Source organism: Rhinopithecus roxellana, chromosome 12 (genome assembly GCF_007565055.1).
Source record: "Rhinopithecus roxellana isolate Shanxi Qingling chromosome 12, ASM756505v1, whole genome shotgun sequence".
Taxonomy (NCBI): domain Eukaryota; kingdom Metazoa; phylum Chordata; class Mammalia; order Primates; family Cercopithecidae; genus Rhinopithecus; species Rhinopithecus roxellana.
This window is the reverse complement of record NC_044560.1, coordinates 38,359,389-38,481,284: the sequence shown is the minus strand read 5'-3', so window position 1 is coordinate 38,481,284 and position 121,896 is coordinate 38,359,389. Positions and strand designations below refer to the sequence as shown.

The window sequence follows — 121,896 nt, the reverse complement described above, 5'->3', positions numbered from 1 at the left end:
CCCGTCTCGGCCTCCCAAAGTGCTGGGATTACAGGCTTGAGCCACCGCGCCCGGCCGTGATAATACTATTAAAACCCATTTTTATTAGCATGAGTGGGGCTTAATTCCAGTTCTGAGCAGAAGGAAACTAGTTTTTCATCTACTAACAGTTATCAGCAGACAGATGTGACAGTTTCCAAACCATCATACGTACTTATACTCACAAAAATCAGGGCATTACTTCATACTCCCCTTTTATGAAGTGTGGCAACTCTCTGTATGTGAATGTCTACAGAGGGCAAATTGTCTCATCAGAGAATTATTTTCTCAAAGACAGAAACCTGTCTTTTCTGGATACCATACCAGTGGGGAAGAATATTAAGCATTTCTAAATGGCCATTGAAGATGACTATACAATGGTCCGCCTAACCAATTTAAACAGTTTCAAAATCACAAATGGAGAAGAACATACAAAATTTTATGTACGTATATTGCAAAATCTTGATTTTTCATGTGGTACTATGAAAACATATGGTGTTTTGACTTATTCATTGGAAACACTGCATGTAGCTTCATTAACTGGATTAAAAGGCACATTTCAAAAAATCTTCATTAAAAGTAATACTGTGAAAAGTTTATTTGCATCGATTAATTCCTTTTTTTCACCATCATAAGAGATATTGACATTTGTTTGCTCTTTGTGATCACAGAAAAGACACTTTGGAATGGATAATCTGTTTCTACCATTCTTTAAAGAAAAAAGCTTTAAAAACAAAATTCAAGTGCAAAAATTTCCAGTAGTCTTCCTACCTCCAGTGTACCCCAGCAAAATATTCATAGCTGTGCTGTTAGGGAATTAATAAACCACAAGCTTCAATTACCCATGTTTTTTTCCTCCCTAAGTTGTCTGTACTTATGAAAACATATATAGAATATTCCTGAAAGTATACCATATTCCTACAAAGTAAGGGAGCCTAGAAGCAACAGTGATCACTGCCTTTCAGTGTCTCCAACCCCACATAACCACTGATAGGATAATTCAGTCTCTAAGTCATTTGATCTACCCATTTCCTAAATAACAGGGATCAACTTCTACTCAACAAAGCTAGTCTGGGTTTACTAACATGTTCCCCAAAATTCAATAGGCTCATGTAAGGTAGTAATTAGGTCTTTCAATTTTTAACTATGATTATTTTTCTTCATTATAAAATGTATTTAATGTCAACATATGCAATGCATGCATCAGTATGGAAGATGCAGCTTTAAAGATGTTTATTTAAAATTTTTCTTATGGTTTATGCTTTGGATTTTTAAATCATATTTTCAATAAGGGTCTCTAAACTCCTTTCAAATTACCTAAAATCCTGGAAAAAGTTTAAGCTACTGGTCAGTCTAAAAAACTTGACAGATGCATTCTTGAGATATTCATCAGGATACATTTTAAAACATCGATCTAAGTAAGCTCTTTAATACAACATGATACTTTATAATTGTTATACATTATTCCCCCTAATTTATTTTCATACTTGGACCTTCAAACCATCTTGGAATAAATAAGAAAAATTTTAAGTGCAAAAATGAGTAATACATGATTTTATCACTTTGGAGACAATGAAATCAATATTTTCCTATGATTTAAAAAAAATAAGCAATAGGAGTAATCAATCTTGCGTATACTTCTGGACTTGTAACAAATATATTCTGTTAGCATATAAAATGTTTTTATCTTATTTTGAAAGGATTAAATATGTAGGGTTGTCCAAAATATGTGTATTGTTTTTTAAAACTGACACCAATGCATCCATATTCTACTAAAAACAAACAAAATAATCAGACTGATGTGCACTTATTAGGAAGCAAGTTTAAAAATTTGGAATTCTTTTTAAAGTGCTGAGATTTGGAAGAGGAATATTTTAAACATGCTAACCATTGCCTTATGATGAACATAACAAGGACTCAAACTCAAGTTTAGAAAAAAAAAAAATAGAGGTTCTATGAAAGGAAAATTAGTAACAAACATTCAGGTAAAAACAAATAGCACCACAATGAATTGCACTAAGGTGCTAAAGGAGGTACCTTATTCCCTGCAGAGTGAACGCTCCTTCTGAAATGTATTGCAACACATAAATGCAATTGTTTAATGGTTACCATTTGGTTCATTCATCTACAGAAAATTGCATTCCTTCTAGTTCATTATATTGAACAAACATTCAAATTACTGAACTATACATAATGTTACATAGTTTACATTTTATGAAAACAAAGCTCGAAGGAATATTTATAAATGTCACCTTGCATAAAGATGACAAGTTTAAAAGGGCTCCATACCTCTTAAGACATTTAATTTACGTTAATGGTCCAGGAGTGTTTTAGATATAGATATAGATATATTTATATGCATATATATTTCAACAAGAAGTGTAAAAATTTTTAAAAACAAATCACAGCACTCATAGCTGCTTTACATACGAAGGTCTTAGGGTCATTAATGTGTCAAACTATTACATTTATAATATGTATATTTTTAAAAAGACCAAAAATGGCACATCAGAAAACTCGCTGAAATCATTATTAGAGGCCCATTTCACTGTATCATATTACTGATGCATCAATTCAACGTGTAATTCCCTTTTCTTCACTGAAAGCATTTGTCCCTTCTATTTGGATCCACTTCTAGGGTCTCTGCATTTTCTTTCCTTGGTTAGACAGCATCCTTTTCCACGTCAGTTAAAGATCAGGAAAACGGCTTGGGTCTTCCTTGTAGTCATCAGGTATAGTAAAGATGGAGCCATCAAATTCATCGTATCGAAACTCTTGAAAAGTCACAGTGGCTGTGATTGTGGGAAACACAGGTATATCTACAGAGAGAACATCAATGATAACATTGTAAAATCAAATGTTAATATTCATAGACTACAAAGTACTAAGGAGATGTCCATACTCTTTAAAATGTTAAAAAAAAAAAAATACTCAAGAACCAGAAGAATATGTAGTACTGAGTGTGTGTTTCAGAGAGAGTCCTGGGTATTAATTAGTGAGGAGAAAAAGACATTCAGGCATCCAGTGTTATATTGAAAACTCAAGATCCCATGCCTTCCTAGTCTTAAGAATATAATGCCAGATTCTACCAGTCCTTTTTTCTTTTTCTTGGGGCAGAGGGACAGCTACTTTTGTACTTTTTGCATTCTGACTTTTTTTTTCTTCAGATTATAGTATATATACTATTCCAACTCTTTCAGCTGACTTCTTTTCACTCTTACTAGCCCAAGTAAAATACTCTAATCCTTTTTTGTTTTAAAACATTAAAAACAACCTATCACTTAAATATGTGGGATAAAAACAGTCTCATCAGAAATGGAAAAATATCATACCACCACAGCCTAATCTTCCAAATGAAATATATTTCTGGCTGAAATTGTAAGTAAAATCAAGCAATTAAAATGAGCAAGTTAATGATTATACGGGAACCAGAAACAGTAAAATAAATAAAATGAACAAATACATTAAATTAAATGTTTAGTTTTATTCCTCATACGAGTTACTGACATGAGTACAAATCATAAAGCCTGGGTTCAGATTCCTATAAATCATTTTACTCATGAGCCTCAGGGATTTCATATGTAAAATAAAGAAACTCCGAAATTCCCTTAAAACTCTGAAATGAGGTTGGGTGTGGTGGCTCACACCTATAATCCCAATACTTTGGGAGGCCAAGGCAGGAAGATCACTAGAGCCCAGGAATTCAAAACCAGCCTGGGCAACATAGGGAGACCCTATCTCTATTTAAAATAATAATAATAATTTTTTAAAAAACTCTGAAATGAGTGTATGAAAGCTAATTCAAGCGTCTAGGGTAAGGACATACAGTAAATTAAGTCTAACTGATATGAGCTAGTATTTTATTGCAGAAAGTTATGTTCTTATGTAAAAAGCAAAACAAAATACCTTAGTTAGATTTAAACACAATAATCAACATACCAATTATAGAGTTTCCAATTATTTCTGGAGGAAAAAGTCATTCCTTTGTACCTACTATGTGTAGATGCTATCCTTATCCAGAGGTCTGTACAGTAAGTCCTATGGTCATGCCTATTTTGATAAGTAAGGCCCATAAGCTAAGAAAATATTTTACATTTTTAAATGTTTAGGGGAGAAAAAAGAATAGTATTTCATGAAGTGAAAATTAGGCTGGGCATGGTAGCTCACACCTGTAATCCCAGCACTTTGGGAGGCTGAGGTGGGTGGATCACTTGAGGTCAGGAGTTCGAGACCAGCCTGGCCAACGTGGCGAAACCCCGTCTCTACTAAAAATACAAAAATTAGCTGGGTGTGGTGGTGGGTGCCTATAATCCCAGCTATTCAGAAGGCTGAGGCAGGAGAATCGTTTGAACCCAGGAGGCAGAGGTTGCAGTGAGCTGAGATTGTGCCACTACACTAGAGCCCGGAGAACAGAGCAAGACTCCATCTCAAAAAACAAAACAAAACAAAACAAAAAAAACATTACGTGAAAGTCAAACTTCAGTGTCTGTAAATAGCTTTTTTGGAACACAACATGCCCACTCACTTACCTATTGTTTATGGCTGCTCTCATTCTCCAAATAAAAGAGTAGTTGTGACAGAAACCATAGAGCCCACAAAGCCTAAGATGTTTATTATCTTTCAGACAAAGTTTGCTGACCCCATTCTAGGTTTTGGACATACATCACTAAATAAGAAACAAAATTCATGCACTTATAGAGATTACACTGGTTAGGATGGGCAGACAACAAGTAAATGATGATGAGTATCTAGAAAAAAATAAAGCATTAACAGCAGAATAGGGAGTCTCAGTGTTGGGGGTAAGAGTTGTTGAATAGGGTGGCCAAAGGAAAACCTCAATGAAGGGACTTTTCAGTAAAGACCTGAGATAAGAACAAACCATGCAGTTGCCTGGAGGAAGAAAATTCCAAATAGAAGAACACGAAGTACAAAGCCCTAAAAGGAAAGTATCTGGTTTATTCTCGAACAGCCAGGAGGCCAGTGTGGCTGCAGCCAAATGAATCAGGGGAAGATTAGCAGGCGATGAGGTCAGAGGGCAAATAGGCTGCCAGATCAGGTGGGGTTTAGGCCAAGAAAAAAGACTTCAGTTTTCACTCTGGATGAGGTGGAAAGCCAATGGAAGGGTGTGACCAGGGTAGTAATGTAACTTGAGTTTTGGCAGATGTAGTGAGAATGTAATACAAGGTGACAAGAGTGAAGAGGGAGATACACTCCAGAAGGAGCAGCCAGAGAGGGAAGAAAACCAAGAGAGAGTCTATAAAAGAAGTCAGAGGAAAATGGAATGACTTGTCTGTTATTCATTGAGCCAAGGACTTCAAAATAAGAAAAGTCAAATCTTGAAGAGATTAAGATAAAAACAGAAAAGTTTCTACTAGATTTAAAAATAAGGATCAATAATAAAAGGAAGAGAGAATCTATAATGAACTAAGGGAGTACGCTTTTTATTCTGAGATAATTATAGATTCACAAGCAATTTTAAGAAATAATAGAGGCCAGGAACAGTGGCTCACGCCTGTAATCCCAGCACTTTGAGAGGCCACAGTGGGCAAATCACTTGCGCTCAGGAGTTTGAGACCAGCCTGGCAACAAAGTGAGACCCCATCTGTACAACAAATACAAAAATTAACTGGGTGTGGTGGCTCATGTCTGTGGTCCCAGCTACTCAGGAAGCTGAGGTGGGAGGATGGCTTGAGACTGGGAAGCAGAAGTTGCAGTGAGCCGAGATCATGCCACTGCATTCTAGCCTGGGCAACAGCATCAGATCCTCTCTTGAAAAAGGAGAGGGGAGGGGAGGGAAGGGGAGGGGAGAAAGAAAAGAAAAGAGAAAAGAGAGAGGAAAGAAGGAAAGAAGGAAGGAAGGAAGGAAGGGAGGGAGGGAGGGAGGGAGGGAGGGAGGAAGGGAGGGAGATTTCCTGAAGCCTTTTTTCAATTTTATCCAATTTCCCCCAGTGGTAACATCTTACAAATAATACAATATCAAAATCAGGATATTGACAGTATAGTAAAACATGATGAATATTTCCATAACCACATGTTGTCCTCATGTTGGATCCCACGGTGTTGCCCTTGTATAGCCACACTTGCTTCTCTTATGCCTCACCCCTTCTGTAGTCCCTGCCATCCACTCAACTGTTCATTGCTACAGTTTTTTTACTTCAAATACTTTATATAAATGGAATCATACAGTATATAATTTTGGGGATTGGCTTTCTTCTACTCAGTATAATTCTCAAGCAATTCATCTAGGCTGTTTCATGTATTAATAGTTCATTGTTTTTATTAGTGAATAGTATATTCCATGGTATAGGTGTATCATTGTTCATTTACCTGTTGAAAATTGTAGTTTTGGGCTATTACAAATAAAGCTGATATAAAATAAACATTTGTGTACTTTTTGTGTGTGTGTAAACATGCTCTTCATTTATCTGACCTAAATGCCTAGCAAACTAATATAGCTATTCTAGCTTCTTTGCCTTTCCATCCAAACTTTAAAATAATCTTGCCTATGTCCATAAAAATATCTTGCTGGGATTTCTCTCTCAGCACTGCTTTAGCCATGTTCCACAAATTTTGATACGTTGCAATTTCATTTTCATTCGGTTCAACTTGTTTTATTTCCTTTGAGACATCCCTTTGACATAGAGATTATTTAGAAGGGTGCTCTTTAAGTTTCCAGGTGTTTGGACATTCTCTTGTTATTTTTCTAATATTAATTCCTAGTTTAATTCCATTGTAATCAGAGAACACACTTGGTATGATTTTCGGTTCTTTTATACATATTCAGGTTTGTTTATGGCCAATACGGTCTACCTTGGTATATGTTCCAGGGGCACTTGAAAGGCATGTGTATTCTGCTGCTGTTGGGTGGAGTATTCTATAAATGCAAATTCAATCCTGTGGCTTATGATGCTGTTGATTGTTCTATATCCTTGCAAATTTTCTGTCTGTTGTTTTATCAATGGTTGAGAGAAGGGTGTTGAGTCTCCAGTTATAATTGTGGATCTATTTTTCCTTTCCATTCTTTCAATTTTTGTTTCATCCATCTTGCAACTCTGTTACTTGGTATATATACATTTAGAATGGTTACATCTTCTTCACAGATTGACCCTTTTATCACTAAATAATGTTCCTCTCTGTCTCTAATAATTTTCTTTGCTCTGATATCAGCCTTAATTTCAATATGGCCAATCCTGTTTTCCTTTGATTAATGTTTGCATGATGTATCTTTTTCCACTCTTTCACTTCTAATCTGCCTATATATATCATTATATTTCAAGTAAAGTTTATTAAAATAGCAGACAACTGGATCATGGTTTTTGTTTTGTTTTGTTTTTTATTGAAAAACAAAATGGAATGAGTGCAGTGGCGTGATCTTGGCTCACTGCAATTTCCATCAGCCTCCTAGCTTTAAAAAATTCTCCCACCTCAGCCTCCCAAGTAGCTGGGATTACAGACATGAGCCACCGCACCCAGCCTGGATCATATTTTTTAATCCACTTTACCAATCACTGTCTTTTAATTGGTATATTTAGACCATTTACATTTAATGGAACTATTAATATGTTAGGGCTTAGGTCTGCTATTTTATTTTTTGTTTTCTGTTCATTATCTCTGTTCTTCATTTCTGTTTTCTTTTTCTTGCCATCCTTAGGTTACCTATTTTTTAGAATTTCATTTTAATTTATCTATAGTGTTTTTGAGTTATCTCTTTGTACAGCTTCTATAGTGGCTGCTGTAGGTATACATTATTGTGTGTGTGTGTGTGTGTGTGTGTGTGTGTGTGTGTGTGTGTGTGTGTGTGTAAGTAAACTTATCACAATTTCCCAGTGTCATAATTTGACCAACTCAAATGAAGTACACTTATCTCCCGTGATGTCCCTATACCTTCCCCCCATTTAAAATATAATTGTAAATAGAAAGTAGTAAGAGATAAAAGTAGGCTTTCAGATAGCTTGGCTGTGAAAAGCAAAGATTAAAGCAAGTGCTGGTGAAGTTACGGGGACTGTTTTTTTTTTGTTTTGTTTTGTTTTTTTAGTTTTTTGTTTGATTTTAAAAGGGGAGAGACCTGAGCAAGCCTAACAACTGAGAGGAAAAATGCAGTAGAGAGAGGTAGAAGGAAAACGAGAAACACGAAGTGACTGATACAGTTAGCTTATTTCTTTTTTCTTTTTTTTTTTTTTTTTTGTTTTCCTCGAAACAGAGTCTCTTGCTCTTGTTGCCCAGGCTGGAATACAATGGTACGATCTTGGCTCACTGTAACCTCTGCCTCCTGGGTTCAAGCGATTCTCCTGCCTCAGCCTCCTGAGTAGCTGGGATTACAGGCGCCCACCATGACGCCTGGCTAATTTTTAGTATTTTTAGTAGAGATGGAGTTTCACCATGTTGGCCAGGCTGGTCTCGAACTCCTGACCTCAAGTGATCTACCCGCCTTGGCCTCCCAAAGTGCTGGGATTACAGGCGTGAGCCACCATGCCCAGTGATACAGCTAGCTTTTTAAAAGAGCTGGGATAATAGATTCATAATACAAATGAAGACATTACTCAAAGAAGAGGGGCACTTCCAGTAAGACAGGAAGATAAAAGAAAAGGTTGGGCTTGGGGCAGAAAAGTCTGTATGGGGTGTTGGAAGCAGTGAGGGAGGTCCCATTTCTGATATTATCTTTTTGTATCAAAGGAAGTAAAAATCATCTATGCTTAGGTTGTAGGAGGAAGTGGTGGGGGAGGATGAAGATTTGATGATAAAAGAGGATCAAATTTAGTCTTAGCAAAATGAGAGAAGAAGCCAAACAGAGAAAAGACCATTCATAATCAGCACTTAAAGTTCTGGCTGATTCTGAAACATGTAATTGAGTTAACAATAATTTCCAAATTTTTATAATTTATCCCAATTGTGTTTTTTATCCTAAATGTAGAAAAAGAAATGGTGAAAGATTAAACATACACAGGAGGAAGTTTTACAGGGTTGGTTTAAAAGAAGGACAGTGAAACAAAAGAGAAATAGTTAAACAAATATCCCATAACTTTAAGTATACAAGCAAAAGATTATTCCTTGTTAAAAATGTGGTTCTACATCAAAGAAATGCCTGCAAAGAAAGGATTACAGATTTTTTTCCTTCTCATATAATGAAAATATTTCCTTTGCATAAAAATAAATGTATTGTGGGGTTTGATTTGGGTTTAGAACTTAAAAATAGATGTGAATACAGAGATAGTTTGAAATTCTCATCTTTTTAACTCCTGTTCTCTATTCTGGTTTGTCATGGGTCTCTTAACAGTACCTAGAAGGGAGTCTAAAACTTGGAATATTTCCCTCACCATAGAAAATGGCAGTGGAGTTTTAAACTTCTGCAGAAATGCTAACGTGAAGATCCCTTATGGCTATGACACACAGCTCTGAATTGCATTAGTTTTCTAACCATTTCTGCCTAAGATCTTATCACTGATTTATCCAAGTAGACACTGGGTTCCTAGTGTTTTTGAATTGCAAAGGGCAACTAGCGGGACATTTTGAAAATCATTTATTTAAAAGTCATTTTTAATCTAGAAAACGTTTATTTCCAAGTGTGCAAAATGGTGAAGATCAGGTTTAATTTTTAGTAATGAAAACATTTTGGCCTAAGTATTCTGAGACGTGGTTTTAAAAATATTGAATAAAACAAGATATATCTGAAGAATTACAGTACTCATTAAACATTGAGTGGCTGAATTGATGGATAGTGTTAAAGGATCTCCTGAAGCTTGAATTATTGCCAAATCTAAATCTAAACACCCAAAACACCTTTTAATAGTCTCTTCTTCCTCGGTTTCTGATATGTTAGAAAGAAAAATATATGCAAAAATGACTGCTATTTCTAAAGATCATTGCTTAAGACGAAATTGAACATTTAGGGCTGAAAAATAAAATGTATGAGTATTACTTTATCCATCAACAGTGACTGCTGACTCCAGAAACATTCTAACTACACAGAAACTCAAAGCATAGCTGAAAATCTGGGTTAATCTCTAGTCTCCCTTTTTCACATGAAAAACATTATTACAATACACCATTTAGTTCACCCACACTTTTCTTGTGTGAAATAGATCCCTTACATTTAATTTAAATCAAGTAGAATAAGAATTCTCATCAGGCACTTTAAATATTAGACAAAACATAAATAAATGCATATAATTACTGAAAACCTTTACCAAAATGTAAGCAACTAGGAAATCTACTTTTCTTTAAAACAGCAGCCCCCAACCTTTTTGGCACGAGGGATCTGTTTCGTGAAAGATAATTATTCCACAGACTGGTGGGGGTCGGGGGAGGTTTTGGAATGAAACTGTCCCATCTCAGATCAGGCATTAGATTTCACAAGGAGCATGCAACCTAGATCCCTCACATGTGCAGTTCACAATAGGGTTCATGTTCCTACAAGAATCTAATGCCACCACTGATCTGACAGGAGGCAGAGCTCAGGCGGCAATGCTCACTAGCCTGCTGCTCAGCTCATCTCCTGCTATGCATCCCATTCCTAAAAGGTCATGAACCAGCAGAGGTGTTGGGACCCCTGCTTTAAAACAAATTGCTTATTAAATGTTAATAAACAGCTCCATATTCCTAATGGACACTAAAATTACATCTAAATTTTTCTCTTACCTAATTTTACAGGAAAGCCTGGAGGAAGCTTCATCTGAACAAATTCTCTAAGCTTGTTAAAGTGCTTGAAGGGAGCTATTACTTCTAAAACATTCAATAATCTGAAAAATGGAAGAAGAAAAAAATGTTTTCATTGTTCAAATTGCTATGTGTCCTTATGCTTTTTAACTACATGCTTCAAACTTGGACAGTAGTATTGACTTCCAGATATTAAGGATGAATAAATTACACACTTTATTCCTTCTAACTTTTTACTCTATAATGGTTTGTAACTTTTGATTGTTCAGCCATAATTTTCACAGTTGTTTGATTTTAGGTCCATATTTAGATGGACTCAAAGCTAATAACTAGATTCACTGTTTGGGTGGCTGATTTCCACTGTCAATTTATTGTGTGTGTAAAAGGCTCTTATATGCTTAATATTCCTTGATTTCCTGCATATTTGATAAATGATTGCTTCTTATCTTTATTATATTTAAAGGGAAATTTGACTCACATAAAATTTTAGGTTATGTTATCTTTCCCTCTGAACTACAATTTCATAATATCTCTTAGCATTCTATATCATATTAATCATTATGCTATAATTTCATGTTTTGGTTGGATGCATTTCTTTTTTAAGTAGTAGTTTCTTTCAAAAAAGTCCTATGACTGCTATGTTTCTTGAATTCTTTTGTGCTTGAGAATATCTTCAGTTGCCTCCATATATAAATGAAAGTTAGAAATACTGACAGATCACACTTTTGTTACTTCAGAAAAGCAAAGATATATGAAAAAATGTAAGGCCAGGCTGATTTTACCCCTTTTCTGCCAGGGTGCCTTTGGATTTCTTTATCAACAACTGAAGCCTAATAGTTAGATCAGGATAATTTTTGTTACTAATCATTCTGTATCAATTTTTCGTAGAACCTAACGTCATCCTATAGATTTAGTTCTTCATTACTGAGAAAATTTCTTCTATCATATTTTGAATATTATTTTGATTATACTTGGAGGCCTTTTAAGTAAAACATGAATGACTCATACTGAACCACTTTTGTCTTCCATACAAATTGCTTGTGTAATTTCTTTAATCTCTTCTTCTACTGAATTCACCAAGACCTGTCAAAATTTAATTTTCAGTTACATCTATTCTATTCATTACTGTTTCTACTGTATTTATTTTGTAATAGTGTCATTTAGTGCTCAGTTTATTTCCTCAGCTTTACAATTTCCTTTTCATTTCATTTTACTGTCTTGCATTCTCATCTCAGAAAGATCTACTTTACTGATTTCGTGTTCTTTCTTGTTTTCTATGGCATATATACGTAATTTTCTTTTTCTTTTTTTTTTTTTTTGACCTTTTAGAACAAATTCTTTGGCATTTGTATGCTGTGTTCCATTTTCTTTCTTTCTTTCTTTTTTTTTTTTTTTTTGAGATGGAGTTTCACACTTGTTGCCCAGGCTGGAGTGCAATGGCGTGATGTCGGCTCAATGCGAACTCTGCCTCCTGGGTTCAAGCAATTGTCTCAGCCTCCCGAGTAGCTGGGATTACAGGCACGTACCACCACTCCTGGCTAATTTTGTATTTTTAATAGAGACAGGGTTTCTCCATGTTGGTCAGGCTGGTCTCAAACTCCCGACTTCAGGTGATCCACCCGCCTCAGCCTCTGAAAGTGCCGGGATTACAGGCGTGCGCCACAGTGCCCGACTCCTCATTTCATTTTCTTTTTCAGGAGTAGTTATAACTGCCACATTTTATAAATTCTAAGATATTCTTTTTTTCATATAACATATCTGAAATTAGGATAACTCCTAAAATTGATGACATCTTAATATTTGCTGCAATTTTCACCTTTATTAGTAAGTAGAATATAAAATTGGTGAATCTTTGGCCAGGTGTGGTGGCTCACACCTATAATCCCAGCACTTTGAGAGGCCCAGGTGGACAGATCACCGGAGGTCAAGAGTTTGAGACCAGCCTGGCCAACATGGTGAACCCCATCTCTACTAAAAATACAAAAATTATCCAGGCGTGGTAGCGCACACATGCCTGTAGTCCCAGCTAATTGGGAGGCTGAGGCAGGAGGATCACTTGAACGTGGGAGACAGAGGTTGCAGTGAGCCGAGATTGCACCACTGCACTCCAGCCTCAGCAACAGAGTGAGACTCTGTCTCAAAATAAATAAATAAATAATAAAATAAAATTGGTGCATCATTGAGTCAATCGGGTCCTAGATATGACAAATTATGGCAGATCTGTATGTGTAGCTAACTCTCCACATTTTCTGACACTTACCTATCTCTGACATAACTTGAAGACTGTACAGAACATTCTATCTAATTTTCTAAAGCCTAGGTATGGGGAAAGCTCAGGTATGTACATACTTTTTTAAAAAAATATGCACCCTGCTCTCTTCTCCAATCATTTTTTAAAAATGTATTAGGCCGTTAAAAAAATTAATGCATTAGGCCAGATTTGAAAGGGAAGGAACTAGTAAGGAAAATAGCCCAGTGCTTCATCTCCTCCCTCCCACTTTAGTGAGGAGCCTAAAACTATTGTCGTATCAGTCAGTTCTTGCTACCCATCTCTCATTCCAGTCATTTTTCCAAATTGAATATTTTTAAAAAGGAGCATCCAATGAGTACATGTTTGAGACGATATATTCAATATGTTTACCAGAATATTGTTGAAAATGGTGACAAACTACAAATAACCAAAATGTTTATCAGTAAATGAATGATAAACAGTATATCAACACTACAAAATATCAAGGAAAAAGAATAGACGAAAATATAATCACTGTAAAACTTCAAGACACACTCATTTTTTCTTTTCTTTTTTTGAGATGGAGTCTCCTTTGTCACCCAGGCTAGAGTAAAGTGGTGCGATACTGGCTCACTGCAACTTCTGCCTCCTTGGTTCAAGCAATTCTCCTGCCTCAGCCTCCCTAGTTGCTGGTTTTACAGGCACGCACCATATGCCTAGCTAATTTTTATATTTTTAGTAGAGATAGGGTTTCACCACGTTGGCCAGGCAGATCTCAAACTCGTGACCTCAGGTGATCCGCCCGCCTTACCCTCCCAAAGTACTGGTATTACAGGCATGAGCCACCATGCCCAGCCAAGATACACTCACTTTTAAATGAAAACAAGAAACACACAGAACAAAACATGAACGATTCCCCCATTTTTATTTTAAAAAATGCAAAAATACGGATAACTCTAGTCAAAAATACACCAAATAATCATTAACTACTGATGTGCTAAAACATCACATTTTATTCTGTAAATTTCCATACTTTTTTATTTTTTTTAAAAACAAGCATGTATTCATGTATTACTTTTATAATGTAAATAACCTACTCGGCTGGGCATGGTGGTTTGCACCTGTAATCCCAGCACTTTGGGAAGGTGAGGTGGGTGGATCACCTGAGGTCAGGAGTTCGAGGCCAGCCTGGCCAACATGGTGAAACTTCATCTCTACTAAAAATACAAAAATTAGCTGGGTGTGGTGGTGGGCACCTGTAATCCCAGCTACTCGAGAGGCTGCGGCAGGAGAATCGCTTGAACCCAGAAGGCGGAGGTTGCAGTGAGCCGAGATTGTGCCACTGCACTCCAGCCTGGGCAACACAGCAAGACTCTATCTTTTTCAAAAAAAAAAAAAAATCTACTCAAAAATGTATCTGATGAAAGCAGCAAAACTCAATACTGTTGCAAACCAGAAAATTTCCAGAACGGTGCACACACTATCAAGGCAATGGCTATTTGCTTTTCATTTCAAAGGTCTCAAATGCACCACTGGGGTGCAAATATTATTACAGCCTTTAGGGTTTAATAGTTTCTTTCATAAACATTTGTAGTTAGTAACAAACTTACAACTCTATCCCTAAGGGAAATTCCTGGCTCATGGCTATCGTAGCTTTAAACGTTTTCTTACTCTCTTTGCACACCAATTCTCTACCCAGATGAGGAGCTCTAAAATGGGAGGAAAAAAAAAAGTTAGGAAACTTTTTCCATAGTCTATCACTTTCCTAAGAAGCATCTGTCATCTTTCAATAACATTCATTAATATTTCAATTTTTCTTACTGTCTGTAGAAATAAAATTATGCTAAAAGAGAGTAAGATATGCATAAGAAATTAAGACAAGGGCAATAAAAAAGAATAGCAAAGAGTAAAAGTTCAGAAATTATCAGATCTAAACTAATTTCACATTGAATATAATTTTAATAATCACTATTTTTAGGAATAAAGAAAATCATTAGTAAAAAAATTTTTAAGGTATCATTGTATATCTTTAAAGCCACTTATTCAATTCAGCTTCTATACTGTATATTGCAGTCTCTTCACTGATTAATAAGAAATATTGTGAAGAATAAGGAATTCTATATTAACTATTATCAAAAAAAATTATCAATTTAGCATAAAGATCTAATTGGCTTTTATTTGCAGTTCTAGCACAGGACAGTACCTAATTCTGTGAAGTAGAATGAGCATTCCAGTAAGCTGAACAGAGGAGGTTATCTTTACAGACTGAAAAGGGCTGAAGTGGAAACAGTGGGGAAAGAAGGTGATCTGGTTATTTCAAAGTTGCTTTCCTTATACAGTTAAAAAAACAGAAGACTTCATTACTATGCTGACTCAGGTTGCCTGGAATGTCCTTTTTATTCTTTTTAAACTGGCCCATTTCAAAGTTCAGTTTAACTATGTAGTACTTAGCAGAAGTAACTACATTCTGGTTTGGTATGGTCTGCTGGTGCCTAGTGCATGCAGGAGGCTAATCTAATACAACAATCCGCTCATAAATTTTGTTTAACGCTATGAAATATTAAGGTGAGGCACAGTGGCTCACAGCTGTAATCCCAGCATTTGAGAAGCCGAGGCAGGTGGATCACTCGAGCCCATGAGTTTGAGACCAGCCTGACCAACATGGCGAAACCCCGTCTCTACTAAAAAATACAAAAAATTAGCCGGGCGAGGTGGCGGGCACCTGTAGTCCCAGCTACTCGGGAGGCTGAGGCAGGAGAATGGCGTGAACCCGGGAGGTGGAGCTTGCAGTGAGCTGAGATCCGGCCACTGCACTCCAGTCTGGGCGACAGAGCGAGACTCCGTCTCAAAAAAAAAAAAAATACAAAAATTAGGTGGGCATGGTGGAGCGCACCTGTAATCCCAGCCACTCGGGAGGCTGAGGTGAGAGAATGGCTTGAACCTGGGATGCGGAGGTTGCAGTGAGCCGAGATCACACCCACTGCACTCCAGCCTAGGCAACAGAGTGAGACTCCATCCCCCCCCCAAAAAAACTATAAAAATATTAAGATGGAAACATCTTGGAGAAATTAGAAAAATACAACAAAACTTTCAATAAGAAAAAAAATGACAACTCCTTCCTAAACAGGAGCAGGAAAGTAATATTTTATATTTTATTCTCCACCAAAAGGAAATAATGGTTGACCAGGATACACTTTTTACTTATCCATTTATTAAAAATAAACCCTTTCTTTATTCATTCATCATTCTTTCAGTCAATAAATATAAACTGAGTATGAGCTATGTGGTAGGCACTCTACTGTTAGTAATATTACATCAGCAAAGGTCCTATGGAAGGATGGTGAGTAGTCTAGCACAGGTTGAAACTAAAGGATAACGACAGGTGAGGAGCTTGGAAAGGCAAAAAAGAAGATAAATAATGAATGGCCTTGCACACTATGCTAAAAAATCAGGATAATCACAAAATAGAAAAGCTCATCATACAATGGGAAATCTCAAATAAGCAACTGTCCTATGCAATTTCCTACATCCTATTTCCTTAGAACAGTGTCCTTTAGTTTTTTAGGTGTGTATAAATTGACAGGAGGGATACAGAAAGAAAGATCTACAACCATTTGCAAGAGTTTACATAATTTGGGACACTTTGTCCTTATTATACTTAATCCATATTTTTAAAAGATAGAAGAATTGCTTCAGTCAAAAATATATCAATAATTCTCTCCAAAATAATTTTACACCTAAATATTCACATATTCAGTTTTTACAAATTATTCTTTCTAAAAGTCAAATAATACATAAACAACAAAAAAACTTACTTTCCATTTTCAGCAGATATATATTCTTCCCATGTAATAGTGTTCTGAGGAGGAGGTGTAAGAGACTGTCTTCGAATCGGCTGCCAAAAACAAAAATAAAGAAAGAAAGTGGGGGTGGGGGAAAAAGAAAAATGTTATTTTTTAAATATAAGATGAAAATATATAGTAAACGATTAAAACTAACAATCTACTTAATCTCTTCAATATAATACTTGAAAAGGTTACTTCCAAGATCATTCCATGGTGGTTTAAGTTCTATTGGTAATATTTATTATCAATTTTTTTCTAAATCCCAAAAGGACAAATATCAAAGTAATAACACCCATTCATTGAATGTGTCAATCATCTAAAATGTTCCTAGCATCATACTAGCTGCTAAACATAGGAACTACAAAGAAGTGTAAAAACTAACTCTGGGCCAGGCCCAAGCATGGTGGCTCATGCTTGTAATCCCAGCACTTTAGGAGGCCAAGGTGGGTGGATCACGAGGTCAGGAGTTCAAGACCAGCTTGGCCAAGATGGTGAAACCCCGTCTTTACCAAAAATACAAAAGAATTAGTCGGGCTTGGTGGTGAGTGCCCGTAATCCCAGCTACTCAGGAGGCTGAGGCAGAGAATTGCTTGAACCCAGGAAGCGGAGGTTGCAGTGAGCCGAGATCGTGTCACTGCACTCCAGCCTGGGCAACAGAGCGAGACTCCGCCTCAAACAAACAAACAAAAAAAAACAAAAAACTCTGACTTCAAGGAATTTACAATTCAGTTAGAAAGAAAAGAAAAAAAGTACAGACATGAACAGTTAACCAGAAATATGAAAGAGCATATTAAAGGCCAAATGAGATTACAGAAAATAGAAAATATGTCAGAAATGATAGGAATCTTCTGTGAGTAATAATCAAGACTATGCAATTGGACTTCAGATTTAAATGAAGATGAAACAGAGTGTTTTTAAAACAGAGAAAATTAAAAGTAAAAAACACAAGGAGACTGATTTAAACTCAGATGGGAAGTTTAAAACGGAGATCAACTTAGATGGTAAAAATTGCAACGGTCAGATTTTAAAACTTTCACCCTATCTTTGCTAAATATGAATTCCAATCACTGTAAGATGAACTGGCAATAAGGAGCTAAACTCTGGAGCACAAGTGGAAATTGGAAATTCCTGGGCCAGGTGGAATGGCTCATGCCTGTAATCCCAACACTTTGGGAGACAAAGATGGGAGAATCACTTGAGTCTATGAGTTTGAGACCAGCCTAGGCAATAAAATGAGGCTCTGTTTCTTAAAAAAAAAATTAGCTAAGTGTGGTGGTGCATGCCTGTGGTCCCAGTTACTTGAAAAGCTGAGGCAGGAGGATCACTTGAGCCCAGGAGGTTGATGCTGCAGTGAGCCAAGATTACGCCACTGCACTCCAGCCTGGGTAACAGAGTAACACCCTGCCTCATAGGAAAAAAAAAGAACTGGCCAGGCATGGTGGCTCATGCCTATAATCCTAGCACTTTGGGAGGTCAAGGCTGGTGGATCACTTGATGTCAGGGGTTCAAGACCAGACTGGCCAATATGTTGAAACCCCATCTCTACCAAAAATGCAAAAATTAGCCAGGCGTAGTGGCTCACACCCGTAATCCTAGCTACTCAGGAAGCTGAGGTAGGAGAATCATTTGAACCCAGGAGGCAGAGATTGCAGTGACCTGAGATCACGTCACTGCACTCCATGACCCAAGATCACGCCACTGCACTCCAGACTGGGCAACAGAGCGACTCTCTATCTCAAGAAAACAAAACAAAACAAAAAAAACCTCATACATTTTTAAAAACAAATTTTTTTTCAATTGCTAATGAAAATCTAACAGGACTATGGAACAAAAAGATAGTAAGTGAAAGACTAATATAAATAATAAGATGATAACATTAAGAGAGGGTCTCATTCAAGAAATGTGGTTTTACATATAATTAGTGTAAGATGTTAATGAGCTGTATATTAGAGTTGTTAAAATCAAGGACTGTAAAGACAGAAAATTGAATTAGAATCCCAGCTCCAGTACCTGGTAGTTGTGTGAATTTGTGCAAGTTACTTTCTATTATGTCAACTTAACTCACCTGCAAAATGGGAATTGGGCCACTAACTCATAGTTAAAAATTAATGGAGATAACATACGTAAAAAGCTTAGTGCAGGCCAGGTGTGGTGGCTCATGCCTATAATCCCGGCACTTTGGGAGGCCAAGGCAAGTCGATCCCTTGAGTTCAGGAGCTCAAGACTAGCCTGGGCAGCATAGCAAAACCCCATCTCTACAAAAAATACAAAAAAAAAAAAAGTACCAGGAGTGGTGGCACACACCTGTGGTCCCAGCTACTTGAAGGGCTGAAGTGGGAGGACGGCTTGAGCCCAGGACATGGAGGCTGCAGTGAGCTGAGATCATGCCACTGCACTCCAGCCTGTAGGACAGAACAAGACTGTCTCAAAAAAAAAAAAAAAAAAAAGAGAGAGAGAGAGAAGCAGTAAATGGAGGAAACGTTTTTTCTCTGTCCTCCCTGTTTTCTGCCTAACTACAGAATATAAATTTTGCTTCACTGGAGATAACCTGTACTCTTACTGGCTCAGTGACAGCACCAGAGGAATCTGCAAACCTTACTCCTTTCCTGTCCTTGGAAACCTAAAATCACTTTCGTTTGTCCTGTCATTTCTCTACAAATTTATTGTTCTTTGTTGAAGATGCTATATAAGTTGAGTTCTAAGCCACTGTTTTGAGTTACTTTTTTTTTTTTTTTTGAGACATAGTCTCACTCTGTCACCCAGGCTGGAGTGCAGTGGCCGGATCTCAGCTCACTGCAAGCTCCGCCTCCCGGGTTTACGCCATTCTCCTGCCTCAGCCTCCCGAGTAGCTGGGACTACAGGCGCCCGCCACCTCGCCCGGCTATTTTTTTGTATTTTTTAGTAGAGACGGGATTTCACGGTGTTAGCCAGGTTGGTCTCGATCTCCTGACCTCGTGATCCGCCCGTCTCGGCCTCCCAAAGTGCTGGGATTACAGGCTTGAGCCACCGCGCCCGGCCTGAGTTACTTTTCATTGGGGTTTCTCATGTGGTGTGCGGCACGCATTAATAAACTTGTGTGCTTTTCTCTTGTAAACCTGTCTTGTGGTACGAGAGTCCATATCAACTAAGAACTAAGTTTGGAAGAAGTTTAGTTTAGTTTCCTTTACAGTATAATGGAGGCCAAAAGAAAAGACTGTTTCAATATCAAACTACAGAGACTTTGAGGAGAAAGAAGCCTGAAAAAGGCCATAAATTTTGTTGGTTAGAAGTCACTGGTAATCTCTGACCATGGCCACCATGTCCAGCTAATGTTTTGTATTTTTTAGTAGAGACGGGGTTTCACCATGTTAGCCAGGCTGGTCTTGATCTCCTGACCTCATGATCTGCCCACCTCAGCCTCCCAAAGTGCTGGGATTACAGGCGTGAGCCACCGCGCCCGGCAGTATAAATCATCTTATACCATGTGAATGGAAGGCCACATCCTAGGAATGGCAGAGAAGACAAAAGAAAAAAAGCTGTCTGAGATTAACTCACAGAGCAGAGAAAAATCACACAAACTCAGATTTTTACATGAGAGAAAAACAATCGTTTAAGTCACTGTTCTTTTGAGATTTCTTATAAGCAGCCAAACTTACATCATAACCAATACCAAATTCCAAATTTACACTGGGATATTACACATGATATTACGGCATGTAGCAATGGCTTATCAGTAGAATGACGAAGAGGCTTAAAAGCTAGTTAATGACCCTCACAAATGCTGTGGCAAAACATTAGGTAAAATAGTATCTAGTGATATGCTAGAAAGCAGAGAGACATGCGTTAATAGAACCTTTAATTTTAGGGGAAACCGTTGGAAACGTTTAAGATTGCTCTGTAACCTAGAACCACAGCAAAGACAAATCCCATATCCACCGAAATCTCTATCTATTAATATTTTTAATATTATATATATAACATTTTCATGGTAAAGACACATTTGTCACATGATTACATAATGTGGCATGTCACATCGTTTTATTTTTTTCAGGTAGTAACTTTTCCAAATAAGTTTCTACCATTTCTAAATAAACTCTTTTTAAACAGTACATTATACATTCCCCATCTTAGTAAAGAGTGTAATCAATATAATTTAACCTTTTATTGAGCACTTTATCTCAGTTATAAATATCGATTATCATATTCTAAAAATGTCTTTCTAGTTTAAGTTTATCCTAATTAGTCCTTTATTTTTTCTCAACAAATCCCAAATAGATTCAGAGTCCTTTATTATATACTGACACTTCTAGCTGAATCCTTCAGTGCCCCCTCTATACTGATGCCATGGCTATCTAATGGAACAGGAAGACACAGAGGTTGGTGCGATACCAGATAACTCTTTAATGTTATTTTGCCAAATCAATCAGCTCTGTAACTGAAATACCTTCAAGCCTTTCCCTCATAATTAAATGTAAAACTTCTGACGACTATTTTCCTTGAAGCATATAGGAAATACTTTATTTCTAGGTTTGTTATCATTCTAATATTTCATATGGCAAAGCTTCTGAAAGTTTAAGATATTCATGTATTTTATTATGTATTCCTATTTAGATTTGCAAATAAAGAAAAAAATCCATGCTGGTGCGGTGGGTCACGCCTGTAATCCCAGCACTCTGGGGGGGCCGAGGCAGGTGGATCATGAGGTCAGGAGTTCGAGACCAGCCTGACCCATACGATGAAACCCCGTCTCTACTAAAAATACAAAAATTAGCTGGGTATGGTGGTGCACACCTGTAATCCCAGCTACTCAGAAGGCTGAGACAGGAGAACTGCTTGGAGCCGGGAGATGGAGGTTACGGTGAGCTGAGATCATGCCATTGCACTCCAGCCTGGGCAACTGAGCAAGAGCAAGACTCCGTCTCAAAAAAGAAAAGAAAAAAAAATCCATAATCATGAATAGGGCTTAACTCAATATTCTGAACATATAGTTGGCACAGTATAAGTGCTTTTATCACTGACTCTGACTAAGGTATAAATGGAGCATTGTTCCCTACTCCAATGATAACTGGTTACAAGAAGGAGCTAAAAATACAAGAGCAAGTATCCATGATTTAAGAATTTCTGAGCACTTAAATTTTGCTATCAAAATTTTTGTCAAAAATATATATTAAATACTAGAACCACATCTGGGAAAGAAGAGAAAAAAAGGCAGAAGAAGTATAGTAAAAGTAGTCAAACGGCAAATAATTCCTTCTAAATATTACCTATAAGCCATTTCTTGCAGAAATTGAAATAAATGTTTGGCTGGGGGTAGGGGACAAGAAGAAACCCAAAAGCTATTTATTTATAATAAAGCATATAAATTCATTCCAAAAAGGAGTAGACATTTATTTTTAAGAATTGAAATTCTATTAAAACATGGCTTTAAAATATAGAATTTTCATGTCTTTTGAAAAAAATAAGAAATCACATATATTTCTAGATTTTTGAAACTTTTAATAATTCTCCAAAATCAAAAATATAATTTTTACTATTATGTGCTCTACTAGTTTTTACTACATTTACCAATAACATATTCCCAGGATTATTTCTTGAGGTTTCCCCTACTCTTTCCCAACTTCAATTTCCCAGTATGTTGAAAGAATTGCTAAGACATGTTAATACCTGGATATACAGAAAGAAAAAACTATAACAAAGACAGACTAAGAAGCAAAGTACTTACAGCAAGACCAGGCTTGCAGTCAGGTTCCTAAAATAAAAGCCCATCTCTGCTTCTCTATCTTCGTAACTCAGACAAATTAACTTACTTAAATCTCAATTTCTTTTTTATAAAATGGGCAATGGCTCTCACCTCTTTAGGTCATTACAATAACTAAATCAGATAATACATGGAAAATACTTAGTACAAGGCCCATGCTAACCACTCCAGTGCTTTAAGTCAATATCAATAAGAAAGAAAACTTTGCTGAGGTGTATATGAATTCAGTTTTTGTTGTTTTCTTTTTTCAGCCAGCTATGAAAGACATCCAATAAATTTAGTTTTTAACCTGCAGAAGCTGAAATTGAGTTTATGGCACTCAACTCAGATTAGGTAGGCCACTGGAGAATCCTTCATTACTCTCAGATAAAATATAATGCTTTCCACACAACTGTTATTAATTAAATACATCTGAGTTACTAATCTACAATTCACCATGACTTGAAAATTAATAATCATACAGCATGTCTATTTCTACACTTGATTTGTTCTTACATTGTCAGCTGTCATCTTGAAAGCGTCAATTTTCAATATTGATTTATAACATCTTTTTTTTTTTTTTTTTTTTTTTTTTTTTGAGATGGAGTCTCACTTTGTTGCCCAGGCTGGAGTGCAGTGGCATGATGTCAGCTAACTGCAACCTCTGCCCCCTGGGTTCAAGCAATTCTCCTGCCTCAAGCCTCCTGAGTAGCTGGGATTACAGGTGCGCACCACCATACCCGCTAATTTTATTTGTAAATTTAGTTGACATGGGGTTTCACCATGTTGACCAGGCTGGTCTTGAATTCCTGACCTCAAATGATCCAGTCACCTCAGCCTCACGAAGTGCTGGGATTACAGGTGTAAGCCATCGCACCCAGCTATAATGTCTTTTAAAACTTTAAATTTTAAAATCTAGTTCACCATTAAAATGGGAATGTCTCTTGAATTTATTTGACAGGTCTCTCCTCTTTGACCCCCTACTGTTTAACCTCACATTAAATAATAAGAGTTAAACACTTTTTTTCTTTTTTTTTGAGACAGTCTCGCTCTGTTGCCCAGGCTGGAGTAAAGTGGAGTGATCTTGGCTCACTGCAACCTCCACCTCCCAGGCTCAAGCAATTCTGCCTCAGCCTCCAGAGTAGTTGGGATTACAGTGTACCACCACGTCCAGCTAATTTTTGTATTTTCCGTACAGACGGGGTTTCACCATGATGACTAGGCTGGTCTCGAACTCCTGACCTCAAGTGATCCGCCTGCCACCAGCCGTGCCAGCCAAGTTAAAGACAATCTTTTATGATAGCCTCAAAAATATTAAAAATTTACAAGATAAATTTAATAAAATATGTGTAATATTTATACACTGAACACTTCTGAGAGAAATTATAGAGAACCTAAATAAATGAAGAGATACACATATATATACCGTTCTTAAAAAGCTTACTATGTAGGCTTAAAAGAACTGTACTCCTAAAATTATAAACAAAATGCACACAAATATTTCTTTTCCTCTTTCATGTCCACTATTATATATATATAAACTGCTAACAGTTCCATGCTGCTTTCCAGTGTTCAATTCCGTGCCTGTGTCTAAGAGAAAAAACAACATACAGCTACCGGTATCCTTCTATAATTAGACCTGTCAATTCTATTTTGTTGTTCTTGCATCCTATACCTTACCTAATTAAACCAAATCAAATTATACATATTGATGAATATCTGATAGAATTACTATTAATATTTTCTTTAAATTTCTTCTAAAAAGATTTATAATTGAACTCTGAAAATATTCTCAAATGCAATTCTTTGATTCCTCCTTATCAAAAGTCCAAACAACATATAACAAGGCACATTTTCTTTATTCTAAAAAAATTTTAAATATAATATTAAAAGGATTACTATGCTGACAAACAACAACAAAATCTTGGTTCCTAGTAATCATTAAATGACTTAAGTCAGGTTGAAAAATAACAGAGTAATTTTTTTAAAAAAATTAATGTTAGTATAAAAAAGTCCCTTCTAAGATCAAGAAAAAGCCATGTGCACCTGCTCATAACATTTTTATTCACTATTTTACTGGTGTTACTTCCCAGTGCAGTGAGGTAAGAAAAACAAATAAAAGAAGTAAGAATAGGCAAGAGAAAAGTAAAACTATCATATTATTTGATGACATGAGCATTTGTAGAAACTCCTAAGTAATATACAAAAGACTATAGAATATGCCAGGCACAGTGGCTCACGCCTGTAATCCCAGCACTTAGGGTTGTCGAGGCAGGTGGATCACCTGAGGTCAGGAGTTCTAGACCAGCCTGGTCAACATAGCGAAATCCCGTCTCTACTAAAAATACAAAAACTAGCCGGGTGTGGTGGTGGGTGCCTATAATCTCAGCTACTCCAGAGGGTGAGGCAGGAGAATTGCTTGAACATGGCAGGCAGAGTTGCAGTGAGCTGAGAGATTGTACCACTGAACTCTAGCCTGGGAGACTCTGTCTCCAAGAAAACAAAAAATAAAAATAAAATAAAATAAAATAAAAAGACTATAGAATATATAAATGTAGAAATATAAAAATCACATTTATTTCTATATATAAAAAACAAACTGGGAAATGAATTTAAAGACAATCTTTTATGATAGCCTCAAAAATATTAAAAATTTACAAGATAAATTTAATAAAATATGTGTAATATTTATACACTGAACACTTCTGAGAGAAATTATAGAGAACCTAAATAAATGAAGAGATACACCATGTTCATCAAACAGAATATTCAATATTGTTAAGATATCAAGTCTCCCCCAATTGATCTATAGATTCAACACCATCCCTATACAAACCTCAGCAGGCAATACAATGGAGGAGGAACAGACTTCTCAAAAAATGATGCTGGAGCAACTGGGCATCCAAGGCAAAAAAAATAAATAAACCTTTGACCTAAACCTCATACTTTCCACAAATTTAACTCAAACTGGTCATTTCCTTAAATGTAAAATATAAAGATATAAAACTTAGAAAAAAACACAGGAGAAAATCTTAGACACCTGGAGCTAGGCAAAAACTTCTCAGATTTGGCATGTGACACAAGCTAAAAATTGATAAATTGGATGTCATCAAAATGATAAACTTTTTTTTCAATGAAAGCCCACTTTGAGAAGATGAAAAGACAAGCTACAGAGTGAGAGGAAATATTTGTAAAACATCTATCTGATAAAGAATTAACATCTGGAAAATATAAAGAACTTTGGGCCAGGCATAACGGCTCATACCTATAATCCCAGTACTTTGGGAAGCTGAGGTAGTCGCCCAGGAGTTTGAGACCAGTCTGGGCAACATGGTAAGACCTTGTCTCTACAAAAAAAATAATAATAACAAAAATAAAAAGTTAACTAGGCATGGTGATGCATGCCTGTAATCTCAGCTACTTAGGAGACTGAGTTGGGAGGATTGTTTGAGTTGAGGTGGTCAAGGCTGCAGTGAACCAAGATCGTGCCATTGCACCCCAGTCTGACCAAAACAGTGAGACCCTGTCTCAAAAACAACAACTTGGAAAACTCAACAATAATGAAAAAAAGAAAATCCAATTAGAAAAAGAGTAAAAGGCATGAAGAGACATGCTACAGAAGAGGATATACAGATAGCAAATAAGCGCATGAAGAGATGACCATTCAATATCATTAGCCATTAGGACAATGCAATTAAATCAAAATGAGATCGCATTAAACACTATCAGAATGAGTAACATAGAAAATAATGACAATACCAAAAGCTTGCAAGGATGTAGAAAAACTGGACCATTCATACACTGCTGATGGGAATGTAAAAAACGAAAAACACTTTGGCAGTCTCTTATAAAACTAAACATTCAGCTAACTACCATATGACATAGCAGCTGCACTCTTGGGCATTTATCCCAGAAAAATGAAGACTTATATTACATTCATACAAAAACCTGTATGTGAATGTTTTTTGCAGCTTAATTCATTATGGCCCAAAACAACCCAGATGTTCTTCAACATGTGAATGGTTAAACAAATTGTGGTACACTAATACCATGAAATATTGCTCAACAAAAAAAAGAACAAACTATTGACACATACAACTTAGATAAATCACCAGTGAATTATGCTAAGTGAAAAAAAAAAAAGCCAATTTCAAAAGGCTAAGGCTAACTATAAAGCCAATTTCAAAAGGCTAACTATATGATTCCATTTACAGAACATCCTTGAAACAGCAACACTAAAGAAATGGAAGAACAGATTAGTGGTTGCCAGGCATAAGGGACAGAGAGAGGCTAAGGGGGCAGCAAATATGCCTAAAAAAGAGGAACATGAGGGATCCTATGGTGGTAGACATCTTCTGTGTCTTGACTACAAATGCCAAATATCCTCACCGTGGTATTGTTCTACACTTTGGTAAGATGTTACCATTGGGGGAAACTGGGTGAGGCATACATGGAATCCCTGTATTATTTCATATAACTGTATGTGAATTTATAATTATTTCAAAATAAAAAGCTTAATTAAAAAAAATCCAGGCCGGGCGCGGTGGCTCAAGCCTGTAATCCCAGCACTTTGGGAGGCCGAGACGGGCGGATCACGAGGTCAGGAGATCGAGACCATCCTGGCTAACACGGTGAAACCCCGTCTCTACTAAAAAATACAAAAAAATTAGCCGGGCGAGGTGGTGGGCGCCTGTAGTCCCAGCTACTCGGGAGGCTGAGGCAGGAGAATGGCGTGAACCCGGGAGGCGGAGCTTGCAGTGAGCTGAGATCCGGCCACAGCACTCCAGCCTGGGCGGCAGAGCGAGACTCCGTCTCAAAAAAAAAAAAAAAAAAAAAAAAAAAATCCAAACCGGCTTTTATGTCAAAATTGATTTACCTACAGATTCAACATTATCCCAATCAAAATCCCACCAGATTTTTTATCTTTTGTAGAAACTGACAAATTGAATTTAAATATTCATCAACTATAAAGCTCAAAATCCTATGGTTCATATGGGAAGTGTTTCCTTTAATTTCTGATTCGAAGTTGAAATAATTACATTAATTATTTAATGTAATTAATATTAATTTGTTCCACTATATAGTTATCTGGCATTAAACTATGTTTTAATTTCAACTTGCAAAATTACAGCTGCTTAAAATGCTACTTAAAGACCTCTTTAACTATTCAAGTACATCCGGTTACAATCTCTGCCCTTAAGAAAATCAAGTTGTCTATCGTAAATTTAAATGTATATAAATCAGACCAAAAGAGGCAACTGGCAAATGGTCCATGAAATGGCATTCTATAAAGTCTTATTTCCATATACTTATCCCAAATTAGTTTGTTGCCCAAATTTTATTTATTTATTTATTTTGAGACGGAGTCTTGCTCTGTCACCCAGGCTGGAGTGTAGTGGCATGATCTCGGCTCACTGCAAGCTCCGCCTCCTAGGTTCACGCCATTCTACTGCTTCAACCTCCTGAGTAGCTAGGATTACAGGCACCTGCCACCACGCCCGGCGAATTTTTTTAATTTTTTTTATTTTTTATTTTTGTATTTTTAGTAGAGACGGGTTTTCACCGTGTTAGCCAGAATGGTCTCGATCTCCTGACCTCATGATCCGCCACCTTGGCCTCCCTTGGCCTCCCAAAGTGCTGGGATTACAGGCATGAGCCACCGCGCCTGGCCTGTGTTGCCCAAATTTTTAAAAAAGTAGCAATAACCACCAACACAACAAAATCACTTTTTTTCAAAAGAACTCTAATAAAATTTAAATCACAATATAAGTCCAAAGAGATGGACTTTTGTCTGGTCAACAATGGGAAAAGATAGCAGCCCTGTCAAAGACTGAGCTCAGCATTCCTGCTATTAATTCATCTCCATTTCTATTTCCTGAGTGCATTTTGGCCTGTATTTCCTACTGACTGAGAGATCAGTAAACACTAGCAGGCTCCTGGAAAATTAAGTCTGGTGAAGCTTTCTCCCAAAGTCAGAAGAAAAACGAGGAGCACAGATGAGATGTGGCAGGAAGGGGACAAGATCACACTAAAGTGGTATGATCATAATTTTAAACATTTTACATAATGTACTCAAGTAAACTATGGTTGATTCACTCGATACATGATCTTTCTAAGTATTAAAATGTTTTACTGACAAACATAGTACTACCATGAATTACGTGAAACCTGGCATACTATTCTGGAAAGTTTGACCATCACTAAAACATAGAATCCAGGACAATGCTATAGGGAAAGCACTAAACATTCCAGGAATTCAAGCCTCCTTGTAGTAGCCTTTCAACCTTTTCATAACTGTGACTCACAATTTATATTACAATCTGGCACTCACACACATATGCATGTTTATACAACACACACACACTCTTGAAACTATTGCTTCATGAAGTAGTAATGACTCTCATTATGTATAATGTGCTCTGATTTTTCTTTTCTTTTTTTTTTTTTTTTGGTGAAAGGATCTCACTGTGTCACCCAGGCTGGAATGCAGTGGCAGTGGCATGATTATAGCTCATTGCAGCCTCAGTCTCCTGGGCTCAAGTGATCGTCCTGCCTCACCCTCCCAAGTAGTTGGAACTACAGGCTCATGCCACTGCACACAGCTAATTTTTAAATTTTTTTTTTTTTTTTTTTTTTGGTAGAGGCAGGGTCTTGTTCTGTTGCCCAGGCTGGTTTCCACCTCCTGGACTCAAGCAATCCTCCCACCTTGGCCTCCCAAAGTGCTGGGATTCCAGGTGTGCGCCACTGTGCCTGGCCTACCATTTTCATTTAGATACTAATTTGTTTCAGTATTGCCAACAACTAAGGGGGGAAAAGGAAAAAAGTAGTCATGGCCCACTAAATTAATTTCTTATAATCTACTAAAGGATCCCTATATCGCAGTTTGAAGAACAGTGCTATACAAATGGCAGTATCTGGGAAATTTTTTTTTTTTTTTTTTTTTTTTTGAGATGGAGTCTCGCTCTTGTTGCCCAGGATGGAGTGCAATGGCATAATCTTGGCTCCACAACCTCCGCCTCCCAGGTTCAAGTGATTCTCCTGCCTCAGCTTCCCGAGTAGCTGGGATTACAGGCATGCACCACCATGCCCAACTAATTTTTTAGAGGCGGGGTTTCACCACGTTGGCCAGGCTGGTCTTGAACTCCTGACCTCAGGGGATCCGCCCACCTTGGCCTCCCAAAGTGCTGGGATTGCAGGTGTGAGCCACCATGCCCGGGCCCATCTGGGAAATCTTGATGAAGGTGTCCAAGAATTCTCTGTTTGACTCTAGTATTTTTTTGGAAATCTAAAATTATACAAATACAAAATAAATTTAAGAATGCATCTAATTCACTTCACAGAGGAATAAGATTTAAGGAGCAGTTACCATGTCTCACACATCTTTTATTTCCTAATTTCCCCTCCCCTTTCCTTACTGTCACACAATTCTTTGCATATAGCAGGCTTTCAGTAAACATATGCTAAACAAGAAATATATGGGAAGGTATAAGTCAGAGACGACACCATAAAGTAGATGGATCTTTAGCTGGGCCTTCAAAGCAGTGGATTTTGATTAGCAAAGCAGAAAGAATTAAGCGCCTGTAATCCCAGCTACTCGGAAGGCTGAGGCAGGAGAATCACTTGAACCCAGGAGGCGGAGGCTGCAGTGAGTCAAGATCTCGCCACTGCACTCCAGCCTGGGCAACAGAGGGAGACTCCGTCTCTAAATAAATAAAGAAATAACACTGGGCATAGTGGCTCGCAATCTGTAATGCTAGCACTTTGGGAGGCCGAGGCAGGCAGATCACTTGAGGTCAGGAGTTTGAGACCAGCCTGGCCAACATGGTAAAACCTCATTTCTACTAAAAATACAAAAATTAGCCAGGCCTGGTGGCAGGGCCTGTAATCCCAGCTACCTGGGGGGGATGAGGCAGAAGAATCACTTGAACCCAGGAGGCAGAAGTTGCAGTGAGCCGAGACTGAGTCACTGCACTCCCGCCTGGGCAACACAGCAAGAATCTGTCTCAAAATAATAATAATAACATTAGGTTTCAAGCTTTTAATCTACTTATTAATGAAGACTCAAAGATAAAGTACAGATTCACAAAAAAATCCCAAAGGCCATTTTTTTCTTTTTTATCTTCTTCATAATAATGACATCAACGAAATGAAGATTCATAGAAAAAGGTAACATATAGTAAATAAAAGCTGTGAGTATATTTATATACTTACTGAATGCCACCAAGAATGAAATCTATCCCCTCTCTTCTTAGGAAACTACAAATTAGGAGAATTAAAAATTATACCTCAAAATTCTGTTCCATTATGTTTCCACCTTTACTCAAACTCTCCATGATGGCCTTATTTCGAAGAATATCCTCTTCACTGAGATGTTCTCTTCTTTTCCTTGATTCTAAAACAAGTCCATTCACCAGATAAAAGTCTGCCAAAAAGTTTCCTACTCTTTCCTAAAACAAAACCAAATATTTAAAAGTAAAATTTTTAGGTTAAAAAAAGTGTCAAGGTAATATATTTTTCCATAAACATGTAACATGTAGGTAAAAATGAATATTCCTTTGGTACTTGAAATTATCAAATTATTTTACATTTTCTAGGTTTATACAATATATATATCTAAGTTATTCAATAAGTTAAAAAAATATACAAAGCATACATTTCAAATCAGTAAAGAGAAATTTAAAACACACAAAAATGTATGGTAGTTAATTTGCAAATGATTTTAAATAAAATTGCCACATAGCATTTCTTTAGATCCTACTCCCAAGTAGCACAAAGCTATCTCAAAACTATTAAGCTGGCAGTCAAATATCACAAGTAACAAGGAGGGGTCAGGGATAACACTGTTCCCATTTTATAGATAGAAAAAGAGTGGAATAAAAAGAAATAGTCCACATCACATAAGAATCTCTAGTACAACCAGAATTAATGACCTGTTCAAATTCTCTATTCTCTAACAGGCACCAAACTTCAAATTATAGCTGCTTGTTTTCAACAAAGAAAAGAGTTCCCTTGCTCACCAATACAATTAAAGTGTTTTAGGGAAACTCAAGTGGTGTAAAGGACATCAAGAAAAGTCATTGCTTCCTTTCAACAAAGTCCTCTTAAACCTTCAACATTAACTTTTACCTTTTTCAGACCCACAGGTATTCAGTTTGAAATACCTTACTTAAAAAAAAAAAAAAAAAGATAACTTACTGAAAACAAGCTTCCCATTTCTATCTGCATGCAAATCACATGTCTCCACCCTGCTGCTGTTTACTGACATTCCAAAACTACATGTTCAGAGTTGTGTTCCGGTCCACCTTGCAAAAAAAGCAAAGCATTCTGCACCTATTTCTACCTACAAAATGGGAACCTTAGGCATTACTGACTCCCTCCTTACCTGTCAAAGATTTAAGAAGATCACCTAGATGCTTCAAGAGCTTTGAGCTGCTTAGCAGTAGTACTAGATGATTAGCAGTTTCAATTTTTATCTTCTCTTGAAGTGATCCATCTAATGCTGCCCAGAAGAACAAAGTACAAACAAGTAAGACTTTAAAGCCAACAAATGGACTGCAATGTAGGACCTCACAACTGAGAATGCTATAATGCCATTAGGCTTAGAGAGGAAAATCAGTGAGCCATTTCCTAACAGAGATTTCCTAACAGAATTTATCTGTGGCTGGGAAATAACCAGGTGGTAATTATCAGTTTTTGAAACCTTATAATGAAAAACCGCTTAGTAAATGTAAATTATCATATCAACAAAATGTTAAGTGTGTATTCCCCATTATCCAGCCACTTAATTTCTTGCTACTTATAATTGGCAAAAGCATGTAAAACGATGATAAACACGTCATTTATAATGGCAGAAAACTGAACACAAATATGTGTCTATTCATTTAAATATCCAAAAACAAGACTGAATAAGTTAAGTTACAGTATATCCATCATATAGAATACTATGCAATTGCTAAAAAGAATGAACTAGCACTACATGTACTGGTTAAGAGAAGACTTCTAAGACATACTAAAGAATGAGGAAAAAAAGCTAGCTGCAAAACAGTAGATATGATACGACACTTTATGAAAAGTAAGCATCAGCAATAAATGGCTATCTATTATTATGAGTTCATATTTATGTATTGAGAGCATAAAAAAGGTCTGGAGGATATATAGAATAGTGACGTTCTGCAAGGGGATATGGGACTGTGGGCAGTGGCCAAGGAGGGCTTTTTAGCTTTATGTATAAAGTTATATGATAATTTTATGTGTCACCGTGGCTAGGCTATGATGTCAGGTGTTTGGTCAAACACCAGTCTAGATGTTGCCGTGAAGGTATTTTTTAGATGTGATTAACAACCAATGGACTTTAAGTAGAGCTAATTACCCTGAATAATGTGGGTGGGCCCAATCTAATCAGTTTGAAGGACTTAAGAGCAAAAACTTAGGTTTCCAGGGAAAAAAAGCAATTCTACCTCAAAACTGCAACACAGAAACCCCGCTTGAGTTTCCAGCCTGCAGATTTCTTTTTCTCTTTTTTTCTTTGGACAGGGGTTCGCTCTGTCACCCAGGCTACAGTGCAGTGGTGTGATCACTCACTGTGGACTCAACCTTCTGGGCTCAAGTAATCGTCTCACCTCATCCTTCCAAGCAGCTGCGACTATAGGCTTGTGCCACCTCAGCCATCTAATTTTTACATTTTTTGTAGAGTCAGGTCTTGCTCTGTTGCCCAGGAGGCCAAGCCTGAACATTTCTAACTCAAGAGCACAATATCCACACATTACTAAATTTCCAGCCTGCTAGATTGCTTTACATTTCAGATTTGCCAACTCCTACGATTTCATGAACCACTCCTCAAAATCAATTTCTCCCTCCTTCTTCTCTCCCCCTTACTCTTTTTTCTTCCTCTCTCCTCTCCCCACTCCCCTTCTCTCTATTGGTTTTGTTTCTCAAAGAACCCTAATAAGGCTATTTTTTTAATTTCTCCAGTGAGAATATATTCATTTCACTGTGCATAATAAAAATAATTTTTAATAGAAGTCAATCTTGACCCTGACTTGATGTAGTTACTTACTGCTAAATTTAAAAGTCTATAAAAATGCTTCTTCATACAGCTCCCTTCAATTTTATTTTTATTTATTTATTTATTTATTTATTTATTTTTTGAGACTGAGTCTCACTCTGTCTCAGGCTACAGTGCAGTGTTGCCATCTTGGCTCACTGCAATCTCCACCTCCCAGGTTCAAGCGATTCTCCTGCTTCAGTATTCCGAGTATTACAGGTATGCACCACCACACCCGGGTAATTTTTGCATTTTTAGTAGACACAGTTTTTCACCATGCTGGCCAGGCTGGTCTCGAACTCCTGACCTAGTGATCCGCCGGCCTCAGCCTCCCAAAATGCTGGGATTACATGCATGAGCCACCGCACCTAGCCTCAAAATTTTTTGAATATATGTTTCAATGGTCTTATATAACCTCTTGCTGACAGATAAAATGGGGAATTATGGAAATAATTTACACTAATGGGGAAACTTCCACAGAGATTTAACATTTCTACAGTGTTGCAGAAATGTAAGGTTATTTAATCTTAGTCATATGTATAGAATACAATGTAAGGTTATTTAATCTTAGTCACATGTATAGAATACAAGAAACAAATATTAAGTAAATGAGAAGTCTAAAGTAGGGAGAAAAACAGGTTCAGAGAAATAGTCAAGTTTATCCCTTTTTGTAGTCTTCTTATGGAATAAAGCACTAGAAGTGTGGAATCATGTGAAAACATTGTTCCCTGTATAATAACAAGGCAGCTAGCAGTAAGAGTCCTTCCTGACACAGAATTCAAATGAGCTCAGCTTTCTTTCCTGAATTCTCCAAGGACACATTCTGACTCTAACCATCCATTATAATTCCTTATCTGGATTCAAGAAAGAAAGAAAAAAAACTACTTGGAGACAATGTTGTAAGCTACTTCTTGCATTTCATCACATTATTTTGGAAATATTAAATACCGAACAATGCTTAAAGTTTAAAAATCTAGATTTGCACATACTGTTTTATCTTCCCGAAAAAGCCATCCTGTCTGGGCACGCGTGAAAGAAATTGATTTTGTTGATAAAGTTGCAGAGTAAATATCACTGCTCATTAAAATATCAACCTCTTCTTCTGTTTCCATCTCTGATTCCTGGGATCAGAACAAAAGTTAAACACAAAAATCTAGGTTTTTCAAAAGTTCTTAGTGCTACATATGAAAATATCAAATTTTTAAAGACAAAAATGTTACAAATTTTTAAAGACAAAAAGGACAGTTTCTAAATAATGTGAAGTGCTACTTACCCTAAAAAGAATTAGATGTTTAAATTATACATATTAATATCTTCTCTAAGTTAGCGTTATGACTAATTATGAATCTACAAAAGCAGGACACATGAAATATAGTACTCTTACCCTGTCATAGATATGTAATGGAAGCAGTACTAGATTACCCATTATAAAACTATATAGTCCATAAAGCAATGTTTAAAAACTACTTTAAGAATTAAGTTGACAGATCTGAGAAAAAAGCCCAGATAAAGAATATTTTTCTTTCAATATAGATGAATCTTACTTTAGTTCTTTTTAATGCAAAAATCCACTACTGTCATTTGAGCCTTTCTTTCCCAATAAATTCTAAGTGGAAGAAAGAAAGGAAGAAGAGAACAGAAGGGAAGGATAGAAGAAGGGAAGCAGCAGAGAGGGAAGGAAGGAAAATAAGTAAGAAGGGATCTTTTCTATATTCCTTATAAAATGGAAAGGAATCCATAAATATCAACCGTGATTTCTAAACTTAATGAGTAGCCATGCTTCAGGTTTTATCCTGTACATATTCCATAGTACTGGTATATAATAATTGAGCAATAATTATTTTTTATATGAGAAAAAAGGAAAGTTTTGTGCTTGCTTCAGGGACAGAAGACTAAATGATCAAGTATGGAAAAGTAAGTGAGCAGGTATAAGATGAGATTCTATTCCATAATCGGCCAAGAGAGATATCCTAACTAATATTTAAGACGTTATAAGGAAGAAAAAAGGCAAAACCTAGGAAGTTGTCTGAAGAATAGGGTTTACAATAGTTAGAGGTGCCATTCTCCATACCTCCTTATTTCTAGGTTCCCAAGAGGCCCATTTCCTATTCTTCACCATCTAACTTTAACCTACATATAGTCCCTTTCTGAATTTCTAAAAACAATACCCATGGCAGCCAGGCGCAGTGGCTCATGCCTATAATCCCAGCACTTTGGGAGGCAGAGGCAGGCGGATCACAGTCAGAAGACAGAGACCATTCTGGCTAACATGGTGAAACCCCATCTCTACTAAAAATACAAAAAATTAGCCAGGCATGGTGGCACGCGCCTGTAGTCCCAGCTACTTGGGAGGCTGAGGCAGGAAAACCACTTGAACACAGGAGGCGGTGGTTGCAGTAAGCCGAGTTAATCAAGCCACTGCACTCCAGCCTGGAGACAGAGAGAGACTCCGTCTCAAAACAACAACAAAAAACAATAGCAATAGCTTGGGCCTGGGACAGTACCATTTCCTCTACCCCTACAAGTAAAGAATGCAAAATCTTGGTATCACTGCTAAAGCCGTAATAGGTGAAAATGTATTCCTGGTAACCCAAATTAATTCTGAACACAATTTTCTTTAAAAAGCAGTTTGGTTGCAGTAAACAGAACTGTTAAACACTATACTTCAAATACATTATGAATCAACTAGAATTTTACATATTAGCTTGGAAACTGAACACTATATAACCCATTGTCTATGAGCAAATTTGCCTTACATTTCAAACATCCTATTTTCAATAAACTTTTGGAACAGAATTCTTACATAAATCAGAGACTATCTCTTAACCACATCACTGAAAAAAATCTGCTGTTTTAATTAATTACATTGCTTCAACATTTAATGAAGTTATTACTTATACATACATATTAGGATAAAAAACAAGTATTCTCTGCTCAAACGAATACTGCTTAAAATCTATCTTTCCTGTATTGTAGGCATTATAAATGCCTACATATAATACATATATGTATGTATACATACATACCTTAATACCTTAAAACTGGTAGCCTTAATACCAGTTCTTTGGTAATACTATGACATTCACAAATACTTATGCACTATTAGCCTTAACTTCTAGCTTCTCCTTCAAGACCATATTTCCAATTCACTTATTGCCTAGTTGGCTATCCTGTTGTAATTTCATAAGTAAGAGGTCAAACTATTTAATAAATATCTGAGAGTCTAATATAGGAGTAAGCAAACTATAATCAGCTGCCTGTTTTTATGAATTAAAGCATAATGTAATATACTCATTTATTTACATACTGTCTGTGGCTGCTTTTAACAGCAGAGTTGAGTAGTTGTGACAGAGGCCATATGGCCCATGAATATATTTTAATATCTAAATGTATGTATTATCTCTTCCTTCACAGAAAGAGTTTACCAACCTATAGCGTAGAATGTACTGATGCTGTATTGGATACCGGGGAATACAACAAAAAGAACCCCATGCCCTTGAGGAGCTTCGACTAACAGAAGGGAAAAAAGCCATGTCAGTAAATGTAACATTAGAAGTTTTATGGTTCCAAATTTAATAGGAGCATAAGGACAACAAAAGTCATTTGGCGGGAGAGAAAGTAACACCAAGTGCATGCCCGACAGGTGTGAGGGTGCAAAAAGAAAAGCATTCCAGGAAGTGGAAAGAACATGAAAAAAGGAATAAAGGCCCAAATAGCCTGGCACATCTGACAAACTGCCAAGAGCGCAGTATGATGGTATCTAAAATAAAATAGCAAGGTAAGAAAAAGGCTAGAAAGGTGAGCAAAACTCAGGTGACAAAAGGAAACATGCCATGCTAAGGAGATTAGATTTCACTCTAGGTAACGGTGAACTTTGTAAGTACCTTTAAGTAAGTAAGGTTTCACAAATGTGTTTCTAAAGTTCAGTGTATCTCCAACATGTGGGATAATTTAGAAGCAGACGAGAAAGGAGCCAGGAAGATCATTTATAAGACTTTCCAATGGACTTTCCATTATTATTGAGAAATAATGAATATTCAAATTACAGTAGTGACAGTGTGAATAAAAGAGGAATAATTATGAGACATTAAGGAGAAATAAATGACCAGATATGTACTCTGATGAGAAAACATAGAGTACAAGAAAAGATACCAGAAATAACTCCTAGGTTTCTGACTGAATAGAGAATGTCATCATTTATCAAAAGAGGAAAAACAGGAAAAAGAGTAAGTTTTGAGGAAAAGTAGTAAGGTTAGTTTTAAATAAGGTGAATTTTGAGGTACCTGGGAGACACACATGATATCCATTAGGCATTTAAACACATAAGCCTCTACTCAGAACTGTCTGGGACACAAACATGTATTTGTAAATCATCAACCTATAGGACTGTGGGAATGGAAGGGATTATTCTGGCAGTTTGTAAAAATGAGAACCATATCAAGGGCCTATCAATCGTTTTTCAACACAAAGATATGGCATGAGAGAAGGAAAATCTTGTTGTATTCGAAGAGGGAAAGGACATAGAAAGGAAAGGCAGCCAAAGAGTTAGGAAAAGTTAAGACTACAGACAGAGCCAAAAGAAGTATTCATATTAAGGAAATAAAAAAAAGATTGTCAACAACATTAAAAGAAGGTAAGATAAAAAGATAATACATGGTAAAGTTCCAGCACAGGTTCAACAAATGAAAACTATAAATGAGAATAAGAGAAGTTGGAGTTCATTGATGTAGGAGATAATCAGTTGAATTCTGAGCAAAGTCAATGGACTGGTCAAGATGGAGACCAGAGGATAGAAATATAAAAAATGAAAATAGGCCAGGCGCAGTGGCTCACGCCTGTAATCCCAGCTCTTTGGGAGGCCAAGGTGGGTGGATCATTTGAGGTCAGGAGTTTGAAACCAACCTAGCCAACAAGGTGAAACAAAGCCTCTACTAAAAATACAAAAATTAGCTGGGCTTGGTGGCGGGCGCCTGTAGTCTCAGCTACCCTAGAGGCTGAGGCAGGAGAATTGCTTGAACCCAGGAGGCAGAGGTTGCAGTGAGCCTAGATCATGCCACTGCATTCCAGCCTGGGTGACAGAGAGAGACTCCAGTCTCAAAAAAAAAAAAGAAAGAAAAAAGAAGAAAAGAAAGCTAGTGGTCAGGAAACTATAGCTTTAGGAGCAAACCATCTCAATTATACCTTAAGCTTTTAAGCAAATTATACTGAGGCTTGGCTAAAAACCTAGATTTTTTTTTTTAAACAATTTAAAGGAATATTGATAAGACAACATGCTTACCTCATGATGTATTCGCTGATAAACTTTTTGTTCATTGTCTAATACTACAAAAGATTCAGAGGGTGCCGCATCCCCATTGAAAATGAAGCTTAGATCCCCTCGTTGGCACTTCATGTCAGTAAAGTCTATGAGAGTTGTGTCAAGCCTGTGAAACATGGGTAGATGAGAATCTCTGACAAATATAATTTTGATACAACTTCACTAATAATTAAATAAATTTGTTCCTTCTAAACTCAAACCGAGATGTTAATACCATATTGCAAAGTCAAATTTATACATAAAAACTAAATTTAAAATATTCTATTAAAAACCAAAAGACTAATGCCTAACCATCTGATACAAAACTTTGCTTTATCCTTCAACTTGATAAACCATTTAAATTCTTGGCCATTCTATTTGACTTCTCAGATTTGGACTTGTATTCTCTTTCCCAGCCAACATCTCTACACCCTGGAAACCTTACAGATCATTCTGTATCTAATACTCATGGATTCACACATCTGTGTGTTTACTGTGCTCTTTGGTAACCTGGACCTGTCGTGGTCTAGCCTAATGTGCTGGTCTCAAACAACATTCTACAAAGCACTACTTGCTGAAATTAGGAAAAATACTGAAAATAGAAAGCTTACAATACATTGAAGTGCTTCAATCTTGCACATGGCTCTATAAATCACCAGATCAGGATCACCCTAGCTAATGGCTGCTAAACCCAAGAAGCTGGTTGGCCCTGCTGTCAAGAGATGCTGGTCACATCCCCAGGAAGCTCCTTTAAGCCTCCGTGAAAGATCCACCCTGGCTACTGAATTTCTAATGCAACTGTAATAATTCATTACTCTGTATGTTTTTCAGTTCTCATCACAGACAAGGCAAAATGAGTTGGTATTCTTGGTTTCTCTAGACAGGAAAAACAGAAATAAAACATGCCTCACATGCTGCATGAAAATAATAACTAGGGTTACATAGAATTTATCATCAAAATTAATAACAACTAAGAATGAAAGTGACACTATTGATAATTCTGCCAGGAAAACAGGGGTGAGCCAGAGCAAAGAGGGAAGCATGGTTGCCTTATGTATCAAGAAGCCCTAAAAAAGTAACGCATCAACTCACAGGGGGCTGGGGTGGGGGGACCCTGTCTGTTGCTTTATAGCTGAAATCTAGTTTTTAGTCCACTTCCAGAAGCTAGAATTCAGCTATACTATTAAATAGCACCTATCACTGCTTGAGCATGTGTCCTAAAAGAAAATAGTATTAAAAAGGACTCTTCCCCTATCTCTGTAAGATGTGGGCTCCTGATAATACCAAAAAGGAACAGATCATTCTATATGTAAGTGCACTATTTGGGCTCCAAGCTCAGCTATCAGGGAATGTTATGCTCTACATAAAAGAAGAAATGGGCTAAAACAGTCTTCTGCCTCCATTCCCTGCTTGCCCATCATAGGTGAAAGTGGTGGTGGGTTGCCAGGAGTGGGGATGAAAAGGTGAGTAAAGAGATGCACAGAAAGACAGATAAAGAAAGACAAAGACAGACTGAATGGTGACCTTTGAGATTTTAGATCTAACGATATGTAAAATTAGTCATAGAAACTTCCCAGTTATATAAATTAATACAGCCTATTTTTATTTCATCCATGTTTCTACAATTTGCAATAAAATGGGTAATACATTTTCTGTATATCCCTGACATATTAGATGACCTGGTAAGCTGCATCACATATGCCTCAATAAATAATGTTAATTATCACGATGGCATTTTAAAGTCCTTGGCGTTAAGCCTATGAACCTAAATATTTTTAATTTTTCCCATGTAATTAGCCATGAAGAAGTTCTTTATACAAATGCAAATATTTGAATGGAAAGTATTATAAGAAGAAAGCCTGAAAAAATGCCAAATAACACTGAAAAAAGGAACTAAAGGCTTCACTTCAGACAAGAAAATCCTGAAAAGTGTGCAAATAGACTTTCAATCAGTGATTACAGATGACCTCTTAATTATTTATATTTATGGTCAAAATCTTTGTTAGTACTCTCAAGAATAATGTTGCTCACACTTTCCTATTTCTACTGAAGTATTAGTTTCTCTTTGATACCAGAGAAGACATTTCAAATGATTACATGGCTGCCATGAGATAAAAGTAAACTTAAAGATTTCTCTTTGAATATATTTTAAAATTTAGCTTTATTGAAATGGTGGTAAAAATTGTCTTATGACATTTAAAATAGCAAGTTTTTATTTAATGTTAACAGATTTTTTCCTTTAGATTCTTATCACCTAGGCAAAAAACCTTTTGTCAAGCATCCTAAAAGCTATCCTCTCCATTAATCTGGTAAGCCTTGTTTGATGAGAGCTTTAGAACCTATCACATTTGTCCTTCATCCTCAGTTACTAGTAAGCCCCATGTCTGAGTTGCTAAGTTATAGTAACTTCCCCTTAACCTACAACCTCTCTCACAATTTTTCTCCCCCAGGCTTTTACCCTCATGTTCCTGTTTTAACTTTTGTGTGTGTGTGACAGGGTCTCACTCTATCACCCAGGTTGGAATACAGTGGCACAATCTCGGTTCACTATAGCCTCAACCTCCTGGGCTCAGGTGATCCTCCCACCTCAGCCTCCTGAGTAGCGGGGACTACAAGTGCGTGCCACCATGCCTAGCTAATTTTTTGTATTTTTTGTACAGACAAGATTTCATAATATTGCCCAGGTTGTGTTTTAACCTTTTTGGTTTTATTACCTATAGTTATTATATAATGTGTACCAAAACATTTACTTTAAAAAGTCATATATAAATGTGAAGCAATTTTTTTCAAAGAGACTCCTTTTTGCCTAAACCTAGGACTCAAACAGAATAAAAACTTTATTTTTTTTGAGACAAGGTCTTACTCTGTTGCCCAGGCTAAAGTACAGTGTCATGATTATGGCTCACTGCAGCCTCAACTTGCTGGGGTCAGGTGGTTCTCCCACCTCAGTCTCCCAGGTAGCTGGGAGTATAGGCACGTGTCACCTTGCCCAGCTAATTTTTAATATTTTTTTGTAAAGATGGGGTTTTGCCATGTTGCCCAGGCTGGTCTTGAACTCCAGGACTCAAGTGATCTACCTGTCTCAACCTCCCAAAGTGCTGGGATTACAGGCATAAGCCACCACACCTGGCTTAAAACTAACTTTTTAAAGTATCACATGGAAGATAATAGTATCCTCCAAAATTGCCTACCATCTTTGGCAAGCACCTATATTAAAAATGTCTAAATTAATGAAACCATAATAATTGCTAACAAAAGGCTGCTGAATTAAATCCACATCTAAAATCCTTTTCTACTTAATTTTTCTTCTATTTTTCTGTATTTTCCAAGTTTTCTGTAATGACAATGCATTGAAGGTACGTGAGCACTTTTATAATTAGAAACACCTGAAGAGGTTTTTAGAAAACAGGCTAAGTGTGATGGCTCACACTGTAATCCCAGCACTTTGGGAGGCCAAGGTGGAAGAATCACTTGAGCCTGTATGTTCAAGACCAGCCTGGGCAATATAGTGAGACCCCATCTTTATTATTTAAAAAAAGAAAAAAAAAGGCCGGGCGCGGTGGCTCAAGCCTGTAATCCCAGCACTTTGGGAGGCCGAGATGGGCGGATCACGAGGTCAGGAGATCGAGACCATCCTGGCTAACACGGTGAAACCCCGTCTCTACTAAAAATACAAAAACTAGCTGGGCGAGGTGGCGGGCGCCTGTAGTCCCAGCTACTCGGGAGGCTGAGGCAGGAGAATGGCGTAAACCCGGGGAAGCGGAGCTTGCAGTGAGCTGAGATCCGGCCACTGCACTCCAGTCCGGGCGACAGAGCGAGACTCCGCCTCAAAAAAAAAAAAAAAAAAAAAAAAACATCTACCTTAACCAAATTCTATTGCTTAAGGATTAATATCCTAGAATTTACTTCCAACTAAAAGTTATTGCTTCACTAATTCAAAATACTAAACAATAAATTTCTCAGAAATAGCTGATTTTTAAAAACTTCTGCTTTGTGTCATGGTGACAAGAACAACGAACAAGAAATCAGAAGTCCTGGTTCAGCCATTAATTTGTAAAATGCTCTTGTAAAAAAATCACTTAACTTCTCTGAGCTTTCTCATCTCTAAATGAGGACTTAATATGAGATAATCCTTCAAGTTATTTCTAGTTCTAGACCCTTAAACATTCAAATTAATATTCTGGAGATATACAGACATACACATACACAAAATTTTATATATACATGTATACTATGTATAAATATACCAATATATGCACATATATATATAGAAGTTGGCATATTCACTAGCGTTATATATAGTTTACAAATAGATAATTTATAAATATGGCTATATTATTATAAAGCAAAATAAAGAATGATAAAAGTAAAATTCTCATGTAAGTTAAATAGATGTATTTTCCATCAGATCCAAACATTAATCTTAGTTATAAAAGGAATAGAAGGAAATTAAAATTAGCCTCAAAGTATTCACTGGAATGGATAGATGAATGAATGAATGGAAGAACAGATGCACGGATGAGTAAACAGGGGAAGGAAATATATGAAACAGATGGAGAAAAAGTCAAGAATTGGGTCTTCCCGCCGGGCGCGGTGGCTCAAGCCTTTAATCCCAGCACTTTGGGAGGCCGAGACGGGCGGATCACGAGGTCAGGAGATCGAGACCATCCTGGCTAACACGGTGAAACCCCGTCTCTACTAAAAAATACAAAAAACTAGCCGGGCGAGGTGGCAGGCGCCTGTAGTCCCAGCTACTCGGGAGGCTGAGGCAGGAGAATGGCGTAAACCCGGGAGGCGGAGCTTGCAGTGAGCTGAGATCCGGCCACTGCACTCCAGCCTGGACGACAGAGCGAGACTCCGTCTCAAAAAAAAAAAAAAAAAAAAAAAAAAAAAGAATTGGGTCTTCCTTATGTGTCCCTTATTCCTTAATAAATCCAGGATCAGGAAGGTAACCACTGTAAATCTTAATATTATATCAAGATTCTCACTGTTTGCCTTCTAGATAGTCTGTAGTTACATAAGAATAGTATCTTTGCTTTAGTCAAGATTTTATGTCTTCCACTTTGAGTTTGTTCTCTAAGTAATAAAAAATTTTAAAAAAAGTTTCTATGTCTTTGATTTTTTATCTATATGTCTCAAATGAGATAAAATATTGTGAATCTGTTACAGCATTTTAACATCATAAAACACATGTAAGTTATGATTACAGGGAAAAAAACCTTCCTCTAAATCTCAACTTTCTTTTACTGAGAAAAAAATCAAATCACCTTACCTGATATTGATACCTTGTTTGTATATTTTACATGCATCGGAAGGCAGAATTCGGGAAAGTAAAGGCACTGTATTTTTAAAAACAAAAGGTAAAAAATAACTATCTAAATTTTGAGATATTTACAAACTTTTAAATTAAAAGAGTAATGTGACATTTTGTTATCAAATTATAATAATTTCCTTTCAAATAATATTTTTCCATTTAAAAATAAATAAAATATAAAAAACAATTTTAAGCAACTTCAAATATCTACTAGTTACTTGTAATTTCTGTATAGTTTACTATACTCCCATCCCACCCACAAACAAGGGTAGCAGAGTCAATATGATGCCACTTAGGTACAGACTGCATATTATAGATGAGTAAACAATACCCTGTGGTAACTAAACCCTCCTGAATGGGTAACCAGATAGACCTGAACCTTATCTAATTTTTTAAATAAAATTTGGAAAAATTGCAGGAAAGTAATGTGTATAATAGAAAGAGGCATCTTTGAAGTGAGACAGTTAAATTTGAGTTTGAATCCCAAATATATGCCTTGGTTATTTAGACTCAATGTACCTGAGCTTCAAAATCTGTATTTATCTATAGACTTCTACATTCCTATGTTGCTATCTATAGCTCATATACAAGCCACAAGCTATATTCTGATAGTTTTTTATTATTTATTATCTATTTTGGGGAGATAGGAGTTATTCTACGGATAAATAAAGCTATATAACAGGCTATAATAAACTACCATGTATAAAGAGATGAAAAAAATGTGAAGTTGAAATTCTTGAAATTAAGACCATATCACAGGCACATGTGTACATAAGTGTATGTGTAATATACAATTAACAGTCGCAAATACAGGATGGATTGATTCTGTAGATAACAAATAAAAATAGAAAATTAGTTTTTTAGTTAAAACGTGCTATCTGCATAATGCAAAATTTAAAGTAGTGATCATATTATAAATCATTTGATATTTTATAGTATATAAAGGGCTTTATAGTATACTTTATAGTATACAAAGTATTACAGTATACAAAAGGCTTTCTTCAAAAAAATGATTTTATTTCATATACATCAAAAGAAAGTTTGCAACAGTGGGGTAGTTAGTATTACCCTCGTTTTAAAAATGAAGAATCAAGCTCAGAAAACATATAAAATATGTGATTTGCCATGTCAAATACTTAGGGGCCAGTACTTTTGATTCCAATTCAAAGCTTTTATATACCTAAAAACCCAGGCTGGAATATTTCAGTTACCTTCAAACTTGTTACTAAGTCTGTGGCTATTTTCTCCGAAGTCTGAATATAAGTAACAGCATAAAAAAAAAGTGTGCTCTACTATCTCAAAAGTAAACTCACCCTGATTTCAGTATTTCTTGGCTTCCCCTTATTTTTCGCTTGCCGTTTTAAAAATTATTATGTGTTTTGACAAGGGAAAGAAATATGCCAAAACTCTTAAAGCTTGATCATAAAATCTAATAAAAGATCTAGGCTATCTAGAAGCCAACGGGTTTCGTTTTAGAATTATATATGACATCTAATCATCATGTACTAATAGTTGTGACTTTAAATTAGTAAAATCCTTTATTAGGAATGAAACAGATGTGCTGACTTTTTGCATCAAAGTCAAGTTCTCAGAGAAGAAATACTTTGGACAACTGTCTCACAGTTACTTCAGGAACTCAATTATGCAACATTTATAATGTGTTGTTTATGATATATACACGATTTTAGAAGTGATTGCATGTATTTATATCTTTTAGTATAATCAAAATATCACTTTTAAACTATTTTATAACATTTTGTTCAGCAATATACATTGACTATTTTAGAATTCAAACCACTAATGATTACTAAGGGAATCAGTTAAAGAGCCAAAATACTCAAGGAACAATCCAGTTTAGGATCACAAAGCAGGACTGGGGTCTCTACAGATGGGAAAAAAATGGGGTAAAAAAGATAGTATTCAGGTTTTAGACCAATCTAACTTGGAGCTCCTTTACTACACAAGGCTACTATAAACCTGTTTTTCTATGTGTTCTAGGACACCAGGACCCCCGAATGATATATAAGGCATAAAAGTAACAGAGTAACAAGACTGCATAATCTTTAACAGAGTCAAACTAGCCTAATGAGCTAGAGTTATAAAAATGTGAGAAAAAACTGATTAAATATAGAATTAAAATTCTTTATACAAGGATTAAACACACTAGAAAAATCTTAATCATCCATGCCACAAAGTATTATGCAGCTGTTAAAATTAGTGAAGTATTACCACATGAAATATGGTAAGATGCCTATAATTGGTTGAATAAAAATGACAGCTGGGTGTAGTAGCTCACGCCTGTAATTCCAGCACTTTGAGAGCCTGAGGAAGGTGGATCATCAGAGTCAGGAGTTCCAGCCTGGCCAACACAGTGAAACCCTGTCTCTACTAAAAATATAAGGCGCACCCATGTAGTCCCCGCTACTCAGGAAGCTGAGGTGATAGGATCACTTGAACCCGGGAGGTGGAGTTTGCGGTGAGCTGAGATCACATGACTGCACTCCAGCCTCGGTGATAGAGTGAGACTCCCTCTCAATAAATAAATAAATAAATAAATATGTCAACTTGCATAACAATATAATAGTATGATGCTATGGGAGAAAAAAACCTAATTCTGAGGGGTTGTGTGTGCATAGATATATACACAAACACTTTAGTAAGCACTGAAAAGCATTTGAAAGTAGTCATACGAAATGTTAACAATGGTCACCTCTGGGAAGTGGTAACAGGGAAACTTAAAAATACCTGATTAATTTTCTATAATGTTCAAAACTTTAACAGTGAATATTAAAAATAGATTAAAATCTTTGTAAATTCTGAGGATAATTTTAGTATTAAATTATAATTTTTATTAGTCAAAACTAACTAAAAAGCATAATATAATTTTCAGAAATGTATACATACGTTATAAAATCAATGTTTAAAATTTACATAAACTGTAGTCTGATTTGTATCTAAAAGTTCCAAATAAAGAAGGCAATTTATCAAAAATATAATTTGTAGAAAATTATTACTTGTTGAAAAGAGGCCAGATTCTTTCTCAAGGCAGTAGAATACTACTAATTTTTCATACAGTAGAGAGAAATAAGTGTTAATGGACTTCAGATTTATAGCTGCATTTATTTTTTCAGAAGAAATCAGAAGATATAAGGGAATTAGATGAAATAACAAGCATAATTGTTAATTAAAGTTTAAATCTGGTAACTTCCTAGGCATTTTACTGCTGTATGGTATATTGTATAACCTATTTTCTTACTGATGAGTTGAGCTGAATTTGCAAACCCAAGTGTATTGTGAGAATATCATAACTTCCTCTAGGTTAACAAATGCTAGAATGTAATGTTTTAAATTAAGTTGCATTTATTCACCTCACATAGACCAGGCCTAAAACTGTGAAATTTCTATTAGTTTTCTTTTTTTTTTTTGAGACAGAGCCTTGCTCTGGAAATCCCACTACAAATTGCCTGGGAAGGGCAGTAGCAGCACTGGATGGGGCTAAGTACTGTAAGTAATTTCCATTTCACAGTCTAGAATTTGTTTTTAAATGTATAGAGAAAATCATAGAGGCACAGAATGTAGAACTGAAAAGAAACAGATTTGCTAGTTCAAAATTCCTATTCTACTGACTTTGAATTATTAGCCCAGTGTTCCTCATTTGGTATAATATGCATATGTGCCTGGGTGACAGAGTGAGTGAGACTCTGTCTCCAAAAAACCAAAAATTAATTTAGATGCTTTAACAAAAATGCACATAAGCTCATTATGTCCAAACCTTTTTATAGATTACATTTTTTTAAATCTTTAAAAACAACAAAATTTAGTTGTTTAGTTAGTGAAATAAAGGCCACTAGAATCAAACTTCATATTTGGATATGAAAGTTTTAGGAGGAGGAGAAAAATCTTGTTAAGGTAAGTCAATAAATGACTGCAAAAAAATCTGGGGCAAAATTAGGGTCTTTCATAAGTCACTGGAATCACCGTTCAACCAAACGGTATGTAAAGAAAGTGGCTATAAAGTATGCAAGAGGCAAAACAACTGAAAGACAACAAAATATACATAAACAAAAGATGTTAACTAAATTCTCCACATTCAGAGATCTAAGTACTAGATTTCAAACATCCTTAAATTCAGTAGTCCTATAATCCCATAATTATTTTCTTTTCTAAAAACTCCTTGCATTTTATTATTAAATTTTAAATGCTGTTTGTAAAACAAAATTTTTAAAACTAAAAGTACCATCTTCAACCTTAAAAATATAAACTATTAGCCAGATGTGGTGGCTCACTTCTGTAATCCCAGCACTTTGAGAGGCCGAGGTAGGAGGATTGCTTGAGCCCAGGTGTTCTAGACCAGCCTGGGAAAAAAAGTGAGATTCCATCTCTACAAAAAATAGAAATAATTAGCCAGGTGTGATGGCATGTGCCTGAGGTCCTAGCTACTCAGGAGGCTGAGCGGGGAGGATTGCTTGAGCCCAGGAATTCGAGGTTGTAGTAAGCTATGATCGTACTACTGCACTCCAGCCTGGGCAACAGTAAGAACTTGTCTCAAAAAAAAAAAAAAGATTTATTAAAGTTACTAATCAATTTAGAATAATTAAACATTATAGGGCTTTATAAAGATTACAGTCAATGTCACGAAAAATACTTTTCCTCACAGCAAGTATTAAATTTGTTATCTTAACATTTCTATATGATAGGTATTTTCGTACTTGCATTTCTGCATGAGTACATATTTTATAGTAAAACATAGCACACTCTTACCCCAGCTTTGAAAATCCCAGTGAAGTTCTAGATAAAAGTCACCTAGCTGAAAAATGAAATATGAATAATTACTAAATGCACCTTAGTTAACAGCTCTTATGCTTTAAAAAATCTTTTATCATCAAAGGTCTCTAGTCAGAAATAGAAAATGATAAAATATTAACTTTAATGTTTGGAATTTGATAGAAAAAATATGGCTATTCCTTAAAACATTATAATACATGCATTAATATACTGAATTACAAAGGAAAATATGCACCTGTATATTTTATAAGAATATTTTAATTACATAGTAACATATCTGAAACTGGTAAGCATTTAAATTTCTATCAACACATATTACACTTCCCAGTATAAACAAAATAATAATAACAATAAATATTATTTTTTAAATAGTTAACTTTAGAAGTGTTATTAAAAATTACTACCAAAAGGATTATTTGTATAGCCTCATAATGGCATTTAAAAAATGGCCCATTGTAATAGAAAATATTTTTCTGTAAAGGGATAATACAAGTTTATAAAATCTGAAACATATCATCATATAACATCTACGAAAAAAATTTTTTGTTTTTTTTGAGACACAGTCTCACTCCATCGCCCAGGTTGGAGTACAGTGGCATGATCTTGGCTCACTGCAACCTCTGCCTCCTGGGTTCAAGCAATTCTCCTGTCCCAGTCTCCCAAGTAGCTGGGACTACAGGCACCTGCCACCACACCTGGCTAATTTTTTTTTTTAATTTTTAGTAGAGACAGGGTTTCACCTTTTTGGTCACGCTAGGCTCAAACTCCTGACCTCAGGTGATCCACCCACCTCGGCCTCCCAAAGTGCTGGGTTTACAGGCATGAGTCACCATGCCCAGCCAAAAAAAAATTTTTATTTTGCAAATCAGAAGTTAGACATCAAAGATTGTAACTGTGAAGAGTATATATTCTAAATAGAAGTAGAGCATTAGAAATATAGCAACATCAACAAGTTAGTCTTTCTTTTTCAAAAAGTGATAAAAGTGACTGTTAATAGTAGAAATCATTGCAACATGAGTAAAACATTTTTCTGGCTTTTTCTTTATTTCTTCAGATCTTTAAAAAAAAAAAAAAAAAAAAAAAAAGCACGACTAACAGAGACAAGCTATCACCATAACCATCATGACAGTTCTAATATTTCTCCCACAGTTCTTTGAGGCAGCAGAAATACAGAGGAAGAGAGTAACAACAGAAAACAAACCACTCTCTTTTTTGTGCCAGCATACCCAGCTCTTACCACAAGGACGTAGGATAAAAAGAGTTTTTGTTATATAAAGAATATACAGGCTGGGCACAGTGGCTCACGCCTATAATCCCAGCACTCTAGGAGGCTGAGGCAGGTGGATTGCTTGAGCTCAGGAGTTTGAGACCAGCCTGGGCAACATGGCAAAACCCCATCTCTACTAAAAATACAAAAAATTAGCTGGCGACAGAGTGAGGTGCTGTCTCAAAATAAATAAATAAATAAAAATAAAATAACCTGCCACTTCTAGTAGCAATGGCTTTAGCTCTAGAGAATGTTCTAATTCAAAGACAAAGGAAAATTATTGCCATTAACTATGACTTACCTCCTTTTTTTTTCTTTAGACCTCTTATCTAATTTATTGAAAGTAATAAATCTTTATCTTCCTAGTTCAAAGTGAGGTGTAGAAGATCACATTTATACACTATAATTATTACGTAATTTAGGCATAATTTTTTACCATATTTTGGCCCTTAATAAGTGAGAATTTCAATTGTATTAAGAAAAAAATGCTTAAAACTACACTTATAATTACTTCCAAGGTGCAAAATAAACAAAGAAATATAGCTTACCTCTTTCAGGGCTTTTAATAATCGTGGTCGTTTTTCTTCAACACTTTCCCTGGATTGCTGCTTAAGCTTCCTCAAAAGAGCTGTAACTAAAGTTTAAATTTTAAAAATAACTAATTTAAATTTCATCATGCAATAAAAACACCACTGGCTTATTACACATATAGATAGATAATACATGTACACATATGCGTACATGCATGTGTGTGTATATGTATGTGTGTGTGTGTGTATCTACAACCACAATACATTTTGAAAGGCCAAAAATCAAAGAGCAATGTTTAAATGACTGAAGGTCTCTTGGAACAGTAAAAGAAGCTGAGACATAGAAGTCAGAGAACATGGGACCTATACAGATAGAATAAGCTAGTAAGTAAGTTTAATAAAGCTGGTATGATCCCCAAAGAATAATGAGAAGAGATATTTCAACATCAACCTACACCATATTCACACTAGCTTTTACTAGTTTTTAATTATCAGTAAGGATTTACCTAACTGTGCCAAGATAACCAAACTCATTCAAATGATGCAATATCCTAATAGAACACTGACCTCAAGGAAGATCTCAAAAACAACAGATCTCAAAAATCCCACTGGAAGCCACTTTTCTAAAAATGTATAATTACCTGTAATTGTTACCAGGTGTATCTGTTCTTTTTTCACTGGTGGATATACCTTCACATACTACCAGCACAGTATAAAAAACACAAAACTGAATCTTATTGTATCTGGAAAAAGAACTTCTGAATCTAAGAAAACCTAAAGTCCTCCACAGTATATTTTCAATTACTAAGAGACTGAGATTTAAGCACATTGCTAAAGTTCAAACCCCAGCTTCACCATTTAGTGGTTGTGTGTAAACTTGGACAAGTTACTACCTAATTTCTCTAAACTTCCTTTATTTATTCCTCTCCTTTGTCAAGTAAGAATAGAAGTAAGGGCACAGTGGCCTGCACCTGTAGTCCCAGCTACTCAGGAGGTTAAGGTGAGAGGATCACTTGAGCCCAGGGGTTCGAGACCAGCCTGGGAAACATAGTGAGACCCCATCCCTATTTTAAAAAAAAAAAAAAAAAAAAAAAATTAGCTAGGGCTTGATGGTGTGTACCTGTGGTCCTAGCTACTTGGGAGGCTGAAGCAAGAGGACTGGTTGTGCCCAAGAGTTTGAGGCTGCAGTAAGCTATGACCACTGCACTCCAACCTGGGTGACAGAGCAAGACACTGTGCCTGCAATTAACTAAACACAATTTTTATCTGTTAGAATGAAGGTCTAAAATTCACTGGCAAAAATCATTCAATTAATCCTTAACATTTATCAAAACAAGAAAAAATATTAGACTTGAATGAAATAAACATAGAAAAAATAAGAACACAGAAAAATGTGCATTGGGGAAATATATACAGCCATACATGCTAATTTCCTCCTGATTCTAACATATTTTTCATATACATACATATACATATGCGTTCTGAGGGCTTTTTAAAAATCAGTAAATTATTTTTACTATTTCACAGTATGCATTCTTATAAACCACTTGAAGTCCCACGTGGAACGCAGAAGCAGAAGGCGAATAAAAAAAGAAGGTAGTGAAAGCTTGGACCAGATATTTTTTTTGTCCACATAGGCCCAAAATTAGCAAAAATCTAGGGAAGGATGTAAAAATAGTAGGAGTTCTTATTTTTAACTACAGGTCTAACTAAATCCCAATATATTTTAAAAAGCCAAAAATCAAAGAACAATGTTTAAATTACTGAAGATGTCTCCAAATAATAAAAACTGAGACACAGAAATCAGGAAACATAGGACCTAGTTTCAGTTCTACCATTTATTAGCTCAGTGACCTAAATCAGTAGTTACCAAATACGAACCTACATTTCTGTGCCCAATTGTTTGAGTTTCCAATGATATGCAGAAAATGAGAAAAAATGTGTACTAGAATGAGTTTTTTCTTAATAAATTTTTTAAAGACTATTCTTCCTACTTTTGGTTTCAAATATCTTTTTTAAAAATAAAATGTGGATCACAAAAGACAGTAGTTATCTTTTTTATAAAGTTCTGATAGTCTAAAATGAAAAAGTTAGATTCCCTATATCAAGCACCAGTAAAAAAATTTTTTCTGGTCCGTGAAATCCAAAAAGTCTGAGAATCAATGACTTAGATAACCATTTACAGATTCAAGTTCATATGAATCTAACAAACCTTCCTGTTCGTTATATTTAACTTTAATGTCAAAGTCACATTACCCAAATGTAGTAAAATTCTTTTTAATGGTCATTGTTTTCCACTATAAGCTCAAGTACCTTAATAAATCTTATTCAATCTACCTTGCCTTCAGATTGAAATGGACCTTGGTTGAATGCAGAGAATGAAAAGAATTCAATTCCTAGATAGAAAGCGTCTTTCAATAAAAAGCAGAGGCTATATATTTTTTTATCAGCCTGATTTTATTAACTAAATATAATTGTAACTGACTGAAGGCATTCAATAAATAACAACCAAACATCATTAAAAAGGTAATGGCAACCACTGTATATAAGCATAGCATAATAACGTATGCAAAGAGATTCCCTTTTCTATATAAGACTTCATATTGAAAAACACCAGAAACTCAATCTTCTTATGGATGCACAAACATTCAGAAAGCAATTACACAAAATTACCAGTATCCTTTTTAGGCAGCAGTATTGCAGTATTTGTATTCCCATATTGTAAGAATTTTACTAGTACTGATTAATAATGAAGATAAAATTAGCTTTAGAGGATTTAGGTGATAAGAGAATTCATACAAAGACTCAAATGCAAAAGTCCATAAACCGCAAATAATTTCACTTTCTCATTTCTCCTTCTCCGACTGAAGTTTACAGTTTGACGTAAAACTTTTGGAACTATGCCCTACTGCTCCAAGTATTACTTAAATCTGCATCTTTTCCACTCCTCTTCCTTCTAAGCTCCAATCTATTTCCTGCTTCTCACTTGGACAATTCTACCTGATGTGCTACAGTTGATTCAAACCCAACAAATCTAACACAAATTAAAGATCATACTGCTCTTGCTCCTATAGTCTACATATCAATTAATTAATGAAATCACCATCAATCCATAATAGAGACCTTAGAGTTACTCTGAATCATTCTATCATTACCTATATCCAAGAGATAATCCATTCTGTTAAATCTTTTTTTTTTTTTTTTTTTTTTGAGACGGAGTCTCGCTCTGTCACTAGGCTGGAACGCAGTGGCACGATCTCGGCTCACTGCAACCTCTGCCTCTCGGGTTCGAGCTATTCCCCTGCCTCAGCCTCCAGAGTAGCTGGGACTACAGGCGCACATCACCGCGCCCAGCTAATTTTTGTATTTTTAGTAGAGACGGGGTTTCACCATGTTGGCCAGGATGGTCTAGATCTCTTGACCTCGTGATCCGCCCGCCTCAGCCTCCCAAAGTGCTGGGATTACAAGCATGAGCCACCATGCCCAGCTAAATCTTTCTTTTAATTACTTTCTAATCTATCCCTTTCTTCTCTATGTCTTTAAGTCAAGTTTACCTCATTTGTTCCAAAAATGTTTTTTTCTAAATATCTCTTGCCTCCCTGACTCCACTGTATTAATTAGAAAGTCTTTTCACTTATCTAATAATATCAATCCCTGCTTTGAAGTCTTCTGGGCTTTTGCAGAGACCGGAAATTGAGATTAAAATCTTGAATAGCACATAAAGCTGGTATCAATGTGGTCCCTTTATCATTACAACTTCATTTCCCAACACTGGTCTTTGCCCCTTCATCCATCTTTGCCATGTATCATTAAGAAGCCAAATACAGGGGCATGGTGGCTCACACCTGTAATCTCAGCACTTTGGAAGGCCGAGCCAGGTGGATTGCCTGAGGTCAGGAGTTCGAGACCAGCCTGACCAACATAGTGAAACCCCGTCTCTACTAAAAATACAAAAAAAAAAATAGCTGGGCGTGGTGCCAAGTACCTGTAATCCCAGCTACTCAGGAGGCTGGGGCAGGAGAATCGCTGAACCTGAGAGGAGGAGGCTGCAGAGAGCCAAGATTGCACCATTGCACTCCAGCCTGAGCAACAAGAGGGAAACTCCATCTCAAAAAAAAAAAAAAACAAAGAAGAAGCCAAATACATACTGTTCCCTAGCATATGCCTTGTTTTTTACATTTCCACGCTTTATACACATTTCACTCTGGCAGAGTAGAATGTCTTCACCCACCTTTTTAGCTCCTAAAATCCTTTGAGACAGCTTTAAGAACCAAACGCCTTGCTAAAAACCCAAATAACTTTTCCACCCATCAGTTCCCCCCAGGACTTTGTAAATACTTCAGAATGCCACAGAATATTCACTGGTCTCTCTCCCTAAAGTAGGATGATTTCCTCAACATCACAGTTAATGGCACATCCTGACTATGTTTCTGACACATCCAGTAGGTATTTAGAACACAAATAGACAACTCCTGGCCTCATACACTCTGCCTAAAGGGAATGGGCAGAGTTCTGACACAGTATATGAGCAGAGAAAACTTCCTTGTACTTGAGCTGAGATCTGAAGAATCTTAAGGAGCTATGACAAAAAGAGGGGGATATATTAAGTATGAGGACTATAAGAAACCAAAAAGCCAGCCCAGCTGACACATAGAAAGCCAGATGGAAAGAACAAGATGAGGAAGGAGACAAAGAAGTGGTACTATCATACTGAACCTCATAAACAAAATTAGCAATTTTGGTCTTTGTCCTCAGAACAGGAGGTTTTAAAGAATTTTATGTAGAGAATAATATGACCAGAAGATGAAACTAAAATATAACAAAATATTAACAGTGGTTGTCTTTTTTTTTTTTTTTTCTTGAGACAGGGTCTCACTTTGTCCCGGGCTCCAGGCTGGAGTACAGTGGCACAATGTCGACTCACCACAGCCTCAGCCTCCCAGGCTCAAGTGGATCCTCCCATCTCAGCTCCCAAGAGGCTGGGACCACACGCGCACACCAACATGCCTGGCTAATTTTTGTATTTTTTTGTAGAGACAGGTTTTTGCCATGTTGCTTAGGCTGGTCTTGAACTCCTGGGCTCAAGCGACCCACCTGTCTCAGCCTCCCAAAGTGCTGGGATTATAGGCATGCCCCACTGCACCTGACCCAACAGTGGTTATCTATGAGTGATATTATTTTCTTTTTTTCCCCCTATAATTCCTAATTTTCTACAATGAATGTCATCATTTTCTTATAAGAAAAAACATTATAAAGTTTTGAAAACTCAGGAGAGTTGTGATAAGTAAAAGTCCTACTATAATTCTTCACTTTTTTCTTTTATTTTTTAGACAGAGTCTCACTCTGTCACCCAGGTTGGAGTGCAGTGGCGTGATCTCAGCTCACTGCTACCTCCGCCTTCCAGGTTTAAGCAATTCTCCTACCTCAGGCTCCCACGTAGCTGGGACTATAAGCACACATTACCACACCAGCTAATTTTTGTACTTTTTGCAGTGTTGGGATCCCCCTATGTTTCCCAGGCTCAAGCAATCTGTCTGCTTTGGCCTCCCAAAGTGCTGGGATTACTGGCATCTAATATAATACTTTTAAGAAAAATTTTGATTCTTGATACACAGTCTCGAATTTTCTTTGCAGTTTTTATTCATCTCTTCATTAATTCATTAAACAAATATTGTACCAGAGATAAAGGGGTGAATAAGACAACATATGCATGACTTGAAGTCTCACAAAGCTTATATTATCAAGATATACAGAGTAGGGAACACACACTGAAAAATTAATAAGACGTATGCAACATATTGCAAAGGAAAAGACTAAACCACTTTGAAAATGTAAAAGAAGAAGAACTTAAGCTACTCTAAAAGTTGAGGAAAGCCTTCTCTCAAAAAGAAATATAAAATTGAAGGCTAAATGAAGACTTCCAGTTCAACGTAAGACTGTAAACCAATACGAATTGCTGTCTCTCACACCACATTAACCTTTGATGCGCCACAAAAATAAGACAAAGGCCGATAGAATTCCCAAAGCTACCATAACATAAGTATACCATGACATAAATCTGCACACAAACTGTGAGCAACTTCTGGAGAGACAAAACACAACTAGATCCCAGAGTGCATAAAGAAACCAGAGCTGTCTAGATCAGAGAAAGCTAGGGACCATGGGTGAGGGATAAATTGTGGGGGAAAAAAAGGCTTTTTACTTGTATCCTATCTGTATCTCACACTGGTCTGGGCTGATCACTGTTTACCAGGTAACCACTGTAAGGCACAAAAGCAATATAATCTTGAAATTTTATTATTAATTAGTGAAATGATTCTAAACAGTTTCTGACAAGTAGTTTGCATTGTCTGTTTTGTGGCACAAGAATGTTAGCAAAATTATCAGAAATCAGAAAAAATGGACAAATAGGTGACAAAGTTTTTGCCAATAATTAATAATATTAGATTATCTCTGATTTTTCAAAAAACATAATTTTCTGAGCCCAGAAAATGTTATTTTTTTTTTTTTGAGGAGGAGTCTCGCTCTGTCGCCCAGGCTGGAGTGCAGTGGCGTGATCTCGGCTCACTGCAAGCTTCCCCTCCCGGGTTCCCGCCATTCTCCCGCCTCAGCCTCTGAGTAGCTGGGACTACAGGCGCCCGCCACCTCGCCCGGCTAGTTTTTTGTATTTTTTAGTAGAGACAGGGTTTCACTGTGTTAGCCAGGAGGGTCTCGATCTCCTGACCTCGTGATCCACCCGCCTCGGCCTCCCAAAGTGCTGGGATTACAGGCTTGAGCCACCGCGCCCGGCCAAGATAATTTCAAAGTACAGACATATCCGGGTGTGGTGGCTAACGCCTGTAATCCCAGCACTTTGGGAGGCCAAGGCAAGTGGATCACCTGAGGTCAGGAGTTCGAGACCAGCCTGGCCAACATGGTAAAACCCCCATCTCTACTAAAAATTCAAAAATTAGCCAGGCGCGGTGGCAGGCACCTGTAGTCCCAGCTACTCGGGAGGCTAAGGCATGAGAATCACTGGAACTCGGTCTCAAAAAAATAAATAAATAAAAATAAGTACAGACACATGTTTAACACCATTATACATTTATATTACTATTTCTAAATATGCACCATAAGAGTTCTTCAATTAATTATCCTTTAAGTTAGCAGTTAAGTATTTGTTTCATGTGATGGAAAGTAATGAAAATATCAACACTGAGCAATTATGGCTATATAATTACATAATAATAGTCAATGGGGTATTATTTAGAATGGCTAAGATATCACTCTACCTAAGAAAATCACTTTAAGAACAGACCTCAACTATCTGAGTCTCAGTCTTTTACCTTTAAATTGATTGTTAAATATCCTTTAACTAATTTTCCATGATAATTTTGTTTATTGGCCTTCCCAATAATTATGAATTCTTTTTTTTTTTTTTTTTTTTTTTTTTTTTTTTTTGAGGCAGAGTCTCGCTCTGTCGCCCAGGCTGGAGTGCAGTGGCCGGATCTCAGCTCACTGCAAGCTCCGCCTCCCGGGTTTACGCCATTCTCCCGCCTCAGCCTCCCAAGTAGCTGGGACTACAGGCGCCCGCCACCTCGCCCGGCTAGTTTTTGTATTTTTTAGTAGAGACGGGGTTTCACCATGTTAGCCAGGATGGTCTCGATCTCCTGACCTCGTGATCCGCCCGTCTCGGCCTCCCAAAGTGCTGGGATTACAGGCTTGAGCCACCGCGCCCGGCCTGAATTCTTAAACAGAAGAGACGAGGTCTTTTATTCTCCACATCTTAATATGCACACATGTTTTATAGTAAGGACTCAGTAAATACTGATTCTGAATAAAAGAATCCTTGAAGCCGAGTGCAGTGGCTCACACCTGTAATCCCAGCATTTTGGGAGGCCGAGGCTGGTGGATCACCTGAGGTCAGCAGTTTGAGAACAGCCTGACCAACATGGAGAAACCCCATTTCTACTAAAAATACAAAATTAGCCAGGTGTGGTGATGCATGCCTTTAATCCCAGCTACTGGGGCAGGAGAATCGCCTGAACCGGGGAGGCGGAGTTTGCTGGTGAGCCTAGATCGCGCCATTGCACTCCAGCGTGGGCAACAAGAGTGGAACTCCATCTCAAAAAAAAAAAAGAATAATTGAAAGTCACAAAAGTCACACTAGACAAAAACCCAGAAGCCAACCTGCTTTCCTCTCCACTCTGTTAGTTAGAAAAATCAGAGGAAGTTTCTTCAGACCAGTTGTTGCAACTCTTATTATCACTTTCTTTTGGATTTGCACATTTTTTATCTTTTCCTTGAAATAGTTCTAGGATTAGTATTGTTTCTTGCTCTCATGAGAGTCTCCTGATATATGTCCAGAAAGGACAACTGTCAATGTATAACAAATAAAAAAAAAAAACACTCATTTTAGTTGTTAAAATATTACAATTTTATCTCAGTAAATCTTAGACCCAAATATAACTTCACCATTAAAAGTTGTTTATAGGCTGAGCACGGTGGCTCATGCCTGTAATCCTAGCACTTTGGGAGGCCGAGGCGGGCAGATCACGAGGTCAGGAGTTTGAGACTAGCCTGACTAACATGGTGAAACCCCTTCTCTGCTAAAAATACAAAAATTAGCCGAGCGTGGTGGCAAGTGTCTGTGATCCCAGCTACTTGGGAGGCTGAGGCAGGAAAACCCCTTGAACATGGGAGGTGGAGGTTGCAGTGAGCCAAGATTGTGCCATTGTATTCCATCCAGCCTGGGTGACAGGGCAAGACTCCATCTCAAAAAAAAAAAAAAGTTGTTTATAAAGTTCAGGAAGTCCACAAAAATGTATATGAGGTAGAATATACAGCTAAATAATTTTTTTTTTTTTTTTTGAGACAGAGTCTTGCTCTTGTCGCCTGGGCTGGAGTGCAATGGCGCGATCTCCGCTCACTGCAACCTCCACCTCCTGGGCTCAAGCAATTCTCCTGCCTCAGCCTCCTGAGTAGCTGAGATTACAGGCGCCCACCACCACGCCCAGTTATTTTTTTGTATTTTTAGTGGAGACAGGGTTTCACCATGTTGGCCAGGCTGGTGGTGAACTCCTGACCTCAGGTGATCCTCCCGCCTTGGCCTCCCAAAAGTGCTGGGATTACAGGCGTGAGCCACCACGCCCAGCCTGGCAAATCTTAAGTGCCCAGAAGAGCCCAAAACATAGCATCAAAATAAGACTGAATCTATGTAACATCCTAGGAGAGTTCCACATTGTGCATTTCTTTAATAAAGCTCCCAATGTTTTTTATTTCTTTCCACAAAGTTAGATTTAATTGATCATTTTCAGCCTAAAACTATAAAGATAATATTATCAGCAAGATAATATTCCCATTCATCCAGATTAACTTTTGTAAAATTTTCCACTACTGAGATATACTTGACAAAAATAAGATCTGTATGTGAAGTTGAAAAAAATTATGGGTAGAAGGAGGGAGAGTGGAATAACTGAACATTCAGCATATTATCAAAAAGAATAGGACATGTTTTGGAAATACTCTTTTAATGACTAAAACAAAATAGAGACAGTCTTATTCCTTGCTTCCAGCAAAATCTATCCTACCAACTAAAGCAGGTAACTATTGTAACACTATTTTTAGTTCCAATAATGGCCTAAATAATTAAGCAGTTGCCAAAAAGGACAGTCAGGTTATTAATTTTTTTAAGTCCTGCATTATGGATGAATTAAAAAAAAAATCAGAGAACATCAGTAAGTTAGGTAGAATGCTGCAAAAGACAAAAATTCATGATTTTAAACGTGATTCCTCAATTCTTTCTGTGTACCACTCAATGTTCAAGTTCCTAAGTCATAAATAATTCGTATGTAAGTTTATATATAATTGCAAATGTTCATATCATGGCAAGTTAAATTGAATGAAGAATATTTCAAATGCATGACTTCATATTTTTAGAAGATACATCAACAACAGTAATTCGTATTACTTACTCATCTGTCTATCTCCATAGCTGATGGCTTCCGCCAGAGGGCTCCATCCCTGAGCATTTTTCACCTTGACTGGAGCATTGTGAGCCAAAAGTAAATGGGCACATTCTGCAAAATAAAGTAGTAATAATATCAAACATCATGCAATTTTTAGAATCTCTAAATATAAATATATAAAAGCTTAATATAACAAATTAACATAAATAGATGAAATAAACACTGTAACATGTAGAATTATGTAATGTGAAAAATTCCTGTGTATCTAACTAAACCAGGTAATTTCAGATCCCTAGATTTAAAAAGTATCCATTCTACTACCTAAAAGTAAATTGGATCTCTCTGCAAAGAAGGTATCATGTTCCCTAATAATTGTTCCCGAGTATTTTTTTCATGTTTTCATACTCTAAAAGATAACCCAAGAACTTCAAGATAGATTTACATGCAAATATCTATCAGCTAGTAAAACCCAAAAGAGGATTTTTATGTCCATAATGTCAAATAGAAAGTTCATTTTTTCAGAAACAAAAGTGCTTTCAAAAAGAATCAGTAATGTTTCCTATAAACACTTATTTTTCAAATTTTATAATTCTTATTGTTTGGAAAAATGTTCAAAAAAGGGGCAAAACTTGGCTTATGATACAATGACAAATCTAGATAGTTTTTCAAATAATCAAAAGAAGTCTAAGGTATAGACCTTTCTATAGGTTGAGAAAACTTTTTCTTTAATTAAAAATAAAAAGTTGGCTGGGCGCAGCAGCTCATGCCTGTAATGCCAGCACTTTGGGAGGCCGATGCAGGCAGATCACGAGGTCAGGATATCGAGACCATCCTGGCTAACATGGTGAAACCCAGTCTCTACTAAAAATACAAAAAATTAGCCAGGCATGGTGGTATGCGCCCGTAGTCCTGGCAAATTGGGAGGCTGAGGCAGGAGAATCGCTTGAACCCGGGAGACAGAGGTTGCAGTGAGCCGAGATTGCGTCACTATATTCCACCCTGGGTAACATAGCAAGACTCCATCTTAAAATAAAATAAAAAGTTTATTTAACAGGAAAAAAGTTAAAACTGAGGCCCACGCCATGTGCGGTAGCTCATGCCTGTAATCCCAAAACTTTGGGAGGCCGAAGTGGGCCGATCACCTGAGGTTGGGAGTTCCAGACTAGCCTGACCAACATGGAGAAATACCATCTCTACTAAAAATACAAAATTATCCAAGCATGGTGGTGCATGCCTGTAATCCCAGTTACTCCGGAAGCTGAGGCAGGAGAATCGCTTGAACCCGGGAGGCAGAGGTTGCAGTGAGCCGAGATTGCCATTGCACTCCAGCCTGGGCAACAAGAGCCAAACTCTTTCTCAAAAAAAAAAAAAAAAAAAAAAAAAGACAGCCATCCATCCATTCATTCAATCAATAATTCAGCAAATATTTACCAAATGTCCATTATATGCAATTTCTAAATACCAGGTACTAGATAAGGTATTGCTATCGAAGAGGGCAATTCCTATGTTGGCATATAACATGTAAATTAATAACTAGAAAAGAAAAATAATGCAAGATAATAAGTGCTTTAAAAGAAGTAAGAGTGTCAAGGCAGTGTAATGTGGGTTGGCTAAGGTGGAGAACAAATGGCACTACTTTAGCACTATTCCTAGTGATAGAAGAAATAAATACACTAGCAGGGAACTTTATTACAATAAGGTAAAATAAATACAGAAATTTCATAGCAGTGTTTCAATCTGGTAACAGTATATAAGAATATAGGTATTCTTATATACCTACATATATAAATAGGTATATAAGAAAATAAACGAATGTTTATTTTAGTGTTGTTTGTATGGCAATTATATTGGAAACAAAGTGAATGTCCACAGTAGGGCAATAATAGGCATGTTGCATCTACATTACAGTAATAATATACAGTCATTTTTTAAGACTAGAGTCATATTAAAAGTACAGAGAAGCTAGCTTGAATGGTTAGCCAAATTTGGGAAATTTAGCATCAAAAAGAATAATGGCTAACTAGTTATAACACATTGAAAAAAAAAATGATAAGCCCATAACAACATCAAGAAATAAAAGGGAGGGCAGTAAGTTCTTACTTACAGAATAATCATTTATTCTACCTAATAAATGTAGAATAAATGATAAAATTAGAAAATTTAACATAATACCCATGTAATTTAACATAAAACCCCATGTAACTGGTTTAGGCAAAGGTCTTTATTGAACGCTAAAGTCAGTAGGTAAAAAGCTTTATGCTGGAAATAGGATATTCACATGGAACCAAAGTATTGTCCCAAGAATATTTACTAATAATAAACAGAAAAATGTTCCTTTACAATGGATATATTTGAAGATCATCACTTAAACTATCTAACTTAGTGGCAATTAACAATGAAATAATCTGGTATTGTGTGTTTCCAGTGTGATATATGTAAAGTTCCTAATTTCACCTATGAAATATTCTATCCAGAAATGTTTAACCTGAATCTAATAAAGCCTCTATAGCTAATTTTCAATTCACAGAAAAAACAAAGGATAAAGAACAGGTTAAGAAACATGGAGAGAAAATGATCAGGCAAATCTGAGAGAAAGGACGTTCTACAAGTTAACTGGTCAAGTCTTTTCAAAAAGTTGGGCACAAAGGTGGGGAAAAGGTGAACAAACTGCTCTAGATTATGAGACATAACAACCAAATGCAATGAGTGACCCTCAACAGGGTCATGTTTCAATATAAAAAAAACCTATAAATGACATTCTGGGAACAACTGGAGAAATCTCAATATGCATTGGGTATGACACGATATTTTAACGGTATCATTAATTTTCCTTGGTGTGATAATGATAATGTGGTTATGAAGGAGAATGTCTGTATTCTTAGAGGTGCATGCTGAAGTATTTGGGAGTAAAATGCATACCTACATTTAGGTTTCAAATGGTAAAACAAAAACAATATATACAGGCCAGGCGCACTGGCTCACGCCTGTAATCCCAACACTTTGGGAGGCTGAGGGGGGCAGATCATCTGAGGTCAGGAGTTCGAGACCAATCTGGCCAACATGGTGAAACCTGTCTCTACTAAAATACAAAAAAATTAGCTAGGCATGTTGGCATTGGCCTGTAATCCCAGCTACTACGGAGGCTGAGGCAGGAGAACTGCTTGAACCCAGAAGGCAGAGGTTGCAGGGAGCCGAGACCGTGCCACTGAGTGAGACTCTGGCTCAAAAACACAAACAAACAAAACAAACAAATAACAACAACAACAAAAATTTATATATATAAAACATACAAAGATAAATTAAAATATGAAACAATGTTAATTATTGAGTCTATGTGGAAAGTATTTGAGTGTTTGTTGTGATCATCTTTCAATTTTGGGGGTATATTTAAAATTTTTTATAATAAAATATTGAGAAGGATAAAGGAATTAAATAAATCAAAAAAAGGAATCAATTAGAGCCATCCCAACAGGCTTAAAGGAATTTTCACGGTGTACTGCTAAGTGATACAATTCATCTGCTCAGCACAAAAGTATATAATGATTGCATTGTTTAAAAAGCAATGAGTAAGACTAGGTGCGGTGACTCACACCGATAATCCCAGCACTTTGGGAGGTCAAGGTGGGCAGATCACCTGAGGTCGGGAGTTCAAGACCAGCCTGGCCAACACGGTGAAATCCCATCTCAACTAAAAATACACAAAGTAACCAGGTATGGTGGCACACGCCTGTAATCGCAGCTACTCAGAGGCAGAGGCAGGAGAATCGCTTGAACCCTGGAGGCAGAGGTCTCAGTGAGCCAAGATAGAGCCATTGCACTCCAGCCTGGGCAACAGAGCAAGACTCTGACTCAATAAATAAATAAATTAATTAATTAACTAAATAAAAAGAATGAGTAAAAAACTACACACATGAATGTGTATGTTCAGACACATGCACAAATATTTCTATATAATAATAAGCATACAGAAATGTATATAAGAATATCTAGCAAGTTTTAACATGCGTTACCATGTTTATTGGAAAGGGGATTAACAACAAGAGGGAATGACGGCCAAGATAAAAAGAAAATTTTTTTTTAAAAAGAATAAAAACAAACGGACCCATCTCCCAAAAAAGCACTGGGTTTTGTAAATATGTTTGTATGTATACATGTATAGGGGAATGTAAACATGTAGGATATCTACAAATTTCTATAGCTATTTCATGGTAGACTTTTGAAAGAAAAGAAAAATATGGCAAAGTACTATCTGTAGGGATTCTACTTCCATGAAGACAAAGTCTGTGTTGTAAGTAAAGCATATGATATGAAAGGATATCCATGAGGCAGTAAATGTTAACTACATCAGGAAAAAAAGTAGAGAGATGATGCTTTTTTAAATCTATGTATTGTATGATTTCAACTGTTTCAACATGCATGTGTTAGTAACCAAAAAAAGTCATTAAAGAAAAAAATGGGCCAGGAGCGGCGGCTCACACCTGTACTCCCAGCACTTTGGGAGGCTGAGGAGGGTGGATCACAAGTTCGAGACCAGCCTGGCCAACATAGTGAAACCCCGTCTCTACTAAAAATACAAAAATTAGCTGGGCGTGGTGGCGCATGCCTGTAGTCCCAGCTACTCAGGAGGCTGAGGCAGAAGAACCACTTGAACTCAGGAGGCAGAGGTTGTGGTAAGCCAAGATTACATCACTGCACACCAGCCTGGGCAACAAAGCGAGACTCTGTCTCAAAAAAAGAAAAAAAAAAGAAAGAAAAAAAGATAATATAAAAATATTAAAAAGCAAGTTGCACAACAATATCTAAAGCAATACCTTAGAATTCATATAAGATTTACATATTATCCTAGACATGTCAACAATGTTTCTGATATGCCACAGACCCAGCAGAACAGATAGATGCCCTTCACTCACTAATCACAACTCAGCTGAAGTAGAGATTAGCAACTAACAAAAAATCAGATACTCATAGATATGCTAATAACCTATGACATAGTCTTATAATTTAAAAAAAAAAAAAGAACTGGTGGCCAGGTGCAGTGGCTCACACCTGTAATCCCAGGACTTCAGGAGGCTGAGGTGGGTAGATCAGGAGGTCAGGAGTTTGAGACCAGCCTGACCAACACGGTGAAACCCCAGCTCTACTAAACATACAAAAATTAGCCAGGGGTGGTGGCACACACCTGCAATCCCAGCTACTCAGGAGGCGGAAGCAGGAGAAACGTTTGAAACCAGGGGGCAGAGGTTGCAGTGAGCCGATATCGCACCACCACACTCCAGCCTGGGTGACAGGACAAGATTCCGTCTCAAAAAAAAAAAATTAGATCAATCAAATGTCTTCTCTCAGTAATGTTAACAATGCATAATAAGAAAAGAAGGTAGTTAACAATTAGGCACTAAGGCTTAAAGAATGCATAAATGTGCCAGGAAGAAGTCAAGACGAGGACTGTGGAAAACGCAAATTATGAGTAATAGAAATCACACATTTAGACCAGGAACAGTGGCGCATGCCTATAATCCCAGCACTTTGGGAGGTCAAGGTGGGCAGATCATGAGGTAAGGGGTTTGATACTTGTCTGGCCAACATGGCAAAACCCTGTCTGCACTAAAAATAAAAAAACTTAGCCGCACGTGGTGGCATGCACCTGTAATCCCAACCACTCAGGAGGCTGATGTAGGAGAACTACTTGAACCCGAGAGGTGGAGGTTGCAGTGAGCAGAGATCATGCCACTGAACTCCAGGCTGGGTGACAGAGTGAGACTCCATCTCAAAAAACAAATAAACCAAAAAAAAAAAAAAAAAAAAGAAATCACACATTAATAAGTAAGAACTATAAAAGTGATCAAATACACAGAGAATCAATGAGAAAAATAGGACAGTTAGCTGGGCGCGATGGCTCACGCCTGTAATCCCAGCACTTTGGGAGGCCAAGGCGGGCGGATCATGAGGTCAGGAGATCAAGACCATCCTGGCCAGCACGGTGAAACCCCATCTCTACTAAAAAAAAATGCAAAGAATTAGCCAGGCGTGGTGGCGGGCACCTGTAGAGCCAGCTACTTGGGAGGCTAAGGCAGGAGAATGGCATGAACCCAGGAGGCAGAGCTTGCAGTGAGCCGAGATCACACCACTGCACTCCAGCCTGGACAACACAGCAAGACTCTGTCTCAAAAAAGAAAAAAAAAAGAGAGAGAAAAATAGGACAGTTGGAAACAATAGAATATCTAGAGTTATTAAAGTGAGAAACCTTATTAATTCTAAAGTTACTTTAGGAAAAAAATTAAAAATTGCAGATCCAAAAAAGACTGAAAATGAATTAAAAATTGCAGCAACTGGTTTGAAAAACCTTTCTCTGATGTTTTCAACCAAAACGTTAAGAATTAAAGATTACTTTTTCTACATCATCTCGTAAAACTTCCTGAAACCTTCCTTAATTAAGTATAATATTCTTCTTCATTTCCATCCAAATCCACAGTTCAATAACTTCCCATGTGACATCACTAATATTAGTCAATGGACTCAGAAATTCAGAAAAAAATCAGTTTCTGTGGTGAAAAATTAACGTTATTCAGTAGGTTAGGATGCGTGAGAGGAGGAAAGCATGTAGAAGTATAAAAGATTCTCTTTACCTCAATCAAAATATTATTTGAAGGCCCTGGGAAATTTTGTTGTGTTTATAGACAAGTACACAAACAGAACATGCCCTTCAACAATGAAATCACTAAAGGTACAGTGTATCTTAAAAGAAGATAAAAGAGAATAGACTATCTAGGCTGAACAATGATATAATGTAAAAGCAATGTATAGAACACTAAGTAGGCCAGGCATGGTGATTCGCACCTGTAATCTCCACTTTGGGAGGCCAAGGTGGGTAAATCACCTGAGGTCAGAAGTTCGAGACCAGCCTGGCCAACATGGAGAAACCCTGTCTTTATTAACAATACAAAAATTAGCTGGGCATAGAAACACACGCCTGTAATCCCAGCTACTACTAAATGAAATCACTAAAGGTACAGTGTATCTTAAAACAAGATAAAAGGGAATAGACTATCTAGGCTGAACAATGATATAATGTAAAAGCAATGTATAGAACACTAAGTAGGCCAGGTGGGGTGGCTCTGTAATCTCAGCACTTTGGGAGGCCGAGGTGGGTAAATCACCTGAGGTCAGGAGTTCGAGACCAGCCTGGTCAACATGGTGAAACCCCATCTCTACTAACAATACAAAAATAGCCTGGCATGGTAATGCACGCCTGTAATCCCAGCTACTACTAGGGAGGCTGAGGTGGGAGAATGGCTTGAACTCAGCAGAGGTTGCAATGAGCCGAGATCATCCCACTGCACTCCAGCCGAGGCAACAGAGTTAGACTCCAACCCCCCCCCCCAAAAAAAAAAAGAAACACTAAGTATAAAGTAGATGTTTTATTTTCTGCTACATATTCCAATCTCACTCTTGTGCAACCAAATATAAAAAATATAAATAGAATTTCAAGTTTGTTTGAGTTATTTTAAAAAGAGAATTATACAAACACATACATAAAGATCATAAGAAAAAAAGCAAAAAAAAAAAGGTGCATAACTGGAAAAATGCTAATGGATCAGTATGTAATCGGTTATGTCTACTCTATTTGAAAAGGATTCAGAAACAACAAATACCAACATTATTTGCAGATCCTGACTCATCTAACCAAGTGTTTCCCAAAATACATCCCACAGAACTCTAGTCTGTCAAGATACTTGTGAAAAAGAGCAAACATCAAATAACTGTGGGGAACTCTGACCACTATGGCCAACACATGCCCCAACTTGAAACATTACAATGCATATTAGCATATCAGATTTCTAACAAGTTCCACAACAAAGAAAACTTTTTAAGTTTTATTTACCTAATATTTTTCAAATTGATTTGCTCTGGAAACTCTATTTTCTTCTAAATACCTTTCAATATCCCATGAAACTAATGTAGGTTTTCTCCTGTACTTCAATGGATGCAAATAAACTAATGTTTTATTAAATATATTTTAATTTGTTGTTGTTGTTGAAACGGAGTCTCGCTCTGTCGTCCAGGCTGCAGTGCTGTGGTATGATCTCGGCTCACTGCAACCTCCACCTCCCGGGTTCAAGTGATTCTCCTTTCTCAACCTCCCAAGTAACTGGGATTACAGGCATGTGCCACCATGCCCAGCTAATTTTTGTATTTTTAGTAGAGATGGGGTTTTGCCACGGTGCCCAGGTTGTCTCAAACTCCTGACCTCAAGTGATCTGCCCGCCTCGGCCTCCCAAAGTGCTAGGATTACAGATGTGAGCACCACGCCAGGCTGAAATACATTTTAAAACAGGCTGATATAAACATATGATGAAGCATAATAGTACATCTATCTAAAATTAGAATACCCTCTGTCAGAATATATTTGAGTGGAAAAATAAAATAAAATTAGAACCCTAAACCAGAGATGGCAGATAGGCTTCATTTCACATTCAAATCCTGGTAAATCCATATTAACTACTGAAGTGCTAAATTAGGAAGGATTCCAGAATAGCAATCAGATTTGGCAAGCTGCATCTTGGCCAACTTTGATAATACACCATATCCTTTCTGAATGGTTCTTAGTGGAAAAGAGGGCAAAGCAATACACCATTAAAACAGATTTTAGAGCCGGGCACTCCCAAGTTGAAACTGAAACTTGGCTACTTGACTCTAGGCAAGTTTTGGGGCTGTTTTTCTTCCATAAAATGGAGATAATAATAGTACTTCACTCACATGGTTGTTGTAAGAGTTAAATTAGTAAATACGTGTAAAGTACTAGGAAAAGCATCTGGTATATTGTAAATAATAAATTATAGTTATTTTCTAAAGTTTCAATCCAATGTTCTTTGGGAAAAAAAAGCCTAAGTTTTTATTGATCAAATTCAGCTGACTATATCTGACATATTTTCACCAAGGTTGCTAGAGATGTCAATCATGGCCTGCCCTATGCACATTTCTGCTAAAGTAAACATACTTCCTCTGTATTCCTGATTCCGTCTCCTACCCCCAAATCTCACCCAAGTCAGTCTAGCTAACACTAATTTCACAGAAGCAAATACCTATCTTAAAGACAGATAACTAATAAATCTGCCATCACCCATCACTGTGGCTTGGCTTGAGATAAACTAGACCAATCAAACTTTTTGCTCAGAAATTTGGGAATCTAAGAAACCTGTCTAGTTAGCAGTGAACACTGAAACCAGAAAGTCACTAAAACTTAGGATCCTAAAAGAATTTTTTTGGTCTGTTCAATTTCAGTAAACAGAAAAAGTCAATCATGAAAAAGGAGAATACTGCAGATATACAGAACAGCAGACACACCATAAGAGATTGAAAGATGATAAGGAAATAGATAGGAGAATGACTGATTCCTCCAAACATCTTGGTTCCCACTCTTCCTGAGACCTGGCTGGTCCCTACTTCTTGAGTTTCTCTAATATGTAGCCTTTTAATGAATACCTCTTTACTTAGAAGTTACTCTAGTTAATCTTCCTTGTTAAAAAAAAAAAAAAAAGAAGAAGAAGAAGAAGAAGAAAAAATCCATAACCATAACATTGAAGATACAGATTTGAATCACCAATTTCATAGAATTAAAATAAAAATTAAGGTCAGGCACAGTGACTCACATCTGTAATCCCAGTGCTCTGGGAGGCCCAGAAGGGAAGATTGCTTGAGGCCAGGAGTTTGAGAATGGCCTGGGCAACATAGCAAGACCTCATTTATAAAAATAAATTTAAAAGTTAGTTAGGTATGGTGGCATGTGCCTCTCTAGTCCTTGCTACTTGGGAGGTTGGAGACGAGAGGATCACTTGAGCACAGGAGTTTGAAGTTGCAGTGAGCTAGGATCGCACCGCTACACCCCAGTCTGGGCAACAGAGCAAGACCCTGTCTCTAAAATAAAAATTATACTACCCTGCAGATCATATGCTTCATTTAAACATTTGGACTTAAAAATCAAACTAGCAAAAGAACTTTGTTTTTCAACAAAACAAGTTCAAGCCAGGGCAACAGAGGGAGAACCTGTCTCTACATAAAATGAAAAAATTAGCCAGACATGGTGGCATGTGCCTATAGTCCCAGCCACCCTGAAGGCTGAGGCAAGAGGATCACTTGAGTTCAGGAGTTCAAGACTACAGTGACCCATGACTGCATCATTGCACTCCAGCCTGGGGAACAGAGCGAGACCATGTTTCAAAAATAAAATAAAGGCCAGGCGCGGTGGCTCATGCCTGTAATCCCAGCACTTTGAGAGGCCAAGGAGGGCGGATCACCTGAGGTCGGGAGTTCAAGACAGCCTGACCAACATGGAAAAATCCCACCTCTACTAAAAATACAAAATTAGCCAGGCGTTGAGGCACATGCCTATAACCCCAGCTACTCTGGAGGCTGAGGCAGGAGAATCACTTGAACCCGGGAGGCAGAGATTGTGGTGAACCGAGATTGCACCATTGCACTCCAGCCTAGGCAATAAGAGTGAAACTCTGTCTCAAGATAAATAAATAAATAAAATAAAATAAAATAAAATAAAAACAAGTTCTAGCAATATCCCTAGGTCAGTAGACATTCAGATCAAATGTTTACATTGACAGATACATTATACCATATAACAACAACAGATGTTCATAATGATACTTCCAGATCATTGAAAAAAAAATCTTAACAGAAGTTCATTAGCCTATTTAAAAATATAAAATCATATGTCTTTAAAAAATTTTATTGGCTGGGCGCGGTGGCTCACACCTGTAATCCCAGCACTCTGGGAGGCCGAGGCAGGCAGATCATGAGGTCAGGAGATCAAGACCAGCCTGGACAACATGGGGAAACCCCGTCTCTACTAAAAACACAAAAAATTAACCAGGCGTGGTGGCACGTGCCTGTAGTCCCAGTTACACAGGAGGCTGAGGCAGAAGAATTGCTTAAACTCGGGAGGCAGAGCTTACAGTGAGCCAAGATTGCACCACTGCACTCCAGGATGGGCAACAGAGCGAGACTCTGTCTCAAAAAAAAAAAAAAAATTCTATCAAACACATTTAAAATATAAAAATCTAGTACTCAAAGGATTGCTATTCAGCTATCTAAAATCCACTTTCCAGAATAACTGGGGATCCAAATAACTGAAGTTTTACTGCATTTAGGAATAACCTACAAAAGTAGGTATCTTTTAAATCACCTGCCTATAAGGTTTTTTTAATCAAAGAATGAATACTTTAACAAATACTTAATAAACAAGTATTAAGTTTTTGCAATTATCTACCATACAAAAGGCTCAGCTTATGACTTTAGAGATATAAAATATTATGTATTAAAAATCATATAAAACTCTAATATGAAAAGTATAATAATTAATGAATCTTAATATTCGGAAATAAATCTTCTAAAATTATAAATTCCTTCTTAATAAAACAACCAAGTAAGGGGAAAAAAATATAGTTTCAAAAGACATAAAAGTTAGTACAGGATTTCCACCAACACTTTTTAAAAAGGGCTATGGAAAACAAGAAAATATTTACTAATTTCAATATACTAAATTCCAAGTTCAATTAACAAATCAAATAAGTGAGTTTTTAAAAACTCAAAAGACAAAACTGATCTTAAAAAGTTTAAACAGACTATACCTAAATGAAGTTAAACATAAAAAAGAAAAGATTTACTAACCTTTATTTCCTAACATCACAGCAAGGTGTAAAGGAGTATTTCCTAAAAAATAAAATAAAATAAATAAATTAGAAGGTGTCAAAACATAAGAACATTTACTTAAAAGTGGTTTCAGTTCCTCCAGAAATTTCACTGGCAGATTTTAAGCAAAAATACTGTGACTGCAAAATAATATTGCTTATATAGTAAATTTAAAGTCAGAAGATACCATGATTTCTGAGTACAATGTACTCCCCAACCCCTCCAAAAAAAAGGATATCCATTTTGAGATTTATTTTTCAAACAGATTTCACAGATTCCTTTTGCTGCTAATTTCTCTTTCACATTATTCTTTGTTCATTTAGCAAACAATTTAAATATCTAGTCATCCTTGGGGACAAAAATCAGTAAGACCGAATCCCAGTCTTCAAGTTGTTCAGAAAGTCTTCTGTTACACAAATATGAAAATAAATAATAATTACTATTTATTAAATAGAAGGGAGTATAGCCTGACTGTGGAACACAGTGCAGAGCTCATAACTTTGCAGAGAGTTAAATATTGAAGAATGGACCATACTGAAATGAGCCTTAAATAATTTGTTAGAAATCTGTAGGTGAACAAAAGCAACACTGGCTAGCATTCCAGATTTTTTTTTTTTTTAAGTTATCCAAATCACACTCAAGTGCAGGAACTATTTATATTTGGGAAACAAACAAAAAGTTATTAGTGGGGGTGAAGAAGTTATAGAAAACAGTAAAGAATGAAATCAGAATGATGAGCAAAAGAAAAAGACTTGAAAGCTATGCTATGAAGTTTGGACTACATTCTATAGTTGTTGTTATAGAATGACTAATTTAATTTCAAAATGATACCCTAAGCCACACTTATGATCTAAATATTAAATCGACAGTAATATTTGAAATTAAAAAGTTAGTAAATTTGCTAAATTTCACATATTAGCAATTTTACAGAAGTCATCACATTAATTACGACCAAAATAATAAGCTAAACATTATCAAGGGATCATATGCAGGATGAAGTAAGAGATGTGTATGTGATAAATTCCAGTTTCCTCTTAGCTTGACAAGAGATCGGCCATGATCAAAACACACACACACACACACACACACACACACACACACACAAACTTTTGCTCAACAAAGGCAGAATGGAATGGGAATTGTTGGCAAAGTCAGCAAAATACTATTTTGAGCAAAATTTAAAAAACAGCACAAAGAAGTTCACTACACTAAAATCACTTCCATGGCCAGGCACAGTGGCTCATGCCTGTAATCCCAGCACTTTGGGAAAGTGGCAGGCAGATCACTTGAGGTCAGGAGTTCAAGACCAGCCTGGCCAACATGGTGAAACCCCATCTCTACTAAAAATACAAAAGTTAGCCAGGCATGGTGGCACCCGCCTGTAATCCCAGCTACGGGGGAGGCTGAGGCAGGAGAATTGTTTGAACATGGGAGACAGAGGTTGCAGTGAGCCAAGATTACTCCATTGCACTCCAGCCTGGGCGACAAGAGTGAAACTCTGTCTCAAAATAAATAAATAAAATAAAGTCATCTCTGTAAGTAATTTTACCAAAAACAAAACAAAACCCTGGATTACAGAAAATCTCTTTATCTTAACTAGGGACAAAAAAACAAGACAGATTTGGAGATACAAGTCACATTATGCTTTTCAGAAATAAGAACTGGAGGTACAAATTTCCATTGGTACTTAGTACTTTAATATGAAATATGCAATGAAGAAAAGCATCTTTCAGCCGGGTGCAGTGGCTCACGCCTGTAATCCCAGCACTTTGAGAGGTCAAAGTGGGCGCATCACCCGAGGTCGGGAGTTCAAGACCAGCCTGACCAACATGGAGAAGCTCCTACTCTACTGAAAATACGAAATTAGCCAGGGGTGATGGCATATGCCTGTGATCCCAGCTACTGAGGAGGCTGAGGCAGGAGAATCGCTTGAACCTGGGAGGCGGAGGTTGCGGTGAGCCGCGATGGTGCCACTGCACTCCAGCCTGGGCAACAAGAGCAAAACTCCATCTCACAAAAAAAAAAAAAAAAAGAAAAGCATCTTTCATTATAGGCAGTTTTGTATATGAATTTAGTAAAACTGATTTCTCTCTCCTCTCATGTAGAAATTGCATACCTATCTCATGAAGATATTAAAGAAATCACCCCTCCCCTCACAAACAACTCTATGTCTGCAATTTTTCACTTTTCTCCAAAGGACGTATAGAGACACTCAAGTGAATTCTCCACATTAGGAACTCTCAGTAAAACACAGTTTTCCTACTACTGCTAACTAATATGTTCAGTTCAAATAAAATGAAAATGCTTAAGAACTTTTGTTGTTGTTGTTGTTGTTTTGTTTTGTTTTGAGACAGAGTCTCATTCTGTTGCCCAGGCTGGAGTGCAGAGGTTGATCTGGGCTCACTGCAACCTCTGCTTCCGGGGTTCGGTCAGGTGGTTCTCCTGCGTCAGCCTCCTGAGTAGCTGGGATTACAGGCGAGTGCCGCTACGCCCAGCTACTTTTTATATTTTTAGTAGAGATGGGGTTCCATCATGTTGGCCAGGCTGATCTCAAACTCCTGACCTCAGGTGATCCGCCCGCCTCGGCCTCCCAAAGTCCTGGGATTACAGGCATGATTGAGCCACCACGCTCGACCCTTAAGAACAATTTTAAACACAGTTATACACTGATAGATTAGGAGCCATCTGTGGGTCAGATTCATAAACTATTCAGTGCCTTCAGCCTTCAGCATAATACAAGGTTTAAAAAAAATCAACATGAGCAAGTAACAATTTCCAATTTGATTGGTCTAGAATGAAGTCCTCTTCCTTCTTTTCAAAATATTGAACTAAATTTCCTAAGTTTGCATTCACATTCGATGATAATTTACCAAGACCTAAAAGTAGTCCTAAAAAGCAAACAAATGTGGCCGGGCACAGTGGCTCTCACCTATAGTCACCATACTTTGGAAAGCTGAGGTGAACAGATCGCTTGAGGTCAGGAGTTCAGACCAGCCTGGTCAACACGGCAAAACCCCGTCTCTACTAAAAATACCGGGTGTGGTAGCGCACACCTGTAATCCAGCTACTCGGGAGGCTGAAGTAGAATCGCTTGAGTCCGGGTGGTGGAGGTTGCAGTGAGCCGATATGGCGGCACTGCACTCCAGCCTAGGCAATAAAGTGAGACCCTGTCTCAAAAAAAAAAAAAAAAAAAAGCAAACAAACTTGTTGACAATTTGGTGCTAAAAACAAAAGGTCAACATCAGCTATGCCAAAACCAAAGCTTTACTTTGAGCTATCATATTTTTTTTTTTTTTTTTTTTTTTTTTTTTGAGAGGGAGTCTCCCTCTCGGCTCACTGGAACCTCCGCCTCCCGGGTTCAAGCAATTCTCCTGCCTCAGCCTCCCAGGTAGCTGGGATTACAGGTGCCCACTACCATACCCGGCTAATTTTTGGATTTTTAGTAGAGACAGGGTTTCATCATGTTGCCCAGGCTGGTCTCGAATTCCTGGCCTCAAGTGATCTGCCCACCTTGGCCTCCCAAAATGCTGGGATTACAGGGTGAGCTACCGCGCTTGGCCCTCTAATACCTTTATATGTGCATTCTGACAAACTAAATATTTCTAGCATTATTTATCTATTTTCATTTATTGGCATAAAATTTGTTCGAAATATCCATTAATGATATACTATGACCTTTGAATTTATACTGATGTACCACTTCTCATTCCTAATATCTGTTATTTGTGCCTTCTTTTTCTCTTGATCAGTCTGATTATTATTATTATTATTATTATTATTATTATTATTATTTGAAACAGGGTCTTGCTCTGTCACCCAGGCTGGAGTACAGTGGCAAAATCATGGTTCATTGCAGCCTCAACCTTCCAGGCTCAAGTGATCCTCCCATCTCAGCCTCCCAAGTAGCTGGGATTACAGGCACACACCACCACACCCGACTCATTTTTTTTTTTTTAATTTTCAGTAGAGATATCTCACTACGTTGCCCAAGCTGGTCTCAAACTCCTGGACTCAAGCAATCCTCCCACCTTGGCCTTCCAAAATATTGGGATTACAGGCATGAGTCACTGTGCCTGACCTATTAATTTTATTCATCTTTTCAAAGAAGAAAGTGTTGGCTTTGTTGCTCTATTTTTCTAATTTAATAATTCCTGCTCTTTTATTACTTCTATTTTATTTGGGTAAAATAAACTCAAACTGGGAAATTAAGCAACTTAAAATTGTTCTTCTAATTTCTTAAAACAGATTTGATGATTGATATTTCAGCCATTTTCCTAAGATATCTACCTTTGTAAAAATGTCTAGCTTATCTGCATTGCAATCAGAGAACGGGCAGTGTAATTTCAGTCGTCTAAAATGTGTTGAGATTTGCTTTATGGTTGAGTCTGACCAATTTTTGTAAATGCTGTCTATATCCTTGAAAAAAAAACAACTTTTTTTTCTGCAGTTGTTGGGTTCAGCATTTCATATAAATCTACCAGATCCATTTTAATGGTGTTGTTCATGTTTTTTATATCCTTATTGATTTGTTGTTGTTGTTGGCTTATTTGGTTACAAAGAGAGGAATGTTAAAAATCTCCCACTATAATTGGGGTTTCTATGTCTTCTTGTAATTCTAGCAAGTTTTGCTTGATACATTTTGAAGCCAGGTTATCAAGTGCAATCAAACTTAAAATCTTCATAGATTCTTGGTTAATTGAACTACTTTTCATTGTGAGACATGCACCTTTTTCTCAGATAATGTTTTCTGTTTTAAAACCTATTAGGGGGCGGGCACGGTGGCTCATGCCTGTAATCCCAGCACTTTCGGAGGCTGAGGCAGGTGGATCACGAGGTCAGGACCTTGAGACCAGCCTAGCCAATATGGTGAAACCCCGTCTCTATCAAAAAACCCCATCTCTATCAAAAATACAAAAATTAACCAGGTGTGGTGGTGGGCGCCTGTAGTCCCAGCTACTCAGGAGGCTGAGACAGGAGAATCACTTGAACCCAGGAGGTGGAGGTTGCAGTCGGCCAAGATCACACTACTGCACTCCAGCCTGGGCGACAGAGTGAGACTCCATCTCAAAAAAAAAAAAAAAAAAAAAAAAAAACCTATTAGGATATTAACACCATTACCATTATCCCAACTTTTTTGAATTGGTATTTGCATGGAATATATTTTTCAATTCTCTTACTTACAACTTTTTAACATCCTGATGTTTTAGATACGTCTCCAATTGCATGCAGTTGGGTGTTTTTATCCTACAGTAAGACAGTATTTGTCTTTTAACTGAAGCATTTAATCCAGTTTCATATATACTTACTGACATATCAGGGTCTAAATCTACCATCCTTTTTGTGTTTTCTTTTTTTTTTTTTTTTGAGACAGAGTTTCACTCTGTCACCCAGGCTAGAATAGAGTGGTGTAATCTCGGCGCACTGCACCCTCCGCCTCCCAGGTTCAAGAGATCCTCCTGCCTCAGCCTCCAGAGTAGCTGGGATTACAGGCGTGCGCCACCACACCAGCTAATTTTTGTATTTTAGTAGAGACAGCGTTTCACCATGTTGGCCAGGCTGGTCTTGAACTCCTGTCCTCAAGCAATCTGCCTGCCTCGGCCTCCCAAAGTGCTGGGATTACAGGCGTGAGCCACTGCCAGCCCAGCCCCTTTTAGTGTTTTCTATTTGTCCTGCCTGTTCTATATTCCTTTTGCTCATCCTTCTTACCTTCCTCCAGATTGATAATTTTTATTATTCCATTTTGTTTTTTCATCTATCTGAAAGGTATACATATTTTACTTTACTATAGCAGGAAAGTGGCATGATACAAATTACATTTTAAAATCATTCTTGTTCTCATGTAGAGAATGGATTGGAGGGGGACACAGGGAGACTAGTTATGAGTCTGGTGCAATATTCCCAGGAAAAAATAAAACTAAAATTGGTCAGTCTCAATGTGGGGGCAGAGAAGACAGAAGTAGACTGGTTCAAAATAACTTGCCAATTATATGTGTATGGGGAATAAGAAGTTGTGAAACAAAGAATGATCTCAGTGACTGGCTTGAGCAACTAGATAGTTAACGATGTAATTTAAAAGAATGGGTGGCCAGGTGAAAGGGAAGGAGGCAGAAAATGGCAATTCCAATTTGGACAAGGTAATTTTAAAACAACTCTGAGATTCCAAGTGAAGACGAATACAAAATCTAGAATTCAAAGGAGAAGTATAGGCTGGAGATACACATTTGGCAGTAAAAAAGAAGAGATGAGCCTGAAGCAGTGGCTCATGCATGTAATCCCAGTACTTTGGGAGGCAGAAGCAAGCAGATCACAAGGTCATGAGTTTGAGACAAGCCTGACCAACATGTTGAAACCCCATCTCTACTAAAAATACAAAAATTAGTTGGGCATGGTGGCGCATGCCTGTAATCCCAGCTACTCAGGAGGCTGAGGCAGGAGAATGGCTTGAACCTGGGAGGCAGAGGTTGCAGTGAGCCGAGATCACCCATTGCACTCCAGCCTGGGCAACAGAGCGAGACTCCAACTTGGTGGAGGGGGAATAAAAAAAAGAAAAGACGTTTACAATCAAATGTATAAATTCCTGAATATCTCTTTTTGTCTCAATAGTGGAAGAGGTGGCAACAGTTCCCTTTCTTCACTTCTCTATCTTTCAGGAAGAAAAAGAAGTACCATGCTCCAAATGGTAAAAAAAAAAAAAAGAGAGAAAAACACACACACACACATATAAGGAACTGATAACACTAGCTGCTGCCTAGGAGGGGAACTAGATAGGTAGAGATTGGTGAAAGGGAAACTTAAAATGTATCCTTTTATTTTTAAGAATTCTAAAGCATGTGAATATAGCTATTAAAAAAATTTTGAATTTAAGTCAAGGAGTGTCCACCAGAGTCTAGACAGATAACCTAGGTGAAGAAGTCAAGGTGTCCATGCTCCTGGATAATTATCCTTTGTTTTCTTAACCCCTCAAGAACACAGAGAAAAGAGGGGGTAAAAGCATCAGTACCTACTGAAGTTACAAATGAAACCTTCCATTACAAGTCCAAATTTTAATCATATTATCACAAGATTTATGAACTAGAAGTCAGTTCAACAATTCAATCCCTCTTTTTACAGATAAGAATATAAACAGAAATACCTTCTACTATGATGCTAAATATCATGCTGTGCTAATTCAATATTTTAAATGGCAAAATCATCATCATCATCACCTGGCTAATAGTGAATTTACTGTATCCACCAAGTATATCATAAAACTAAGTGCTCCAATATCCTAGTTACCTCCATCTAATATCTCCTCAGTTTTCTATGTCCTCAACCTGCTGCTTAAGCTAATTTATTACACAAAGGATTATAAAAACATAAAATAAACTTTGCTATCAACTTTTCATAATGTACTTTTTAAATCTGAAATTGAACGCTTTCATTCTAACTTGGTAAACTAAATCAAACTGTTTTGTCGAACAAGTGGAAAACATCCAGTAATATTAAGACCACTTTAGCTTTTAGGTACGCTGGTTTGTTTGTGGCAAAGTCTCTCTGTTGCCCAGGCTGGAGTGCAGTGATGCCATCTCGGCTCACTGCAGCCTCCACCTTCTGTGCCTCAGCCTCCTGTGCCTCAGCCTCCTGACTAGCTGGGATTACAGGCGTGCACCACCATGCCTGGCTAATTTTTGTATTTTTAGTAGGGATGGAGTTTAGCAAAACTATGTTGGCCAGGCCAATCTCAAATTCCTAGCCTCAAGTGATTCGCCCACCTCAGCCTCCCAAAGTGCTGGGATTATAGGCATGAGACACCGCACCAGGCTGACTTTAGTTTTAAAATATGTAAAAAACACTGGCTGGTACAGTGGCTCAAGCCTGTATTCCCAACAGTTTGGAACACTGAGGCGGGAGGATTGCTTGAGCCCAGGAATTCAACACCAGTCCATGCAACATAGGGAGATCTTGTCTCTGTAAACAATAATTTTTAAAAATTAGCTGGGGGCTGGGCACAGTGGCTCACGCCTGTAATCCCAGCACCTTCAGAGGCTGAGGCGGGTAGATCACCTGAGGTCAGGAGTTCGAGACCAGCTGACCAACAAGGTAAAACCTTGTCTCTACTAAAAATACAAAAATTAGCCAGGTGTGGTGGCAGGCGCCTGCAGTCCCAGCTACTCAGGAGGCTGAGACAGGAGAATTGCTTGAACCCAGGAGGCGAAGGTTGCAGTGAGCCAAGATCGTGCCACTGCACTCCAGCCTGGGCAACAGAGCGAGATTCCATCTCTCTATATATATATATATATATATTAGCTGGGCATGGTAGTGTGGTATGCCTGTGGTCCCATCTACTCAGGAGGGTGAGGTGGGAGGATTGCCTGAGAGTAGGAGGTCAAGGCTGCAAAGAATTACGGTCACACTATTGCACTCCAACCAGGATGACAGAGTGAGACCCTATCTCAAAAAAAAAAAAAAATGAATAAATAAATACAAATAATAAATGGAATCGCTGGCATTTCATGGGTATCTATTAAATGTGTTAGGCACTGTGCTGTATACTTGTGATACCTTATTCATTTAATTTGCTCAATAATCCTATGAAACAAATATCATTCCTATTTCTCAAGAAGAAAAATAGACCTAACAATAGTTATTTTCCAAAATTACATATCTGGAAACCAGGACAGTTAATGACACAAAAATTTATATTCTTTTTACTGTATTTACAGTTTTCAAGCTTTTGAATCTCAGGACTCCTTTATACTTCTAAAAATTATTAAGGATCCCAAAACCATTTGTATAGATATATCTATTGATATTTACCATATTAGAAATAAAGATTTAAAAATTTTTAAATTTATTAATTTTAGAACTGTAATACTCATTACCTATTAATATAAAATTTCTTATGAAAAAATTAACTACATTTTCCAAAACAAATAAGTGACAAGAGCAGTACTATTTTAAATTATTTAATTAAAAATAAAAATAAATTACATTTCTTTAATGTCTGGCTTAACAGAAGATGGCAGCTGCGTTTTTATATATGCTTCACACAAATTCACAGTTGATGAGAGTAGGAGTATTTTAATACCCTTTTCTGATAATTGGGGGATATTTTTCTTTGCTACTACACCAAAATTCACTTCTTAAAAGTTGGTTGCACAGCCGGGCGCAGTGGCTCACACCTGTAATCCCAATACTTTGGGAGGCCGAGGCAAGTGGATCACCTGAGGTAGGGAGTTTGAGACCAGCCTGACCAATATGAAGAAACCCCGTCTCTACTAAAAATATGAAATTAGCCGGATGTGGTGGTGCATGCCTGTAATCCCAGCTACTTGGGAGGCTAAAGCAGGAGAATCACTTGAACCCAGAAGGCGAAGGTTGCAGTGAGCCAAGATCGTGCCATTGCACTCCAGCCTGAGCAAGAAGAACAATACTCCATCTCAAAAAAAAAAAAAAAGACTGCAATGTGAAATCTAAAATCATATCAATAAGTTTTTTGTACTGTGTTACACTGAAATATACTGATCCATCTTGTGCTTTGAATGGATCTTGTACTGATGCATGATTCTGTAACACCATGCATTGATCAGTTGAAAAACACCAGTTGACCAGGTTATGGAAATCTTCAAATGCTGATATATTTCACTGTACAACAGCAAAAAATCATATTTGGCAATATCACCTCCAATCTGACTAAAACAGTCTTTTATGTGCTGGGAACCCATCAAGCTTACCATGGCAGAGGTAAGTTCTTCAAATTTCTACTTTTCATTTGAAAGCTTCAATTTTTTCATTCACAATAAATACTATCACTTGTTTTCCTTGAAGTCATAGGTTTACTTCATTATTTTCCCAAAAAATTTGCCAAATATTCAAATTGTGATAGTTTGTAAACTGTCCTTTGAAGTAAAAATAGTGTTCCATGAAAAAGGTGGCTAGCTCAGCTTACACTCAAATACCCCTCAAACTTTTTCCTAATACTTTTTTTCTATTTGTCTTTTCTTTCTTTTTAATAGAGATTGGGGTCTCACTATGTTTACCAGGCTGGTCTGGAACTCCTGACCTCAAGTGATCCTCCCATCTCGTCCTCCCAAAGTGCTGGGATTACAGGCGTGAGCCACTGTGCCTGGCTTCACCACTCAAACAGTTTAACAATGTTTTCCCTTATTTACCCCTTCAGTATGCAGCAGAAGAGCAAAGGGCACAATCCCAATTATGTCACAAATACCAAAAAAGCATGTACTCAAGATTAGGATGTAATAAAATTCATAATTTTTACAGTTTCATCAAAAACATTAAGTAAAATTGGCTTGTTTTAATTTTTAAAATTAAAAATTAATTTGCATGGCAGTGAACAATACAATGACTACCAGCCCAGTTTGGTACTCTGACTTGCACTAAGATGTCAACAATTTTACTCACCATTGCTTTTGAACCATTAATGAAAATGTCTGCAGTGAAAAAGGCAAGCAATGACTACATATTATTATAAAAATAGTTTTGACTTTGTGCACCCCTTAACTATAGAACAAAGCCGGAAATTAAAAGTACTAGTACAGAGCTCCAGGTTCTATAGACTCCTTCAAGTCCCATCCAAGCAAGCAGTAAAAGGGGGTAATTTCTGCATTTTCTCTCAAAAATGCTAATATACTACTAAAATATACACACATGTATCATCTGACATCAAATCCATCATCAACTTCTACCAGCTCTATCTTCTTATCACCCCCCCAGTTTCCCCCAACTGTAATAGTTTTTTATACTGACCCTTGCCTCACACAACAGCCCGAGCGAGCCTTTTAAAATCAAATCGTGTTACTCCTCTGCTCAAAACCCTTAAATAACTTCCCACATTGCTCTGAGTAAAACCCCAAACCCTTAACAAGGGTCTAAAAAAGTTGTGCCTCTCAAATCTCATATCTCCTACCACCCTCCCCCTTACTTTGTTCCAGCCACGTCAACCTTTCTTTCCTTGAATGTAGTACCTTTGCTTTTGCTATTTTCTGCTTGAAACTCTGTTCTGCCAGATATCTGCTCCCTAGTTTTCTTTAGGTAACTGCTTACATTTCTTATTTATTGGTATCTTTCCTGACTCTGACCTCAGGGAAATAATTACTACTTTTCCTTCCCCGTACTCTCAGCACTCTTTATCCTCTGCTTAATTTTACTCTATAATACTTACCATTATCAGTCATATCATATATTTATTAGTTTGTTGTCTGTCTCTCCCATTGGAATGTAAGCTCCATTAGAACAGACACTTTGTCAGTTTTGTTGACTGCGATAACCTCAGTACATAAAACACTGTCCATCACATATTATTAGAAGCTTAGTATCTGTTGAATGAATGAAATCAAAGAAAAAAGAAACTATAAAGAACCAGAAGAGCATTGTCAAAATCTGATTTTACTCTCCAAAAAGCATTTCATACTAGGACAATGCAGGTCTCCACCTAATTCTGTATGATAACCAAACAAAAGCTATATATGCATAAGAGGATATGCAACATAGCACAAGTTTTTACAGAACTCACTACAGTGCTAAGAAAGGGCATGCATTAACTGCCTGATAAGATATTTGCAGCCAAGAATCCAACTTCATAGCCGGGCACGGTGGCTCATACCTGTAATCCCAGCACTTTGGGAGGCCAAGGTGAATGGATCACCTGAGGTCAGGAGTCCGAGACCTGCCTGACCAACATGGAGAAAACCAGTCTCTACTAAAAATACAAAATTAGCTGGGCATGGTGGCACATGCCTGTAATCCCAGCTACTCGGGAGGCTGAGGCAGGAGAATCGCTTGAACCTGGGAGGAGGAGGTTGCGGTGAGCCGAAATCGTGCCATTGCACTCCAGCCTGGACAACAAGAGCAAAAACTCCGTCTCAAAAAAAAAAAAAAAAAATCTACTGAGCTACACCAATAGTAAACTAAAGGTAACTTATAGGAGAGTCAAATAAACCTAATTAACCCTTTAGGAGACTCACACACAGTATGAATTCAAGCATCAGATAAAACCTCAATTAAGGCCGGGCACAGTGGCTCACGCCTGTAATCCCAGCACTTTGGGAGGCTGAGGTGGGCAGATAACCTGAGGTCAGGAGTTCGAGACCAGCCTGACTAACATGGAGAAACTTCATCTCTACTAAAAATACAAAATTAGCCGAGCTTGGTGGTGCATGCCTGTAATCCCAGCTACTCAGGAGGCTGAGGCAGGAGAATTGCTTGAACTTGGGAGGCAGAGGTTGTGGTGAGCCAAGATTGAACCATTGCACTCCAGCCTGGGCAACAAGAGCGAAATTCCGTCTCAAAAGAAACAACAACAAAACAAAAACAAAAACAAAAAAAACCCTCAATTGAAGTCCTGTCTAAACCTCAAAAAGAAGGAGTAGCTTCTGAAGGACGGTACTTAATACCAAAGGTGAGAGCAACATACTGATATTAATTGGTATTGTGCGAACCTTCAGAGTTAAAATATTTCAGTCCTTTTTTCCATTTGAGACTATTAAAGCTCCAAGAGGCAGATATTATTGTATCTGCTTATTTCAGAGGTTAAATAATATCATTAAAACCAGTTCATAGAGAAGCATGGTCTCAAACTCAGATATGACCCTGATCTGATCAATACAGAAAAGGCAAAAGAACTTTTCCCTTTTTCCTACCCCTATTTTACATACTTCAGTCTTGCTCTAAAACTGATCTCCCAGCTCTCCCTCAAGAAAATAAATGGTATAGGAGCAGAACCACATTGTTTGTCTGCCTGGCCCCCATCCAATTCTCTAGGAACTGCACTCATTTTCTGGAACCCAAGCATTCTGATAATTATATTATACTCTGAATTAAAGTAGATTTTTATGACTTAAGAATGGCATCAACTTGGGGCAGCTATCCTACCGAAAACTCAATTCTCCAATGAGTCCTCTAGAATTCTCCTACCTCATTGAGGATACCCAGGACCCAACATCACCAATAATCACCCATTTCTGCTACCTTTTTTGCCAAAGCTAGATGGTCAGAATTTCTATTCCTATTGCAGCCCAGTGCAGAAAAGGGGAGAAGAGGATCCTCCCTCCCTTTTAAGACACAGTTCTGAAGATGTGTTCTTATCACAACATTTGTAAGCAGTGGGTGAAGTTCTATAGTACTAATGGTGACACCATCAAGAAACACAGCCACTTAACCCAAGGCCAGTCCTACTCTGCTGGAGATGCACATGGTGAAGAAAGACAAGAAAGAAGGAAGATGACATTCATCTAATAATGAAGATCAACTATATTAACCCTGATCAATGGAGTAACACTTCACCACCAAATCACCCCCACACCCAGGTAAGGTGTATAACACACTTTAATGTGTTATAAACTTGAGCCTCTAGGCCGGGCGCGGTGGCTCAAGCCTGTAATCCCAGCACTTTGGGAGGCCGAGACGGGCGGATCACGAGGTCAGGAGATCGAGACCATCCTGGCTAACACGGTGAAACCCCGTCTCTACTAAAAATACAAAAACTAGCCGGGCGAAGTGGCGGGCGCCTGTAGTCCCAGCTACTCGGGAGGCTGAGGCAGGAGAATGGCGTAAACTCGGGAGGCGGAGCTTGCAGTGAGCTGAGATCTGGCCACTGCACTCCAGTCCGGGCGACAGAGCGAGACTCCGCCTCAAAAAAAAAAAAAAAAAAAAAAACTTGAGCCTCTAGACACCACTTTCTTCCTAAGGAAACTGAGGTCTGTCCTACAAAAACAAAGTTTAAAAAACCTATAAAACAGAAAGCAAATAAACAAACATAAAACTACTAATGTTCTTTTAAACACAAGCCCTCATTTTAACCCTCTCCTGGTTAAAATTATTCACCAGGAGCTTAAAGTTTTTTTTTTTTTTTCATGCGGAGATTAGCTTTATAGTCACCTCTTCTAAAAGAGATCTATTACGTATTATTCTTTTGTATCACCCATCATGAAAGTTTTAATGACTAAAACAAAGCAGAGAAAAAAAATCAAAAGGAAGATAAGAGATTTATACAGAATAAACCAAAATAAACATACCCTATGGCCATCAAATAGATTATCCTATCTTTTCAATCCTCAAAAGCACTTTTTTTTTTTCTTTTTTGAGATGGAGTTTAGCTCTTGTTGCCCAAGCTGGAGTGTAATGGTACAATCTCGGCTCACCCCAACCTCCACCTCCTGGGTTCAAGTGATTCTCCTGCCTCAGCCTTCCGAGGAGCTGGGATTACAGGTGCCTGGCACCATGCCCGGCTAATGTTTTGCATTTTTAGTAGAAACAGGGTTTCACCATGTTAGGCTGGTCTCGAACTCCTGACCTCAGGTGATCAGCCCGCCTTGGCCTCCCAAAGTGCTGGGATTACAGGCATAAGCCACCGTGCCAGGCCTGCACCTTTTTAATCTTTCTAAAATTGAGATTTTTTTCAATCACTGGCTAAAGAAATCTGCCAGCCATGAGGCAGAGATTTTACACATTAATCATTTCATTGTCACTTCCCTGTGGCAACTGCATCGGCAGGAATATTCTCAATTGAATTTTAACTTATAATTCGAAATCTCTAACATTGTGTGAAATAGCTTCAAGAACATATTAACATGAAAATATTACAAGTAAATATGAAAATTAACAAGGAAAAATTAAAATTAACCATAGAGAAGATGGCTTGTCACCTGCCAGGCAATGTAATTAAAGGCAGGAGAAACTGCCAAATTTCTCAGAATAAATCAGAAATTTTTCACATCTAGGAAAGGCTGGCTTGAGCAATTCATATGTTCAGGACTTTCATCACTTTGGCACCTAAAAGCTTCTGACTAGCATCCAAGAGAAGCTGCTTAGCTTCTTAAGGACATTTAACTTAAGGAAAAAAAAACATAATTACAAGTCTAACCAATAGGAAGTATAGTCAAACCAAGAAAATCTATATGTTTCATATTCTCAATTCTCAATAAGTAAAATTATTATCAATCATAAAAAAAGTCATGTCATCATGATCCTTTGCCAAACTATCAATGGCAAAAATTGATTCAGAAAAATCCTTACACTGACAGTGGAAAAAGGCTTAGATTCAATCTTTTAATTTTACACTAAAGAAAAAAGTGGTATAGGCCGGGCGCGGTGGCTCAAGCCTGTAATCCCAGCACTTTGGGAGGCCGAGACGGGCGGATCACCAGGTCAGGAGATCGAGACCATCCTGGCTAACACGGTGAAACCCCGTCTCTACTAAAAATACAAAAACTAGCCGGGCGAAGTGGCGGGCGCCTGTAGTCCCAGCTACTCGGGAGGCTGAGGCAGGAGAATGGCGTAAACTCGGGAGGCGGAGCTTGCAGTGAGCTGAGATCTGGCCACTGCACTCCAGTCCGGGCGACAGAGCGAGACTCCGCCTCAAAAAAAAAAAAAAAAAAAAAAAAGAAAAAAGTGGTATATAACCAAAGACACAGAGTTCCATAATTTTGTGTACATTTAATATTTCTTCCTCATCCAAAAAACAGCTGTTATTAAGTGATGAGTCACAATCATTTCGGATATTTGAATACAATGTATACATGATTTTATAGCTGTTACTGTACTTAACACACCTCAAGAAATATGTTTGGACCCAGAATACAATACTTCACAAAATAATTGATGACTCAAAAAAAAATTCCTATTCAACCAATATTTTATCATAAAAGTAAAAGCTCTATCCTTTCTCCTATTCAATTTAAGTCAATAACTTGCAAATGCACACACATACCAAAAAATTTTACCAAATCAGAGATAGTTTAAACTCAAATAGCTTATGAACTGAACTAAATAGTGATCAAATCAGGATTCAATAAGCTCTCCAGGTACAATAAAGGACCAAAACTAACAAAATAAAATATAATAGTTATAAAGTCCTTTGTTGAGGTTAAAAAAATAAATAAATACAAGAAGAGATAGAATGGAAAGACAGCAGATCACTTGAGAACAAAACATAATTAAAAAATTAACATACTCTTGGCCGGGCACGGTGGCTCATGCTGGTAATTCTAGCACTTTGGTAGGCTGAGGTGGGCAGATCACTTGAGGTCAGGAGTTCCAGACCAGCCTGGCCAACATGGTGAAACCCTGTCTCTACTAAAAATACAAAAATATAAAAATTAGCCAGTGTGGTGGTGCATGCCTGTAGTCCTAGCTACTCAGGAGGCTGAGACAGGAGAATTGCTTGAACCCAGGAGATGGAGGCTGCAGAGAGCCAAGATTGCACCACTGCACTTCAGCTTGGGTGACAGAGTGAGATTCCATCACAAAAAATAAATTAATTAATTAACATACTCTTGCACTGCATAACTGTGTGCTGCTTTACAGCATTATAGTCTCCCTGTTGTCTTTGCTCACGAGGCTAATATATCTCCAGCAATAAGGTTAGCTCTGAGCACCATCTTCTACGGGAAGAATTAACAAACAAGTTCTACTAAACAATGACGAAGATTTTCATTTACTTAGTTAACACACATACAATATTTACTATGTTTCAGGGACTATTCTAAATACTTTACAAACAATGTGACGAGGAATAGATACAAAAGTTAGGAATATTGAACCTGAAGGTAATCTTGCCAAATATCTAAAGGGCTATCATGTGGACAAAGTAGCCCATTTATTTGGGCCATTATTTAAAAAAGAAGTAGCAAACAGGGCTGAGATCTGGGCTCCACAGAAAAACCTGAGATGTCCAATGGTAGAATCTCTTTACAAAACTGTTGTAAGGAATGAGAAAAAAATATATTAAAGAACTTTGCTCTAAAACCCCAAATGCGGGCCGGGTGCGGTGGCTCAAGCCTGTAATCCCAGTACTTTGGGAGGCCGAGACGGGCGGATCACAAGGTCAGGAGATCGAGACCATCCTGGCTAACCCGGTGAAACCCCGTCTCTACTAAAAAACAAAAAAAAACTAGCCAGGCGAGGTGGCGGGCGCCTATAGTCCCAGCTACTCGGGAGGCTGAGGCAGGAGAATGGCGTGAACCCGAAAGGCGGAGCTTGCAGTGAGCTGAGATCTGGCCACTGCACTCCAGCTTGGGCGACAGAGCGAGACTCCGTCTCAAAAAATAAAAATAAAAACAAAAAAAATAAAACCCCAAATGCACATTATAAGAATTGACTTCCTTGCAACATAGTGGGTCCCAATCAATAGAAATACTTACAAAGAGGTTCATGATATGCTTTGGAGTCCTTGTTATGATTCATAGCTTTGAGATTTATACTATGTAACTTTAGTGACGTTTCCTTGCCTCTCTAGGCTTTACTTTTCTTATTTTTAAAATGAGTATAAAACTATCTGCTTTGGGCTGGACGCGGTGGCTCATGCCTGTAATCCCAGCACTTCGGAAGGCCGAGGTGGGTGGATTACCTGAGGCCAGGAGTTTTACATCGGCCTGGCCAACACGATGAAACCCAGTCTCTACTAAAAATACAAAAATTAGCCTGGCATGGTGGCACATGCCTGTGGTCCCAGCTGCTCAGGAGGCTGAGGCAGAAGAAGCACTTGAACCTGGGAGGCAGAGACCCCAGCAAGACGAGATGATTCCACTGCACTCCTTGGCAGGGCTGCTGTGAGGATTCAATGTTACAATGTATGTAAACAATTAGCACCCTGCTGACCTACTGGATAAATTGTATCTATAATAAGGACAATAATCATCACTGTCACCATGTTGGGAAAGGAATCCTTATGATGAACATAAAACTACGTAATACATGGTGTAATTGTCTGGCTCTGCTATGTACCTGTATGAGTGTATTATTCTGCTATGCACTTATATTAAAGCAATCCAAAGAGAATATACAGCTTTTATTTATTTATTTATTTATTTTTTATTTTTATTTTTATTTTTGAGACAGAGTCTCTGTTACCCAGGCTGGAGTGCAATGGTATGATCTCAGCTCACTGCAACCTCCGCCTCCTGGGTTCAAGTGATCCTCCTGCCTCAGCGTCCCAAGTAGCTGGGATTATAGGCATGCACCACCATGCCAGGCTAATTTTCGTATTTTCAGTAGAGACGAGGTTTCACTATGTTGGTCAGGCTGGTCTTGAAATCCTGACCTCAGGTAATCCATCCACCTCGGCCTCCCAAACTGCTGAGATTACAGGTGTGAGCCACCGCACCTATCCCAGTTTGCTTTTGTTTAAGTGATTTTATAAGTATTTATCTTCTATAATTTTAAAGGAAAAACATCCTAAAAATCTAAAAGCATCCAGGTTAGTAAAACATCAAGAGTAAAAGTAGTAATGTATCAGAAAAATTTATGAGGCTATGGGAGAAAAAAAGACTAAATAAGAAGCACATTAAATTGAAGCCACTGTTCCTAGGATGCCTCACTGTAGGAGATGAGCATGTACACATCGCAGGGGGGAAAACAATTATATTTACCCCAGGTATGTGAACCACTGGTTACATTAATCAGAAACATCAATGATATAAGGTCAGCTAAACACAATAAAAAACTTTACTTTAAAAAAGTGAGTTTCAGTGGGCTAAGGACAAGAGTTTTAGAGTATATAGGATTGTAATTACTTTGAACAGAATTTGAACTTAAACAAATGTACTCCTAAATGTTGGGTTGAAGACATGGAAGCCCAATAATTCTGTAATTCAATACCTTCAGTGATACTCATCCATCTCTTATTTCAAAGGGAGTTAACTTTCAAACCTTTTACCTGTTTCAGGGATATTTCAAGGTAATGTAACTATGGCTACTATGTAGACCAAATTTGAAAAACTTCCTAATAATTGACTAATAAACTGAAGCTACAACCCATCTGCCACTAACAACTGTTTTCCAAAGGGTTAGAATATAATTACCATCATCAACAAACAACATTATGCTTCTACTATAATAGCAAAATGATTAAGTAATTTAAATCTAGGAATGAAAAACTGGCTGCAACTTTAAGATACTTTTTTGGGGATTTACGATAAATGATAGGTGGTGATTTCATTACATTACAACATTGTAAATTCGGAAAACAAATGCAGTTGTTAGAGAATTATACAGCCAAGAGAAACCTTACTCTTTTTTTATCTGAATTTTTGTCCTTAAAAGCCTACAACCCGATGGAATTAAAGGAGCTTATTTCACAGGCAAATATTTCATTGATATGTATATCATTTTGAGCACAAAGTTCGTTGAGCGTGTTCTAACTGACTGTATACACTTTTCATATTAAAAGCAGAGCGATCAACAATATGTGCCAACTACCCAGTTTAAAACGGCCTATTAAATGTTAAAATGTCAGTGTTCACATTAGTTTTCATTAATAAATTTACTGCTGCTTAAAAGTTAACTCAGTCACACGATTTTTTAGAATTAAACAAAAAATTCAGCTTACAAGGCAAAAAGAAATGGTTAATATAGACTAAGATAAAATTACTATGAAAATCACAATTCTATTTTTAGTCACAGTCATCAAGATGAGACATTACTATTAGCAATTATCTACTTAAAACAAGCAAAAAATCAAATCTCTACTCCAATAAAACTCGGCTGTTGAGAAGTCTAACTGTTCCAGGTATCAAATACCAACAAACTTCTATCCTGTGGCTTTCAGAAATCAAACATTCTAAGTTTACTGAAAGCAGACAAAAAAGAAACAACCTGGTGGCAGGCAGAATCACAACCAGTTGCGGTCAAGATGGGATCTGTTGTGAGTAATGAAGGGAGGAGGGCAATTTATGTGTTCAAAATTTAAAATGCCAAGGTGGGGGGAAGGGGAGAGAAATAAAAAATACATAGCTCCATAAACAAAAGGAGAAAACCAGGTTGGGTGAGAGGCAACCTAAAATTTCTGGCAGTCCAGAATCAAGCAAATCCAAGGCCTGTCTCAAACAAAACAGCTTCTCACGAGAAACTTTGAAGTGGGCAAGGAGGATACATTCCTTTGCACCCACAAGAACCAACCCCCTGACCACTGGCACGCTATTACTGAGTTGGTCATGATTTACCGAATGGCGCGGATGATGGGCAAAGGAGAGGAAAGAAGAGTCTGCTGGAGGGGGGGCCTAGGATTCCAGAAGCCTGGGGAGGCACACCCTAGGCTCGGGGAAGGAGAGAGGTGGAGAGGGGCTAGCACTCCTCACCGTGATTATCTTTCTGCCCGATATTGTGCGTGCGGATGAGAGAGGAAAGTCTCCTCACATCCCCCTTGAAGACGCACTCGTGCACCGGGTAGTGTGCAGGGCAACTGCCTGCATCCGCGACGACAGCAACGGGGTTGGTGCCGGCCAGAAGGGCCGGGGACTGGGAGGTGGCAGTCACGGAGGAATTGTGCAGCGGCAGAGCCGGGGCGCCGGGGGGATTGGAGGAGGACGGAGCTGCCTTCAGCTGCAGCCGGTGGTGATGGTTACTGAAGATCTTATGACAAGATTTGCCCCCCTTGCCAATCCTGCTTCTGGTAAAGGTGCCGCCAAGGGCAGCCGCCGCTTCCTCATCCCCGGGCTCCAGCAGGTCCCCTTCTTCTTTGCTGGGCTTGTGGTCCCTCCGCAGTGAGCGGATCTTCTCCCCGGTCATCGCCGCCGCCAGGGGCAAGGCGGGGAATCGGGAGGCTCACCGCTGGCGACGGAGCTGGCGCTGCGGCGGCCCAAGGCGATTAGAGCGGTGGCCAGGAGCCTCCAGCGCAGCATGAACTCCCACTGCGCCCCCAAGCCTGGGACAAACGCATCTCCCGGGGAAGAGCCGGCTCTCGCCTAGGCACGAAGGGACGCGCGCTCGCTGGGGGGAGCTAGAGCTCAGGTGCCCACGACATCAGGATCTCAGCCTCGCCGTAGCAGCTGCCGTCGCCGCCTCACACCGAAAAACAGGGCACGGCCATCTTCCTCTTGCTCCTCTCGCGAGAGCTCCCCCCGGGAGTGAAGAGAGAGAGGAAACACCGCGATAAGAGAGCTGCCAGCTCCCTCCCTCGCACCTTCTATTCCCAGAATCACTAGGCGCCGGCGCCTCCCAGGCAGAGTGTTTCCGCCTCGAGCTGGAGTCTCCGAGCTGCCAGCCGACCTCGAGACCGCACTCCCACCAACCGCGCTTCTTGTGGGCGGTCTGAAACCACAGCCTGCGTTGGATATGTTCGGTGCACGTTATAAACAACCACTTAAACCCTCCGGATCTGCGCCTACCGCAGTCAAGGAATGCAGAATGACGCCACGGCACGCAGGATGTGGTGTCACCGAGAAGCACGGGATACTGGTTCAATCAACATTTACTGAGCATCTACTTCGTGCCATACACCGAGCTAGCAAATATGTAGAGCACCAGTCCTGATTGCAAGGAGCGCTATACAAGAGGAATGACAGCCAAACGATTAACAGAGGAGGCGGGGTTGCACGCAAAAAAGGGAGGGGCGAATTTTTGTTTTGAGTTGTCAGGAAACTCATAGAAGAGTTTAGGGGCTGACTTTGGAAAATGATGGGCTGTCCAGCAAACGGAAAGAGGGGAGGCCACTCAAATATGTATTAGATGAATGAATTTCGGGCAGATGTCAGTTAACATGAGGGTGGAGACACTTAAGGAGCGCAAATAATCGTGTAACTGAGATATAATTGTATTAGTTCATGGCCAACCTCAACCTAGTGTCAAACTCTGAAGAAACGTAAATCTGTCAACCATGAAACTTTAACAAAGTAACTAAAGCTGGCCACTGAGGAGGTCAGGGTGGGGGTTAGCAAAACATCCTAAACATCTTAACCCATTTAGCTCTCCAAAGTTCCCCTATATTCTGACAGCAAATACTTTAGGTCTCTCTCTTTTTTTTTTTTTTTTTTTTTGACAGCATCTCTGTAGTCCAGGCTAGAGTACAGTGGTGTGATTTCGGCTCACTGCGACCTCCATCTCCCAGGTCCAAGCGATTCTCCTGCCTCAGCCTCCAGAGTAGCTGGGATTATAGGCCCGCGCCACCCCACCAACCTAATTTTTGTACTTTTAGTAGAGACGGGGTTTCGCCATGTTGGCCAGGCTGGTCTTGAACCCTGACCTTAGTGATCCGCCAGCCTCAGCCTCCCAAAGTGCTGGGATTACAGGCATGAACCACTGCGCTCAGCCAGATCTCTTCTTTCTGAAGTTTATACTACCACTAACTCATCTCCACAAGCAAACAACTCTGTGGGCCTCTCTTAATCCTCCCCGATCACTCAACTTTTCACCTCCAATTTTCTTCCCAGTCTATTCAAATAAACCTCTTTCTTCCTTTTCTTTCTTTTTCAGTGGAGAGTTCCGTTTATGTTAAAACATTACCCAATCAGCAGTTCAAAGCATCCTCTTGCGACAGCAGTAGAGATTGAACAAATACATGCAGTAATCTTTTCTTTTTCCACAACAGCCAATATTTATTGTTAACGCTAAGCCAGGCAGTATGCTTGGCACTTTATATGCTGTTATCTCCCCCTGATTAGCATTAATATCCTCACTTGAGGTTTTTTAACTTCAAGTTTAAAAAACTTGCCCAATACTTCAATGCTAGCATGTGGTATAATCAAATCTGGCTGTAAGGCTAGAGAGAGACGAAGGGCCAGGTCATGCAGGGCTTTGTATGTCATCTTAAAAGTTTACACTTGGCCAGGCACGGTGGCTCACGGCTGTAATCCCAGCTCTTTGGGAGCCGAGGTGGGCGGATCATGAGGTCAGGAGTTTGAGACCAGCTCTGGCCAGTATGGTGAAACCCCCCTCCCTACTAAAAATACAAACATTAGCTGGGTGTGGTGGCATTCCCCTGTACTCCCAGCTACTCCAGAGGCTGAGGCAGAAGAATCACTTGAACCCAGGAGGCAGGGCTGCAGTGGGCCAAGATCATGCCACTGCACTCCAGCCTCGGTGACACAGTGAGACTCCGTCCAAAAAAAAGAAAAAAAAAAAAAGAGAATAGTCTTTTTAGAGAACTTAAAGCATGGAATAGCATAATGCAAATTCACCTTTTTAGAAAATTCAGTCACTCAGGCCAGGCGCAGTGGCTCATGCCTGTAATCCCACCACTTTGGAAGACCGAGGTGGGTGGATCACCTGAGGTCAGGAGTTCAAAACCAGCCTGGTCAACATGGTGAAACCCCGTCTCTACTAAAAATACAAAAATTAGCCGGGCATGGTGGGCACCTGTAATCCCAGCTACTCAGGAGGCTGAGGCAGGAGAATCGCTTGAACCTGGGAGGTGGAAGTTGCAGTGAGCCAAGATCGTGCCATTGCACTCCAGCCTGGGTGAGAAGAGCAAAACTCTGTCTCTAAATAAATAAGTAAATAAATAAATAAATAAATGAAAATTCAGTCACTCATACTTTAGATAAGCATCAAGAACAGAATTTTAAAGAAGTGTGCAGTAATTCAGATGATGAGAGCATGAACCAAGTTAGTGAGAGTGAGGCAGAGAAAGGTTTAAGAGTTTTTTTAAAAAATGAGTTCAATCTTAGCATATTGAGTTGAAAGTTGCTTATCTGTAGGGAGTTAGATGGTCTACATTTTAGATATTTGCAAGTGATCCTTAGGTGACAGAGAACTAGGTATAGGCTGGATTCAGAAGTTATTATTACACAGAAGTTGATGCTCAAGAAGTAGGTGAGTTCCCCAAAGAAGAGTTTATAGAGTGAGAAATTAAGAAGGTCCAGTATAGAGCAAAATCTTGAAAACACCAATATTCAAAGCGTGTGTATAGGGAAAGTGGCCAGCATACTATTATTACTAAAAACCTACACTAAATAATATCTCATTATACTTGTGAAGTATTCTATCACTAGATCCTAGATTTGAAATTTCTTTATTAGTGGCTGTCACCCATGGATGACATGGATGTCACCCATGGAATGTGGAAACTCCTAAGTATCCCTCCAGTAAAATCAAACACCATACATATCAAAAATAATAGGCCAGGTGTGGCAGCTCACACCTATAATCCCAACACTTTGAAAGACCAAAGCGGGAGGATCACTTGAGGTCAGGAGTTTGAAACCAGCCTGGGCAACATAGGGGAATCCCATCTCTATCAAAAAATATAAAAAATTAGCCACCTGTGGTGCTGAACACCTGTAGTCCCAGCTACTCAGGAGGCTGGGGTGGGAGACCCACTTGAGCCCAGGAGTCCAAGGCTGCAGTGAACTGGGATTGCACCACTGCACACCAGCCTGAGTAACAGGTAACCTGTTTTAAAAGTAAATCATCATTCTCAGCAAACTATCGCAAGAATAGAAAACCAAACACCACATGCTCTCACTCATAGGTGGGAATTGAACAATGAGAACACTTGGAAACAAGAAGGGGAACATCACACACTGGGGCCTGTTGTGGGGTGGGGGGAGGGGGAGGGATAGCATTAGGAGATATACCTAATGTAAATGACGAGTTAATGGGTGCAGCACACCAACGTGGCACATGTATACATATGTAACAAACCTGCACGTTGTGCACATGTACCCTAGAACTTAAAGTATAATAAAAAAGAAAAATAAAATTCATCTTTATTATTTATTTTATTTAATTTTGAGATGGAGTTTTGCTCTTGTTGCCCATGCTGGAGTGCAACAGTGTGGTCTCAGCTCACTGCAACCTTTGCCTTCTGGGTTCAAACGATTCTCCTGCCTCAGCCTCCCAAGTAGTTGAGATTACAAGTCTCCATCAGCATGCCCAGCTATTTTTTGTATTTTTTTTTTTTTTTTTTTTTGAGACGGAGTCTGGCTGTGTCGCCCAGGCTGGAGTGCAGTGGCGCGATCTCGGCTCACTGCAAGCTCCGCCTCCCGGGTTCACGCCATTCTCCCGCCTCAGCCTCCGAGTAGCTGGGACTACAGGCGCCTGCCACCACGCCCGGCTAATTTTTTGTATTTTTAGTAGAGACGGGGTTTCACCGTGTTAGCCAAGATGGTCTCGATCTCCTGACCTCTTGATCCTCCCGCCTCGGCCTCCCAAAGTGCTGGGATTATAGGCTTGAGCCACCGCGCCCGGCCTATTTTTTGTATTTTTAATAGAGATGGGGTTTCACCATGTTGGACAGGCTGGTCTCGAACCTCTGACCTCAGGTGATCTGCCCACCTCGGCCTCCCAAAGTGCTGGGATGACAGGCATGAGCCACCACACCAGGACTTATTTTTTGTTGTTTTTTTCAGATGGGGTCTCATTTTGTCAGCTAGACTGAAGTGCAGTGGCGTGATTTCAGCTCACTGCAACCTCCACCTCCCAGGCTCAAGTGGATCCTCCCACTTTAGCCTCCCAAGTATTGGGACTATAGGGCCTGGCTAATTTTTGTATTTTTTTGTATAAACTGGGTTTGACCATATCACCCAGGCTAGTCTCAAACTCCTGGACTCAAACCATTAACTCACCTCGGCTTCCTGAAGTGTTGGGGTTACAGGTGTGAGCTACTGCCCCCAGCCCATTCATTATTATTATTTTTTTTTTATAGAGACTGTGTGTCACTGTGTTGGCCAGGCTAGTCTTGAACTCCTGGGCCCAAGCGATCCTTCCACCTCGGCCTCCCAAAGTGCTGAGACTACAGGTGTGAGCCACTGCACTTGGCCCCATCTATTATTTTTAAGGGCTTGTAAAAATGGCAGAAATATAAGGTTACAATATATTATAAAAAAAGATAGAAATATGACTGTAATACATTATGAAAAATACAAGGATTGAAATTATATAAGCTCCCAATATAATATAAAAGAGGAAGTCATTAATTCTATTTGGGGAAAATAGAAATTGGATGATTGGAAAATCTTTCTGGGGCTGGGCGTGGTGGCTTACGCCTGTAATCCCAGCACTTTGGAAGGCCGAGGTGGGCAGGTCACTTGAGGTCAGGAGTTCAGCCTGACCAACATGGTGAAACCCCATTTCTACTGAAAAATACAAAAGAATCAGCCAGACATGGTGACGTCTGCTGGTAGTCCCAGCTGCTTCGGAGGCTGAGGCAGGAGGCCTCAGTTTGACTCCTGAACCCAGGAGGCAAAGGTTGCAGTGAGATTGCGCCACTGCACACCAGCCTGGGCGATATGGAGTGAAACTCTCTCTAAAAAAAAAAAAAAAAAAAAAAAAAGAAGAATTACATCAAATTTTATCTCTTCTTAGCACAAGTATTTTTTTTTTTTAACTTGGCATAGAATTTAGAGCCAGGAAATTGTGTTGAACTAACTCTCTAAATAAAATTTAGCATGTCATTCTATTATGAATGTATGCCACAAACCACAATAGTATTAGCATTAGTAGTACCTGTGACTTCACAACCAAAAAAACCACAGGTATTTTCATTTCACATAACAGTTGCTGCAGACAACTCAAAATTTCATTTGTGGCCATTAGTATCTCTAAAATTAGCTTAATACGTATGCTCATTGCTATATCTTGTTCTTGAATGAGTTAATGAAGAAGCATATATACTACTGTATTACGAATTTGCCTTTAAAATATTTTGTTGGCTATTTCAATACTCAAAATTTCCTTGTAATCTAAAATATTTTACGCATTTAAAAACACTGTTCTGAAAATGGGTCCCTAGGTTTCTCCACACTGCCAAAGAGTCAATGGCACAAAAACAGAAGTTAGGAACTTCTTCATAGGAATATTTAATGATACCTGCCCATTCGTCTCCTTTTCTCTCCTATCCAACAACCCATCATTCTGAATTAGGTGTCCCTCCTTTGTCTTCTTTCTGATTTCCCATTGTAACTTCTGCTTGCCTCCTTGATATTCTTATCTGGTCTCAACTAATCCTTGGAGCTCTCTGAGTACTGGAACCATGCTGACCATTGCTGCATGCAGCGTGCCCTACAGGGAGTGAATGCTTAATATTAATAATAAGCAGTTGTTGAATTAATCAATCCATTAGAACAACTGCAGACTCAGTAATGAGATGCTTTAAATAATCCCAATATAACTACACTGAAATTAGCTACTACGCTCTTGGATTCTTACATGAAACCAAAGGGTAGATACATCATATAGGACTTTTTGTTTTTCATATGCAAGTAACAATAAATTCAGTTGAAACAGGGTTAAATTAAAGGAATGTATTGACTTACATACCAGAAAGGTGTAGAGATAAGTCTTCAAGAGTGGCCCCTCAGGATCCCGTGTCAGTTTTTCAGTGAATCTCTCAGTGTTTCTCTCTGTATGAGGAGTCCTCCTCAGGCCAGCTTCCTTCAAGAACACAAGATAGCTGCCAGCAGGTAACAGCGGCCACATGCTTCCTCCTTAAGGTCCAAAGGAGTTCCTGCTCCCAGATAAATCTGGAGTATGACACTTACGAAATAACTGAGAGTCCAATCTGTGTCCCAGAGAACGGTGATTGGCTCAGGCCTGAGTTATCTGACAAACCCCTGTGAAGGAGGGGATTACTCAGATTAGTTTCACCCAATCAGAATTGATCTCAGAGCCAGAGGTAGGGCCAAGCTCTGCAAACCGTGAACTGTTTCATAATGGGAATGAGGTGGGGAATAATGTTGGAGATACAAACGCAAGAGTGGTCAGCAAAAGTACTACACCCAAAGACTTAAAACAGGATTTTGCTTCAAAAAAATCTGTTATCACAGTATCTTGAATTCAATATGATAAAACATGTAGTGATTATCAATTATATCAATATGTAATGAGTAAATAACTTCACTGGTAAACACTGTATTTACTTTTTATTCAAATTTTACCAAGATAGAATGCAATCCAACAATTCAAGTGTAGAACTAAACTACTGGTCATGTGCCGTGGCTCATGCCTGTAATCCCAGCCCTTTGGGAGGCCGAGGCTGGTAGATCACCTGAGGCCAGGAGTTTGAGACCAGCCTGGCCAACATGGCAAAACCCCATCTCTACTAAAAATACAAAAATTAGCCGGACATGGTGGTGCACCCCTATAATCCAAGCTACCCAGGAGGCTGGGGCAGGAGTATCGCTTGAAGCTGGGAGGCGAAGGTTGCAGTGAGTCAAGATTGTGCCATTGCACTCCTGCCTGTGCGACGGAAATGGAGTCCATGCCAAAAGGAAAAACAAAAACAAAAAAAACCTGAAAACTAAACTACTGAATTTGCTAGGTAATACTCTGTAGTTCTACAAATTAGCAAATTAATTTCTCTCATGGTGTAGTTACCCCGAATAATGCTCAATTTGCCTTGAATAACAGAAAGCTTCTGAAAAATGAATGTTTTTCAACTTTTTCTATTGAGAGTTTTGTTAAATAGTTTATGTGCTCACCAACACAAAACACTGACTAGACAGTTAAATCTGGCTCTAAGAAAGAACATTCTGAATTTTGCCAGAAATTTATGTATCCGTATTAGCCCTATACAAAGCACCTAATCCCTGTCGTGGTATCTTCATTTAACAAAAGCAGTAGTATGGTAACATGAAATACAGAACAGCAGTACTGTACAAAATAAAATCTCACTCGTTATATTTTTTAAATGTGTCAACAGACATCTGTAGTTACTAACCTTATTCAATTCTCATTGCATTGCATACTAATAATGTTTCTAGTGTATACATTAGTGCAAGTTTAGTCTACATCTTTTTTCTTTCATCTTCTCTGAAGATTTGTGTTTCATATTCTCACAATAATCTGGAATATGATTTCCTACACTCCACATTGGTTGAACAAGATCTAGGAGTATTTTGTTTGATAGATGATACACTGTCTGACTAACGAGGTAATCGTCTCTGAAATCTGACAACACAATAGTACACTGACAGATGAAAATAACAAACCATGTAAATCAATACTTCACACATTTTACTTCCATCTCCCTGGGTCTCAGTATTTTTCTGTTTCCTCTAAATCTGCCCCCTTCCTTTCTCAGAGGCAATGCAGAGCACTTTCCCTTTTTGCTACAGTTTCTGATCAGTGGTTATCAGTGATTTTGTACAATTTCTCTTAAGTAATCAGAAAAAAATCTGAGAAGCAGGGGTTGCCAAGGAAACCAGAGCCAATAACAGCCGGAAGTTCCTGAAGGAAGAAACTCGTTTGAGACAGATAAAACCCACAGACTGATTTGGAGGAAGAGGGAGAAAAAAATGCCAGGATCATAGTGAAAGGCTAAGTCAATGACATGAAAAGGAAAAGATAAAGTACAACATTCATAATTAAAATTATTTTTAGATCAACAAGGGCTAGAAACAAGAGAATTAGAACAGACATAGGAATGGGTTTTTTAGTGAAAGAAGAGGTTAAGACACAAAGGGTAGGCCCAACACTTTGGAAGGCCGAGGCAGGTGGATCACTTGAGGCCAGGAGTTCAAGACCAGACTGGCCAACATGACGAAAACCCACCTCTAATAAAAATACAAAAATTAGCCAGGCGTGATGGTGCATGCCTATAATCCCAGTTACTACAGAGGCTGAGCAGGAAAAATGCTTGATCCCGGGAGGTGGATGTTGCAGTGAGCCGAGATCCAGCCTGGGCAACAGGGCACGACTGTCTCAAAAAAAAAAAAAAAAAAAAAGGGTAGTGTGTAACAGATTAAATGGTATAGATAGACAAGGGTCAGTACTTGTGTCCATAGCTTCCTGGATATGTTTTATTTTAAATTAATTTATTGTTCAGAATATATGTAACTATATTCTGTATCTACAGTCTAAATACTCTGGGCTGGTGCAGTGACTCACGCCTATAATCCTAGCACTTGGGGATGCCGAGGTGGGTGCATCACCTGAGGTCAGGAGTTCAAGACCAGCCTGGCCAACATGGCCAAACCCAGTGTCTACTAAAAATACAAAAATTAGCTGGGTGTGGTGGCAGGTGCCTGTAATCCCAGCTACTCAGGAGGCTGAGGCAGGAGAATCACTTTTACCCGGGGGCAGAGGTTGCAGTGAGCTGAGATCGTGCCACTGCACTCCAGCCTGAGTGACAGAGTGAGACTCTGTCTCAAAAATAAAAATAAAAATAAAAATTAAATTAAAATTAAATTAAATTAAATTAAATTTAAATTAAATAAATAAAAATTCCTCAAGAACAACTAACTCAAAACTTCCAAAATGAAACTCATCTCTGGCTGGGCGCGGTGGCTCAAGCCTGTAATCTCAGCACTTTGGGAGGCCGAGACGGGTGGATCACGAGGTCAGGAGATCGAGACCATCCTGGCTAACACGGTGAAACCCCGTCTCTACTAAAAAATACAAAAAACTAGCCGGGCGAGGTGGTGGCGCCTGTAGTCCCAGCTACTCCGGAGGCTGAGGCATGAGAATGGCGGGAACCCGGGAGGCGGAGCTTGCAGTGAGCTGAGATCCGGCCACTGCACTCCAGCCTGTGCAACAGAGCAAGACTCCGTCTCAAAAAAAAAAAAAAATGAAACTCATCTCCGTCAGCAATTTCACTGGCCAAATCCATATTTCACTTCTCATTACCTTTGACTCCTCCCTTGCCATGAGGCAGGAAAATAGTGTCTGGAGGCAGGAAACATAAGGCCAATTCACACTTGAGCTATGACAGGAAATATCCTCTCCATAGGGTGTATGCTGTAAATAACTTCGTAATTTTATTTCATCCTCTCCATTTACATAGGATGTAACCCAAGTAACTAATGGAATCCTCTAGGGGGTATTTAAACTCCCAAAAAAATCTGTAACAGGTCCTTTGAGCCGGCTCCCATGCTGTGGAGTGTACTTTCATTTTCAGTAAAAGCCTTCGTTCCTTCCTCGCTTTGTGCGTTTTGTCCAATTTTTTGTTAAAGATGCCAAGAACCGGCCGGGCGCGGTGGCTCAAGCCTGTAATCCCAGCACTTTCGGAGGCCGAGATGGGCGGATCACGAGGTCAGGAGATCGAGACCATCCTGGCTAACATGGTGAAACCCTGTCTCTACTAAAAAATACAAAAAACTAGCCGGGCGAGGTGGCGGGCGCCTGTAGTCCCAGCTACTCCGGAGGCTGAGGCAGGAGAATGGTGTAAACCCAGGAGGCGGAGCTTGCAGTGAGCTGAGATCCGGCCACTGCACTCCAGCCTGGGTGACAGAGCAAGACTCCGTCTCCAAAAAAAAAAAAAAAAAAAAAAAAAAAAAGATGCCAAGAACCTGGACCCCCTCCACCGTTAACAGTCATAAATTCCACATTCAACCAGTCACAAAATCTTGACCTTTCTACCTACTGCAGAGCTCTAAAATGGTGCTATTTCTCTTGATTTTTCCACTGCCGATGAAAAGAGTCAAACTCTGTAAAATATTTGAAGAGATTCATTCTGAATCAAATATGAGTGACCATGGCCTGTGACACAGCCCTCAGGAGGTCCTGAGAACATGTGCCCCAGGTAATCGGGGTGCAGCTTAGTTTTATACATTTTAGGGAGGCACGAGACATTAACCAAACACATTTAAGAAATACATTGGTTTGGTCCAGAAAGGCAGGACAGCTTGAGGTGGTGAGGGAGACTTCAGGCTATCAGTAAATTTATTTGTTTTTGTTTTGTTTGAAATGGAGTCTCCCTGGGACACCCAGGCTGGAGTACAATGGTGTAATCTCGGCTCACTGCAACCTCAGCTTCTTGGTTTCAAGCAATTCTCCTGCCTTAGCCTCCTGAGTAGCTGGGACTACAGGCATGTGCCACCACACCTGGCTAATTTTTGTATTTTCAATATAGATGGGGTTTCACCATATTGGCCAGGCTATTCTTGAACTCCTGACCTCAAGTGATCCGCCTGCCTCGGCCTCCCAAAGTGCTGGGATTACAGGCCTGAGTCACTGCACCCGGTTTATAGGTATATTTAAAAATTTTCTGGTTGACAATTGGTTGAGTTTGTCTAAAGACCTGGAATTAACAGAAAGGATTGTCTGGGTTAAGATAAAGGATTGTGGAGACCCGAGTTCTTATTTGCAGAAGAAGCCTTCAAGTACTAGGCTTAAGAGAGAGGAGACTGTAAAATGTTTCTTATCACACTTAAAGTCTGTGCTGATGTTAATGCTGGAGAGGTGTAATGAGGCATGTTCCACCACCACTTCCCATCAGGACCTGAAACAGTCTCTGCAGCTAAATTTTAAAAGAGCCCTGAATGAGGAGAAAGTCCATTCAGATAGATGGTTGGAAAGGGGTCTGAGAATTTTATTTTTGGTTCATACTACTAGCCATATTTGGATTCAGGCTACTATCACTTGAAACTGTCTCCAAACTGATCTGTCACTCCCATTTCCCACCTATGCTTGCACACACAAAACCCCACATCACTCACCCCTTGGATTGCCAGATGTATCAAATAAAATTATAGGACACCCAGTTAAATTTAAAGTTCAAATATCCAACAACTTTTTAGTATACGTGTATCCCAAATAGGACAGGGATATTTGTAATACTTGAGATATTGTCCCATGCAGTATTTGGGATGTACTTATACTAAAAAAAAAAAAAAAAAAAAAAAAAAAAAAAAAAAAAAATGTTGGTCGGGTGCGGTGGATCATGCCTGTAATTCCAGCACTTTGGGAGGCTGAGGCGGGTGGATCACGAGGTCGGGAGATTGAGACCATCCTGGTTAACATGGTGAAACCCCGTCTCTACTAAAAAATACAAAAAATTAGCCAGGCGCGGTGGTGGGCGCCTGTAGTCCCAGCTACTGGGGAGTCAGAGGCAGGAGAATGGCGTGAACCCGGGAGGCGGAGCTTTCAGTGAGCCGCGATCGCGCCACCGCACTCCAGCCTGGGCGACAGAGCAAGACTCCGTCTCCAGGAAAAAAAAAAAAAAAAGTTGTTTATCTGAAATTCACATTTACCTGGACTTCCCTAAAGCAAAAATAAAATTGTAAGCCCCCCCCTCCCCCAATCATCTGAATAGACTCCCTCCACAGCCAGGGTGCTCTTAAAATTTAACCTGAGAGGCTGGGCGCAGTGGCTCACGCTTATAATCCCAGCATTTTGGGAGGCCAAGTCAGGCGGATCATGTGAGGTCAGGAGTTCGAGACCAGCCTGGACAACGTGGTGAAAACCCGTCTCTACTAAAAATACAAAAATTAGCTGAGCATGGTGGCAGGCACCTGTAACCCCAGCCACTTAGGAGGCTGAGGCAGGAGAATGGCTTGAAACCAGGAGGTGGAGGTTGCAGTGAGTCGAGATTGTGTCATTGCACTCCAGGCTGCATAACAAGAGTTACATTCCTCTCAAAAAAAAATTAACCTGAGAGACTGGTTCAGACCATAATGAGAAGTGGGGGTCAGACCTGCTTCATGATACTTCTCCGGCATTAACATCAACACAGACCTTAAATCTTAAATAGACCTTTACAGTCTATTCTTTCTGAAGCCTGCTACCTGGAGACTTCATCTGCATGAAAAAACTTTGGTCTCTGCAAGCCAGACATTTCCTTTCTATTGATCCCAGGTATTTAGATAAACTCAACCAACTGTCAACCAGAAAATGTTTAAATCATACTGGAAGCCCTCCCCACCCACCACTTTGAGTTGTCCTCCTGCTTTTCTGAACCCAACCAATATATTTCTTTTCTTTTCTTTTCTTTTTTGAGGCGGAGTCACTCAGGTTGGAGTACAGTGGTGTGATCTCGGCTCTCTGCAAGCTCTGCCCCCTGGGTTCACGCCATTTTCCTGCCTCAGCCTCTCGAGTAGCTGGGACTATAGGCGCCCGCCATCACGCCCGGCTAATTTTTTGTATTTTTAGTAGAGACGGGGTTTCACTGTGTGAGCCGGGATGGTCTCGATCTCCTGACCTCGTGATCTGCCCGCCTCAGCCTCCCAAAGTGCTGGGATTACAGGTGTGAGCCACCGCGCCTGGTGGGAAGGAGTTCTTATCCCCAAGCACATGGCTCCTGCTGCTGTGTCCTTCCCCTATTGGCTAGGGTTAGACTACACAGGCTAAATTAATTCTGATTGGCTAATTTAAAGAGAATGACAGGGTGAGTGCTTTGGCAGGAGTCAGAGCAGAGCAGGTAGCAGGTAATTGGAATGAGTTAGGGTGGAGCTGGTGACTGGAATGTAGGGTGGAACAGGTGATCAGAATGAGTCAGGGTGGAGTAGGTAATCGAAAAACGTTGCTTTACGAGGAAGTTAAGTTTAAAAGCAGAAGGCAAATAATTGAACATATTAATAGTGACATATTAATTCTTTGAAAAGAAATTTAGGACTCATATCTAACACCATCTTGCTTTTGGTGGGTTTTGGCTGGCTTCTTTACTGTATGCTGTTTTATCAGCAAGGTCTTTGTGACTTGTATTGTGCAGACCTCCTTAATCTCCTGGAATGCAGCCTAGTAGATATCAGCCTTAGTTTACCCAGCCCCTATTCAAGATGGAGTCACCCTGTTTCAAATGCCTCTGACAGTTTTGCTTTGTCACCCAGGCTGGAGTGTTGTTGGTTCACTGGAACACGAGTTCTTATGTTTTTGTCAGGCCTCTGAGCCCAAGCCAAGCCATCATATCCCCTGGGACCTGCATGTATACATCCAGATGGCCTGAAGCAAGTGAAGAATCACAAAAGAAGTGAAAATGGCCGGTTCCTGCCTTAACTGCTGACATTCCACCATTGTGATTTGTTCCTGCCCCACCTTCCTTCTCCTGGTTCAGAAGCTCCCCTACTGAGCACCTTGTGACTCCTGCCCCTGCCTGCCAGAGAACAACCCCCTTTGACTGTAATTTTCCTCTACCTACCCAAATCCTATAAAACAGCCCCACCCCTATCTCCCTTCGCTGACTCTCTTTTCCTACTCAGCCTGCCTGCACCTAGGTGATTAAAAAGCTTTATTGCTCACACAAAGCCTGTTTGATGGTCTCTTCACAGGGACGTGTTACCGAGAGTCCTGGCTCCCAGATCTCCCAAGATGGTGGCAGGCCACTTCCAAAATGGCAGTGGGCCAGTTCCAAGATGGTGGCAAGCCTCGTGTTCTCTGACCTGGAGTTCTTAGCCTCACAGATTCCAAGGAATGGAATCTTGGGCCATGCGGTGAGTGTTATAACTCTATTAGAAGCCGTGGGTCACGGAAGAGAACCGTGGAACTCGGTGACTAGTGTTCAGCTCAATTACGACGAACCCAGGCACTTAGCCATTGCAGGAAAAATGGCAAGCCTTTAGCCCGATCGGGAGTGGCAATGGGTGCCTCACTGGATCAAGAGCACCGCAGACACCCTGCTGGATCCAGAGGGATGGAAGTCAGTGGCGGGTCTGTGACAGCAGCAAACAGCAGTGGTGGATGGTGAGCGAAAGCTCAGCTGGAGCTGTAACAAAACAGGGACCAGAAGAGTGCAGTTGCAAGATTTAATAGAGTGAAATAAAGTGAAGACAGAGCTCCCATGTAAGGGGAGGGGACCCAAAGGGGGTTGCCTTAGCCGGCTCAAATGCCTGTGTTTATATCCTGATCCTTGTGCCTCCTGCTGTGCTCTCAGGCAATAGATGATTGGCCTGTTTTGCCTAATTAGCATTTTAGTGAGCTCTCTGATTGGTCAGGTGTGGGCTAAGTTGCAATCCCCGTGTTTAAAGGTGGATGTGGTCTCCTTCCCAGCTAGGCTTAGGGATTCTTAGTTGGCCTAGGAAATTCCAGCTAATCCTGTCTCTCAGACGCACATGACATTTGGTGCTGTGGCTCAGATTGGGGGACCTCCCTTGGGAGATTAATCCCCTGTCTTCCTGCTCTTTGCTCCATGAGAAAGATCCACCTACAACCTCTGGTCCTCAGACCAACCAGACCAAAGAACATCTCACCAATTTTAAATCGGGTAAGTGGTCTCTTTTTACTCTTTTCTCCAACCTCTCTCACTGTCCCCTCAACCTCTCTCCTTTCAATCTTGGCGCCATCCTTCAATCTCTCCCTTCTCTTAATTTCAGTTCCTTTCCTTTTCTGGTAGAGACGGAGGAGACGCATTTTATCCATGAAACCAAAACTCTGGCAGCGGTCACGGACTTGGGAAGACAGTCTTCCCTTGGTGTTTAATCACTGCGGGGACCCTTGCTTGATTATTCACCCACATTTCAGAGGTGTCTGATCATCACAGGGACGCCTGCCTTGATTCTTCACCCTTAGGGGCAAGCACCACTTTCCTGGGGGGCAAGCACCCCCCATCCCATCTCTCCATGTCTCTACCCTCTCTTTTCTTTCAGCTTGCCTCCTTCACTGTGGGCAACCTCCCACCCTCCATTCTTCCTTCTTCTCCCTTAGCCTGTGTTCTCAAGAACTTAAAACCTCTTTAACTCACACCTGATCTAAAACCTAAATGTTTTATTTTCTTCTGCAATACCACTTGACCCCAATACAAACTCGACAATGGTTCCAAATAGCCAGAAAACAGCACTTTCAATTTTTCCATCCTACAAGATCTAGATAATTCTTGTCATAAAATGGGCAAATGGGCCGGGCGCGGTGGCTCAAGCCTGTAATCCTAGCACTTTGGGAGGCCGAGACGGGTGGATCACAAGGTCAGGAGATCGAGACCATCCTGGCTAACACGGTGAAACCCCGTCTCTACTAAAAAATACAAAAAACTAGCCGGGCGAGGGTGGCGGGCGCCTGTAGTCCCAGCTACTCGGGAGGCTGAGGCAGGAGAATGGCGTAAACCCAGGAGGCGGAGCTTGCAGTGAGCTGAGATCCGGCCACTGCACTCCAGCCTGGGAAACAGAGCGGGACTCCGTCTCAAAAAAAAAAAAAAAAAAAAAAAAAAAAAATGGGCAAATGGATCTGAGGTGCCTGATATCCAGGCATTCTTTTATATATCGGTCCCTCCCTAGTCTCTGTTCCCAATGCAACTCATCCCAAATCCTCCTTCTTTCCCTCCCGCCTGTCCCCTCAGTCCCAACCCCAAGTGTCACTGAGTCTTTTCAATCTTCCTTTTCTACCAACCCATCTGACCTCTCCCCTCCTCCCCAGACTGCTCCTCTTCAGGTCACTCCCTACCAGGCTGAATCAGACTCCAATTCTTCCTCAGCCTCCACTCCCCCACCCTATAATCCTTCTATCACCTCACCTCCTCACACCATGTCCGGCTTACAGTTTTGTTCCATGACTAGCCATTCCCAACCTGCCCAACAGTTTCCTCTTAAAGAGGTGGCTGGAGCTAAAGGCATAGTCAAGGTTAATGCTCCTTTTTCTTTATCCGATCTCTCCCAAATCAGTTAGCATTTAGGCTCTTTCTCATCAAATATAAAAACCCAGCCCAGTTCATGGCTTGTTTGGCAGCAACCCTGAGACACTTTACAGTCAGAGAACCCGAAAGGTCAGAAGGCCATCTTATTCTCAATATGCATTTTATTACTCTGTCTGCTCCCAACATTAAATAAAGCTCCAAAAATTACAGTCCGGCCCTCAAACCCCACAACAGGACTTAAGTAACCTCACCTTCAAGGTGTACAATAATAGAGTAGAGGGAGCCAAGTAGCAACAACATATTTCTGAGTTACAATTCCTTGCCTCCATTGTGAGAGAAACCCCAGCCACATCTCCAGCACACAATAACTTCAAAATGCCTAAGCTGCTGCAGTCAAGCATTCCTACAGGATCTCCTCCATCAGAATCTAACTTCAAGTGCCAGTAAAGTGGCCACTGGGCCAAGGAATGCCCGCTGCCCGGGTTTCCTCCTAAGCCATGTCCCATCTGTGTGGGACCCCATTGGAAATCGGACTGTCCAACTCCCCCGCAGCCACTCCCAGAGCCCCTGGAACTCTGGCCCACAGGTCTCTGACTGACTCCTTCCCAGATCTTCTCAGCTTAGTGGCTGAAACTGATGTGACCTGATCACCTCAGAAGCCTCCTGGACCATCATAGATGCTTTGGGTAACTCTTACAATGGAGGGTAAGTATGTCCCCTTCTTAATCGATACGGAGGCTACCCACTCCACATTACCTTCTCCTCAAGGGCCTGTTTCCCTTGCCTCCATAACTGTTGTGGGTATTGATGGCCAGGCTTCTAAACCTCTTAAAACTCCCCAACTCTGATGCCAACTTGGACAACATTCTTTCATGCACTCCTTTTTAGTTTTCCCCACCTGCCCAGCTCCCTTATTAGGTCGAGACATTTTAATTAAATGATCTGCTTCCCTGACTATTCCTAGGCTACAACCACACCTCACTGCCACCCTTTTCCCCAGTTCAAAGCCTCCTTTGCATCCTCCCCTTGTATCTCCCCACCTTAATCCACATGTATGGGAAACCTCTACTCCCTCCTTGGTGACCGATCATGCACCCCTTACCATCCCATTAAAACCTAATCACCCTTACCCCGCTCAATGCCAATATCCCATCCCACAGCACACCTTAAAAGGATTAAAGCCCATTATCACTCGCCTGTTACAGCATGGTCTTTTAAAGCCTATAAACTCTCCTTACAATTCCCACATTTTACCTGTCCAAAAACCAGACAAGTCTTACAAGTTAATTCAGGATCTGCACCATATCAACCAAATTGTTTTGCCTATCCACCCTGTGGTGCCAAACCCATATACTCTCCTATCCTCAATACCTCCCTCCACAACCCATTATTCTGTTCTGGATCTCAAACATGCTTTCTTTACTATTCCTTTGCACCCTTCATCCCAGCCTCTCTTCGCTTTCACTTGGATTGACCCTGACACCCATCAGTCTCAGCAACTTACCTGGGCTGTGCTGCCACAAGGCTTCACAGACAGCCCCCGTTACTTCAGTCAAGCCCAAATTTCTTCCTCATCCATTACCTATCTTGGCATAATTCTTCATGAAAACACACATGCTCTCCCTGTTGATCGTGTCTGTCTGATCTCTCAAACCCCAACCCCTTCTGCAAAACAACAACTCCTTTCTTTCCTGAGCATGATTGGATACTTTCACCTTTGGATACCTGGTTTTGCCATCCTAATAAAACCATTATATAAACTCACACACAAATCTTAGCTGACTCCATAAATCCTAAATCCTTTCTCCACTCCCTTTTCTATTCCTTAAAAAACAATCCTAAAAGCTGCTCTCACACTAGCTCTCCCTAACTCATCCCAACCCTTTTTTCATTACACATAGCCGAAGCGCAGGGCTGTGCGGTCAGAATTCTTACACAAAAGCCAAGACTGTACCCTGTAGCCTTTCTTTCCAGTAACTTGACCTTACTGCTTTTGGCTGGCCCCCACATTATTCCAGATACCACACCTGACCCCCATGACTATATCTCTCTAATCCACCTGACATTCACTCTATTTCCCCATATTTCCTTCTTTCCTGTTCCTCACCCTGATCACACTTGGTTTATCGATGGCAGTTCCACCAGGCCTGATAGCCACTCACCAGCAAAGGCAGGCTATGCTATAGTATCTTCCACATCTATAATTGAGGCTACCACTCTGCCCCCCTCCACTACCTCTCAGCAAGGCTTCACTCGGGCTCTCACTCTTGCAAAGATACTATGCGTCAGTATTTATACTGACTCTAAATATGCCTTCCATATCCTGTACCACCTTGCTGTTATATGGGCAAAAAGAGGTTTCTTCACTATACAAGGTCCTCCATCATTAATGTCTCTTTAATAAAAACTCTTCTCAAAGCTGCTTTACTTCTGAAGGAAGCTAGAGTCATTCACAGCAAGGGCCATCAAAGGCATCAGATCCCATCGCTCAGGGCAATGCTTATACTGATAAGGATAAAGAAGTAGCTAGCATTCCAATTTCTGTCCCTCGAGGCCAGTTTTTCTCCTTCTCATCGGTCACTCCCACCTACTCTCCCACTGAAACTTCCACCTATCAATCTCTTCCCACACAAGGCAAATGGTTCATGGACCAAGGAAAATATCTCCTTCCAGTCTCACAGGCCCTTTCTATTCTGCCGTCATTTCATCACCTCTTCCATGTAGGTTACGAGCCGCTAGCCCATCTCTTAAAACCTCTCATTTCCTTTCCATCATAAAATCTATCCTCAAAAAATCACTTCTCAGTGTTCCATCTACTATTCTACCACTCCTCAGGGATTTCTCAGGCCCCCTCCCTTCCCTACACAGCAAGCTCTGGGATTTGCCCCTGCCCAGGACTAGCAAATTGACTTTTTGCTCACATGCCCTGAGTCAGAGAACTAAAATACCTCTTGGTCTGGGTAGACACTTTCACTGAATGGGTAGCGGCCTTTCCCACAGGGTCTGACAAGGCCACCACAGTCGTTTCTTCCCTTCTGTCAGACATAATTCCTCAGTTTGGCCTTCCCACCGCTATACAGTCTGATAATGGACCGGCCTTTACTAGTCAAATCACCCAAGCAGTTTCTCAGGCTCTTGGTATTCATACCCCTTACCATCTTCAATCTTCAGGAAAAGTAAAACAGACTAATGGTCTTTTAAAAACACACTTCACCAAGTTCAGCCTCCAACTTAAAAAAGACTGGACAGTACTTTTACCACTTGTCCTTCTCAGAAGTCAGGCCTGTCCTCGGGATGCTACAGGGTACAGCCCATTTGAGCTCCTGTATGGGCACTCCTTTTTATTAGGCTCCAGTCTCATTCCAGACACCAGCCCAATTTGGACTGTGCCCCAAAAACTTGTCATCCTTACTATCTTCTGTATAGTCATACTCCTATTCACCATTCTCAACTACTCGTAAATAGCCTGCCCTTGTTTACACTGCCAGTTTGCACTTTTCCTTCAAACCATCATAACTGATATCTCCTGGTTTTAACTCAAACCGCCACCCTTAAGTCTCTCTTAAAGTGAATAGATAATCTTTGCTGACAGGGTACACTCCAATACTTTCATCCTGATGAAGTCCTACTCTTTACTTTTACACTCACTCTTATTCTCATTCCAGTTCTTATGCCACCCTCTACCTCTCCCCAGTTATCTCCACCACACTAACAATCTCACTCACTCTCTCCTAGCTGTTTCTAATCCTCCTTTAACAAACAATTGCTGCCTTTGCATTTCTCTTTCCTCCAAAATTGCTGAGGCCTCGACTTACTCACTGCTAACAAAAAGGGGACTCTGTGTATTTTTAAATCAAAAGTGTTGTTTTTACCTAAATCAATCTGGCCTGGTACATGACAACATAAAAAACTCAAGAATAGAGCCAAAAAACTTGCCAACCAAGCAAGTAATTATGCTGAACCCCCTTGGGTACGCTCTAATTGGACTTCCTGGGTCCTCCCAATTCTTAGTCCTTTTATACCTGTTTTTCTCCTTCTCTTATTTGGACCTTGTGTCTTTCGTTTAGTTTCTCAACTCATCCAAAACCGTATCCAGACCATCACCAATCATTCTATATGACAAATGCTCCTTCTAGCAACCCCACAATATCACCCCTTACCACAAAATCTTCCTTCAGCTTAATCTCTCCCACTCTAGGTTCCCACGCCACCCCAATTCCTCTCGAAGCAGCCCTGAGAAACATCGCCCATTATCTCTCCATATCACCCCCCCCCCAAAATTTTTGCTGCCCCAACACTTCAACACTATTTTATGTTATTTTTCTTATTAATATAAGAAGACAGGAATGTCAGGCCTCTAAGCCCAAGCTAAGCACTCATATCCCCTGTGACCTGCACGTATACATCCAGATGGCCTGAAGCAAGCAAAGAATCACAAAAGAAGTGAAAATGGCCAGTTCCTGCCTTAACTGCTGACATCCCACCATTGTGATTTGTTCCTGCCCCACCTTAACTGAGCGATTAACCTTGTGAAATTCCTTCTCCTGGCTCAGAAGCTCCCCCACTGTGCACCTTATGACTCCTGCCCCTGCCTGCCAGAGAACAACCCCCTTTGATTCTAATTTTCCTCTACCTACCCAAATCCTATAAAACGGCCCCACCCCATCTCCCTTCGCTGACTATCTTTTCGGACTCAGCCCACCTGCACCCAGGTGAAATAAACAGCTTTATTGCTCACGCAAAGCCTGTTTGGTGGTCTCTTCACACGAATGTGCATGACAATGTATATGCAGTTTTTTAATATTACTATGTATTTTGTGTCTGTGAAATATTTATAATAAATTTTTTAAGTCTTCAATAGAGCTCTAGACAAACTCTAAAGAATCTAACATGGATTACAAATGCCTTCACAGTTTTGCTGACCTTATTTACGTCTCTAATCTTGCCACTTCCAGTTTATACACTATAGTTTGGTCATTCACATTCATTCCTCAGAAGATCTCCAAGCTTGTGCCTGTACTTTGCTCTGTTTCTCTTCCTCTTCTCATTAAGTCTCACCTTAATTGTCAATATCTTCTCTGGCACCTTGTTTGTGTCTAGGTTAAGTACTTCTATGTACTTCCAGCATATTCATTGCTTTCTTTTTCTTCTCTTTTTTTTTTTTTTTTGAGATGGAGTCTTGCTGTTGTTGCCCAGGCTGGAGTGCAATGGCGCGACCTCAGCTCACTGCAACCTCCGCCTCCCAGGTTCAAGCGATTCTCTTGCCTCAGCCTCCCGAGTAGCTGGGATTACAGGTGCCTGGCTCCACGCCCAGCTAACTTTTTGTATTTTTAGTAGAGATGGGTTTTCACCATGTTGGCCAGCCTGGTCTCAAAATCTTGACCCCAGATGATCCATTCGCCTCAGCCTCCCGAAGTGGTGGGATTACAGGTGTTAGCCACTGCTCCTGGCCCAGAATATTCATTACTTTCACTGTCATTTATCACTTATTCATATATTATAATTGCTGACCTTCTTCTCTGTATCTCCCATTACAATATAAGTGTCAAAAACATGCAGACTGTGTCTTATTCACCCTAACATCCCTGGCCCCTGCTTAGTGTCTTGGACTAATGGACCCTCAATAAATATTTGCTAGGAATTAATTAATAATGGGATGGTTTATTTCATATTCTTGAAGCAGCTATAATTTTACTTTTAATGTGAAGCCATTTTATAATCAGTATTTAGATGAAATCATAAAGTCCTACCATCCCATAGTGTGTAGATTAGAAATCACTACTTGGAATAAAGTTCTCTCCTGTCATTCATATTGCAAAGTTTGGTTTTGACATCATCTATAACCTAAACTACATCTTGATTTAGTTACTAGGATTAGCACATCATTTAAGTGTTCATCACACTCTACTTTTGCAGCTTCCAAAATGGTATTATCTGGGTCATTTTGAGGCATGATCAAGAGCAGAAAACTAAGTCAAGCGATCATACAGTTAATGAGGGCATCCTGTTACTAAAATCAAAACCTAATGTGGATCCTTGACTTGTTATGAACATTTGGCTCAGGGAATGCAAAAGGCTATTGTTTGGAGAATAGTGATTGACAGTCAAGAGCCTTATATGGTGGCCCTTACTACAATGGACTTACCATTTTCCACAAGCCAGTCCTTAGTGTAACAAGTAAAGAAATCTAATTTTGTCAGCACATTAACAATGGGTCCATTTTCCAGGGATGGGCTCGAGATAGGCAAGAATAAAAGACTAAATCATCAGAATTCCAATCTAAAATTAATGGTTGAGTGGACTAGAATCACTCATCAGAACATCCCTGTAGATAAACTGCATGCAAAGCCAAATAAGCAGAAGGCTGCTTGGTGAACATGGGACACAGAATAAGGGCAGTCAGTTGTTTCATTGTAATGTTTAATGGCATTGCATTTTGAAAGCCTGATGTGCCCTGTTCCATGGGAATGAAATTTCTGTGACTCAGATGAAGACTCACAAAACCTGAGGAGCACCATCCCCCTCTTCACCAACCATACCTTGCCAGATGGCCAATGACAACTTGGGTCTCTGTGACCCCTTTTCCTTTGCATTCCTGGATGAATAACATCCCATTCCCCGATCTCATATGCATCTGCTTGTCAGTTTTTTCTTTTTGTTATATTAGAACATTCAGTGTGGTTATTGCCAAGTTGGTCCCAGCAAGCCATTATGTCCCTTTAGATGATTTTGCAGATCTCTATTCCAATTCACTACGTGTTCATTTCAATTTTTAACTTTCAAATAATTTTGCTTATTTCTCTGATTCATATATTTTGAGGAAGCATTTCACTTTAGATTCTGTACACTGAAAACAGAAAATTAAAAGCAGAATATTTTTAATGTTTCATCTTACGGAATAGGAATTAGGAATATTACTAATGATGGGATCTATCCATTAGAATATTTATTAGACATTTTAAACTATTCTTCTGCATGTACATTCATATACACACACATATATATGCACACAATATGGGGCAATTATTCTTAGTTCTTAAAGCTTTTCTAATTATCTCTTAACCACAGATAATACAAGAGGAAGGGGAAGGAGAACAGAAAGAAAAGGGGAAGGAAAAGAAGAAGAAACTTAATCATCCAGATTTATATTAAACAAAATATATTGCAACGTGTGTATAGCTTCAGTTTGATGAATCAGTCTCTAATATTTAAGCCCCATCTAGCTGTTTTTTTGTTTGTCTGTTTTTGAGACGGAGTCTCACTGTGTCACCCAGGCTAGAGTGCAGTTGTCCAGTCTCTGTTCACTGCAAACTCTGCCTCCCAGGTTCAAGGGATTCTCCTGTCTCAGCCTCCCAAGTACCTGGATTACAGGTGTGTGCCATAACACCGGGCTAATTTTTGTATTTTTAGTAGAGATGGGGTTTCACCATGTTGGCCAGGCTGGTCTTGAAATCCTGACCTTAAGTAATCTGCCTGCCTTGGCCTCCCAAAGTGCTGGGATTACAGGCATAAGCCACTGTACCCAGCCCCCATCTAATTTTTTAACACCATCTTTTCCAAGTATGCTTTCATTCTAACAAGCATTTTCTTCTTCTTCTTTTTTTCTTTTTTCTTTTCTTGTTTTTTTTTTTTTTTTTTTTTTTTTTGAGACAGAGTCTCCCTCTGTCGCCCAGGCTGGAGTGCAATGGTGCAATCTTGGCTCACTGCAACCTCCACCTCCCAGGTTCAAGGGATTCTCCTGCCTCAGTCTCCCAAGTAGCTGGGACTACAGGCATGTGCCACCATGCCCAGCTAATTTTAGCAGAGACAGGGTTTCATCATGTTGGCCAGTCTAGTCTTAAACTCATGACCTCAGATGTTCCACCTGCCTTGGCTTCCCAAAGTGCTGGGATTACAGGCGTGAGCCACTGCGCCAGCCTTTTTTTTTTTTTTTTTTTTTTTTTTTTTTCCAGACAGATCTGGCTATGTCTCCCAGGCTGGAGTGCGGTGGCATGATATCGGCTCATTGCAGCCATGGCCTCCCAGGTTCGGGCAATTCTTGTGCCTGAGCCTCCCAAGTAACTGGGACTACAGGTGCCCACCACCACGCCTGGCTAATTTTTGTATTTTTAGTAGAGATGGGGTTTCACCATGTTGACCAGGCTGGTCTCAAACTCCTGACCTCAGATAATCCACCTGCCTTGGCCTTCCAAAGTGCTGGGATTACAAGCTTGAGCCACCAGGCCCGGCCTAACAAGCATTTTCTATTATTCTTCATTTCTGAGTTTTCAATAAGTCCTAGATATGTGCTGTTGTTTCTTTCGATGCTCTACTGTATGCTGTACAAGGATTATTTCATTTTGAACATAATTTCAGTTTGATGCTATGGCTATTTATCGTATGTGTTGTTTTGCTGTACCTTTCTTTTTTTTTTTTTGAGAGAGAGAGTTTCGCTCTTGTCACCCAGGCTGGAGTGCAACAGCTTGATCTTGGTTCACTGCAACCTCTGCCTTCCGGGTTCACGTAATTCTCTAGCCCCAGCCTCAGGAGTGGCTGGGATTACAGGTGCTCACCACCATGCCCAGCTAAATTTTTTTTGTATTTTTAGTAGAGACGGGGTTTCGTCATGTTGGACAGGCTGGTCTCGAACTTCTGATCTCAGGTGATCCGCCCACCTTGGCCTCCCGAAGTGCTGGAATTACAGGTGTGAGTTGCCTGTACCTATTTATTTATTTATTTTTTTAACATCCAGCTTATGTTACTTCAGCATCTCTTTACTGTTATCTTCACTGAAGCCTTTTTTTTTTTTTTCTGTCTAGGAAAATGAAAAATTTAAATGTTATACAAAAAAAATTTTTTTTTTGAGACAGTCTTGCACTGTCACTTAGGCTGGAGTGCAGGGGCACAATCTCAGCTACCTACAACCTCCGCCTCCCGGGTTCAAGTGATTCCCTTGCCTCAGCCTCCCAAGTAGCTGGGACTACAGGTGTGTGCCACCACACCTGGCTAATTTTTGTAGTTTTAGTAGAGATGGGGTTTCACTATATGTTGTCCAGGTTGGTCTCGAACTCCTTGACCTCAGGTGATCCACCCATCTCGGTCTCCCAAAGTGCTGGGATTACAGGTGTGAGCCACTGCACCCAGGCCCCAAAATTGAATTAGATTGAAAATACATACAATTCCTCTGTTAAATTTCTATGAAAGTTTCTCAGTACTTATTCTTGTTTTTTTTTTTTTTTTTTTTTGAGACGGAGTCTCGCTCTGTCGCCCAGGCTGGAGTGCAGTGGCCAGATCTCAGCTCACTGCAAGCTCCGCCTCCCGGGTTTACGCCATTCTCCTGCCTCAGCCTCCTGAGTAGCTGGGACTACAGGCGCCCGCCACCTTGCCCGGCTATTTTTTTGTATTTTTTAGTAGAGACGGGGTTTCACCATGTTAGCCAGGACGGTCTCGATCTCCTGACCTCGTGATCCGCCCGTCTCGGCCTCCCAAAGTGCTGGGATTACAGGCTTGAGCCACCGCGCCCGGCCTCAGTACTGATTCTTAACTTCTGATCAGTAACAAATAGTTCTTTGATGGGTACTGATGTCCAAACTACATTTTGAGTAAAACTATCCTGTAAAATAGGGATTATTATTTCTAATTTTTGTTAAAAACAACAACAACAACAACAACAACAACAACAGAGGACTGGATAGTTAAAGTAGCTTACTTACTTTTTTTTTTTTTGAGATGATGTTTAGCTCTTGTTGCGCAGGTTGGAGAGCAATGGCATGATCTTGGCTCACTGCAACATCTGCCTCCTGGGTTCAAGTGATTATCTTGCCTCAGCCTCCCAAGTAGCTGGGATTACAGGCACGTGCCACCATGCCCAGCTAATTTTTGTGTTTTTAGTAGAGACAGTGTTTCACTATATATTGGCCAAGTTGGTTTCGAACTCCTAACCTGGTGATCCACCCATCTTGGCCTCCCAAAGTGCTGGGATTACAGGTGTGAGCCACTGCACCCAGGCCCCAAAATTGAATTAGATTGAAAATACATAAAATTCCTCTGTTAAATTTCTATGAAAGTTTCTCAGTACTTATTCTTGGTTTTTTTTTTTTTTTTTTTTTTTGAGACGGAGTCTCGCTCTGTCGCCCAGGCTGGAGTGCATGAGCCACCACACCAGGCCCAGCTTATTTGCATTTATTCAGATAATTAATGGCAAAGACCAAATTTGTACCCAGGATTGATTCCAGGTTCTGAAGTTTTAAATAAGCATGATATAATAATTCTGTTCTATAATGGTTCGAGAATAATTCTAAACTTGTGCTGCCCACTAACTGCTAGCCACACATGGCTTTTTAAATTTAAATTGATTTAACTCATTTAAAACTAATTTTATTTCTTCAGTTGCACTAGTGACATTTCAAGTACTGAAATGCATGGATGTCTAGTGGCTACCATATTGGATAGTACAGATAGAGGGCATTTACATCCTCACAGAACGTTCTATAGGACTGTCCTGCTGTAGAATATCAATAATTTATCTTAGAGATCATTTGTTTAACTTACAAGTTTGTATTAGATACTTTTGGGTTGTCTGGTTGGCACACAACAACATTCCCTCCCTCTTCAAGAAATTTCCCTTTCATCCCTAAACAATAAAATAAGGCGGTTTATTTATTTATTTATTTATTGAGATGGAGTCTTGCTCTGTCACCCAGGCTGGAGAGCAGTGGTGTGATCTCACCTCACTGCAAGCTCTGCCTCCTGTGTTCATGCCATTCTCCTGCCTCAGCCTCCCGAGTAGCTGGGACTACAGGTGCCCGCCACCACACCTGGCTAATTTTTTGTATTTTTTAGTAAAGACGGAGTTTCACAATGGTCTCGATCTCCTGACCTCGTGATCCACCCGCCTCGGCCTCACAAAGTGTTGGGATTACAGGCGTGAGCCACCGCGCCAGGCCAAAATAAAGCAGTTTTTAATCTTCCATGACTCTCCGACCCATCTCATCAGTCATGGCTGATTGAACCAGCTAAAGCCAAGTCAGATAAATGTGTCTTTTATCTCTAGGAGAAAATGTATAGAGATTTTAAAGCAATTTACTTTGGTGAAAAAGTAATAATAATTTACTAATTTGCTAATTAGCTAATCCCAATTACGTCAGGGTTTTTGTTTTGTTTTGTTTGTTTGTTTTGAGACACGGTCTCACCCTGTCACCCAGGGCTGGAGTGCAGTGGCAGATCTTGGCTCCCTGCAACCTCCGCCTCCTGGATTCAAGCAATTCTCATGCCTCAGCCTCGCCAGTAGCTGGGATTGCAGGTGCACATCATCAGGCCTGGCTAATTTTTTGTATTTTTGTAGAGGTGGAGTTTTGCTCTGTTGGCCAGGCTGGTCTCAAACTGCAGACCTCAAGTGATCTACCCACCTCAGCCTCCTGAAGTGCTGGGATTACAGGTGTGAGCCACCATGCCTGGCCCCAATTATGTCTGAAGAGGAAAAAAAATAATAAAGGCCTACAAAGGGAGATTGGACCTAGGGTCTCAAAGAATACTCAGTCCCAGGTGAAACAACTGTAGTCAAGAGATGAGGCTGCAATGCAATAACATGGGGGCATGTAGCACTCTGTGGATGAGATGAAGGAGGGGTAGTTACCAAGGAAGAAGAACTAGTCATGAGCTTTGTACATATACTTATAGGCAACAATGAGTGTGTACTTACTACCTACTAACTTTTTTTTTTTTTTTTTTTTAGACACAGCCTCACTCTGTCATCCAGGCTGGAGTGCAGTGGCACGATCTCAGCTCACTGTAACCTCAACCTCGTGGGTTCAAGTGATTTTCATGCCCCAACCTCCTGAGTACCTGGGAGTACAGGAGTGAGGCACCACACCCGGCTAATTTCTGTATTTTTTTAGTAGAGACGGGTTTCACCATGTTGGTCAGGCTGGTTTCCAACTCCTGACCTCAAGCGATCCACTGGTCTTGGCCTCCCAAAGTGCTGGGATTATGGATGTGAGCCACTGCACCTGGCCTACCTACTAAACATTTTTAAATGTTACATCCATTATTTCATCCAAAGATCCAAACAATCCCAAGTTTACAGATGAAGGAATTGAAACAATGGAGACTTACAGAATGTTAGGGCATGCCTAAAAGCCTTGGTTGCTGAAACTTCATGCTACTGTTGTGGGAAATTGAGGACCTGAGAGACTGATATGGAGAACAGGAGGATTGTTTATTTAAGGTATGCACCTGCTTGGTGGATTCACATCTAAAAGGATGAGCATTGAACAAAGACCGAGTGGGGTTTTTATGGGCAGGCTTACAAAAGCAAAACAGAGACAGTTAATTATATGATAGGTCACATAATCTATAGCATAGCATAACTTGTGACCTTGCATAGCTGGTGGCCTCGTAGCTGCATTGAAAGAGAAACAAGAACTGGCTAAATACAGGCATTTGTAAAACATAGTCATGCTTAAGAAGCCAGGGACAGGAGTAACAGAAAAGAAATTTGTCTTTCTCTTTTTTTTTTTTCTTTTAAACTTGCTCTGGAGGGGAGGGGTGTCTGGAGCCCATTGCTTCTCAAACAGCCTTATCTTGTAACTGTCCTTGAAGTGAGCTTGCTAGGCAGAGGAAAACTTCTTCTTTTCTTTTTAACCCTT

The 121,896-nt window shown here is 39.1% G+C and overlaps 2 protein-coding genes across 3 annotated transcripts; one reads left to right on the top strand and one right to left on the bottom strand.

Moving 5' to 3' along the window:
* Positions 1-587: 587 nt before the first annotated feature.
* Positions 588-93,268, bottom strand: ANKRD13C (ankyrin repeat domain 13C). Of its 2 annotated transcripts, XM_010358669.2 has the most exons (13): positions 92,415-93,265; positions 72,322-72,363; positions 60,652-60,756; positions 50,717-50,802; positions 48,878-48,923; positions 44,075-44,141; positions 38,785-38,929; positions 34,496-34,627; positions 30,748-30,909; positions 16,717-16,796; positions 14,512-14,610; positions 10,654-10,754; positions 588-2,837 (listed from the first exon to the last, which is right to left on the bottom strand). In XM_010358669.2, the coding sequence occupies exons 1-13, from the start codon at positions 92,842-92,844 to the stop codon at positions 2,707-2,709; spliced, it is 1,626 nt and encodes a 541-aa protein (XP_010356971.1). In that variant the 5' UTR covers positions 92,845-93,265; the 3' UTR covers positions 588-2,706. The 2 variants fall into 2 exon arrangements, with proteins under 2 accessions (XP_010356971.1, XP_010356973.1); XM_010358671.2 differs by lacking the exon at positions 10,654-10,754 and having other exon boundaries at positions 92,415-93,268.
* A 122-nt stretch (positions 93,269-93,390) lies between these two features.
* HHLA3 (HERV-H LTR-associating 3) lies at positions 93,391-93,703 on the top strand. The gene is given in 2 exon segments (XM_010358672.2): positions 93,391-93,551; positions 93,553-93,703. Coding segments are annotated over 2 exon segments (312 nt in total).
* Positions 93,704-121,896: the final 28,193 nt, after the last annotated feature.

Coding starts and splice junctions, on each gene's coding strand:
- ANKRD13C (XM_010358669.2), bottom strand. CDS start 92,844: ATGACCGGGGAGAAGATCCGCTCACTGCGGAGGGACCACAAGCCCAGC. Junction 50,803..60,651: donor CTATGGAGATAGACAGATGA/GTAAGTAATACG, acceptor TTTAAACTTTAG/TTACAGCTCTTTTGAGGAAG. Junction 2,838..10,653: donor AGGCTTTCCTGTAAAATTAG/GTAAGAGAAAAA, acceptor TTCTCTCTGTAG/ATATACCTGTGTTTCCCACA.